The 121,896-nt window shown below is 52.0% G+C and overlaps 2 protein-coding genes and 1 long non-coding RNA gene across 5 annotated transcripts; 2 read left to right on the top strand and 1 right to left on the bottom strand.

Annotated features, from left to right (window-relative positions):
• Positions 1 to 633: 633 nt before the first annotated feature.
• Positions 634 to 10,491, bottom strand: CRYBB1 (crystallin beta B1). The gene is made up of 5 exons (XM_030582938.1): positions 10,306 to 10,491; positions 8,471 to 8,589; positions 3,817 to 3,949; positions 2,374 to 2,516; positions 634 to 1,492 (listed from the first exon to the last, which is right to left on the bottom strand). The coding sequence occupies exons 1-5, from the start codon at positions 10,489 to 10,491 to the stop codon at positions 1,312 to 1,314; spliced, it is 762 nt and encodes a 253-aa protein (XP_030438798.1). The 3' UTR covers positions 634 to 1,311.
• A 7,374-nt stretch (positions 10,492 to 17,865) lies between these two features.
• CRYBA4 (crystallin beta A4) lies at positions 17,866 to 21,723 on the top strand. The gene is made up of 5 exons (XM_030583171.1): positions 17,866 to 17,904; positions 19,394 to 19,512; positions 20,105 to 20,246; positions 21,114 to 21,256; positions 21,576 to 21,723. The coding sequence occupies exons 1-5, from the start codon at positions 17,866 to 17,868 to the stop codon at positions 21,721 to 21,723; spliced, it is 591 nt and encodes a 196-aa protein (XP_030439031.1).
• Positions 21,724 to 27,439: 5,716 nt separating this feature from the next.
• On the top strand, positions 27,440 to 44,094 carry LOC115661028. Of its 3 annotated transcripts, XR_004003005.1 has the most exons (6): positions 27,447 to 27,629; positions 27,823 to 27,904; positions 28,504 to 28,545; positions 32,200 to 32,308; positions 32,996 to 39,285; positions 39,386 to 44,094. It is a non-coding gene; the product is annotated as an uncharacterized LOC115661028 (long non-coding RNA). The 3 variants fall into 3 exon arrangements; XR_004003004.1 differs by having other exon boundaries at positions 27,440 to 27,580; positions 32,996 to 44,094; XR_004003003.1 differs by having other exon boundaries at positions 27,440 to 27,629; positions 32,996 to 44,094.
• Positions 44,095 to 121,896: the final 77,802 nt, after the last annotated feature.

Raw genomic sequence — 121,896 nt, 5'->3', positions numbered from 1 at the left:
GAAAGCTGCACCAAAGCACTCCTGCTGCCACACTCAGAGGGTTCTGTAGCGATGTATATGGAGCACCTGAAGAAACAGTTTGACATTGGATCAAGAATAAATGTTTTACTATATTATTAATTATTCTTATTATTCTTACTATTTTTAATACTTTGACCAATAATTACCAGACAAGAAGGGAGAGCTGTCTTTGTCACCTGATGGTGCAGATGTGTGAGAGCCTGGCTCTCCTGTCACTTACCTGTTTCATACTGGTGTAACACCAGGCTTTGGGAGGCGTTATGCCTGATCCACTCCAGTGTAGCAGAGCAGAGGCCTGCATTCTTCAAAAGAACTGAAGGATGGTGATCAATATATATATTTTTGGGAGCTTATGAGGCCCCACAACAGCAGACTTGTTGCCAACATGCTGTGTGAGATTTCATCACACAGCAATGGGATATTGATCTGCATCTGAATGGTCAGTTTTACAATGATTCCACTGACCTGATAACCCACTGAATTCCATCCCTCCACGTCATCCCTTTAACCCCTTCCTTGCCAGGACTCCTGCACCACTATGGCTTTTCTCAGTGAAACATCACCTGTGTGGCCCGAGGCACTTTAGGAACCCGTCCTGTTTCCTAGCTCTGGTGAAATAGTTGGACTGAGGAGCAAGTGCAGCTAGAAGTCTGTCTGCATGTGTACATAGACTTACAGAGCAGGGCCTCCAATGGCTTGGGTGTTCTCTGCATGAAGATAACAGGGACCAGTCACACCAGAGGATGAATATGGCCCATAAAGTCAAATATTTGGTCCTTTTCTAAGCTTTGGGCCCCACAGCACAGAGCAAACTCCACCCTCAAACCCCAACCATCTGCAGAACCACCGCCCCCCGTCCCTCAAACCCCAACGGTCTGCAGAACCACCACCCCCACTCTCTCAAACCCCAACGGTCTGCAGAACCACCGCCCCCCCTCCCTCAAACCCCAACAGTCTTCAGAACCACCGCCCCCCATCCCCAAATGTCCAACACTGAAGTTCAGAGCATTGAGCAGTTTAAACAGGGTAAGAAAGTTAGAGAGGCTAGGAATTTCCCCGAGAACAATCCAGCGCAGAACAGACTCCGAGGCTGCTGTAGTTGTCTGATTTTTTGTACTGATTGTTGATTTTGCATCACAATGTACAGGACATCCAATAAATGTGCAATATACAAGGAAAGTGCTGAGAAAGGGGATGCAAGAGAGAGGCGAGATGGGAGCTGTTCACAGAAAGTAGCAGGGGTGTCGAGGTGCTACGTGGCCCAGGACTGCTATCAAGCAGGTAGCAAGTTCACTTCAAGGGAGCATGAGGAGCGGTGAAGCAGCCTTTCCGATCCCACTGCATGTCCCTGATGCGGCGGATAGACTGGACCTGGGGCTGGAAGGCTGACCATTCATTCCAGTGTCTGAAGTCTCCTCTCTCAAAGAGATACTGGTAGCCTCGGTAGCCAGGATACTGGTATCCAACCCAGCTTTAGGGAAAGCCAAAATAAAGCAACTCAGAGATGTAGGATATTACAGGCCACACGGTGCTGGGGCTCAGCTGGATCAGTGGGCCAGTATTTAAATAAGAAGACATCAGGTGTACGTCTATTGCCACAAAATATCGGAGCCGTAGCCCCCTGGCCTTTGCATAGTGGGTGCCATGGAGCGCCAGGCTGTGGAGCCAGTGTGAGCAAAGGCCACACGTGGTACATGTTTCACGTGAAGCATTCGAACATAGGAATTTTCACCCACCCAGTGGGCTTTGCTCGCACTTGTGTGAGTCTAGTGACCTGCGCTGCCCATGTGAGGGCATTGCCCTCTGCTACAGGATCCCCTCACGTGCCTCACTCCTGTCGCTAGGCAGGAGAACCATGGCTGTTATGCTCTCGGTAATGCAGGGCAGGGGTGCCCTGTGCACCCTGCCCTGAGCAGGCTCCTCTGCTTTCCGGGCTCAGCTGTGACGGGACAGAAAGCCCCTCATCCAGCATGGCCTGGTATGGAGGGTCCCCCACATGCTGTACAGGACTGTTAATGCTTATTGACTCTGGAACCAGTCACCCACCTGGCCTTCCCCGTGGTTGTGGCAGGGTATAGGCTGCTCTTGGCACCACATCCAGACTGTACAGAGACTTTCCAGACTACAGAGGTTTCCCCAGAGCTAAGAGGAGAGGCAGACCTGCCGGGGGCCCAGTGGGAGTCACTGGCTCTTCTTGGCAGCAGGGAAACCTGTCAAAGGGTTTCTCTGTTGGTTCTAACATGCGATGAGCAAACAGAGGCTGGGAGATTGGATGTGAATCTGCCATGCCGTGCTCCTGGGGCCTGCGGGGGGCAATAGGGTGTGGGGCAGAGGGGGAGTGTGTCTGCTTACGTTCCACTGGACACTTTCACACTTCCCACCCGGTCACAAAAGCCATGAGCCCAGAGGCTGGGAACGTCATCTTCCTGGATTTCCATCTTGTTGCCCTTGAAGTCAGCAGATTCAAAGAGGGAGATTTTATAGCCATCAGCCGCCTGGGGAAGACAGCAGGGTAGAACCAGCTCAGCAGGCTGATCCACGCTTACTTGCCAAAACACCAGTGGCCTCATGCCACGTAACCACGGGGGCTCAGAACCCAGCACGGGGAAGCTGAACTGGCAACCAGGCGGCAGCAGTAGAAATAACTTACCTGGTCCAAAGCCCAACACGCAGGGGTTAGTCGCGGGAAGGGGAGCCTCCCTGCTCCAGAGCCGAGGGGGACGGGTGGGCACTGCTCTGCACCCTGGGCAGGGGAATTGTGGGGGGTGCTGATACCCAAGCTGAGGAGAGGGGGGAGCTCCCTTCACTTGTAGCATCGAAGATGGACCTGTGCTCCCCACACTCCTTTGCTTTAGCCCCTGCCTGCACTCCTGAAAGCAGCCCTGTCATAAACAGATAGCTAAGGGTTAACGTCTCTTTCACCTGGAAAGAAGTAATCTGAACCACCTGACCAGAGGACCAATCAGGAAACCGAATTTTTTCAACTCTGGGTGGAGGAAAGTTTGTGTCTGAGTTCTTTGTCTGTCTGCCTGAATCTCTCTCAGCTAGAGAAGGATTTTTCTATGTCCTGCTTTCTAATCTTCTGTTTCTAAGTTGTAAGTACAAAGTTGGTTTTTTGTTTTGTATTTACATGTCTATAGTTGCTGGAGTGCTAAATTGTATTCTTTTTGCATAAAGCTGTTTATTAATATTTCTTTTAAGCAATTGACCCTGTATTTGTCACCTTAATACAGAGAGACCATTTGTATGTATTTTTCTTTCTTTTTTATATAAAGCTTTCTTTTAAGACCTGTTGGAGTTTTTCTTTAGTGAGGAACTCCAGGGAATTGGGTCTGCAGCTCACCAGGGAATTGGTGGAAGGAAGAAATCAGAGGGAGATCTGTGTGTGTTAGATGTACTAGCCTGACTTTGCATTCCCTCTGGGTGAAGAGGGAAGTAATTCTGTTTTCCAGGACTGGGAACGGGGAGGGTGGTGTCCCTCTGCTTAAATTCACGGAGGTTGCTTCTGTGTAGCTCTCCAGGAGCACCTGGAGGGGGGAAGGGAAATAGGATTATTTCCCTTTATTGTGAGACTCCAGGGATTTGGGTCTTGGGGTCCCCAGGGAAGGTTTTTGGGGGGACTAGAGTGCCCCAAAACACTTTAATTTTTTGGGTGGTGGCAGCAGTACCCAGTCCAAGCTGGTAACTAAGCTTGGAGGTTTTCATGCTAACCCCCATATTTTGGACGCTAAGGTCCAAATCTGGGACTAGGTTGTGACAAGCCCAGTCGGACTCCAGTTCCAGAGTCTCTCTTACCATCTTGATGGGACGCATGGACCTGAAGCAGTCGCTCCTGTAGCTGCTGGACCAGGTATCCCAGCGAGGATACTCGCCCTGCTCCAAGATGAACATCTCTCCGCGCAGGTTGGACTGCTCGAAGGCCACCCAGCTGAGGAGAAGGGTGGGGGTAGAACATGAGGAAGGCAGCAGAGGGCAGGCCACAGAGCTACACTCATGAGACAAGTTAGAAATAACTACGGCACTGTCTCATCTCCTGGACTGGGGCCTGGGCTCAGACTCGATGGCCAGCCAGCAGCTGAGCTCACCTGGGAATTCCCAATCATTCCTGCTTCCCTGCCTCCATCTCGTCTCTCGCCCTGCGTGCCTAAAGGAAATGCTCACACAGGTATCAAAGCAATCGAGAACTAGCCATGCACCCAGTTGCATGCTCTGATAGAATGGGGAGGGACTCCCACAGGGCCCGATGCCAGGGGTTGTGCCCACAGTTGCACTTGTCTAGCCTTTATTACAGACACAGACTTTACAGCCTCTCTTCCATGATGTCAGCTGCCCATTGCTTCTGCTGGCCCAGGAGGTGGATCTCAGCCCATGTCAGTCAGCAGGAAGTATCAGCATATTGCAGGCTGGTAAGTGACCCAAGTGTCTCTGCCCACCCTCCCTCCTGCACTGTCCCACCCGAGAGGCCAAGTATCTTTGAGTGTGTAATCCTGGCTGCCTCGCCCCAGTGGCCATCAGATCAGGCATGTGTCTGGATGCCAGGACACAGCAGCTCTTGGCCTGTTCCGCTGAAATTGCACATTTTGAATAACTTGAAAAAGTGCCCAGGGCTGTTGCTGCCACTGGCTGTCTACATCTCATGATCCCAGGGCTCAAGGCTCACAATGCTCGTACGCGGGCACCTGTCTATGGATTTGGGGCTGAACTGCAAACAGCGAGGTATAAACCTTTGGTCCTGAATAGTGCTGCATTTACACCTTTCTGACAGCTCCTCCGCACTTCCCATCTTACCCTTCCCTGCTCTGCTGTTTTTAGAGCTCTTCCTCCCAGGCTGATTCCCCTCTCCCAGGCTGGGAATGACCATTTAAGCTGTCACTGTGCAGTCTGCTTCCTGCGGCCCGCACCCTTGGACAGCTCCATCCCCCTGGTAGATGGTACACGGTCAGGCCGGCCGCTTGGCTTTCACCATTGCGTTTCACTTTCCAAGGAACGCATGTTGCAATTGAAAGTGCTCTTGGTACCTCCTCAGCTGACTCTCCTGGATCTAATTGGAGGCTGCAAAGCACTTTGTCTCTGTCATTGGTCAGTGATACGCAGGGCCCAGTTGTGTGTTTTCCAGCTGAGGACTCTGTGCAAACCAATTCCCCTTTTTATAGAGTTTTCCCACATGATGCTTGTGTCATAAAGTCTCTTCATTTTACTGGAGGAGCTATCCACAGCTTCCCTAACACAGCACATAGCTTCCCCCACCCCCGTTCCTCCTGCTCCCCCCAAGCATCCTACAGAAGCTCTGCTGAGCTGCTCAGCTCCTGCCCAGACATAACAGCTGCTGCCACACTTCAGTCTGCTCATTAACTCTCCTCAGAACAGCATCAAAAGACATGGGAGATGCTGGCCACAGTCCATAGGATGATGTAGCCATCTACATCCCGAGGCCATGTCAGCTTGGCATTTCTCATCAAGTTTATCCCAGCTGCACTAGCAGCAATGGTGTGCACACTAGTGTAGGGCAGGGCCTGGGGTCTAGTGAAATCATTGGGTTGTGGTTGTGCTGGGGCACTGAGAGTTTTGTAGCTCCAGGGAGCTAATAAAGAGCAGGTTTAATACAGTGTCAGGCGCCATTACAGACTGTTGCTTTCATACTGTTTGAATCTCGAGTCATTCATGACAACCAAACAGATACTGGGCAGGCTTCCCTGGTACACTTATCTGCTTTGCATTGCTCTATATGGCTGCAGGCTCTAGTCTCCGTAGGTCAGGTCTGTAGTTCCTAAGACCACGTCTGAAGCAAATGCCAAGCACATCAGCAGTGACGCATTCCTTTGCTATTCTCACAAAATACTGGTGTTCTGGGGTTCTCCTGGCTTTACAAAACAAGCACCACATACTCTGCACCTGCTTTTCCACCTCTGGGCTGCATCCTACCTAGTCATAATCCTCCTTTAGCTTAGAGTTTTGTAACCCCCAAAATGTCCATGGTTTTCAGGTTACAGCCTAATCTCAGTGCTTCTTCCTCTGTTTGTCCAGTACAACAATAATGACACCGAGCATTGACACAGCACTTTACACCTCCAAAGGAGGGATAAATTCATCAGGTGTGTTACCTCTGTCACTCAAAGATCATGCCAATGTCAGTCAAAAACCAGCTCCTAATGCCTATTGGGGGCTTTTTTTCTTTTGTACAATATTGTACATTCCAGACTACCTCCCTTAGACCAAAACACCCTTCCAGTGGCATTGCTTGGGCTCATCACAGTCTGTGCCGGCTGAAGTCCCTATGATCTTTTAATAGCAAGATCAACCGTCTGTCCAGTTAGGGACAGGCATTCACCTGGAGGTTACTGCAATTCCCATGGCTTCCACCTATTCATACTTCCTTCACTGCTGCTTTTACCAAAACGTGGGGCTGCCCTGAGGCCTTCCCCTCTCACACCCACACAAGCTTGGTCAGGCTGGGTGAGCGGCTATTCCAAGAACTTGGGTAGTTTTGCCTTGGCTTGCCCTAAATTTACAGGATTCTTTCATTTTACGGCCAGTCTTCCCACGGTACCAGTGCCTGATGGCAATGTGCCCTTGCTTTCCTTTTGTTGCCAGTGCTCTTTGTTTTACAAATGGAACCTAACAGATTCTCACATGTCCAGTTGGACTCCCTTTTCTTAGACATTAGGAATCATAGACAAAGGCCACTCCACATTCAAAACTCTCTTTAAGACGCATGTGCTCCTGGCCAGCTCTAGTCTGCCAATGTGACAGCTAAATTCGCCATCCCTGCACAGCCTGGCCCCTCCACTCTCTACTGGCTCAGTGCTCCTCGCCCAGAAATGTTGTCCCACACTTCTGGCACCCTCTGAGCTTGCAGGAGGATCTGGTCCCTGTGGCCAGGGGGCCAGTTCCCTATTGGGAGAGAGGATGAGAGGGCCAGTACATGCCTTGCAGAGCTCCAGGACACAGTGATGGAGCAGTTCCATGCCTGGATCTCCCCTGCATTGCACCTGGTGTCATCAGTTCCCCCTGCCCGGTGGGTGTAACCTGATACCAAATGTGAAAGGGGCTGGGTCACCGCGAGCTAGACTCCCGTCCAGGGAACTCAACCTTTGCTGTTCAGGCTGTCCGTCAAAGTCACTAGCAGGAATCGATCCAAACCACTCCCCGAGCGGGCACTGAGCAGTTTGCCTTGACCCAGCTTCCTAATACTCTTGTAGTTCACAGGGATACTAAAGGGTAATGCAGTATTAATAACAAAAATGATGACATAGTAATGTCCCATCTTAGCTCCTCACATTTCAGGTGACAAGAAGTGCTGCTCTGAAACTGGCATCAGGGGAGGCTGTGTGGTGCTGAATGCCTGAATTCCCCAGGTGAGGCACCAACTAATGCCGCTGGGCAGAGGCAGTCTGCAGTCTTCGTTAACCTCTGCCAGAGGGATGTGACTGTCCCTCTAAAATACAATGGATGGTAATGAAGCCATGGGTCTGTACTGCATGCCTGCCCCTTTCTCTGGAATAGCTTCTTTCAACCTCTGGTGAGTTGCACAGTTCTCTGTGTAGAAGGGATCATTTCCCTTTTCTGCAGGGTACATTTTGTGTCCTTTTCTGACATCCATTCACTCCAGGCAACTCCGAGTCCGTCAGGAACTCCATTCTCCAGGGATGATCCTGCACAACTTCATTTCTTTGCACAAGAGCTGTTTGGATTATAGACACACACAGACATGTGTGAAAGCCCCGAAGTCCAGGGTCTGCCTCCTATTTTATTTCCTGGTTCAAATGTGAGTTAAAAGAAAGATTCCTTGTGGGAGCACTTGTTTTCACTCTATGAAAGCACAGAGTGAACAGCCAGGATATGCAACTGCAAAATATAGCACAGCACACGCACACACACTCTCTCTCTCTTTCACACACACACAGACAGACACACACACACCAGTTCCACTGCTAGACTAGGGCAAATCTGACTTCCTAGAAAGCTGAACAGCCTTCATTTTGGGTGGCGCCTTCAGGGGGACTGATTTTTCAGGAAGTGCGGAGCATCCACCCTCTGAAAGTCAGGCCCAGTACGGTGTCTCAGGCTGAGCATCCTAAATCACCAGCCACTTCTGACGGTCTTGGCCTACATATGCTGCACGGCCTTGGCCTGTACTAACTGATCTGGCTCCTGGAATTGCATGGTGTTGTATTTAAGAGGTTAATTATAATGGCAGGTTGTGGCAATGTTAAATGAAGTTTGATGCGCTGGATACAGTCTGACTCCAAAGATCTCAGGTGCTCAGTTCCCAGCAGTGGATGATAACATTGTATAGACTCTTGACACATGTGAATGGAAGTCAGTGGCAGGGCTGTGAGCACTTAGTTGTGCCTCCTAGCACAGTGGCTGCCTTTTCTGCCCTTAACTCAGCCTGCCCGACCCCCCTGAGACCCTCTCGTGTGCCTCCTGCCCCAGCTGTGTCACTTACGGTCCAGTGCTGACAATGACGCTGCGCACCTGGTTGAACCCACGGTCGCCTAGGTTAAGGCACTCGTTTGTGAACTCCATCTTCCTGCCCTGGAAATTCTCCTGCTCAAAGATGACGATCTGCAGGGAGCCCAAGGACAAGGGTTCAGAACCGGCAAGAGAAATAGCCACCCACTGGGGGGTCAGCGGCAGACAGCGTTCAGCCTGGCTCTGCCACAGCTGCTGCGTTGCCATCAGAGTTAGCTTCCCCTGGAGTCAGCAGAATGCTAGGACACACGGGAACAGCTGCAGCACAACCCGCATGTTCTACCTGGATGGAGCTTGTGCACGGAGTGCCTGGAGCAGGTGCCTGCCACCACTACCTAACTACGCTCCCTCGGGATGGCCCTGAGAAGTTCAGCAGCACAGTAGGTGCCCTCTGCGTGGAAGTGTCTGCAACATTTGGCAGCTGTTAGAGGATTAAGGATTTTCTATTGTGTCAGTCCTGTTTTGAATTGCTCTCTTGCCGCAGGGTGGGCTACAGTTTCTGGTTTCTTCCCTGACTACTTACAACCGTTCAGCTTAGTCCTGTGATATTTCAGGGACCTGAAGAGATGTAGTTGGACTTCCAGTGAGTCTGTTAGGAAGCCCCATCCCACCCCAGCTCACTTTGACCCGCTGCCTCCAGTTGTTCTATGACTGTGCTGACTTGAATACACCCCTCTAGTGAGCCCCAAGCTCCCAGTCAGTTCTCCCCTTCCTGCTTTTTGTCCCAGGCTGACAGCCACTTTGCAAATGGCCTCAAACCAGACTCTAGCTTTGCACCTGAAAAAGGACGTGTGCCTGTGTGGGGTGCGCGGCACAGCCACAGAATGGGGCCTGGGGCTGAGCTACGCAATGACACACCCAATCCCGGGAAACGGGCAATTCTGCAGGGTCCTTCCCTTTCACAGTGTGGATTTTGCAGCTGCAGAATCAGAAGCTGCATCTAAAGCTGTGGCCTTTGCTGTCTGGAGGTGGTGTGCATGTACCAGCAAGGGTGGCTTTCCTCCCCATTGCTCCCATGGAGTCAGCAGGGCTCAGGTCCTTTCAGAGCACAACACTGCCATCAGCCCTTCGAGGAAAGGATCCTAGTGCCAGTCTAGTGCCATGTAGTTTAGACAACAGCCCAGCCTCTCCTGGAGCTGAGGGAGACCAGCTGCAGCTCACAGCCTCAGCACCAGCTTGAGAACTGCTGCTCTGCTCCTGAACTCCTGTCTTGTATTTTTCTAGCAGCAGGAGCAGGAGAGAGTGGTGTGGAGCATCACACCCCAAGCCCACGACTTGGGGCACAGCACCTGGAACCATTCCCTATGCAGGCTGCTATTCAGCCCCTAGACAGAGATGGCTGAAGCACTAGAAGACATGCTGGATGGGCTGATTCTGCCTCTGCCTCATGGCTCTTCTCCTTCTCTAACTTCTGTGATTCCCACACAGCCGCTGTTCCGGACGCCTGTTCACTGGGATTTGATGCTTCACAGGAGGCCTAGTGGGAATCCACATAATCATTTATGGGCTGCTCTGAGGAGGAGTCAGCTGTAAGTGCAAGGCAAGGGCCCATGCAGGGAGCCAGGGTCTGCCCAGGGGACCTGCACTGCCCCCTGCGAGCAGAAGTCCTGTCCTAGTGGAGCCCAGAGGCCTGGGCAGCTGGGGCCCAGGCATGATGCTCCAGAGCTAAGATCTTGCTCTTTAGCCTGACACATTCCCCAGCCATCAATGGCACCTTGGTGCTGAGATGCTTCCCTGCTGCTGGGCCAGAGGCTCCCTTGTACCCGCCCCACCACACCGAGCCGGGGCTGGTCATCGCAGGGGGCTCACCCTGAAAGCTTGCATGGAAGGCTGCTCAGCCTTAGTGTTCGAAACAGGGGTGTGGTCTGGATATGGGGCTGGGGCCAGGGCTCCCCTCTCCTTGTCATCAGCAGCCTGGCTGGCAGCAGTGGTTTTCATGGTCTCCGACATGGCTGTGGTCAGCTCAGGTGGAAGAGGGGCACCGAAAGGAAACATCGTTTGCAGGTGAGTGCATTAGTCACAAAAACACCCCTTCCCCCAACCGAGGCCCCAGCAGAGGGTTGTTCTCCCCTCCCTTGGGCTGCTCTGCCCACCGCACAGTTCGCTTGCTGCTAGCTCAGAGATCCAGCAATGGTCCGTCACGCCCAGAGGGTGCTGCCACCCCCTGTGACTGCCTCAGCCCCCCTGCCTTCGGGGAGAGAGGGGGGTGCCTCGCGCTGGCAACCCCAGGCCCACACTGCCTTTGTCCCTCTTTAGCTGTTTGCTTCTTTTGCACTTGACTGGCAAGGAATAACGGGCCGATTGGGTGCTGGGATAATGGATTCCCGTGCTCTGGCCAGGCCCCTTTGGGGTCACTCTCTGCACATAGCCCAGAGAGGGTCTGTCCCTGCTCCTAGGGCCGAACCCTCTGCCCTGCCGGCTCTTCACCAGGGTCTGTCCCTGCTCCCTGGGACTGACCCTCTGCCCTGCCAGCACTTCACCAGGGTCTGTCCCTGCTCCCTGGGCTGGATCCTCTGCCCTGCCGGCCCTTCACCAGGGTCTGTCCTTGCTCCTTGGGCCGAACCCTCTGCCCTGCCGGCACTTTGCCAGGATCTGTCCCTGCTCCCTGGGCTGAACCCTCTGCCCTGCTGGCCATTCGCCAGGGTCTGTCCCTGCTCCCTGGGACTGACCCTCTGCCCTGCCGGCCCTTCGCCAGGGTCTGTCCCTGCTCCCTGGGCTGGACCCTCTGCCCTGCTGGCCATTCGCCAGGGTCTGTCCCTGCTCCCTGGGCTGGACCCTTAGCCCTGCCGGCGCTTTGCCAGGGTCTGTCCCTGCTCCCTGGGCCGGACCCTCTGCCCTGATGGCCATTCGCCAGGGTCTGTCCCTGCTCCCTGGGACTGACCCTCTGCCCTGCCGGCCCTTCGCCAGGGTCTGTCCCTGCTCCCTGGGACTGACCCTCTGCCCTGCCGGCCCTTTGCCAGGGTCTGTCCCTGCTCCCTGGGCCGGACCCTCTGCCCTGCTGGCCATTCGCCAGGGTCTGTCCCTGCTCCCTGGGCTGGACTCTCTGCCCTGATGACCCTTCGCCAGGGTCTGTCCCTGGTCCGGACCCTCTGCCCTGCTGGCCATTCACCAGGGTCTGTTCCTACTCCCTGGGCTGGACCCTCTGCCCTGCAGGCCCTTCGCCAGGGTGTGTCCCTGCTCCCTGGGCCGGACCCTCTGCCCTGCCAGCCATTTGCCCAGGGTACTTTGTCTTCTTACCTGGGCAGCTGCTGATCTTGGTGGAATGAGCGAGAGTGTGTTTTGGGGTCCAGTGAAGCCCCCACTTTATAGCCTGGCAAGGACCCCCAAGCCGGTGCACAATGGAAGTGCTATCTCATCAGTGTCTGCCCTGATGCTCGCAGTCATCACATATTGCAATGTGGTCAATGAGCTGGAAATGTCTGTCAGGCCCCATGCACAGCCACTGAACCCAGCACTTTGCATTGTGAGCCCAGGCACAACAGAAGGCCTGACAGGGCTGCTTTCCGGCCCCGCATTGGAGCCCTGCTGCTGATAGCGCAGACACCTAGCCAGCCAGGGCATATGCAGAGCAATGACCAGCCCCAGCCCCCGCAGACTCACAGCCCCTCTAAAAGCCTGGCCTGCTGTTCTGGGCTCCTCTGAGAGGTGTGGGTCCCCAGGGCCCTGCTGCCCTCCCCCCCCCCTCGGGCCCAAGCTTCCCCAGGGCCCAAACAGCCACAACTCTGTTGCAGGGCAGATGCGCCAGTGGGCCTGGAGCAGGAGGACCCTGGTGGGGCCAATCTAGGGCTGATGGCCCCGCACGATCCTCCGGCTCCCTCGCTTAGAGGGTTAACCTCACTCACTGATGGTCAGAGATGGGGCAGTGTGGGGCCTGGGAGAGCCCTGTGCAGCAGCCACTCCCCTAAGGAACCACCCAGGGCTCTCCCAGCCCCTGCTTGGTGTGCTTGGGGCTGCACACCTCCCTGCCCCTCACCCCTCCAGTAACCAGCCCTCCCAGAAACCCCTCCCTGCCACCTTCACAATGCAATAGCCAGGCCGGACTTGGCACACGCTAGGCCACGGGCCTCAGTGTGAGAGCAAGGGGCCTCCCTTGGGAAGGAACAGTGGGGTACGGGGCACTGACAGATTGGGGAGAGGCCCTGAAACCCCATCCTGGGGGGCACATTGAACCTCTCTGCAGGCTCAGCCTGGGCATCTCTCTCTCACTGAACAGGTGAGCTGGGCCGGGGCTCCTCTCCCACCATCATGCTAGCCCCGGGAAGGCTCGAACTGGACAAATCCTGCCACCTTAGCCTTTCTTTGCTTTCCTCTCTATAGATAGCCTCACAGGCTGTGGCCAAGGCTCGGCTGGGATAGCTGGGTGTGTGCGCCCTCCTGTCACCGTAGTATGCGAGCCCCTCACAGCATCAAGCAACATTACCCACCCCACGCCCTGGGCGACAGGGCAGGGCTGTTAGCCTTGTGGTACCGATGGGAACAGAGGCCCAGGGAGATTATATGACCTGTCCAAGGTGTCGGGGTTATCTCTATCCCAGACTTCTCAGGTTCGTTGTCTGACTGCAAGAGACAGGCAACCCAGCAAGGTCCAAATACAAGTTATCTGAATCTGCTGATTTTAAAATGTCTAATGTTAGTAGCTTCTGCTTAACATTCTTCTTGCTTACTATTGGAATAGAAAGTATTTAATCATCCTATGCTATGATTATATCATCTGACTTTTTCCCAAATACAGAGAAAAAAATATGTATTGAACACTTCAGTCTTTTCTGCATTATTATTGACAATTCTACCATTTCCAACTACCAATACCACTGTTAGGATTCTTTTTGTTCCTAATATACTTAAAACTTTCTTATTGTCCTTAACCCTGCTGGCCATGGATTTTTACTTGTGTCCTTTAGCTTCCCTTAAAGATTTTCTACAATTTCTAGCTTCTAATTTACGCTCTTTCCTATCAACGGTCCCTTTTTCCATTTGTTATATGTTGTTTCTATATTTTCTACAGCTGCTTTCACTTCTCCTCTAAGCTAGGCTGCTTTTTTAATCAGTATGACCTTCTTTCTTAATTGTGGGATTGTGGCTTTTGGGACATCTAGTAAAATGTTCTTAAAAAGTTCCCAAGCATCAGTCATATTTTTCTGTTTAAATTCTTTCTCCCAACTGATTTGACCCATAATAGTTTTCAGCTTTGTGAAAGTGGCTCCTTTAAAGCTCCCAAATATATACATTACTGGTTTGGACTTTATTCTGTTTGCACATCACAAATGTAATTGTCATGATTTTTTGCACCGAAGCAACCACTAACTTTTAGTTCTGTGATCAGTTCCTCTTTATCTGTCAAGACACGGACTAGTAGAATTCCTCGGTGTTGGATGGAACCCATTTCGAGTTAAGGTTTAGCAATTCCAAGGACGTTTTTTTCCAGCACAGACCCCAATTTGCGCTTCATACCCAGGAGTTCCTGCTGGCTTCAGGCAGGAAAGCGAACATGGCACGTCTGATGCAGCTCACCTCCATTGATCCATCGCTGGCCATCTTAATACCACATGTAGAGTTGGACCTAGAAGAAAGACCTCTCCCTCTCCAGCCTCCCTTTGAAACGCTCCTGTTAGCTGCTTCTGTTCCTGTCTCTCGAGTTCTCCTAGCAAGTGACTTTGTGTCTCAAATCTCTCTGCTTAGCTCAGCTCAGCTCTACCCTCAGCAGGAGGGAGCACTGGTGCACTGAGAAGAGAGGCCCACCGTTACAGTGCAACATTCAGCACAGCTTAACCTGAGGCTTGCATTAAATATCGGCACTGGTTTGAACCTCACACAATCCAAACCTGAAGAAGGACTTGCCCCAGGCTCTGTGGTCCAGAACCACCCGCCATCCTGATGGAGCACAAAAGGGAGCAGCACGCAGGGCCCCCGCTGAGCAAGCTGGCTGCTCCCACCCAGGCTGGCAGAATGTGCATCCACCTGATTTATTTGTTCTTGTAACCATGCTTTCCCTTCCCATCCTCTCCCATGGCCCCGGCTGCACCACAGCCAGGCTGTGTGAGTGCAGCCCTTGTGGATATAAGCATCACCTCCCTGCTGGGGGGCAGCTAGCCTCACTCCAGGGGGTACCAAAGCACAGCGGGGACAGGGGGAGGGCTCACCAGTGTGAGGTTGGAGCACAGCCAGGCATCAGGCAGGTCACTTCCATTCCATGGCACCATGCTCCCTGCATGTGCCCTCGCCCCCCAGGAGCTTCGTGGGAGCAGCTGCTGTAACGCCGGGTGCCGAAAGTGCACACACAGAACAGCCTCAGGCTCTGGCCCTCAGCGGGGTGCTGCTGGGGTTGCCTCCTGCTGCCTGCTCTCCTGGGACTGGGAGGACACAGTCACGGGCCTCTTCTGTGCCAGGCTGGGCCACCACACCACACTGTGTGGTGGTTCTGGTATGGGGAGGGTCAGACCCCCCCCCTTGCCTGACTTAGGAGTTATGATCCCCCCTACCTCCTGCTGTGCCACACCAGCCTATGCACGGACACCCGGGGTGAGGACAGAGTCACGGCTCCACAGGCCGGTGCTGTGGCCCCAGATTTGGAACAGTCTATGGGAGGCCACCGTCAATGGGGCAGACCCCCTGGGGGTCTGCTTCTTCCTCCAGGGCAAGCCCCACGGCTTCACCACCTCCTTAGCCTGGACCTCTAGGCCTGCAGCCCCGCTCCACTCAGCGAGTCCCACTGAGGCAGACCTCGAGGGAGGCCTGTACAAGCTTAGGGAGCCAGGCACGTCCTCCGCCAGCGTGTACAGGCCCGCTCAGCCAGTCCTGTCACACAGAGAGCGCTGGGCAGGGTGCGAGAGAGACACGCTCAGGGTCTTGCTCACAGCTGCCTGCCCCCACTCACCCACCCCCTGACTCATCCGGGGCTGCGCTGGCTGGGAGATGGGTACAGCCCCATAGGAAAGAGCAAGCTGCTCTCCCGCACGGGATGGGGCGGCAGACCAGGCACTGAGGGATGAGCGAGGCCAGAGGAAGGCTGCTCACGGCAGAGCTGCTGTTTGCCATCTGGAAGGAGGGTGACCCCCTCAGGGATGAGCCCAGGGCAGTCTCTGCTGCATTTGGGGTCTGGCTGAGCAGGGAGCCTGGCACTGCTGGCTGGGCCGTGCTTTAGCTGCTCTACAGAACAGTCTTTGTTCTGCCCCAGATCCCTGCCTGCCATGTGCTGAGCGAGGGGTTTCTGTAATGCTCTGCCTGTCTCTGTCTCTGTCTGGAGGTTATAAAAACCCAGCCAGAGCCACTGCTGGCCAGGTCGCCTCCCTGGGAGTCCAGCTGCTCTACACCAGGTAAGTGGAGGAAGCAGCCTCCGTTGGCCAGCGCTCGCTTCAAGATGCTCTTTTGACTCTTTGGGCAATTGATCTTGGATTACCACCAGATAGGTCTGCTCAATGGTCTGCGGGGAGATGTTGGATGGGATGGGAACTGAGTTACTGCAGAGAATTCCTTCTTGGGTGCTGGCTGGTGACTCTTGCCCACATGCTCAGGGTTTAGCTGATCGCCATATTTGGGGTCGGGAAGGAATTTTCCTCCAGGGCGGATTGGCAGGGACCCTGGAGGTTTTTCGCCTTCCCCTGTAGCGTGGGGCACGGGTCGCTTGCTGGTGGTTTCTCTGCAGCTTGAGGTCTTCAAATCAATTTTGAGGATTTCAATAACTTGGTCCTGGGATAGGGGTTGTTATAAAATTGGATGGGTGGGGTTCTGTGGCCTGCCTTGTGCAGGAGGTCAGACTAGATGATCAGATTGGTCCCTTCTGACCTATGAGTCTATAAGTCTATGAGACTTGGAGCTGGAAGGGCATGTGGGCACCCAAAGGGATGGGGATTCTTCAGGGAGGCTGAGCAGGACGGTCCGACTGGGCTGGAGCAGCAGTTTGCTGACGGGGCCCAAGGACTCTGTCCTGGAGCAGAGTGTCCGGCCGTAGGAACCTGCTGGCCCTGAGGGTCAGGTCGAAGTTGGACACAGGGCGGCTGAGGAAAGCCCTGCCCTTCGGGAGCACGCTGTGCCCGCTGCTCACACAGCTCCGTCCCGGCACCCTGCAGGATACCCCAGCCGCGGGGGGTCTTGGAGCAGAGCCAGCGGTGACAGAAGAGGTGGCAGAGAAGACTCAGAGTTCTCAGCCGCGGCAGCTTGCTCCCGCCATTGTGGGGTTGGTGCTCAGCTGTGTCCTGAGCTGCATGCGGCAGCAGGTCAGAGCCCCGAGGTTTGCTAGTGTCTGAGCTCAGACTGCCCTGCGACGTGGTGAAAAGGCATGGACAGCAGTTCGCCAGCGTGGCTGGGCTCCGTGGATGATCGACTCCTAGGAGCCGCGCTGCTTTCTCTCCTACTGAGGGCAGGGGGTTGTCACTGTAAAACCTCCCTCTGGGGCTGCCACTGCAGGAAGCATCCTCGGCAAAGTCCCAAATCCTCGCAGAGTGGGGCTAAGTCTGGGCTTGACGGGCTGGTTGCAAAGCGCCAGACGCCTCAGGGCACTTATGGTCCCAGCTGCTCCCCTGCTCTGCTACAGCTGCCAGGACAGCCAGGGAGCCGGAGGGAGCCGACAGACACAACTGTTTTGTAGGCAGCAGCAAACACTAACTAGGGTCAGACCTAACAGGTGCTGGGGCCTTTGTACCCGAGTGGAGAGAGCAGAGCAAATGCAGGCCTGAGCATTAACTCCCTGGGGGCTGGGCTGCATCTGAGACGCAGGCACTGGGTCATGTGATTGGGACCGTGTCCCACCCCAGCAGGGGGATCCCAGCCCCCCATCCCACCCATATGCCAGATGAGCCCTTCCCTTGCCTATGAAAGCACCAGTGTCTGCGGACAATGGGAGCGATGAGGGTTCCCTTGGGTGCCTGGCCCCAGCTCCAGCACCGTGGCTTAGGCTGGGTAGGGCCAACGAGGAGGGGGGAAGCCAGTACAAATTACCGGGGCCTGGCACTCCGGAAAGGGGCCCAGGGCCTGGCTTCCCCGGCTTCATCGGCCCTGTTTAGATGGTCCACCCTTAGTGGGAGGCCCGAAAAATTTTTTTCACCGGAGCCTGAACTCGCTCTCAACGGCCCTGAGGCTGGGGCCTCCTGCCGCTCTCCATGTCCCCATGTGGTGGTGGGGGTGAGGGTGATCCAGGGCCATGGGGCCGTGGCGCTGGCTCAGACCCAGATGGCCGGGGCTGCAGGAGGGAAGGACTAGAGGAGGGGTTAGCAATGGCAGAGGAAGGCACCAGCTCAGTGGGGTGACCTTGCTACTCCATCCCAGTCCCCTGGGGAGGGTGTCAGCCTGCAGCCAGTTGCCAACAACACAGATTTGCGTGGAGCAGATTCTAACGAACTGGTCTTCTTGTTTTCTCTCTAAGACAGAGCCATAATGAGCCAAGTCTGCACTAACTTCTCTGGCCTCGGGAAGGTATGGTTGGGCAGGGTGGGGTGGGGTTTTGGGGGGAGCATCGCCAGGAGCTGGTTTGGCATTAGGACCCAACCCATCCACCATGCTGAGACCTGGGCCCCAGGTCGCTGGGATGTTTGCATGGCAAAGCTGAAAGTCCCCCATGGCCAGTCCCATGGCGAGCCTGTGCACAGGCTGTGTCTCAGACACAGCTGGGGGAGTTGAAGGGAGAGGCTGAGTTTGGTCTGACACTGCCCTTCGTCCCCCTGCTGCTGATACACCTGGGAGGGTGTTGGGGGTCTCTAGGCTCCAGGCTGCTGAATGCCCAGGAATCACCCCTTGCCAGGCACATCCTGTCTGCCCCTCTTGCTGCTGTCTCAGAGCCCTTTCCTGGGCCCTGGGCACCAGGCCCGTCCCAGTGCAGTACGACAGGGGATAATGGGCAGTGGGGACTGGGGGGCAAAGGGCTGGTGGGCACACGGTGACATGTTCCCCCCCCCAGCACAGCCAGGTGGCTCTGCTGGAGCAGCCCAGCTCCGTGCAGTATCGTCTCCTCCAGCAGGCTCTGGAGGAGCAGTGGGGTTCAGTCCAAGGGCGTGTTACATTTGTATTTGCTGCAGCCAAGCCATGTGCATGCAAAGCCGGTCTCCCTGCACCCGGCTCTGGCTGAGGAGGGGCAATGTCTGGGCACTGCTGCTCTCTGCTGGACGCAGCAGGCTTGGGCTCCACGGCGGAGCATCGGACTGGGCTAGTTTGCTCCTTCGCTGCTGACTGCAAAGTGGGGATAATTCCCAGCAACTCGGAGCCCCTCAGCCCGAGAGGCTGGGGCAGGGCCTGCGAGCCAGGCTCAGCAGTGTCACAGGAAGGCAGCGAGCCGAGTGCAGTGCCCTTCCCGCTGCTGACAGGGCAGAGGCCATGAATCCCGTTCCCTGGGAGCTGCAGGTGCTCAGGACCTCTGTTGGCCAGGCCCCAGTAGTGGGGCTCGCTGCAGGTGGGTGCCAGAGATGGGGCAGGAGTGGAGGCCCAGCCCTCCCCTCCCCTCTCCCTGGAGCACTGGACTCACCTCCAGCCCCAGCTCTCACAGAGTCTGGCCCAAGGTGTGAACCCCCTGCTTGGCCCAGACCCAGCCAAGCCCTTCATGCACCAGTGGAGTTAACCCCTTCCCTGCTCCCATGCAGCCCACCGCCCTCCCCTGGGCTGAGGCCAAACACAGGGGGACAGGGAGCCAGCTGGACATAGAAACCACTCCCCTGCTTGCAGGGTCCTGGCTAAAGGCAGGTCACAGCACAGTCCCCTACTGCACTTTGCCTGGCCTGGAGCTGAGCTGCAGTAGGACGACCCTGGCATGGTGCTTGAGGGGACGTCAGCCACATGCCTGTAGCACAAGCTGCTCCAATGTGTGAGCTGCCCCAGGGCTGTGGGATGCCTCTGGTGCCCTCCAGGAGCCAGGGAGTGTTGCTCCATGATGCCAGAGCAGCCCCCTGACCCTGACTGTTGCCCCCCCCCCCAGATCGTGGTGTGGGATGAGGAGTTCTTCCAGGGCCGGAGGCAGGAGTTCACCACCGAGTGCTATGACGTGAGGGCGTGCGGCTTCCAGACACTCCGCTCCTTAAAGATTGAGAGTGGCGCGTGAGTCCCGGGACGGCCCTGCCCTGCTCCCCTGCTGCACCCGGTCCAAACTGCCAGCCCATTTCTCCCTGGAGAATGCTGCGTCCCGGGGGGCTATACATGCCCCAGGGCATCCTGGGAAACTGGGGATTTCAATTACATTTTGTCCCTGGAAATGCTTGGTGTTTGGCCCCGAGAAATCGTTCTGCTTCCCGGAGTGCTGTAAACACGTCCCAAGGGGCTGGCAGCCCGAGCTATGCAGCCCACCCCAGCCCAGCCCCTCGGAGCTCTCATGGGGCAGGCACATGCATCCACCTCTGTGGATGCTAATCTGCCATGCGCCAGGCTGCCAGTGCTGAACCCCATCTCTCCCACAGGCTAGTGGGTGCCACGGGCTGGGGAGTGATCAGCGGGGCCCTGGGACCCAGAGAAGAGACAGGGAGCCCACATGCCGGCAGTGGGCATGGATGTAGAGCTGGCCCGTCAGTCATCTCAGCTGAGGTCGCTGGCAGATACGCCACAGCCTGTTGCCCTGGCCCCGGGCTAATGCGGTCACCTGAGCACTCACGGCCCCTGATCTCCCTGGATACCCGGGCTCTGGCTTTCCCCACAGGTGGGCAGGCTTTGAGCACGTGGGCTTCCAGGGGCAGCAGTTCGTTCTGGAGCGAGGCGAGTACCCTCGCTGGGAGGCCTGGAGTGGCAGCCACGCCTACCACATGGAAAGGATGAGCTCCTTCCGCCCCATCGCCTGTGCTGTGAGTAGGGCTGGCCGACTGCCCCCCTCTGGGCTCCCCCATCTGCCCGCGCTCCCCCATTCATGCCGCCCAGCCTCACTGGCCCCGCAGAGCAGTGGGCTGAGCAGACGCACCCTGCCCAGCTCCAAGGGGAGGGAGCATGGCCGGTGGTCCCCCTGGGATGCTAGTCAGTGCTCTCATGGCCTGGGCCTTGGCACACGGGTCTCTCCTGCACCCGACCCCTGAGCAAGGCTGGCACAGCCCGTCTCGGGTTGTAGGGATGTGGGCATTAGCATGGACGGGGCTGGTTTCATCTCCCATATCTGTGAGCAGCGCTGCCTGGGACTGATCCGGTGCCCCTCGACTCAGCCGGGAAGAGACACAAAGGTTGGGATCAGGCCCGGCCCTTCTTTGGGATGCCCGGTGGGAGCTGGGCAGTGTGTGCTGATGCCCATCTCACTCCAGGGACAGGCCTCGGCCTGGAGAGAGGAGGTGTTGTGAGAGTCACTCTGCACCCCTAGTGCCAGGTGAGAGTCACCTCGTGTGCGCCCTGGGCCCGAGACCCCTGCAGCGAAGCCATGGAGAGAGGCCTGGCATTCCTGGGACTTCTGCCCACCCCCGAGCTCCCCGAGGCCTCTCGCTGTCAGAAAGGTCCCCGGGCCCCAGTTAACCAGGGCACTTTGTGGGTGCCCTTTGCGTTGCGGTGAGCTCCAGCTCCCAGCAGCAGGGGCCCGCTTCTGCTGTCTCATCTGCTGGGCGAAGCAGGAGCAGCCCTCCTGGGTGGGGAGCAGCGCTGGGGCAGAGCAGCCCTGTGGAGCAGGCAGGCCCTGCGGGGGCGTTGGGAGGTGTCCCCAGCCCACCTGCAATCTCTCTGTCCCCTCATGGCAGAATCACCGGAACAGCAAGATGACAATCTTCGAGTGGGAGAACTTCCTGGGGCGGAAAGGAGAGCTGAGCGATGACTACCCTTCGCTGCCAGCCATGGGCTGGGGGAGCAGCGCGGTGAGCTCTTTCCATGCTCACTCTGGCGCGTGAGTACCTCCGGGGGGTGGAAACGACAATATGGCTGAGCCCCAAACCCACTGAAGGTGCCAATCCCTGCTCCTGCTCAGCACTGCAGCAGCACTCCCCTGGCATGCAGCTGCCAGGCCCCGAGGCCAGGGCTCAGCGCCCCTGCAGGGTCCCAGAGTGATGCTGTGGCTGAGGAGAACTGGTATGACCCTGAAGGCCCAGGAGTTCAGACCCCCCTATGTACTGTAGTATGTGGGGCCCCCGACCACTCTGTCTGCATGACCCCTGCCCTGCTGCCGGCTCTGACTGCAAGGTGATGGCTTCTCCTGTCTTCTGCAGCTGGGTCTGCTCTCAGTTCCCTGGGTACCGGGGCTTCCAGTACATCCTGGAGTGCGACTGTCACGCGGGCGAATACAAGCACTTCCGGGAGTGGGGCTCCCATGCACAGACCTCCCAGGTTCAGTCCATCCGGAGGATCCAGCAGTGAGTGCTGCCAACCACCAGGCCACAGCCACCTCCTTCTGCCCCTCAGCGTCTTACCCCTACCCGCCTTCCACTGGGGCCCCCGGCTCCGGGCCCACTCAGCTGTGCTCAAAGCCAAGGTCAGTAAAGGTGCCCTTGTCTAGCCAGCCAGGGACGGTCAGTCCAGTTTATTGCAGCCGGCTGCAGCCAGGGCATGAGCCCAGGGAGACCCTCCCAGCGTCAGGTCATGCCGTGGGGGCAGCCCGATTGGCTCTCTGTCCCTTGCTCCAGCTACTGGACATGTTGGCCAGGGAGCAGCATGTCCCCGGGAGCTCGTTAACACAGGCAGCCCAGAGCTGCAGGCACACAGGCTGGAGGGCTGGCAGCTGGTGGGCAAGGATGCAGAGCTGACCAGCTAGTCACCAGAGCCTATTGCCCTGCCCCAAGGCACCCCGAGGCAGAGCACAGTCCCCCCGAGAGCAGGGGCAGGCCTAGCTCCAGGATCTTCCCCAGTTCTAGGCAGCCCGCAGCATTGCCAGCTTACCGCTCAGGGGCACTGAAGGGCAGAGTGCCCCTCTCTGCCCATGGGGACTAAGGGATATTCCAGAAATACAGCAAACTGCAGCCCCCCATGGAGAGCCAGATGGGAGCCTGCCATCGGGATACCTGGATCCCGAAGCAATTTTCCTGGTAAACACAACAGAGACTGCAGACATAGGTAGCATCCAGCCCTATGAGAAACCACCAAGATGTCTATCTGATGTGCACAACAGACCATGGCAAGGCAGCATCAGCATCAGCCCCACCCCGCCCTGGTGGTACTGCAAGGAGAGAACCTGGAGGAAATCCTGGTCATGGGAAGCCAGCCGGGATGTTAATTGAAACCACAAGAGTGGAGCCAAGTGCCCATTGCTAGTCTGGGCCCTGGAACAGAGCCCCCTTCCAGGAGAGAGGGTACCTGGGACAGGGGAAGAGGCTGCAGCAGATGTGGAGAAGACTTTGCAATAGCTAGGGTGTGTATTTACTGCTAGTCACCCTGCGAGGATGGTGGGTCCAGGAGGGGTTCCCTGCCCGGAGCAGTGTGTCTGGCAGGTCGCTTCGGAAGGGCAGCCCCTGTGCAGTGTCTCCAGTTGGGATCCCAAAGCTGGAGGCGTCAAGCCCCCAGGCCTTTGGGAACAGGGTAGTCTAGATTTCCAACCAGTCGGAACGGCCAGCCCATGCCATGGCTTCGCTCACTCTCCTCTGCCAGGCAGCGCCTGGCGAGGGACCACGCTGGCTGCCCACCATGGGGTCAGGCTGTGAGACTCCCTTTCTGAGACTGGCAGAATGTGTCTGGGCAGCGCTTCATGGGGCGCTCCCCCATAGCAGGTGCAGGGCCTAACGTGGAATCTGTCCAGCATTGCTGGCGTGGCCTCCTGGAGGGGAAATGCAGGGGCAGTCTGGAATTGGAGATGAGCCCAAACCATGAAGCTGGAACCCACACGTTCCCCACAGAGCGTGCTCAGATTCAGCCCCACTAGAAAGAGAGACCCCAGCTGCCAAATTCAGCTCTGGATCCAAATCCTCGTGCAGATGCTCCTGGAGCTCAGGGGCCCAGCCTGTAGTTCTGATCCAGCCTGTCTCTGCTGGGAATCCTGACCAGGGCGAGTTTCTGGGGCATCCAGCTGAGAGCAGCTGGGCGTGGGACCCCCGGAAACCAGCCTCTGCACTGGACCAGTCTCATTCCTCAGAAGCTTCTCCACCAGCGGCTCCTGTGACAACGCCAGGGTGACACCACGTGGCCACTAAGGAAACTAACCCCAGCTGCAGCCGCACACCCGCTCTCTTTGTGGGCTTTGCAATGCCAGCCAGCCCCGACACCAGGGCGGCACAGCAGCAAGCGAGTCCTAAAAGCTCCATTGCATCTGGGGCCCTGGTAGAGTGAAGCCAAGGCAAGTGTGTTGCTAATGAACATGGGGGACTTGCCCTGTGCTTTGCCCCACACTGACAATAATATAATAACAAGCTACACTCTGAATCGCTAGTGTCTCTCACCAGTGGGTCCCAGCACTGTGCAAATGCATGTTGTTTGTGTAGTTTGTCAACCAAAGCCTCTCTGCACAGAACAGGCGGTCAGGGAGCTAACAGGTGGTTCCTTAAGGCACAAAGGAACCTCTGGCTGTCTCACATCTATGCAGAGCTAAAGACCTGAGCGTGGAGGCGACGCTCTGAGAGCTGGCGGGAAGTTTTGGAAGAAGGATTTGGCCAAACCAAAGCTGTTTGTGGAAAACGGCTGGGTTCCACAAATTACTTGTCCCAAAAATAGTTTGGGAAAAAAGTTTGGAGATTGTCAGAATGTCACATTTGGAAACTATCAGAATAACACAATCTGTGCATTTGCCTCAAAATGACTTTTTCTTTAGAAATGTAAATTAATTATAGTACCAAGAATTAAAAATCTAAAAGTCAATACTGAAATAAAACGTTTCCATTGACCCTGAGCTCTTTGTTCCCAGACAGTCACTTCACACAACTTTCAAGGTTTTGACTTTTCATCTCAGTTCTAAAAGGGGGAAATTTTCAAATTCTCAAAAGTTTTCCCAGGGTAGTGTGACAAACTGGGACTGTTCTTACTGTGGCCTGTGAATGCTGAGTGGGGTGTGTTGGCCTGGGAGGCTGGTCTGCATTGGGAGATGGGAGACTGGCTGGAGGGAGGATACCTGAGCCTGTAACATGAGAACCCAGGAAGGGGTTGGAGGCCAGGGGACACCTCTGCCCAGGAAGCTGAACAAAGGCTGGGGAAGGAGACGCTGGGGAGTGAAAGGGGTTTCAGGAGCTGGCTGAGGAATGGAGGGAAGCACAGACAGGGCTCTGACCCCCCAAGGGGGCAGTGGTGCTCCTGGGACCCCAAGATGGACCTAATTGGGGAGGATCCTGCTGTCTGTGCCTGCAAGACCTGTCTGGGCCTGTGTTCCTGTCGGCTAAATAAACCTTCTGCTTTACTGGCTGGCTGAGAGCCCTGGTGAATGGCAGGAAGCCGGGGGTGCAGAGCCCTGACTTCCCCACACTCCGTGACAGGTAGGAAAAGCGCTTTCTGGCCAGCCCTAGTTGCTGTTTGGGGCTGAGAATCAGCCCCCTATCCGCAGCTCTGGCTCTAACTCTCTGCATCCCCTCTGTGCCCTGAGGGAGGCGCCTTCCCAGGAGCTGTGGGGCAGTGAGTGCTTGCAGGGCCCCTGCGGATGACAGCCTGTGCCATGGTGCTGGGCGGGCCCCATAGAGACCCCACTCCAGCATGGGACCTGCTGGTAGGTTAGGGAGCGGGGCCTCCCCTCCTTAGGACACGAAGGAGCATGGGTGGCCAGGAACCAGCTGTTGGCAGATGCTAGCCTCTGGCCCCACCTCTCACCCTCCCCTTCTGCTCTCGTGGGCCGGGGATAAACCCCTGGCTTGATGCTGATGAAGATGATCCCCTCGCTTTAGACTCTGCACAGCATGAAACCATGATGTGTGTCAGCCAGAGCCTGTTGACTGGGGCCAGGGTCCCCCAAACAGGGCAGCCCGCTCACTCTGCAGGGTCTCTGACAGTGGTGCCAGGTCCCTGAATGGACTGAAATGATACAACAAGGGAATCACTGCAAACCCCTCCCAGGTGGCTCCTTCTGTGCTCTTCTGTGTCCTCCCTCCTGCTTTTCTGTCTCTCATCCAATTCCCGCCCTGGCCACAGGATGGCACTCTCTGCCCTGCACAGAACCGCAACTGCAGGTGCCCCCGACAGCTCCACTATGACCCACACGCATGCACCCCCCCCAGGTGCGCTCCCTCTCGCTCTTTCACACACACACAGGCTCTGTTCCCACTGCAGTGTCAGCCCAGGCTCAGCAGAACTCGAGTTAGCAGGTGCTGGGTCTGTTACCCCAGGCCTGGAGCATCTCTGCTCATTTGCAACCGCAGGCCAGGAATTGTTGAATCTGGTGGCTCCAGTGTCTACACTGCCCTGTGTGAGCCCGAGTCCAACCACCAATATCCCAGACTTCCTAGCACCCTCCCCAGGTGTGACCCTTTGTTCTTGGGGAACTGGGGGAAAACTTGACCATCCTCCAAACTTGACTGTCCAGATGACAATGCAAGTCAGTCCGTGGGATTGTGGGACACATTTGGCGGGCTCCCAGAGCATGAGTCCTATGGGGCTGTGTCTACACTGCAAAGCAATTGGGATTGAACCCTGGGACCTGGTTTGACTGAGACTCTCCATCTCTGTGGGGTCCTGGGACCCTGGGATGAGTGATTTGTGTGTAGACGGAAGGGGGGTTAGGTTTGAGCCTGAGTTGGAACTCTGGCCTTACCCTGCAGTGTAGACATAGCCACAGGGGAATCCGCGCTCGCCAGGGCCCATCTTGGGGAGGATGCAGTAGCTATTGAGCAGGGCACAGCAATGCATCACAGTCTGATCAGAGCTGCAGGGGTGGGGGGAGGGCAGGCAGGCATTCTATACAAGGTTGGGGGAGAGCCCTGGGCTGGAGGGACCCAGGCAACTGTTCTGTACAGGGCGGACGGGGGACCCTGTGGTGGGGAGAGCCAGGTGGCCGTTCTATACAGGGCGGATGGGAGACCCTGGGGGGTGGGGAGGGCCAGGTGGCCGTTCTGTATAGGGTGGGGCTGGGGGACCCCGAGGTGGGGAGAGCCAGGTGGCCGTTCTGTACAGGGTGGGGCTGGGGGACCCTGGGGTGGGGAGAGCCAGGTGGCCGTTCTATACAGGGCGGATGGGGGACCCTCGGGGGTGGGGAGAGCCAGGTGGCCGTTCTGTATAGGGTGGGGCTGGGGGACCCCGAGGTGGGGAGAGCCAGGTGGCTGTTCTGTACAGGGCAGATGGGGGACACCGGGGTAGGGAGATCCAGGTGGCTGTTCTGTACAGGGTGGACAGGGGACCCGGGGGTGGGGAGAGCCAGGTGGCCGTTCTGTACAGGGTGGGGCTGGGGGACCCCGGGGTGGGGAGAGCCAGGTGGCCGTTCTGTACAGGGTGGACAGGGGACCCTGGGGTGGGGAGAGCCAGGTGGGTGTGAAGGTGCTCCTGTGTGGGTGACCTTTCCACCTGTCTCTTCACCCCAGGGACAGTGGGTTGAAAAGTCCAGCCTGGAGGTGATGGGGGACCAAGTCCTTGGCTGGAAGGAAGGGCCTCAGGACCCAGGGAAGCCGGAGGTGGGAAATGGCTTCTCCAGGTAGTGCTGCCAGCCCAGAGTCCAGCCGTGGTGAGTGCACCGGAGCTGGGACACCATGCCTCACCCTCCCCGAGTTCCCCCTTGCCGGGTTGAGTTGCCTCCTTGCTCTGCCCTAGGGGCCGACAGCCTGCAGCCTTTGGGAGCAGGTGAGCAGTGGAGCTGGCAGGTAGAGCTGGGGGGGGGTTGTTGGCACCCTCCAGGGCCCCCCTCTGTGGCTGCCCAGCCCGGCAGAGCTCTTAGCCAGCACAGGCGTCAGGCTACGGGCTGAGAGTGGGGCTGGGTGCAGCAGCCTCCATCCAGCCTGGACCCCCATAAGAGGGGCCCTAATGAGCCGGGGGGCTGGTGTTGGATCTTTCTCCCTCTCCTTAGTGTGAGCTGACCCCAGGTCTGCTAGGATTGCTGTTGCCATGGCAGCCCAGATGGCGCCAGCAGAAGGCGAAGAAGTGCCCGCTTTGAATAAGCCAGCAGCTGGTTTCCGACACAGCCCATTCAGCAGCCTACAGATGGGCTGATTATTCTGAGCTTTTCAGTGGCTTCCCTTTATTCACTTAGACGTTAACGATTCAGGATTGTCAAGCTGCAGCCCAGCCCCCGTCACCCCAGAGCACCCAGCCTGTGAGCACTCAGCTCAGGGCACCTCCCCATGCTTGGCACATGCCTGCCCCGTGTCGGGGGGCTCAGAAAGAGGTGCGGACATGGGGGGAGGGACATAGCACAAGGAGCAGGAGAAGTGAAGGTGACTTGGCTGCATTTTCAGCATTAAAATTTAATTGGAGCTGCAGCAGATTCCTGGTCCATATGCAGCACCAGCAGTGCTGCTTGGGCGGCCGGGTGGGGGCGTGGGGGGGTGGGGAGCTGCTGTTGAGAAGATGGGGTGGAGTTTGCATGGTAATATCTTATCCAGGGATTCTCTCTCTTTCTCTCGAAAGCTCCAGTACAAAGAGGCTTGTACACCAGCCAACATCTCGCCCAGCCTGGGGTCCCTGTGCCGCGGTTTCTCGTGGAAATCAGGTGAGGATGCTCTTATCTTGGTTTTCTCTTTTGTCTGGGTGAAACGGTCCCCTTCCCCATGGTCACAGCCTTCTGTTGGGGTGTTTCTCCCAGGACTCAGCCTATCCCCAGAGTGCCAGCTTCTTGGCACCACCAGCATTGAGGTGTGGTGTGTGCACAGCGACACTCCGAGAAATTGGTGTTGATAAAACTCGGTGTGGAAACCAGAGGGGGATTTTCCTGCAGCTGTTCCCTAGCAAATGGAGACATACCTTGGAAAGGGGCCAGTGGGACTGGCCTTCAGCTTCTTGGTTCATCACCAAAAATGTTCTTTCGGTGCCCTGCTTTTTCCCATCTATCTCTGGGTCGTTCCTGGTGGGGAAAGTGAGGAGGCAAAGGGCACACTCTGCCTTCGCTGACTCCTTTGTTAAGTGGAATGATCAGTTGTGAGCTGTCATTGCCTTTTCCTAACCTCATTCCCGGCCCTGTCTGCACGGAGTCCCTGCCGAACAATAGCACAGCTAGGCAGGCGCTGGGCGGAGGCAGGGCTCCATTTTCAGCGCTGAGCAGCTGAGGGCTCAGATTAACTGATATGCCACTTGTTTGTATTTTCTTTCCAGAAGCATCTTTTTGATCCACATCAAGAATAGGGTTTAAGACAGGTAAATGGAACCTTGCATCATTTCCAATGCTCCCCGAAGGGAATGCAGTAAAAATGCTGGGTTACGTCTCTGCCTTTAAACCACCATTTTCTCTAAAATATGGGAATTAAGAGCAATGCTGGGGGGAAAGGGACAGGGATGCGGAAGAGGGCAGAGAAAGTCCAGCCTATGAAGGGGACTTTATTCCACCCATTCCTATCTGCAAAGAGTTAATCTGACAGATGCTACCATAGAGCATTTTGGGGTGTCATTTTCACATCCATTATTGCTCTGCCACCTTTTGCATTGGAAAATCTATCCCAGCCCTGGCACTCAAGGGAAGTCTAGAAATAATGGGATATTTCATTCCTAGCAGCTTCTCAAAACCCTAAGGAATTCCCCTGATCTGCCTTCTTAAAAATACATCAGATGCCACAATCAAACTAGTTATTGAATGCCCAGCTAGTGCAATAGGCAAAGGAAAGCTTGCTTCAGAGCCAGACGCAGACACTCCTGGAGTGCAATAGTGTCAGACAATTCCGATTTCAGACTCTGCCAGGAATCAAAATGAAGGAACACGAAGTCCAGCCGTGTCAGAGTGAGGGGCAATGCCCAGACAGGGGAAGTGTAAAACAGCACAGAATGCCCAGAACATTGCATCTTAGCAATCATGGTGTGTAAGTGACTCTAACTCCGCCTTGAAGAAAGCCATTCCCTCTACCCACTTTGCTGCTCTGCTCACTCCGCTCATCCCACAGGCTGCTCGTGTGACATGACTCGTGTAGAGTGGTCTCTTGTTCCTTTGTGCATTCTGCTCCGACCAAGTGCAAAGCTGGGCTTCAGTCCTGGCTTCCTTTCTGTTTATCTCTTGCTTAACCTGAACAATACGGCTGCATGTTCACATCTGCAGCATCCTCACATGCTACGCCAGCTAACGCTCCCTGCAACCAGGGTATACACAAGCCAACAGGCAGCCCAGACTGCAACCAGTTCAGTGGGGCACAAAAACATTTTGTTAACTGCCACTGTCATTCATTTTCTCCACTCGATTCCCAGGAACACACTCCACTTATGGCCCAACAAAGGGAGTGTGCTAAAGCTCTCAGTTCACTGGCAATGGGGCATTACCTACCTTTAGAGAACCCAGCCTCCATCTTACAGCCTCATCAGGGAAACCCTTTGCTACAGTTCTTATTGGCTTCCACTGTATCTATTCTAGCAGTGCGGGCAACCTTCCTACGGACTCCCAAGGAAAGCCCCAGGTCCTATGGACTATCCTCAGTGCATGGTGTTCAGCAAATGCATGCATGCCGGGGCTTCCTCAGGAGAGCCATTTTCATACAGACGGGAGATGGCTAATTGTTAGAGGTAATAATAATAACTAGCTGACAGCCATATGCCATCAGAGACTGTGCTACAGTCATCCCTGCTCATTTCCAGAGGGGTTTAGCCAGGGCTATGGTTGTTATGTTCATATTGTTTTGGAACACAAATCATTAGCAAAGTCTGACTCTAGTGGCTGCTGTCAGCTGATTGTACTTCAGCTAAATACAAGAGTGGGGCTAGACCCCAGTCACAGATATCCTGGGGGAAATCCAGAGTGACTCCATTGAAGATGAAGCCTCTCATGTAATGGAGATCAGAATCCAACCCAATCTCTCTGTAGCTTTAGCTGCTGCCGAGAGTGTGAAGATTTGGAGTAGTGCACGAGGCCAAATGGGCTAGGCTATTACCATCTGAAATGGGTAATTGTTTGGTGTGGACTTTCTATGCCTCCTTCACTGTCATTCATACACACACCTGGGGATAGGTGTGCATGGGCTCCAGGAAACTCAGAGAGGGCTCCTTTCTAGCGCTGCTGGTGGGAAGACGCTGCAAGGGGGCAGGAGTAATTTTCTGGGAGCTAGATTCTGCCCCCAAGTGACTAGCACAAGGTCTGTCGTCGTCTGCAAGTGAGCTCTATGCTGGGAACCGATGGAGCGTGTCTGTGGCTTTGTCTCCTAGTGACACAAAGAGGAAACAGGTCCTTTTCCAGCATTGCTTTGGACACAGTGTAACAAAATATTCTTCAATGGTTCTTGGCATTCTGTCCCACCTGTCCCCATGTTCACACCACACAGAGACACACACACTGTGCAAATGTCCATATAAGTTAGAGGTGGTCGAAACACCTAATTGCATCAAAAAAGTTTTTTTTTTCAAAAATCAAATTTCGATGAAAAATGTAATTGAAAATTTGAAAATCAGAAAATTTAGACCAACTTTAAAAATTTAGTCAGCCCTGAAAACAACATAGGTGTGTGCGCGCACACACACACACACACGGTAGGGAAGCAGCTAGTTCAGGAGAAATCTAGGCAGCAGACAGCCGCAGCAAATGGAGATACACAGCTATCTCGAAATGGTTCCAGACCCACCCTCCACTTTTGCTGCAGAGAATCAGATTTTGTACAGATTCCACACCCCAGACTAAGGGCTGGCTCCCTCTCCCAGGACAGGGGCATGGTTCCTTTTGTTGCTGTCTGTGATAGTGTGAATCATGTGCAGGTGTTAGTGGGAGTAGCCCCGTAGGAAGGCATGACTAAGAGTGTGGGTTCTGGATCATGGCACAAGTAGCCAGGGACCCAGCCCAATGAGTGGCTGGCTTGCTGGCTGTAAGGAGCTGCTGGTGTCTGGAAATCTCCTTTTGCGTAAGCATTGTCAGCAAAGTGACTCCTGCTACATGCCGGGGGTCAGGCTTTTGCTTTTTCTGAACTGAAGACACACTGCCCTGCCCCTCACCCCCATCAGGCCTGTTCCTTCCCCCGGGCTTGCTGTGCAGCCAGATAGCAGGGAGCTCACAGCATTGCGCCAGGCCCAGCGCTCCGTGGCTCAGAGCTGCGGCCCCCAATTAGCTCGTGTTCCGCCTTCATCTTCTCTCTCCTTGGGAATGTAAAGCTGGCTCCTTCCTAAGGCATGAATGGAAGTGAGTCCAGCCATCGCCTGAGTGACCCGGCGAGCCCCACTCTAACACCACACACGCTGCTGGCAGAAGCCATTTTTAATGAAGAGAATTTGATCAAATGAGACAGCAAGCGACTCTGGAGAAAGCCGGGGGCTTGGCTTCTGCATGCCCTAGCCCTGGAGATGCCCAAGCCAAAGGGGCTCCTTTGGAGGGGACTTGCATGCAGACATGGACGGCGCCACTGGCCACTCCTTTCCTCGTCCAGTCTGTGCAGTCATGTTTTCTCCTAGCTTAGGGTCGGTGTGGCCCCAGAGGATCACAGTCCAGCTGTCTCTGTATCCCCAGGGACAAAGCCAGTGAGGAGGACCTTTCTGTAGCAGGAGAGGCTCCGCACCTTCCCCTGAAAGCACCTTGTCCAGAAGAGGGGTGGATAGCCCTCATGCCAGAGATGCATGGCAGCCCAGCCCCGCCCAGCCCAATCCAGCCCAGCCAACCCAGCCCTGCCCAGCCCTACCCAGCCCTGGGATGGGGAGCCTCTGGCACAGTCTCCTCTGAGCCCCCATATCCCACAGGCCAGCAGAGCATTGCAGACAAGACTCTCCTGCTGGGTTACTTATTAGTATGGGGATTCCCTTCAGTGCCACCTGGGCCCCGGGGACTGGGGAGCTGGGTGGCCGTGGAAGGTGCTGCATGCTGTTCTCTTTTGCTGTGTTGGTTGCTTTCTTTTGCAGCTGCTAATGACTGACCTGAGGTCTGTTCACACACAGTCCCCTGCATGGCTGGAGCAGCAAGACAAGATGGGGGGTTATTTTACAGTGTTCTCATAGCCAGTGGCGCCAGGTAGGACACAGGGCGAGCCCTGCACAGTGGCACTAGCATGCAGCTGGCATGCTGGTGGCCAGATTCCCAGGGGGCAGCACCAGGCCTAGGCACCGCTTGTGTCCCACTCCAGCCTGACAAAGGCCTGAGTGGGGAGAAACATTCCCATGGTGGTGAGAAGTGGCCTCTGAGTGACCTGGGATGGTGGGCAACCCTTCCCAGAGAGCCAGTGCTCAGGCGATTCGTCCAGAAGCCCAGGATGAGAGTCTTCTCCGTCCTTACTTGTAGGATGGGGCTGCGCTTCCCAAACTCTTGCTGGCCTGGCCTTGCTCCGCTGCAGCCTTGACAAGCAGCCCCCTATGCCCTTGTCCAGCCCTTTTCCTAAGCCTTGCAACCTGCTCTGAGCAGGACTCAAAGCCTGGACAGGTCTGAGCACAGGGCTGGGGCCCGGCAGCCTCTGAGCTCCCTTGGCCATCTTCTCTGAGATCTGATTCTGCAGCTCCCAGAGACTCTGCTTTGATTGGGGTGGAGACAAGGAGTTACTAGTTAACCCTGGAAAGTTCCCTGAGAGTGGAAAGCGCCAGGTCTCCTGAGTAGGCCAGCAAATGCCGGAGCTCGGCTGCAGAGAGTGCCCTATTGCTACACACACCGGGACGAGGGAGTGGGGCAGCCGGTGGGATCTAAGAGTTTCGTTCGCCTTCTTTGCAGAGACACCTCTGCTTGAGGGATGCTCCATCTCGCTCCCTGGAGGGATTCCTGAGCCCTGGCGACCTGATGGCAGTGCCGTGGAGGTGCCCTGGCAAGGAAGGGGCGGCAGTGAGTCACAGCACCTCAGACTGGCACCATGGGGAACTGGTTTCTGTTCTTTGCCATAAATCCCCAGGAGCCAGCGTGGCAGCAGAGAGGATCACGCTGACTGGGCTGGCGTGTGAGCGTAGCCATGAGGCAGTCTGCACGGAGCTGCAGGAGCAGCACGCACAGGTGTTGCTTAGTGACCACACCTGGAAGATGTGAGCCTGTAGCAAACACCGAATGTCAGGCTGTGGGTGTAGACTGCCCGACAGAGTCTGGCCCGGCGCATCTCCCCGTTTCACAGAGGTAGCCGGCTGCAGTGGGAGAGGAGCGAGGCTAAGGATAGCTCTGGGTCAGCAGGGCTTTCTTGCCAGGGTCACTTCTCTGAGCTAGTGCAAATCCCGATGCCTTGGCCCTTTCACAGAGTTCGTTCCCTGGGGAGGGGAACAAGAGCTAGTGGCTGGGAAACGTTCTAGATGCTTATGAATGGGGGTGACGCCAAAGCAGTTCATGCTTGTCTGAAACCTCCCCCTGGAAAGAGAACAGATTCCTTAGGGCTCCCCCACCCCGCCCTTGGGGCAGAGGGCCAGGAGGGCGGGGCTGGGTTTGCAGTGTCTGTCTGCAGATTATCCTCAGACTGCTGGCTACTTCATTCGCCCGACCTGTATGAATGACGGTGCTTAGCCTGTCTGGCTTGCCGGGGCGCTCTCCACCCCCCAGAGTGAGATACCGGGGTGCTAGGAGCTGAGGGGTCACCTCCAGTGGTGGTAGCTCTGGAAATACTGAATGGGAAAAGGTAGTGCGGGGAGGAGCCTAAGGAACAAGTTCACCCTACTGGCTTTTTGTCACCGGCTCATGTCGTGACTTCTCTGCTGCGGAGAATGTTCCTTTTGTGAATGGTGCTGAGCCCGGTAGCCGTGGAGCTGGGGTGGGGGCCAGCAGGTCTGCTCTGAATTTCCCCGGACCCATGGAGCTTGTATGGTGTGATGTCCTCGTGTCAGCACGATAGCTCGGGGCTCAGAGGGACCCAGGCGGTCCCCAGGCCACCTGGCTCCTCCACCACTGTTCGTGCACTGTCTCTATCACCTGTTGGCGACATTCTGGGGCCTTTCTCTACCATGCCTGTCCTGTGCAGCTGGTGTCAAGCTGTAATAAGAGGAGAGTGCAACAGGGAGATTAGCGTGCCCTGATGCCTGTCTGCTGGGCGATGTGTTTAAAGACCCGTCAGCCTCCAAGAGCAACGTGGAGCACCCAGGATTAAATGTCACCTCTCAGAACTCCCCTGAGCCACATTCCTCCATCACCGTCCTAAGCCAGTGCCGCGTTCCCACGGTAAATGTAACAACTCCAGCACTTCCCTGCTGCTGGGAGGTGGGTGGGAACGCGCCCCAGGGAGGTGAGAGCAGCTTCCACAGGCGGGGTGCTGTGGTGGGACTTGCAGGTGAATTCTTTTAGCAAAATTAGCTGCAGGTGTGTTCCCGTTCAGTGAGGAACTCTCCGAGAAGCCAGCATGGAGGGCTTTGCACCAAGGAGCTTGCATTGGGCGAGTCCAGCTATTTCCCATGTGTGCCAGCACAGAGTGTGAACACTATAGCATCCGTAGAGCAGGAGGGGATGGACTCTCCCGGCTGTATCTGTCTACTCCTGACGAGAGGAACCGAGGGAGCCAGGTGGGGCACAGAGAGCCCTGTTTGGTTCCAGGGGGTTATTTCCTGGTTTCCTTACCCCCTTGCTTCCCGTCCCTGAGATATTCCCTAGCCATTAGTCACCAACGTTTTTCGTCTGGCAGGTGCCAGACTATGAGCCACAGAGGGCCATGGTGGCGGACGAGCATCCACCGAAATGCCGCCGAAAATGGGTGCTGCTGCTTCTGGATGACACTGCTTGTCGGTGGCATTTCGGCAGATGCTCGTCCGCCGGCCAGTACTCGTGCATACTTAGATGCCCCAGCGGGCGCCATGGCACCTGCAGGCACCTCGTTGGGGGCCCTTGCCCTAGCACATGTGACAGATGGAGCCTGCCTTAGCTGGGAACCTTCTGCTTCTCCCACTTTACAGCTGTAGTTAGCCTCTCCTGGTCGTTCACTTTGCTTCTGTGCTGCTCCCTGGGCGTGCTGGGGAGAACCCCAAGCCAAGCATCCTCCACATGGCAGAGCCTGCTGGGTTCATGGTCAGGCCGTGGGGGAGAGCCAGAAGGCAGATCTTCACTTTTCTTTGGAATTCCATTCGTTTCCACACTGGGTCCCTGCTCGCGAGACAGCAGCTACTCAGACTGGGACAGAAATAGTTTTGTCTCTCCAACAGCCCAGCTAATCGCCTTTGCCCCAGCCACCAGCTTATTGCAATTTCACCGCGTTCTCCTAACCCTAGTGTTACCCATTTCCTTCTTCTGCTTCTTCCAGCACAGTCCTGCCAGTAGATCTGGCACCTTGAGCTCTGATGGGCTGGCCAGCTCGTCGGCTTGGTCACTACGAGCCCTTCTACATCGCCTGTGGCAGCGACCCTCCCAGACTGAGTCAACGGGCTCAGGCTGGTGGGACTGGGGCTGCCGTGTGCAGATGTTGCAGCTCAGCCTGGGGCTCGGGCTCTGAAGGCCAGGAAGTGCGGAGGGCTTCGGAACCCGAGCTCCAGCCTGAGACATCACACCAAAGCCCTGGCTAGACAGCAAGCGCCAGCCGGAGCCCTGCAAACCTGGGTTGGAGGCTTGCTGCTGTGGGCAGTGCAGACAGACCTTAACAGCCTGACTCTCGCCTGCCCTGGAGCTTTGGGCATGACACCCTCCTAGCTGGTGGGCATGAGGGGAGCGCGCTGGCTTGGTAGCTGTGTAGCTGCGTTCAGCACAGGGGTGCATGGCAGCAGGAGGGGCTGCGTTTGCAAAGTGCTTTATGCTCCAGTTCGGTTATTTAAGGCCACGCAGGCCAGTTCTAGCCTCAGAATAATGAACCAACAACATTCCAAATCCCGGCCCAATAGACACTGCAGAGCCCAAAGGCGTCTCCTCCCTACAGATAGCAGGAGCTGCCCCTGGCCTATGACAGCAGCATGGGCTAAATTCCAAGGAGGCGCATCCCCTGCCAGCAAGTGGGACTAACTGGTGTGTTGTGCATGTGTATTGCGGTGCTAAGTTATTAACATACTAACCGAGGAGGATCTCCCTGCTCTCACAGACTCTGCTCCCCAGCCAGGCCTGCTATTGACGCTGGAATGTTGAGTAAGTCACTTGTGAATGAACTAACCCACTAACTGGCTATAACGCATGCTCTACTAACCCGTCTTGTTTCACCTCCTACTAACCGGGCACAACACACATTGCCTTAAAGGGAATGGAAAAGCTTGGGTAAGTACGTCTGCAAAGAAGTCATTCAAGTTGCCATCCCAGGAACAGAATCTATGTGCAGTGTCAAACATTACAAACACAGTGAGGGAATCTGGGGAGCTGCTCCTCCATGTACCTGGCAGGGCCTGAGGGCAGGATTCTGTCTTTCCCCAGCAACATGGGGAACACCAGAAAGTGGAGGTTTGCTGCACTCTCTGCTCTGCTGTCAGTGCTAGGATTCTCCCACCACCCGCAAAGGAAAGACAGACTCTGCTTTGCCAGTCTTGGTAGGTAAAAGAGGAAGGGCTGATTTTCCAGTGGTGTTTCCGTCTGTAATGCTGAAGTCTGCATGTGGATTCTGCTGCTGACTAGGGATCCTAGACTGTGTTTATTGACAAAAGCTTTTCAGTTTCTTTTTAAGTCACTAGATCTCTCTCTCCTGTTACTAACACATTTCCAAACTGAATTAAACAAACTAACCTTGGCTGCTTTTCTCTCCATTTCTCTTTCCTAGTCTGTATGTTCTGTTCCTGAACTAAGATGCGCTCTCTGGTTATGACATGTGGCTCTTTATTAACTGCTTGTACTAATCTCTTCTCAGTTGGTTCTAGATGCTACTAACATACATCTTTGGCTCCTGAACTTTCTGATGCTATTCACCATGACAAATGAATGAACAGGTTTTTCCCCGCCCCTGTAACAGACCCCTGTTAATGCAACCTCCTGTATTATTCTGCTGGCCTTTTTTTCAGTGCAGCTGAACATCTTTAACTCCTGTTAAGTGCAATGAAAAAGGAAGATGCTCAAGAGTTTTGAAAATTAGGCCACTGGTCTTCAGTTTTTTAATCAACTTGATGAGGCTAAGAGAAAACAATGCTATTAACAGGCTTTATAAAGCTACTTGAAGTGGCATGTTCTACATACTGGTCAGTCAGTTTGTAATTTGTATTTGCCAGAAGGTCTGGTGAATCTAGTTTGCAGAGAGACCTTGTTAAAAAGCAATTAAGAAACTGCAGTTCCCACCTCACCCCAGACCCTTGAATTGCTTGGAATGCTGGTTCATCTGTCATTGGGAATGGCCTTCACATCAGCCTTAGTGCCTCTGTTACTCCTGAGCTTTGGGACGGACATGGGGTGTTTTCAGCTTGTGCCGGCCCAGGACTCAGTTTCCGTGTATCTCCACAGTTCCCCTTTGGCACTGATGCATGTGAAAAGCAGTTGCCAACCTTGAGCACCCAACTACCAGGAGCTGTGGGGCTGAACCAACCTGGTTGATTGGCACTTGTTGTATTTATTCCTGGTCACTAACCCGAGAAGATGGGAGGCGAGGGGCAGGGAGAGGAATAGGACATGTTGTCTAAAAGGAGATCTGCTGTCGAGATCCTCTCCTTGAACTGCCCCCACTCGGGGGCAGCCTGGCTGCGACCCTCAGGTGAGCAGAACTCCTGGGAGGGGAGAGTCTGCCCAGACAGACAGACAGACAGACAGACAGGTGCACTCTGCAGCCAGGGCAATCACTGGCTTTCCGGGAGTGAGCAGCTCTGCCCAAGTGCTTTATGGGTCTGGCCTGTAACTGGTCGGAACCTCTCTCGCTCGTGAGATGCTCTGGTGCCAATTCCCCTTTCTCTGGCTCGCTTGCTGCCTAACTACTAACCGCTGCTCTGCTTTGCCCTGAGATGTGTAGCTGGAGAAGGACCCACAGCGTGACTCGGTCTTTATGCCAGTTTATTGCCTGTTTCTGTAGCAGATCCCCCTCCCCTTTAATCCCTGTGTGTTTCTGTACTAACCACGTGACCTGTTCCTTTCAGGCTGATATTAATAGTTTGCTGGGGATCTCACCACTAACCTGGCTGCCTCCTCTCGATTATCCCTCCGGGTCCGTGTATGGCAGTGACGTGGCTGGTGTATTTTCACCTAACACACTAACTAGTCAGGAGGCTGCCTGGCCCTGGCTGCTCCCTGCTTTATTAACATACTAAAACCTCTCTCAGGGCTGGGATCAGGATGGGTTTGGGGGTCAGTTGTTCCATGTGTTTCCTTGGAGAGTGGGGCTGTGATGCATCCCCAAATCGAGGAGCAAGCACACTTGCTCTTTCGGGGGATACTGCAAGGGGTAGAGTATCTGGCTGCCGTGGATCAGAGTGCCCAGCAATGCAAGTTTGCCCAGCAGATCAGGGAAGGGGGTGGTGGAAAGCAGCAGCTGGGCTGGGGTCCTCCAGGGGCAGGAGGGCCTGGGCACAGCGAGGTGGGCTGAGCTCATGGGGAAGCCAAGCTAGGGTAAGTTGGGGTGATTTGGCACAAGGCCTGGCAGAAAAAGTGAAACCTTCCTGTTTTGGAAATGAGTGAGAATCTGCCCAGGATAATGTAGCAACCAGGGAACCAGCATTTCAGCCTTGGTGTTGTTCAAAGCGTGCCCGTGCCCCAGCCCAGGAGCTGCAGCTCTTCTGGGCCAGCCCTTACTGTTTCATGGTGTCTTTCACAGCCTTCAGTGACCTGAGCCTCCCGCGCTGCTCCTGAACTAACCAGTCCGCCAGGCAGCAGGTGCTGCAAGGCTGCATTTCCTCATCCCAGGAGATGTGGCACATGGGAGCCCAAAAGGCCAAACCTGTGTCTGTGCCAGCCTCTGCGGGACTTGGCATTTGGAAATGTCCTTGACTTTCTCTGGCCCCCTGCTCTTCTGGGCTGTTGGTTTGCACAGGCTGGAACCCTGGGGCCTGAGGGTAGGAGCCGCTGGGAAGGCTGCAGTCTCTGCAGGAGAAGGGCACCTGCTAGTCTCTGAAGTATGCTCCCATCTGTACGGCTGGCTCCTCGGCTGCCAAGGGCAGCAATGCAGGGCGGGGACAGGGAGCACATGGGGGGCTCTGACAGAACAGGCGGCTTTGCTTGGCCGGGTCTGTCGCTCTGCTCCTTGTCACTGTGCATGTTCCCTGCTCGGCGCCCGGGTGCCCTTTGGGGTTAGGTGGTTTCTCGTCTCTGGCTGGGCAGGGGCAGCGACTCCAGGGGCCCAGCGTGGCAAGGGAACGTAGGGGTCACCAGCAGCCACCCGCTCCAGACCCAGCTCCTGTTCTGCATTGCGCTGCTTCCTGGCCCCCTGGCAGGCAGCGATCCCCCTGAGCAGGTACAAGGCTGGGTCTCCATTTCCCTGCAGGGGCTGTGGGGTTCTAGGCCTGCTGGGCTCAACATGGATTTCCAGGGAGACTGGAGAGCTGGGGGATGTGGGGACGAAGTGTGACTGGCCTCTGGCACGATGCTGGGCAGCGCCTGGAGGGAGCTGAGGGGAGAGCTGGGGCTGGCATATGAGGAGAGGTTAAAACCTGCAGCTAGGAGGAGTGGGGGGATGGCAGGAGCCCCCAGAAATTGGCCCTGCGAGCACGGAGGGAGGGGATGATCTAGGGGGCCCAGGGGAACATGTAGGGACCCAGAGATAAGGGGCAGGAGAGCTGGGGCAGGCAGCAGCACCGCCCAGGGCAGACTTTCCTCAAGACGGGCTAGCTGGCCTAACAGCACTTCCAGCTCGAATGTTGGGGAGCGGGGATCTCCCAGTGTGCCGAGGCTGGCCAGGTTTTCGATCCAAGGCGGGGTCCCTCTGGCGAGCGGTGGCAGACCTCCAGGAGTCCCCTCCTCCTGTTCTCTGGGCCTCACCCTGGTGGATTAGGCACATTGCTCTCCCTGCATCAGCGCGCCACGTCCTGCGGCCAGCAGCGGGCTCGGCAGGACGCACCTCACAGCCGTCGGGGGCACTTGGGCCAGGTAACGCTGGCTGCTGAGGGAGGCAGGGACAAGCCTAGAAGGGCTATTTGTCTGCTTGTGTGTGGCAAGTCCTGTGTTCCTAGGTACAGGAGAGTCAGAGCAGGTGACAGCCCCCAGGACTGCTCCTCTCCCCTGCCCTGCGCTTGCTGTGAGCAGGCCTAGAGGAGCAGTCCTAGGGCCTGGGGAGGGCGGATGGTGCGCGTGGAGCGGTGACGGGACACTGTCTGGAAGGGCTGGCCTGTCGCTGTGAGCACTGGCAGATCCTGAGCTTGGCTGCGGGGGATTTTCCAGGGGTGAGCAGCGTCTGATGTTCCCTGCAGGAAGGGAGCCCGGGAGGTGACAGAGGGAGCTTGCAGATGAGTTTCAGGCTGCTCGTGCCCCAGCTTGTCACTTTCGGGTTTCACAAACTCTGCTGCCAACACCCCCAGAGGCTGCCCCACAGTCTGCGGGGTGGGGGTGGGATCCCTGCCATCCCACAGCCTTGCTGCTTTCGGGTTTCAGCTCCTGGGTAGAATGGGCTCCTCTAGTGCGGGATGCCCCTTGTTCCTCTAGAGCTCTGGCCAGGGCCAGCTGAACAGGTGTGCGAGGGGAGACAGACAGACAGATGGACAGACCAGTGAGAGACGGCAGTCTAAATCATGGGGATGATGCTGCAGGTCCAGCACTGCCTCGACGGGGCAGCCTGGAGACGGCACGCTTCCTTGCAGCTGCACTAGCAAAGGGCCCGAAGCTGCTCACCACTGCTCGCAGGAAGGGGAGATGGAACGCTGGGTTCTCAGTGACCAAGGCAGTGGCACACCCAGCACTTGCCTTGGGAGACTGTTCTGTAGCCTCTCACACCAGCCATTGGGTCATTTCTCCAAGCTGGTGTGTGTTTCTGATGGCCTTGTGTGTGTGTGTGCGCGTGCGTGCGTGCGTGCGCGCGCGCGGGCACATGTATCTCTGATGGCCTGGTGTGTTTGTGCATGTGTGTGTGTTGTGTATGTCTTTCATAGTTGTGTGCGTGCATGTGTGTGTGCAATGGCTCTGTGTATCTATCTATGGCTCTGTGCATGTGTGTGTCTGTGTGTGCAATGGCTCTGCGTGTATATCTCTGGCTCTGTGCGTGCGTGTGTGTGTGCAATGGCTCAGCGTGTGTATCTCTGGCTCTGTGCGTGCGTGCGTGTGTGTGTGCAATGGTTCTGCGTGTGTATCTCTGGCTCTGTGCGTGCGTGTGTGTGTGCAAAGGCTCTGTGCATGGCTGTTGCTCCCAAGTGGATAGTGACTTTTACTCGTGTCTGGTTAGCAGGGTTCCATTGCAGTCAGTGGGGGGCTGCCCGAGAGACATGTTCCAATGCAGGTTGCCCCTTGGGAGAGGCGGTTGGTGAGGCTCAGGAAGGGGTCGGAGCTGGTGGAGCTGGATAGGGGCTGCGTTCCTGCCTTACCTGCCCTAGGTCTGCTGTAGCTCGAGGTCGGGCTGGCGTCAGACTGGGAGGTGGCGGTTGCTGGATGGGGGCTTGCTGGAGAATACGGTTTCCAGAGCACGTGGACTAATGGCCTGACCAGCACCTTGCAGAGGAACCAGTAGCACCAGCTCCATGTGCAGCCTCCAGAGTTGCAAGCTCCTCTCCCTGCTCAGCACGGGCAGCTGCCCTGCTTTTGCCTGTCCCCGGTGCTTTCCCCGCCGTAGTGAACAGGGTGTTGTAGTGGGCGAGAGGCTCTGCACTAGGGCTGGGGCCAGGAACTCCCTGCTCTCACCCCAGCTTTGCCGGGTGGCCTTGAGTGAGCTGCCCCGTGGGATGGGGATAATGATGCCTACCTGCTCCTGGGGGAGGCTGGCCGCCTGAGCTCCCCTCTGGGAAGGTCAGTGGGATGGAGGCCAGAGGAGGGGGCAGAGGCTGGCATTCTGAGGGCTGGTTGGTTATTGTTCACTCCCCCCATCCCTCGCAGCTGGGCTGCTAGGACCACACTAGATCGGAAACTCGTGCAACCCAGAAGTGCCCCCACCCCAGGAAGTGACAGGCCTTCCAGCAGGACGTCCGCAAAGACCTGAAAACTCATCTGCCCCATCTGCTAGCTACACATCCAGGTAGCTGCACTCCTGGCTCACAGCTCTGGCTGGCTCCCACCATCAGGGTGCTCAGGCCCCAACCAGGCCTAATCCTGCAGCTGCGGCGTGTGCAATGTCTCCCTTAGAGGCTGGTGCTCGAGAAGGATAAAAGCCGCTCACTGCTAAGCTTGCTCCTTCTGCTCAGGTGGCAGCGGCCTGGGATTTTTGTGCAGAAGATCTCGGTCCAGTCACTGCTGCCAGCCCATATTGAAACAGTTGTTACACAGCCAAAGGTCCATGTGAGTCCTGGTAAGGAGCAGCACCAGGGGCTCGTGGGCGTTTGGTTTGTTTCAACCCATTGTATTGTCCAGTGGCACCTTTAGAGGCCACCGGGCCACTCGGGACAGGCCTTTTCTTTGTGTTCTCATGATCTAATCACAAGCCGCCGACCTTCCATCCTCTGCCCTAGGTCCTTGTGTCTCTGTGCAGGCCCACCGGTAGGTGGATGCGAGCTGGTTCTGGCCCTGGCGCTCACTGGGCATTGGAGGGCTCCCTTCTCTTGCACAGCAGAAGCAAAACTCCCACTGCAGAATCATCTCATAAGCAAGGTGTGCATTTGACCCAGGGCCTGACCCTCTCCCCTTTACTCCCTGAGTCAGGCTCACTCGTGGGGTCGGGTCAGCCAGGATGCAGAGCCAGGCCCATAGCATTCCAAACGGAAGGGCTCTAGGGGAAAAATGAAGGTAATAAAAAACCACAAAGCAAAGAGAAACCTGCTGCTAGCAGAACCAGATTGTTCTCCTCCTTTGGATGTATACTCCCCCGAAGGGTCTGCAGTGGGCCGCTGCTCGTGTCGGGAAAGGAGACTGCCTCCGTGGAAACGGCTGCATTTGCTGATGGCATGCTCGCCTGAACGGTTCAGAAGCGATTGTTCTTATTCACTGGTCAGGAACCTGTTCCAAAGGAGTTGTACCACACAGAGGTCGATGAGCAGCAGGGGTGCAAAGGGAGTTGTGGGGAAATGAGATGCAAAGCTGTCTTATTTAAATGCTAGACAATCCCTGGCATGCGTGCCTGCAGAGCAACGAGGCCAGAGGCTCCTAGAAGCAAAGCTGGGGAAAAGAGTGTGGGGCTGCAGTTCCTGGAGGAAAAAAATCAAGTGGGTCCCACTGACCCTAATTTTTCCAGCTAACAGGAAAAAGCGTTTGATAGGCCTCGTGAACTGGAGCCACTAGAATAATGCCCAGCCCAAACCTGCCTGAACCCAAGGTGAACTTTAATTGGAACTGGGCATAAGAATTTGGTTCCCTGTATTTTCCCTTCTGCGTCTCTGCACTCCTGGCAGGGCTGGATCTGAAACGGCTAGAAGTCTGGATTGGCAGGCTGGCTCCATGACATCGCCAGCTCAGGCTGCATGGGATGTGGACAGCTCAGGTTAGGTCCCCAGAAGCACCCAAGCCCTGGAGTATTTCTACAGCCTCAGATCTTGGAGATTTGCCCCTCGCTTTGCATCTCACTTTCATGGAGTGTTAGCTCTGTATCATACTAATGCCGGGGGCCACGAGCCCTGGCACCCTGCAGCCCAGTCAATTAGAGCATCCCCCAGCACCAAGGAGAATTAATAGCTTGGCCAGTTAGCACGGCCCTCAGGGCCCTGCCCGCAGCCCTATCAGACAGATGCCTGGTGGGGCAGAGAGGGGTTGAGGCGAGAACATCACGCAGCTGGGACCGGCCTTTGTGTGGCTCTGGAGAAGCAGGCTCCTGGCCCCATGGGGTTGCTCGCGGTGTAAAACCACTACCAGCAGGCGTGCCATGGATCTGTGAACAGCCCTGGCTGTGTGTGCACCTGGGGATCCCGGTGGACTGTGACCACTGGCCCAAGCCTGTAACGTCTGCTCTAAACATGTCAGCTCTGCAAATGCCTGTGCAGCCCCGTGTCTTTGTGTGGCGCCGGGGTGGGTGCTCTCTGTGTGGCTGGTGTCCCGTCCCCTCCCAGCTGGAAGGGGCAGAACGAAGGAAGCCACTGCTGCAGCCAGGCCAGGCTTTGTTGCGTGTCAGCCCGAGCTCTGCGCAGGTGCTGGCTCAGGAACCTGGACTGTCCGGCTACTGGAAAGCATCAGGAGGTGAGTGCAGCTGTAGAGATGCTGCATGTGGCTCTCTTACGGAAGCTGCAGCGGTAATCAAGGGCAGAGAAGCTGAGGCCCTGCTGGGCGGTTTGAATCTGCAGTCCTGAGGGGCACAGCAGCCCCGCCAGCCCTGCTACACCTACGCCTAGTTGTTAACGTCAGGACCAAGAAAACAGGCTGGAGTTGGACACATCCCAGCCCCAGAGCTATCACGTTCTGACAGCCTGCACCCCAGTGAGGTCAGGGCAGGATTGGGCCGAGGGGGCAACAGGCCAGATAGGGCCTGACTAGCCCCCCAGGGCCCGAGACCTGCCCAGGACCTGTAACAGTGAGCAGAGGGTGCAGCAGGATCGGGCCGGCCAGCGTCTCAGATGTGGCTGAGTTATGGCCGGTGCAGTGAGAGAGACCTTGGCAGGGTGAGCGTGTGACCACCAAGGGCACTCAGCACATGCTGGGGGCTGACTCCAGCTCCTGGGATGCCCAGCGCGCAGCCCCCAGAGCGACATGCTGCAAAATGCGCCCAGAGGCCAAAGCAGCAGAGGCAGTCAGGGCAATCTATATCCGCTAAGGGACCATCTCAGCCTTCAGCAGCCGGCCAGGCAGTGTGTGAGCCACTGTGAATGTGGAGCACCCCCCAGGGCAGGCCAGCCTGGTGTGCCCCTCCTGCACACTGACAGGCAGGACATAGCCCCAGCATGGATGGCACCTGCTCTGCCAGTCACTGTCACACCTTGGGGAAGGGGGTCTCTCTGCAACAGCCAGGCCTGGGCTGGGCTGGGCTGGGAGTGGGAATGGGCAGGAGGTGGGGAGTGTTAGGAAGTGGAGAGAAGAGGGGCCAGAGCTAGAGAAGGTCACACCGGCCTGCCCTACAGGGAAGAAACCTGCAGCAAAGCAAGGGGTGCACATGCCAGAGGAGAGTGGCATCGTGGGCGGGGGCACCAGCACAGTGACCGGGGGCCAGCGAGGCTGGAGGGGCTTGGCACAGTGGGGGGCGCTGTCTGGTTGAAGCCAGCGCCAGGGACAATGAAAATCAATCTGCTCCTGCTGGCCTGACCCTGCAAACGCTGCTGATCTGCGACCCCATAGCACTGAGCCCAGGGCCCCTGGCAGTGGAGGGTGCAGACTTGGGGGAGACAGTCCCGGCTACAGAGCTTGCACTCCAGGAGGCCAGGCAGAGAGCGGAAGGTTTTGTCCCCGTGGAGCCGCGGTGAGCTGAGAGATGCAGTGATGCCGCCCCAGGTAGCGTGACCAGGTTTCCGGTTTTTGTCTGGAACACCCGGTTGAAAAGGGACCCTGGCGGCTCTGGTCAGCACCACTGACCGAGCAGTGCTGCAGGGCTAAGGCAGGCTAGTCCCTACCTGTCCAGCTCCTAGGCAGGGGGGCCACAGGGCTCTGCGTGCTGCCCCCTCCCTGAGCACCGGCTCCACACTCCTATTGGCCAAAAGCAGCCAATAGGAGCTGGGGGAAGGCAGTGCCTGCAGGTGAGAGCAGCACATGGAGCCTCCTGCCCACCCCCCCAGGAGCCAGACCTGCTGCTGGCTGTTTCTGGGGAGCAGCGCAGAGCCAGGACAGGCAGGGAGCCTGCCTTAGCCCCACGGCGCTGCTGCTGAGGAGCTGCCCGAGGAAAGCCCATGCCCCAAGCCCCAGCCCCCCACCCAGGCCCGGAGTCCCCTCCTGCGCCCTGAACCCCTCCTTTCTGGTCCCACTCCAGAGCCTGCACCCCCAAATAGAGCCCTGTCCCCCAGCCCAGTGAAAGCGAGTGAGGGTGGGGGAGAGCGAGCCACCGAGGGAGGGGGAATGCAGTGAGTGGGGGGCAGGGCCGCGGGAAAGGGACAGGTCAGGGGCGGGGCTCACAGAAGGGGTGGGGCTAGGGTGTTCGGTTTTGTGTGACTAGAAAGTTGGCTACCCTAGCCCCAGGGTCACCCAGCCAGGCAGCGGCAGAGCTGGGAACAGCCCCCACGTGCCTGAGCCTTGGCCACAAGGTCCCGTTCTTGGGCCCAGGCCTTGGTGACACAGACGCTGTGGTCAGCACGCTGATCTCATCATAAAAACAGAGCAGACTCCCCCTCTCCAGATCCCCAGGGTCTGTTCTGCCCCAGCTCTGGCTCTCAGATGGGAGCTCCACTCGGCAGGGGACGTGTGTATTGTACAGAGCCTGGCACCAGCAGCTTCAAGTAATAGCACCAGCAGCATGGGGCTCTGGCCACCTACCTCCTCTGCCAGGGCACTGGGAAACTCGTAAGAGGCTAGAACTGGAGCTGCAACCAGCATGGAGTCTGCCCTCATACCCTGGAGTCTGCCCTCATGCCCCTGGTGCCTGTCCCCACGTCCCCAGTGCCTGCCCCCATGTCCCTGGAGCCTGCCCCATGCCCTGGTGCCACGTGAAGCCAGCAGTGTCCATGACTCCAGGATCAGCAAGGTACTGGCTCTAATACCTCCAGACAGCCACTCAGAGAAGCTCATATTTACAGCTGCTGGTTTGGGCTCTTCTGGGCTCCCCTGGGACAGCGACTGCCTGTGGCTGTGATCAGGAAACAGGCACAGAGAGTCTGGCAGGTGAGTCCAGCCTGCCCCAGCCTCCGGGGCCAGTCACAGGCATGCTGCATCCCAGAACATCCCTCCGGCGCCAGGCCAGGGGTCCACACAGGCACGGCTGCACTGCCTCCTCCATGGCTGCACGTGAGGACAGGAAACAGACTGGCTTGAAGCAGGCTGGTGCCGGGATAGGAGGCAGACTGAGGGGAGGTATGAGATGCAGCCGATGGGGTGGAAAGCTGGCTCTAGGCTAGGTAGGAGGATCCTGGGGGTTCCTACTTCCTCCAAGGCCCGTTCCTGCCCCTCTGAGTCCCGCTATAATCCCCAACCCCACCACGCTGGGTGTGCACAAGTGTATGTGGTTGGGGTAGAGCCCCACAACATTTCCAATGTAGGGACATTAGCCCCCTGTCCCCCACTGCTGCTGCCCTGATTTGAAGATTGCCCCGTCCATAGAAGCAGGGCAATATACCCAGCTTCTTTCTCCCGGAGCGTCTGTGCGGCTGGCTCCCCGGGCTGCACACACAGTGCTTCATGCTAAGAGCCACTGCAGGGGGACTCCATGGGCAGGGCCCGCCAGCCACACCTGGCTGCAGCTTGAGGATAAGGCAGGAGTCGCAGCAGCAAACCCCGTGGCCAGCAGGGAGGGTTGGCGGGCCTGGGCATTTCTTTGTATCAGTTAGAAACACAGACATTTGCCTCCGAGATCAGCAAGCCTTCAAACAGCAGGGGCTGTGCTGCAGTCACAGCCCAGTGCTACAGTCATGTCACCGTATTACAGTTGTGTTGCTGGGGGGTCACTGGGTGACATTCACCCCAGGGCCCAGCATCACACACATCCCACTGCAGCCCTCAGAATAGAGCTCAAGTGGGGCGTCAGTGGTGCCTAGGCCTTGGCCAGGCCCCCGCCTGGTGTGAACAGGAACCTGCCTGCAGCCTGGCCGTACTGTGTGTGCTGGGTTTTCCCGCTGTGACACTGGGCGAGGCCTGTGACTCACGTGGGACAATCACTACCAGCACCTGCGGCACTGCCTCCACCCGTCCCCTGCCTGCTGCGTCCGCGGGGTCTCTGGCAAGGGGGCAGCAGGTGGTGCTGTTGCACTAGGAAAGCCCTGTCCCAGGTGTGCCCGTGTCTGCAGCCGTCTAATCTCCCGTCAGCACTGAGGCTGGGTAGTGCCGGCTGCCTCTGCCTGGCTCTGGGCAGGCCGGACTGACACTAGCCTGCTTCAGCCCCGTGTGCCCCACAGGGCACGTGCTTCTGTGGGAGAGTCTCTGGCAGGGGCCAGGGGAAGCCACTGCTGGGAGCCGGAAGGCCAGCAAGGGGGAGAGGTCCAGGGAAGCATCCACACCTTGGCAGCGTGTGCTTCCTACAGACACGTTGCCTGCCCCCAGGAGTGGGGGGCCGTAGCGACGTGTGGCAGGTGCTGGCCAGGGAATCGCTCAGAACTGATGATACAGCAGCACCTTTGGGAAAGTTCAGAGCTGGTGCTGACCCTTCCTGCTGGGCGCTGCCCTGCCCGGACCAGCCGGCTGGCACTCAGGGCATCCTGCTGCCCCAGACATGTCCCTGTGCTGACAGGCTGGCTGAGCGCACCTCAGGATCTGCAGGGGCAGCAACAGGGGCCGGTCTGCAGTGGGAGTGATCAGAGCGGGGTGCGCTCTGTCTCCAGTGGGCCCGGGAGATATGGGCAAGGAAAACAATTCCGAAGTGGCTGGTGCTGAGATTAGTGCATTAATTCAGTCTCTCTCCAGAGCCAGGTGCTGGCTCTTTTGGGATGCACCCCACTGCAGGCACAGAGCAGAGAGCAGCTCCAAGAGGGGCAGGACTAAGATGGACTTTGCTCACATGGCTGAGCAAATCCCAGCCACTAACCCCAGGCATGCAGCCCCCAGAGATTTAACAGCATCATGCCTCTTGGCATGGCATGACACAATGTTCCAATGCAAGGCGGCTGTTGGGAACTGGGAACATTGATTTATTCCTGTGACAAAATGTGTGACTCAGTTTCCCCTCTCACCTTGTATTGTTACCCTCTGCTTGCAAAGCGGGGAGGAGGGAGATGTACCCAGGAGCTGGCAGCCCAAGAGCAGAGCTATAGAATTGTGAGCTATTCAGAGATATATTGTATGAACTCTGTAAATGTGATATGTTTCTGTATAGGCTAGGTGTAGTTTTCTAGCTCCCTGGGGGGTTACAGGACTTTCCTGAAGGAACTAAAGTCACTGTGTGTGGGGGAGTGGAAAGGGTAATCAATGCAAATCTCTAGGCTGGTAACCATTCTGGAGAAGCCTCACCCTCCACCAAGGGAAAGGCATCTCCTGGTTTAACCCAGTTCAAGAGACTGATCAAGAAAGGCAACCTGTGCAAAGTGACTAGACGAAGGAGGTCACGCTCACTGATAAAGCAACTGGCACGATGTTGTGACAAAGAGGGTCAGGCTGTGTGGACACTGAAACCTGCTAAGGTCTCCCTGGGGAAGGGAGCTGACTGCCTGGTAACAAAAGACACACAGGTGAGCTGCTTATCATTTTTAACATATGTTTTCTCTGTAATGATTTTGTTCTTGTTAGGGACTTTAACCCAGACGGCAAAGTTTGTTGTTTGACCGCGAGAGAGACAGGCAACACCAGCAAGGTTTGATTAAAAGCTTTTTATTGATTCAGGCCTAACATTCTGAATAAACAGTACTCTGCTCTATGAGGGCGGGCTGGTCACCGGGGGTCAGAGGTGGAGCTACCTCAAGAACTGTGACTCGTGCACTGCAGCGTTCGGCGTGTGATAGACACGGTTCCTGCCCTGGGACTCCCAGTTCAACAGACATGCGTGCATGTGAGAGAGAGGGACAGGACTGCAACAGACATGCAGTGACTGAGCCAGGCTAGGAACCATGAGTTTGCAGAGGGTTAGTGTGTGTGGCTGATCTGCACTCCAGGCCTGCTGGAAGCAATGCCCCTAAGGAGGTGAGGGTGTTGGGGGCAGGCAGGACGGAAGGGGTATCATGGGGAGGGTCCAAAGGGGCTGGGGCAGAGCTGAGTGTGTGGGGCATGGAGGCAAGGGGGGCTGGGTGGTCAGGCCTACCGTGGTTCCCTCTCCACGTAGATCAGGAGCTCCTGCTGCTCTGTTAGTGGTAGAGGGTGCCAGGCCTGCCCACGACACGTCCTATGCTCAACACACCACAGCCTGGTTTGCTGCAAAGTGATCTGGACCCTCCCAGCCTGCAGCGGGTGAGCAGTGCTAGTCCCACTGAGCGAGGGAGCAAGGTCAGAGCCAGGAGTGACTGGTGCGCCAGAGATCCTGGGCCCAGGACCCTGCTCAGAGCTGCCCTCTCCTGACAGCGGAGTTTACCAGGCCCTTAAGGAGCTGACAGTGAAGGAAAGTTAAAAAAAGACAAGTCAGGTCAGCTGCTTTGCAGCTGCTTTCCTGCGCTGGGCCCTGCATGGCTCAGCAGGGCCCGGAGCGGGCAGGCAAGAGGAGGTGCGAGAGATCAACAGGAGGAGAGCAAGGGAAGCCTTGTGAATGCACTGGGCTGCAGTTTCAATGCCTGAATTCTCCTGCTACGTAGAGATGAAAAGGGACTGAAGAGGGGGCAGCTGCTGGGGCCTAGCCCAGAGCTTCAGGGGGAAACTTTGGGGCATCCAGTGGCGCAGGATAGTGTCAACTCGGGTAAACTGAGTTCACCCGCTTCTCCTTTGGGAAATAGGGAGTTCAGTTTGTTAGGTTATCCACCTCTTTTCTTTACCACTGCCCCACTGGGGGTGTCCAACGCAAATATTGCAAGGAGGTGCGTGTGCATTAGTGAGAGTGAATGGGGGTGAATGTGCATGTCCGATTGGGAGAGTGGCCGCAGGAGAGCCCCCTCACACAGCACAGGCAGCTCTAGAAATGCAAAAAAATGGAATATTGTCAAGTGACACAGCAGAGTGGCAATAACCAGATGGAACCAGCAAACTCCAGCCTGCAAGCTGGGGGTGGTGGGGGCATCTGCTGCTTGGTGGGTGGAGTACGAAGAGGGCCTGAAACATAAGGCCTTGTTTTGGAGGCCTGGGATGAGGCCTGAGGCCTGAACTAAGGTCATGGTTAAAACTTACTAATATAAAGCAAAGGTAAGTTGTGACCAAGAGGCAGGCCCTGCTCACAGAATTTGGCAAGCATAGGGCTGATATTGCAAAACCACATACTCCTAAGAGCACAAAACACACACGCAAGCACATTCCAGAAGGGTGGCACCAGAACACCCCGATAAACACATTCCCCAAAGATAACAGGAACATGCTGACCCATCTTAAGGATAAGGTCAGGATGACAACATGATGAACAGAGATGTTTTGATCAAACCTCCAGGTAGGTGGCACCCTGATACATCAAGGGTGATAGGTCACTTGTTTATATTGCTGCATAAAGATGTATCTCGGAGGGAGTGTCTTTGTCCGGCCGAGGGGACAGTGGAAAGTCCTGCCACTGACTGAGCTGGTCCATTGTCACCAGCATCCCCGTGCTAGTGTAGCTGTAAGCACTGAGCCGGGGCATTAGCACCCAGCTTTGTCGGCAATAAATCTGAGCAAGTGCCTTCGCTACGAGCCAAGTCTGTACATTTATTGGGTTATTCACTCAAGGTCTGCGCAGAGCTGGGACAGCGCACGGGAGAACACGCACGCAGCCAAACATCTAACAACTGTGGTGACTGACAGTCACCGTGGGCCACACTTGGGATTTTAACTAACTGTCAAATTCCCATTTTACATTGATGATGATGGGCCATCGGGACTCGGGGCTTTGGCTGAACTGTGACTCTCCTCTCAGTACCCGGCTTCACATCGGAGAGTCCCTCCATGAGGTTTGGGTTGGAATTCCCCCGGGACCCAAGCAGAGTTCCCCAGGGAATTTTCAGTGTGTCCTGCCCAGCGGGGAGCCCCAGTGGGTGCACAGAGCCAGGGCCGTGCAGCATTCCCTGCAGACGCAGCGAAGTGGGAGCTCTGTGCCCGTGGGGAGCCGAGCAGCACCCCCAGATGATAGGCTGTCCTCATGAGTGGGGATTTAGGTCTGACTGGTGCAGACAGGAAGCTCCTTCCTCTGCCCACCAACATCCCCCCAGTCTGCTCGGGAGTTAACTTCAGCTGATTCCTCTTTGGCCACACACTGGTCTCAGCCGGGCAGCGGGGTAGGTGCAGTCTGGAGTGACACATAGACCTGGGGCCATCTGCACCATGCTGGCAGTTGAGCCCCTTTCAGCAGGAGGCTGCACATAAATACTGACTAAGGCAGGGAAGGAACAGAGCTGGGGCACACAGGGAGCAATCTCTGGTGGGAAGGCAGGTTCCAGGGAGAGCCCCTCTGGAAGGACTCGCCATTTGAGAGAGGGTCCCCAAGCACCAGCTGCCTCTCGTAGCTCCTGAGACTGGCCTGACTGACCTGCCCAGACAAGGGCACAAGCATCAACTGGTGCCCTTTACGCATGGAAATCACAAAACTGCCCAGCAGAGCCACCGGAGTGGTGTCTGCTCCAAATCCTGTCTAGGGAGGGTCTAGGATATTGACTGCAAGCAGGTGGCTGGAAATAGCTGTTCATAGCTTCTCACTAGGGGACATTTGACACTGGGCAGCAGCTGACAAAGTCCATTGCTCCCAGGGAAGGTCTCCTCAGGATGTCTGGCTTTGTCATCTCAGTGCCTAGGAGCTTTGGTCACTCATGACTTTCTGTGCCCAACCAGGAAAGGCAAGGGTTAGATTCCTGGGTAGTGGCTGCGTCCCCCTCAGCACCTGCTCTAGGACCAGGATGCTGGGTGAGGAGAAGGTGGATGCTGTGGTCCTAGTTCTGTGGTTCCTGCATCCCAAGAAGCCATCTCTTGGAGGCAGTTGGCCTTTTTGGGGAAGAAGGCTGGAAGTTCCTCGCGGTGAGCCGCAATGTGCACTGCCAGGTACACTCAGCCTGGGAAGTGGCTCAGCATCTACCCAGCTGAAATGGGGCCTAGGTGCAGCTCACCCCCTACCAGGCGGTTTGTGGACAGGATGCATCTGAATCGCAGTGTTTATTTTTACCCAAGTCAGCAGCGTTTTCACGTCACAGCAAGTTCCTCAAAAACATGTTGACAGAAAACGTGTGTAAGCAAGAGAAATGCTGCTTATTTGCATCAAATTACAAAGTAATTCTGTGAAAGTGATACAGGGCGTTTATGGTAACATCTGTAAACAGCACGGCTCCCTGCACCAGACTGAGAGTAGGCGTCGAGGGACTCACAAATGGAGAGCTCCACCACCAAGGCTGGGGACAACTGTAGCTCTGAATCTCCTGGAGGATCATTTACTCTTGCAGGGAGTCCCAATGGCTGCAATGGGGACACAGCTTTGCCACACTCTGGCCTGGAATCCTGGCTCTAGCATCAGAGGCGTCAGAGGAAGGAGCAAAAACCACTAGTGGGCACTTACAAAAGGACCTGTCCCTAGGGGAAGTCTCTTTCCAACCCCTCAGCTAGTGCCTGGGCCAGGGTCTGCAGCAGGATGCCATGGATGTCACTAGCGCTGCTAGCAACATGAGAAACGAGTCTCGTGCAAGACTTTAAAATTCTGATTTTGCTTTTGGTTTGGTTTATTTAATTTTGTTTTCTGCATTTTCTTTTGGGGAGGGAGGATTTTTAGCAAAAACTTTGACCTGGTTCCTGACTTTTGATTTTGATAAAACTTCTGGACTTTTGTGTGAAGTGACAGGTTGTGACACTGTCGACAAGTTTTCATGAAAAATTTATTACTCGTGGAAAAACTTTTCTTTAAAAAATTGTCAAGTCATTGTACTCATATAATATACAGCTGCCTCCTAGTCAATGTGACTGGTGAGGTTCTCACTGTGCATAGAAATTCTCAGGCACAAGCTATGTCACAATGGAGTTGAGGTAAACATGTTTATCAGTAATTTTATGGTAAAATACATCCCAGGAACGTTAGAATTGTTCCGAACCAAGTGTTAGAAACCCAAGAAATTCACAATGTAGGTTACACATACAAGAAATTCAGACAAACTAAGTTATGGCAATGGGCAGGTAGGGTGTCCTGATTTACCTGTGCCCTGTGGGGCTGTCATTCCATGCCAAAAGGGGTTTCAGTTGTTCCTGGTCACCGAATAGATACAAACTGAGCTTTAAAGACACATTAGAGATTTTCCCCCCCTCCCCGAACTCTCACCTCTTCACTGAGTCATCTTGGCCCGTGTCAGTGTGCGATCCCCACGGTGGGCGCGACGGGAGCATGGTGTGATTCTCCAAAGCTCCTAGCAGAAGTCGTGGTTCTCAGGCTAGTCGATGAGCTCCCTCTGCCCTCACTGACATCTATGGGAGCTGAATGCACCCAGCACCTTGGAGGGCTGGCATGGGGATATTCAGTCTGAGCACGACTCGCCCCTCTCGCTGAACTCACCACAGGGCTGAAATAACTCTCCCCAAGACACGTGTCTTTGCGAACTCAGTGACTTAGGGTCTCTGCTCACTCCCACAGCACATGCTCCAGTGACTGAATAGTCTGGAAATGGTAAGAAAGACGAAAAGTATAAAATGAATGCTCCTTCCAGAACGTTCTCCAGGCCTGGGCCCTTTAGGCAGCATTTCCATCGAGGGCTGTTACTGTGACAGAACACGACTGGGTGGCTTGATGGATTCTCTTGTGCTGTGGGCCACAGTATGTGTGACTGGAAGCTCAGCCTGGATTGGACCCTCCATTTGTAGCAGGAACAGACTCTGCTGGGAAGCTTTACCCTGGTGGGACAATGGGGCTGCTACTGCGGAGTCGCTTGGGCCCTGTCTACACTCCAGCTGCTCCAGCAGCACAGCAAGAGGCTTCCTACGCAGGGTTGCCAGGTGTCCAGTTTTCAACTGGAAAGTCCAGTCAAAAAGGGGACTGGGCAGTGTCCGTCAGATGTCCTGACTGGACACCAAAAGTCCAGTTACTGTGGGCCCAGAAGGTGCAGGTCATCAACCTGCACCAGACCCTGCTCAGCCAGGGCTGCCTCCGACCGGCATCGCATGGGCAGGCAGCAGGTTCCACATCAGGCTGCAGCTCCTGTCCCAGCCCCAGAGCAGAGGGAGCCTAGCGGGGAGAGGGAGAGAGGGAGGTGCAGAGGATTGCGCAACGAGGAAGGGGGAGGAGGGAGCAGAGTGATGGGGTAAGAGGTGGGACCGGGACAGGACCTCAAAGGAGGAGGCAGCATAGGGCCTTGGGGGAACAGGTGGGATGGGAGGTGGGAGGGGTCTAGTTTTCAAAAATTCGAAAGTTGGCAATCCTATGAATCCTGCTCCGGCAGGAGGGCTTTATCCACCACTATAGTTAACCCCCCTCTCCAAGAGGCAGAAGAATTCTTCTGTGGACCTAGCTCTGTTGACACAGGGCCCTGAGCAATGGAGCTAGGTCGATCTAATATTTAAGTGCAGACCAGGCCTGAACCTTACTTTGCTTCATAGCTCCATGTGTAAAACAGAGACAACATTCCTCACCTCGCAGGGGCGATTCATTAATTCATTATTTAAGAGGTGCTTTGAGATCCCTGGATTCAATAAGGCATGAAAGATGAAGAAGCTGTTGGATTAAATACAGCCGTCTCCCCCAGGCCTGCAGCAATGCAACATGCCAACATCTGCAAACAAAGAAAGTCAGGCAATGCCGAAGTTAAGGTTCTCGTAGTAACATTAACTCAAGCACATTTCACCCACTACATGTCTGTTACATTTATCAGGCTAGCAGCCAGCAGAAATATTAATATGCAGCGGGCCATGTGGGCCTTTCATTTCCATGGTGCAGCATGGAGCTCACCCCTTTGGGGCAGCAATTGTTTGGCTGCAGGCATTTTTATGCATGGCTGGGTAAGCTGGGCAGCAGCACGCCTGAGCAAGCAACAGATTAGGGCAGCAGCTGCAAAAGAGTCGAGACATAGTGGTCGACCCCCGTGGTGCTGAGTGCTCTGGCCCCGATCCAGCAGTGCACTTAGGCACATGTTTGATTTTAAGTGTGTGGGTCCTTCCAGTCAATGGAAATAGCTCTTGCAACTGTAGGACCATAAGTATCCGCCAAGAGCACAATATCCACAGCCATTGCTGTGGTCTTGGGATGACTTCCCTTCCCTATGTCCACTTCACTGCTGACAAGTGTGCTCACTTGCGCTGTCTCGCTCTCTCATGTATGTATTAACTAGTTTCTTTACTTGACTATTAGCTGCATCAGGCGCTCTGGACGGTGTAACAACATTTACATCAAATACCCATTTCTAAAACAATCACGAACCAGGGGCCAAAGCAGGACGGTGCCCATGGACCTAAAACAAGAAAACAGAACCACCTCAGCCCCTTCCTGCTCCATCATCCCATTTCCCCAACCCTGGACTCTCACCCCCCATCACTGCTGAGACACATCCGTCCCCCTACCCCCCCACGTGCCTGGTGAAACAGGAGAAGGAGGCAGCTGCTATTAGCTACTGGTTGCCCCAACCACAGCCTCAATCAAAGCATGTGGGTGGAATTTTCAGTCCCACAGGTAACCCACCCAGTCACTGCCTGCTCCCCAGCAGAGACAGGCGCTCCCACAATCTGAATTGTTTGGGACTCAGTGGGGACACTGTCACTGAAGCAGTGATGGATTTTAAATACACTTACAGGGCGTCCCAGAGGGAAGGTTTTATGCCATGGCATTTAGCATCCTGACTAATATCTTGGTAACCCTGGCCTCCTAGGTGGCTGCTTATCTCCATGCTGGGTAATAGCTTTGTTCAAAGAGAGAGTAGTACAGGCCTAGTGAAATGTCACTTGTTTTCCAGGTGGTTGTGACTATTTAATATCTTGCAGCAAACAGCGCTGAAAACCGTATATGAAATAATGAATAAAGCAGAAGCTTATGCTGTGAGGTCCCTGGCACGTCTTGAAGCGATTAAAATATCAGTTCCAAAGTTCCATGCGTGTAAAGACACCGTCCTTTCTTCTTTTACCTTTGTGGAAGAAGACAGTGGCTGTGATTTGGTTGGGAACCAGAACAAATATTTATCTCGAGCCCGAACAAAGAATGCAGCAGCGCAGCTGACAGCAGCCTGAGCAGAATAAGTTGTGATTTACTTATATCTGTGGGTGATTTTTTCCTTTTCTACAGCACCTTGCAGAAACCACCATTCTTTTAGCCTCAGTTACTTTATAAAAGAAAAGCCACTGGATCATTCAGCCTAATAAGCAATGCTCCCTGATTGTCTGGCTTGTAGAGCAGGCTGGTTATTAACTAGGTAAAAGCCCATTTAAATGAAAACCCATCTCCTATCATCCCAGCAAATCTTGTTGGCTGCTTGAGCATATAGGTTTCCTGTGATGGGAGAATCAGGTATAGGATGGAGTGAGGTTGTCTAGGATAATGTGGGACCCCTAGTATATTAAGAAGAAAACTCCTGTTGGTTATTTCAGTGCTAACAATGTGTTTGTCTAAACTGTTGTTAATTAAATGGCAGCTGTTGAGATGGCCCCTCCAGCCCCTCCTGTGGCTGTTCCCTGCATTGCAGGCATGCCCCGAGGCTGCAGCTGAGCTCCAAGCCCCATTGTGCTGGGAGCTGTACACCCAGAGAGCAACCATCTCCGTACCAAAGGGAGGTGTTTTTGCACTCATGTTACAGCTGGGACGTGAGGCACTGAGACACTTGCCTAAGGGCTCCCAGTGATGGAGCTGAGTCCTGAGCTCCAGCTTCCCAGCCCAGTGCCCTAAGCGCCAGCCCATCCTCCCCACCTCTACAGACATTGATCTGGAGGCATCACTGAAATGGCCGGGGCCTGTGCAATGGGCAGTTTTCACTTTCTGTTCAGAGTTCTGCACCCCAGCTGGGCACTGCTCCACTTTGTTCCAGCTGGAGGCTTCCCAGGGCTGGATGGAGTCTGCCGTTCTCTCTCTGAATGCTGTGTGTGCCAGGGCCTGGGAACTAGCATCTGGGGCGGGGGGACTTCAGAGCATCCCCACACCTTAGTGGACTCAAAAACCCCCTCGTCGGGTAATTGAAAATCCAAACTTTCCTCTACATTGCTGCCCCCTTCTGGGCTCATCTCCATTGGAAGGACACTTACACTGGGCCTACATCCAGCTGGCACTTGTGATGGTTCATCTGCCTGCAATGCCAGGGATGAAGGGCGAGCTTGGAGCTGCATTTTTCTGCCCTGATCCCTCGCCTTGCTGGCTGCCCCGGTACAGAGGGGTGCAGCCCACCTGTCAGTGCCCGGCATCTGGACCCAACCGTCTGCCATTCTAACCTGCGCCGAGCTGCAACGTCGTGCTGCTGGCAAAGCAGCCTGCAGGTTGGGTTTGTGCTTTGCGGTGATGAACTGCTGAGTGCGCAGGGGCCCGTCTCTCTCCCATGCGAGGTGTGGTAGGGACTCCATTCCTGCTGGCAGGGTTGGGCACCGGAGGGAAGCTGCCAGTCTGACTGCTTGGCGCTCAGCCCCTGAACGGCCTGGTGAAGCCAAGGAAGCTGCAGGTGAGCAGCAGTGCTGGACACTGGGTCACTCACTTTTCTTAGGTGCCTAAATCTGCACAGGAGCCTCATTTTAGTCACCCAAATGGGATGCTTCTGGCTGACATATTCCGAGCAGCTGGCAGGGCTAGTTCCTGGCTGACTGCAATGTCCGCTGGGGCAGTATGGAGCAGAATAACTGGCGAGGCTTTATCTGCATGTCTCCATTCACTGGGCACCAGCTCCGGGGCCAGGCGTCTCCCGCGCAGCCTGAGAGAGTTCTTTGCGCAGCCCTGCCATCAGGGTGAGTGTGAAGGGGAAACAGGGAGCAAGGCAAGCCCTGCCCAGCCACGGCTGCAGGGAAAGCGCCCAAAGCATGTCTGAATGCTTCCCAAGCATGACCTCCTCCCAGCCAGGGGATCACACCGCCGATGCATGGGGCAAGCAAGTCCCCAGATGAGAATGGCTTGCTGAGCCTGGCCCAGTGGCACACTCTCATTAATACACAGCATTGTAAGGCAATCCATAATTAGATGCTAACGGAGTTTTCTGTAAGATTGGGTGAAAGAAGGTCACCAAGGTAGAACAGGAGTCAGCTTATTGTTATTATCAATCAATAACCTATTTATTTTCCAACATTCCTATTAACCTCTTGTAGCCAGTCGCCGTTTCAATTTGAAAAGGCTGCATCACTTGGGTTGCTGACTGGACAACTCTGATTGAAAATGTTAATGGTGACCCGACCCCCCAGGCAGAATCCAATTAAAATCATTTTCATTTGTAGATTAATATTTTTTAACATGTTCTACAGTTCTGGCTTCAGCATTTCACACCTAACTGCTGCCTCATTACAGGAGCAGCGTGTGTCGGTAATGTCATGAGAAAATAACAACAATTAATTAGACACTCAGACAATAGGATTGTCCCCTTTACGGGGAATGGGGCATTCCCATTATGTCTCTCTTGATGTTCCATGCAGAGGGCTGGGCAGGCGAGGGTGAGCAGCAGGAATCATCAGCCAAAACTCAGACCCCCCGTGGAGTGCTGAGGAAATGTTCCTCGGACCCTCTCGTATGGCAGCTGGGCTCGGCTCTGGGAGACTAGCTCTAGTCCTAGCAGCAGCTGGGACGGAAATGCCGAGAAGATGGCCTCCCTGCCACTGACACTCCTATCCCTGGGCTCTGGTGCGGAGCTAGCAGGTGGGGAGGGGAGGGACAAACACAGTGGAAATGCTCATTTGACTCGCTTTCCAGGCCCTGGGAAGGCAGGAGTGGCCCTACACACAGGGTGGCCTCACCGTCGCCCCAGAACCTGATGAGGTGCTGCCACGAACGAGCCTGATGCGAGTGAGCCTGCAAAGAGCAAACCCCTGGTGAGGCTTGCCCAGTGGGCGAGAATATCTGCTGTTTGTCTGACGCCGTGTGAGCTGGCCTACCGGTATGAGGGTCGGCTGGTGCCATAGGGGCACACACCTGTGCCTGAAAATGTGGCTCGAGCAGGACAGTGGAGCATTGTTCGTTATTGCTCTGCTCAGTCTAGCGAGAAGGCACCAAAGCAGTGTAGTCAGCACACTGGGGGTGTTCCCACCCACAGCCTGCTGGCATTCACTCACAGTGCCACGTTTCTGGTTTTTAACTGACCCCGGACTGTCCTTCCCCTGGCTTTGTCCCATTGCCCCAGCTCTGCATGCTTCTACCGCCTTTAACACCTCCTCGCCTCCTTGGTGTTTATACCCCGCACAGCCTGGTTGAGGGTCACAATATTCGCTCTGGGCAGGGAGGGCTCTCAGCCTCGGAAAGGCTGCTGTTGCCTGCAGATGAGAATATCGACACTGTATGAGTCAAAAAACCCTGCCCAGGAATCTGAATTTCCAACTCCCGCTATACTGAGACCAGTAGCATCTCCCCATGGAATGAGTTTCTGACAGCCTGGGGAGTGGGAGAGGGAAGAGGGTGCATTCCTGCACCCCCATCTTGGCAAGCACAAGGGCTCTGGGAAGGGCTATGGCCTTGCATACGCTCTTAGGGTTATTTCAATGGTGTTAAATTCAGCCTGCACAAACCATTGACATTGGAAGCTTCACATTTCAGCAGCACTGGCCTGCAGCTGCCTGTCCATCCATGACTCTGCAGGGTGGAGTACAGGGTGGACTTTGCAAACCATGGCTGTCCACGAGCTATCCGCCACGGGGACTGGAGCAGCCTGGTTAGTGCTAGAGACCAGCTGGAGCCCACACCCTGCCTTCCAACCCCCAGCTGGACAGGCAGGGCTTGGAGTCCGAACCCAGGGCCGGTTCTGAATTTCACTGCCGGTCTCTCCCTTGGCAGGCGGCTGGAGTTGCTCATCCCAGTTGGGAGCACAATCCTGGCTGCAGGCTGGAGTTTTGCAGTTTGGGTCTCGCTTGTGCACATTTGTGTTCACCTGGCATCAGTGGACAGTGGGGGCTTGGATAACTGCAGGGCCCTGTGCAGATGGCACCTACTCTGAGTCCTGGGTGCTTTGCACATGTGTCTCTTGCTCATGCAGAATACTAGAGATGCAGCAAAGAATCCTGTGGCACCTTATAGACTAACAGACGTTTTGGAGCATGAGCTTTCGTGGGTGAATACCCACTTCGTCATTCACCCACGAACGCTCATGCTCCAAAACGTCTGTTAGTCTATAAGGTGCCACAGGATTCTTTGCTGCTTTTACAGATCCAGACTAACATGGCAACCCCTCTGATACTTGACTACTAGAGATGTGGGTGGCCACAAAGTCTAGCCAGCAAATACATTTCTCCTCAGAGCCAGTAATTTCCCCAGAACCAGCTAGAAAGTCCCCACATCCCCAGCCCTGGAATAGATCCATAGTTGACATTCCCGGGGCCCTTTATCTCTAGGACAGCACCGGTCTTGTCAACCCCCCAGCATCCTCCTGCAGGCGAGCCTCTCTGGACTGAGCTGTGTCTAAGAGGCACCTCTCCTTTCCCACCCCATTGCGGGACCCCAGCAAAGAGTGACCCCCCCGAAGCGGGAGCCAGGCTAGCAACCACTGCAGCTGATGGCAGAGGAGGGCCAGGGGGGAGAGAAATGGGAGACCCTGGGACTGGGCTTGCTGGCATTGTGACTGCAGGGAGCTCTACAATGAGCCCTGTGCCCGTCCCCTACCGGTTTCTCCTCCAGTCTCAGCCCCAGTTTTCCCTTTCTCACATGGCGCTTGATTTCTGCAGACACTCTGGTGGTGGGAGCACTAGACGTGCACAGACAGACAGTCATGGACACCTCCCTGGGTTCCTCTGGTGCAGGATGGGGATATGAACCATGTGACTGAGAACATGCCTATTGTACTGGCCACCTAAAGTTTTAACTTGAAACACATAGGTATGAGGGAAGGGCTTCTGCAGCTCCTGTCATGGGATGTCACTTGGGTCTGGGGTTGCATCTCACAACTGAGCCAGCCACAGGGCTGGGCGGGGCCACAGAAGGAGCTGCAGAAGCCCTCAAGCTCTAGCAGAGGATCAGCTGGCTTGCCATGACACTTAAACCTACCCACTCTGCAAGTGCGCTATAGGAGGGGGAAGCCCTGGGATGCCTAGCTTAGCTGGGTACTGTGCAGTCCTGTAGCTTCACTTCCTGTCCTAAACACTGGAGTAGTGTTGCTATGCGCTGTTAAACAGTTGCTGCATTCCTCCCCAGAAGTGGCTGCATCTTAGCAGATGGCTGCCATGTGAATCCTGTGTGTAGCTGGCATGTCAGTTCTCAAAATGGAAATGCTTCCTGGATATTAATTCCTTTCCCTTCACTCACTTTGTAATTGCTCAGAAAGTAAAAATAGAGTCATGTTAATACTATTTTGGAGAAAAATGTATTTAGCTTTTTCTAAGCAGCATCTCCCTCTGCCAGCCGGGGAACTGCCAGCCTCACCCAGATACCATAGTGGGTGGCAATTCATAACTACACAGACAGCGAGACCCCATTCCAGACCAGTGCACTGGTGTTTGGAGGTGAGGTTTGCAGGGGGACTGCCGGGTAGCGCTGTAATTGGCTGAAGAAGCATGGTCTTAGTGTAATGTCTATTATTAATAACATGACTTTGATAATAAAAAGATTAAAATTAAGTTTATGGTTTGCTGACTGCCCTTTCCACACTGTAATCAGCTCTCATTCATATTCATGAGCAGCTCATTAGTAACCACTGCTTACAAGCAGGCTAAACAGACAAACCATTCTGCAGCAGCTATCGCCTTAACTGCTTAACTTGCTCACTGATTACCAACATCAAATTAACTCCAGATCTAATAAGCTTCCCAAGTGGCTTCAAAGCTCCTTGAAAATTGCTCTGATGTCTCCATGGGGCCCTATTAAAAAAAATCCCTCCCTTGTGAATACTGCATTCTTTGCATGGGAAGTGTACTGTGCTGGCAGCTTTGAGGTCTCTGTTAGCACTCGTGTGTGTGTGTGTGTGTGCACACAGGGGTATGCATGTGTGTGTGTGCATGCACGTGGGTGTGTGCGTGGGTGTGTGTGTGTGCACACAGGGGTATGCATGTGTGTGTGCATGCATGTGTGTGCGCGTGTGTGTGTGTGCACACAGGGCTATGCATGTGTGTGTGCATGCATGTGGGTGTGTGTGTGGGTGTGTGTGGGTGCACACATGCATGAAGGGTAAAACATGAGGGACATCTTGGAAAGCACTTGTTATTGTATTTGATGTAATGTATGTAGGTAATTTTGTAACCAAGCCACTGTTTTTTGTTTTCTCCTGTAACTAGATCTGGACTGCAGCTGCTCTGACTCTGGATTTACTGCACTCGCTAGGAGATCCAGAAGTAGGCAAATAGCCTCTTGGGGATGATTTAGCCTGAATGTCAGCAATCACGGAAGGGTGGAGAGCCCTTGTGAGCAAGGCATGTTCTCCTCCCACTTTTGGTGCAGCTCCTGAGCCAAAACAAAGGACAATCCAGGAAATTTTTCCCAGTGGTGCAATATTCCACCAAGGAAAGGGGGAGGCATCCCAGCACTTGGGACACTGAACCTAACCATGGCACATCCTTCCTCTCTCAAAGAGCTAACAGGATTTTTCCAGTCGTACTTTCTGTAGGTCTTTGTTCTAAGTCCCTTCTTCTTCTTCCTCCCCACACCCTGCCCTCACTCAGACTGAATCCATGGCACAGAAGCTCTGGCTTCCTAACTGAGGCTGTTTTTGCTGTGGCTGGATTGGAACGATGCTTGTCGGCGTGTCTGCAGAGATCCGCCCTGGGAAATAAATCAACATGTGCCACTGGGCGAAGTCAGATGCTTTCCAACAGCCATGTGTTACTCATTCGAAGGGCCTTGGTTCCACTCAAATTCTCTGAGTTCCGTGTGACTCCTCTGACCACCCGGCCCCGCTCCCCGTTCTTGAGGAAGCTTGCCACACAGACACAAGATGGGACATGATGACTGAAGGAGGCCAGAGCTCCCCAAAGTGGACTCCTGCTGCTGCTGTGCGGTGGGATTTGACAAGAACAGAAAGCACCTAACCTGTGAGCTTACAATGAATTTATTTCTGGCCATTGTCCAGTCAAAGGGTAGGGAATAGGTTTGTCATTGGCTCCTGCCCTGTCTGCAGAGAGCTCAGTATCGTCCAGCTGCGTGTCTTGGTCTCTAGGCATATGGCTTTGCTTTTTACACATTAGACCCTGTATATTAACTTAGGTTCCTTTTTACTATTTTGTTTGCAGTGTTGTTGTAGCTGTGTCGGTCCCAGGATATCAGAGAGACAAGACAGGGGAGCAGGAGGTGATATCGTTATTGGATCAATTTCACTTGGAGAGAGAGACAAGCTTTCGAGCCACAAAGAGCTGTTCTTCAGGTCTGGGAAATGTACTCAGGGTGCCACAGCTAAATGCAAGTGGAACAGATTGTTCACCTATGCCATTAACACGGATTCTACGAGACCATTCCAGGTGAAGTGGCCCGTTAACTGCTGTCATGGTACCAAAAAGATGGGGTGACAGATTGTTGTGATAAGCCATGAATCCAGTGTCTTTACTAAGACTGTGATTTCGAGTGTCTAGCAAAGTGACGAATTTAAGCTCCCAGGCTCAACCCGTCATTGGAAGGTGAACACCAGTGTCCCGCACAATGATGGCCTCGCTGCCTGCCTCAAAGGTCTACAAGACAATGGACCACACTCATACCTCCACACCAAACACATCACCAAATTCATCCATTTCATCCTCAGCCACAACAGCAAACCCTGTATCCAAACCCTGGAAATAGCCATGGACACACATCTTTGAAGATCCACAGATCCTGCACACGCCTATCCCAACCTGTGCTGTACCTCGTCCAGTGCACTAGATGCTCCAATAACAACTGCGTGGGTGAAACCAGACAATCACTGCGCTCTCGAATGAACTCACACGGGAAAATGATAAAAGACAAAAACACCCTATCACCTGTGGGCCAAAGTGACCACTCTACATCTGACCTCTCAGTCTTCATCCTCGAAGGAAACCTGCACTACATCTTCTAAACATGAGCCTGGGTGCTTAAATTCAGAACTGTGCTAGACACTAAAAATCATGGACTGAACAGAGACACTGGATTTATTACAACAACCTGTAACCAGCTAATCTCCTCTTTTTGTCCTGTGACTGCAGAAGTGTTAACAGGCCACGCTACCTGGAAAGGTCCCTTAGGATAGGTGCTAACTACTTATGCTAAACAAAAGGTTCCATCTTGCATTTAGCTGTAACCCCGGGAAGTAGCTTTCCCAGACCTGAGAAGAGCTCTGTGGGGCTCGAAAGCTTGTCTCTCTCACTAACTGAAGCTCATCCAATAAAAGATATTATCCCGCCCACCTTGTCTCTCTAGTTTCCTTTTTACTGTAAATTGTTGCTAAACATTCATTGTGGCCTCCTGAACTTTTACGATGCTTAGAAAGAATCCTGGCCAGCTCCTCAAACTCCAGTTCCACCCCCACCCGAACATTTACATTCACTATTAAACTCAGCCTTAAAAAGGGCCCTTACATTCTCTACCCAGCATGCTGATCCTTTGCTAAATGCTTCCTTAGCTGACTGTTGTTAGCTTGAGGCTTGAATAACAAACAAACAAAACAAAACAAAAAAGAAGAAGAAAGACCTTTTGGTTCTAATTAATTTATTTAGAGGCGGAAAATGTACTGACTGATATTTCCAAAGGCGTCATAGGAGGGAATTTTGACCGATGTTTAGGTGGGTGTGAACAAACTGAATAGTCAGAGGCCTCTGTTGTTTTAATCACTGGGTGTGGAATAGTATTGAATACAGTCAGTAAATGTAGCTAGTATTACAGCAAAATGAAGATTAATCATTTGGACTGCACTCTGCTGTCTTTCTCCCCAGTGGATCTTTCCATTGCAGCTAGCTAGTGGAAAGCACAGAACCTGGTGGAAGCCATTTCTGTGTTTACAGAGCTGGTCTGGTAACAACAAAACATTTGGAAAGTACTTGGCCTGTTTCTGAAGGAAAATTTCATCTCAGTGGTTTGTCTGAGGATTCCTGAAACCACAAAGAGCTATTCTAAGGCATTAGATGATCATATATTTCCCTGAGAGCCAGAAGCTTTGGACAGATATTTTAGAAGCTTAGGGGTAGTTTGTGCCTTTCGGAGTGAGGCCAGCTGCTTATGATACTTGTTAGACCTAAGCATCATCTGGCAAACACTGTGGATGTCTCCAGTGATGGAAATTTGGTCTGGACACAATACATACAAACTCATCCTCCCCTCACACTTCTGCCCAGGCTGTCTCCAACCCAACACCTCTCTTTTAAGTTTATGTTTTATTTTTTAAAAGCATAATAAGAAGGCAGAGAGAGAGAGCGAAAGAGAGAAATTTAATTGATTCTATTGCTACTATGATATAATGAATATAAGTATCATCTCTTTTTTACATAGAGATATATCCTAGGAGTACAGAGTTGCAACCAGATCAGAAACAACAGAGGGAGTATGAGATAAGTAATAATAGACGCTATGTGCCATCCCATCACAGTGCTAATCTCCTGGTGATATTCAGGGTGCACACCTGTATGTGGAAGTGCCAACAAAATCATAATGAGTTTGGGTTCTCTAAGAAGAAATGTGGAATGTTTTGGATTTTATCATGTGTGTAGGGCTAGAATGACTAGGCAACGCCAAGAGATTGTCCCAAATGGGATTCCATTTAGCTACATTTCCTCCCACAAAATCATGAACTTCTTGGGCCTCCAGACAATCTAATGCTTGTTGATCATTACTAATGCAAGAAACCCTTTACCCCATGACTGCGTTCAGATAGCAAGGACTTCCCTCCCTTCTCATTTCCTCTCTTGGTATCTACTGCAGATCTGTTTTCCAAACACCAACAGTTCTCCGTGCATGGTGGCTGGACCTGGTGTGTGAACACAGTGACATATTTGTGCTATTTCTATATTAGAGTTGGGCAAATGCTGCAAAATATTCTTTGTGACTTGGTTTGAATTGTTAAATAAATTCTCTTGAGCTGTGTTTTCTCCTATTTTGTGTTCACTTTCCGCAGACGAATGAGTTTGCAGACTGGAATGTTTGTGGAAAGAGCAATTTTTAGGCAACTATTGGAGAGAGTTAATGGAGAAGGAATGTTGACTTCTCAGCGCTGCTATTGTCCCATGTTGGGTGAGGGATCTCTTGTAAAGTTAAGATAAAGTTTCCTCTGCAAGTGAGACACGGTGTTACAGACAGACAGAGAGAGTGGGCGCAAAAGGCAGTAGCGAATCCCACGACCGCTCAAGATTAAAGCTAATTTGTATGATGGCGTTGGGCAGTGCTCAGCTGAAGAAGAAGGTCTCCTTCCTAAGGAGTCACTGATCTCCTGGGAATTTGGGTGTTTACTTGGGTGTTACAAGGACAGTGACATTTCTGTCTGAAAGGCCGATGCCCTCAGGCATGCACTCAAACTTTCATGGAATGCCATGGATGTGAAGTTCCTGTATGCCATGTTCTCAGCTGGTTGCACAGCACTGGCTCACTGCGGGACACCCAGACATCTTCCAGCCAACCCGAGTATCCTCCTGACGAAACCACTTTACTGCAATGCCTCCATCCAAAGAGACATGGCTGCTAATGCATTTGCCACATCAGCTCAGTCCCAGCTTCCCGGGCCCTCTTCCTGTTGCAAACTCCCATGCAGGAGGAGCCCTGGTTGCAAGGGGGAGGTTTGGGGGATGAAGATAGCTCAAGACACTAATGACCTCAGTGGTCTGCAGGTGGCTGTCCAGTGACAAGTGTGACTTGAGCTGGGCACCTAGGGAATACACACTCCATCCTGGGAGCCTGTGGCGCTTTCCCTTCTGGAGCGTCACCTCAGACCGGTGGAGAAGGTGCGCAACAGAGGCTGGGCTCCCCTCTCAACTCAGGGTGGAGGCCCATTGGCAAGGGAGAGTGTGTAGGGGAAGGTTGCTCAGCAGGTGCCCAACCTCAGCTGATCTGCGGATACCCCACTCTGACTCCCTTCTCAGTTCTGCCTGCCCAGAGCTGCTGACTAGACCTGGTTGCACTTCCCTTCCGCATGGAGCTCTGACGGGTGCTGCTTGCTGAGTCGATCCCCTGCAGGTTGCCCATGTCGGGAGAGGATCAGAACCCTTCCTCTTTATGTCCTGGGCCTCCTTCAGGGACCAGCAGCTTGGGGCTTCCTCACAATTTGCGCCGATTCATATCCCGGTGGCTGCTAGCCAGCGTGATCACACCGAACGTGAAGGAGTGTTCCCCAGCGTTTAGCATCATGTGCATACAAAGTGCTAACCTTTAATCTCTCTCGTTGTCATGGCAACAGCAGCACAGAGCAGATATTTGTCAGAAGGAGCAGCAATAACGTGCGAGCAAGAGGTGTGCCGGCCGCAGCTCCTATATATAGATCCTTTGAAGGGGTGGTTGGGAACGGTACCTCTCAAAGCCTCGCCCACCTCTTCTCTGGAATTTTGGGAGGGGGTTTATCTGCTAGGCTTGTTATCATCGCTGGCACAACCGCTGTCAGGCTGCCCGGCAGGGATTTCACTCCGCCTCCTTACTGCACAGCGCTGGATAAGCTGCCCCAATGCACGGCAGATGCACTCCGAGCCCTTTATGGCAAATGCGTCAGAAAGCCAGGCCGTAATGCCCCCTCAGCCCCAGTCTCTGCAGGAGCTGGCATGAGCACGCGTCTGGGATCTCAGCTTGCCAGGTGACCTCAAGCCAGGCACTTCAGCTGCCTGTGCCTGGGTCTCCCCATCTGAGTAGTTCTTATTGACCCGCTGGAGTTAACGTGTGGAATGGAGAGTGCGAGGTACTGTCATTATTCCTACAGCGGCAGGGCATTTCATGGAGTATGTGAGGGACATTCATAACCATAGCTAGACTCAGCCATCCAGGAGCAACCCACGCCTAGTGCCTCCTGCCTGGGACCCAGCGTTTGCACACAAGAAACTTCCCCACCCAGGGGCTCCCTTCCACTTCTGAGACTTTGATGAACTGTCGGTCTGCTCCGGCGGATCTGAGATTTCTCTAGCACTGGCAGGGTGAACAAAGCAGCTACAAATTCCCGCAGCCAGCCCAGATTGCCAGCATTCTGGAGTATGCGTCCTGCAGCGAGTCCAAGACAGATGGGATTTGGTAGTCGGGAAGGAGAGAATCTGTGTATCATTTCCCTAGTTTATGCTATAGGGGTATGAAATGTGCCAGGGGGAAGCAACTGTCATATCGAGGGCTGGGTTACTCCATCCAACCTGCAAGTCCCAGCTCCTGAAATTCTGGCATGAAGTTCTAGCTTTAGGCAGAGTGAATTTGGCAGTCACTGTTCATCCATTGACTTCTGCTCCCTGACTCTGGCTGGTCTGGGTGATGTCCTTCTGTTACCACCCCCCCCCGGGTTAATGACATCTCCAGGGTGACTAAGCAAATCACGTTCAGGTTCAGAACATGATGTTCTCTTCTGTCAGTGAGATGCCTGCGACTGCCCATCTGCCTTGCTGGACGCCTGGTCTGCTGGAGGAGTGATGCTCTTTGCATTGCGTGTGCAGGAGGCACGCAGCACTGCTGAACTGACCACTGCTCCAAGCCAAATATGGGACCTCCTGGGAGGGCTCCGTCAGCGGCATGGTGCTTTCTTGCTAGGCTGGCGTATCATTGTAAATGGCTGCTCCATGCACAGGCAGCCACACGTTCCATGGGACACCCCCTCCTGCCTGCGCTGCTGCAAACATTCTCCCAGGGGCTGACCACGAATCCACAACGCTCACAGAGCGACACCCAGTCTAGTGCTCCACTTGCATCTAGCACCAGCCTTTCCTCCCGTTCCTCTCTGTGGCTGGAGTCCTGAAGGCCACAGCAGCAATCCCCAAGTGGAGAAATGCCTTCTCCCAGCCTGCATCCCAGAGCATCTTCACCTCCACCTTGCTCTGTGCCTCCTCCACCCCGGGGAAAGAAGAGCAGAACTTGATGATGAACTTAAAGCCCTTGGGTGGTTGAAGGCCTGCTCCTGCCTGCCAGAGACAATGCTGGAGGTGGGCTGATCTCTGTAAGCTTATTAGCACACGTGTAGGTTCTTTTATGGTTTTTAATGTGCTTTCTCTGTAGTGCATTGACCTTAAGAATAGAACAGGCTGGCACAGGAAGAGCTGTGTGGTAACTAACAGCTGCGGGCAGTGACACTGTTGACGTCAGCTTGCCTCTGGCTGGGGAATAACATAGAGAAGGCAGGAACTGTTCAGCCTGGGAGTCCCCTGGTCAGGAGGGAGATGTGTGACTCAACCCAAGAGAGGCAATGGCCAGGGGCAGCAGAAGGTCTGGCTGTACAGTAGAGGGGGAGCACAGGTGCAGATGTCCTGAACTGTGACAGGCCAGGAAGGGCTCAGCTGTCCCCTTGTTGTGCACCGTGGCCATTCAGAACTACAGCACTTGGCTAGAACTCAGACCCAGACCTCAAAATTCAGGGCCTCAGCTCAAGCGGAAGGAGAATTCCTGTTGGTCATTAGCAGCGTACAGCTTAGGAGCAGCTCTGACCCTGTTCAACAGAGGGCAAAGTTACACCTACACATAAGCAATACAGTACCGTGTATTTGCTACATTACTAGACAGGGTAGGGTGTATTCTGCCATGTTCTCTGATGGCAAGTGTCAGTGTTAAGAATATGTTATCGTTAATTCTTCCTATCAGTCATGGATAATAGGTACCACATGCATCGCTCCTCCATGGGGCTGGCATAGGGCAGAAGATTGAAATGGGATTCTGTCACCAACAGCTTTTATTCTCCAAACCAAAACCTCCCCAGTTCACCCATTATCCAGCTGGGACCAAGCTGAACCCTTCTCTTGGGACCATCACCACCTCTCCTGCACCCTGGGGGTTTGGAGAAAATGGAACCTGAAATGCAAAACACATCTGACAAGGCTTTGCAAACCCCCCACCCAGTCTCCAGCCTGGGCCCACCTTCAGCTCTGATGTTACAGCCCTGCAGCCTGAGCCCTGAAGCAGATTCATCTGGAGACTTGGGGAATCAAAAGGGATTCACAGACTCACAGAGTCAAGGTCAGAAGGGACCATTATGGTCATCCAGTCTGACCTCCCACACAACGCAGGCCACAGAATCTCACCAGCCCACTCCTGTAACAAACCCCTAACCTATGTCTGAGTTACTGAGGTCCTGAAATCGTGGTTTAAAGACCTCAAGGTGCACAGAATCCTCCAGCAAGTGACCCATGCCCCATGCTGCAGAGGAAGGTGAAAAACCTCCAGGGCCTCTGCCAATCTGCCCTGAAGGAAAATTCCTTGTTATCCTCTCATACGGGCAGGCTTCATGGAGCTATGCCAATTTACCAAACAGGAGGATTTGTCACATGGGTTTGGCCAGGACACAATCCATGATCCCAAATCCTGCAGACTCAGCAAGCAAAATAATGGCAAAGTAGAAAAGGGAATTTCTAACTCTGTGTATTTTAATCAGGAGCCTCTTACATTCCCTGTTCCCTCACCAAGACACGCATGCCTCACTCCATATTCTTTTATAGAATTTGTCTAGAATTCAGATTTATAAGGGTTTCGTTCAGGTTTGCACCCCACCTTGTCCAGAAAAGATATTTATGCTGGGCTCTGTTTTCCATTTCTTCTCCTGCTCTTTTCAATTACCATCATGTCTGATCACCTCCACACTGGGTTCCTTTTTAACCATAAACACAAATCCCATTATCTTTTCTCTTTCTGTGTATTTGCCCTTTGATTTAAGCAGCATTTTCTCTTCTTTTCATCAGTTCTGGAGCTCTCCTGCCATATATCTCCCTGTTTATCTACTTTCCAGTGGCCTCCCCTTATATCTCAGGACCTGATCAATAAGGCTGCGCAGATGGCTGGCAGCTCTCCTCCAATAGTGCATGTAGTTTTTCTTGGGGGACTTGTCCAGTATTTCTTGTAAAGCTTCTGTCTCAGCTTGTTCCATTTCTCATTAGGTTTTAGCACTGGCATTGTAGTATTTCTTCTGGTTCCACACTGCCCAGTGGATCTCTAGTCATTCTTAACAGCCCGGCTTAAAGTCTCACTCTTAGTAGACTCCTGAGCCCACTCTGCTAGGATTTAAAGTGGCAAACAGTGCGACACTTTTATTTTCAGGTGGAGAAAAAAAGTCCCCAGTTCTACTCCAGGCTGTGATTTTTCTAACCAAAGGGGCAATGGGGATTATTTTTATTTCACTGCAGTTATTCCAGTGAATCTATTTACTGGGCAAATGCGACAGAGTCAATGGGGCCAGCTCCACGGTGGATTGGCGTGAAATGCTCTGAGGAGCCCCTACTGCCTAGGAGAGCAATATTCTGCTGGACTATCCTGCCTGGTGGGGGGCGAGTGCGGATTTCAGCCCAGATGCCACGGAGGCCTGTCCCTTTGACATGCATTGCAGCACCATGGTTAGCCGGTGGGAGGAGATCGGTGGGAAGGAGTTGCTGTGGAGTTGTAATAAATTGACTTACACTTTTATAGATGCCACTGCTCCCAGGTCTATGGAGTGTATGAGGCCTGAGCAACTCTTCCCTGACTGAGCTGGCAGAACAGCTCAACAGACAGAGGCCGCAGTCTTCTGAGCCAAAGGTGACTGGTTCTCAGCCCAGTGACACAGCGTTCCCCAGAGCTGAGGCTTTCTGCGAGAAGCATCCCTGAGAACTGTGCCTGAGAGAGTACAAAAGGAGCAAAGTGTACGGCTACCTGGCAGGTGGACATAACCTTAAGTGAAGTGACCTGCTGGGCTACAGTGGACATCAGAGCCAGGGTCTGAACTGCCTCGAGGCCACCAGATGAGACCGATTCACGGAGCCCTGCTGCTCACGTAATGATGGGAAGTTGAGCCGTTCTGGGATAGATCCATCCAGGGCGGTCTGTAAAGGGGGAGCTGCAGCACTAGAACAGAGTTCTTTCCCCAGCATCTGAGAGGACCTGTTTGGGTATCTCACCTAAGGGCTTTAGAAACTGCAGGAGGAAAGTGCACAAATCAGAACTGACAGCACCAGAACCATCTGCCCCTCAAAGGGGAGGGGGCAGCAGCAAAGGGAGCCGCCTGCTGCCCCCTCCAGCAAAATGCCGCCCACCAATAATCCTGGCGCCCTAGGCGATTGCCTAGGCCGCCTAAATGGAAGCGCCAGCCCTGCCAGGAGGGCACTGGTGTAAACGCAGCTGAGCAGCCTTGGAACCCCTCTGGCTGAGTGGGCCTGCACAGCATCCCCCAGAGACTCCTGCTTTACAGGGAACTGGCTGCTGCAAAAGCACAGGGCTCTTTGTCACCAGCGCAGCACTGAAAGGCATTTATAAAGCAGAAAGCACGCAGCTGTGTCGAGGTCAGAGCTGTCAGCAACACTCTGTCCCCAGGGGAGTCACCGCTGCTGATCCTGCTGTTGGCACATTGGGCATGCTACCAACTTGCTGTAAGAAAAATGCTTTCACCCTATCCCTAATTATCCAGCAGCTGGAGGGAGACCAATGTTGCCCATTGCAAATCTGGGTGTCTAAGCTGGTGCTGACGCTGCTGCTGCAGCCTGCAGGCTGCCCTATGCCTGAGTTACACTAGGGAGAGAGGCATTTTAGCATAGACGCTGACACCTCTGACAGCACTGCTGCATGGTGGCACCCTGCTGCCTTTGCCTATCTGCAGAACCCCAGCTAAGCACTGTAACACTAGCAGTGAATCGTGCCAGAAAGCAGAGTGCAGTGTCACACACCTGCGTCAGAACCATTCCCTCAAGCCAAGTGACTCCAGTGGGGGACAAACATGAGGTCCTTTGGAACACTGAACATGTAAGGTGCTCAGATGCAACGGTGAGGGGTACAGATATCTACCTACAGTCCAGAGTTAAAATGTAAAGCAGGAGAATGGCCATCCACTGCTGCAGGCCAGGACTGTGGGGCACTGGCAGGGTTATGTGGCAAACCCTAGGACTGGAATAGTAGGGGGTACTGGAGATCAGGAATGAGGTAATCATCAGAGCTATGTGGGAAGTGTGATGTATTGCCTCCCCGTTTCTGGGGTGCCACCTGATGTACTGGGGTTCCACTGAGCCCACTCGTTCTACCAGCCTGGGCCCTCACCCTGTCCTGCTGTGCCAGGCCCTCAAACTTGTCCATCACACACACAGGTAGGGACCCATCCAGCTGCAAATGGACAGAGATGCTGAGACCAGCTCTGACCAGGAAGACTCAGCTCGGGGATTGCCCAGCACTCAGGTGCACACCCCCTCTGGGGTGCAAACCCAAAATTGTATCATCTTGCGCTGCACAGAGACCTACACAGCGTAAGCTCATGAAATTCACCCCCTCCCTCGAAGTGGAGGAAGATATGCACAGCTCTTCCTCCCCCGCCCAGTTATGAATTGCACAAACTGGGTTTTAGAAAACAAAACAAGTTTATTCACTACAAAAGGTAGATTTTAAGTGGTAGTAAGGGATAACAAACAGAACAAAACAGATTACTGAGCAAATAAACAAAACACACAAACTAGGGCACATTAAAGAAATTGGCTACAAATAGTAATTTCTCACCCTAAATGTTGTTTCAAGCAAGTTGCAGAGTTTCTTGAAGGTAAACTGCACTGCTTGCAGCTTGAATTTCCAGGGATTCCTTTTACAAGCTGATCTGTCTTGCCTGGACTCAGACCCCTGCCCCCCCGGCCCCCCAGCGTAGCTCCTTTGTTTCCTCAGATGTGTTCAGCAGTCTTCCTTCTTGGGTGGGAAAGGCAGTGGAGAAGAGCCCAGAGTAACTCACTCTCCAGGATTTACATATGGTGGAAATCTTTTGTTTCCTTGTCCAGCCCCTTTCCAGTGGAAAAAGTACCAGCTCAAGATGGGCCCCTGTACCAGGTGGCATGATCACATGACCTTCTAGTGTCAAAGCAGCATCCCAGGATGCTTCTCAGGAAGGTGGGAGATTAGTATGTTCAAAGCCCTATTGTCCTTCTTAACGGCACACTCAGGCTGATTGCATTTTGTCTGATGAGCGTTCCCCCAAACACACACAGTTGTAATTGCTACATAGTCAATATTCCTAACTTCAGATACAGAAAAGATACATGCATGCAAATTGGATAATCACATTCAGTAAATTGTAACCTTTCCAATGATACCTCACATGACCCATCTTGCATAAAACACATCTTAGTTATGCCATATTCACATTATGACGACTTTTTTATGAAGAATATGGGGCGCCACATCACAGGAAGCTTGTACAGGAACTCCTGGCTGTTTTTCCACCTTAAGCCCTGCCACTAGCGCTTCATTTTATTTGCATTGCGTCCCCAACACATTGTAAAAAATGACTCCTAACTTCCCCAGTGCAGCCAGAAAGCATCTGCTGTTCTGAGCCTTTTCTGATATGTTCTTCCCAAATTTTCCTTCTAAGAGAGAAAATGGTTTTAAAATACACCCCAGCTTCCTAGCTGTCAAGAGTTAGCAAATGTATTGCTCTCTGTGGCTGCATTTCTGAGTATTAAACCCAAAATGCAGTCAGACTGTATGCAATATTTCCTCACATAGCAGTGCAGTGCAGCAGCCAGACAGTGTCCTTTAAAATAGAACCAGTTTTTCCTGTCTCCTCCACAGAACAGGCTGATTCATGTGCACTCAAACAGCTGGTACTTCAGGTTAACTAAAGGCTGTAAAAACATTTTTCAAATGCACTTAAGTTCACTTAGTTTGTTACTGAAATTGTTCATCTTCATTTTGGAATTTCTTTTTATATCACACTAACATAAAGTGGGCAAGGGTGGTGTCTCTTTATAGCGTCTCATTGTAGAGAGCTTGCTGCTTTGAGATACCAGGTGATTCCAGGATGGGCCAAATCTGGGCTTTTAAAGGAGAACTGAAGCCCTCTGGCTCAACCCTGCAGTCAGGAAGTTCGGCATCACCTCTTAATACTGTTCTCCACTGCCTGGGATGTCCTCAACACCTTTCTCTGCCTGACCTCTTCTATTCCCTCCCATGCACTGCTCCTCGTCTGCGCCCTGTGAGACTCAGCTAAGGGTCATGCCAGTTACAATTTGAATTCCCTGCCTGTTTGCATTTGTTCTTAATTTTGTTTAATAAATTCCCTTGTGCATGCACTCGCACACACACACACATTTCGCTTGTGACTGTCTTCAGGCCCCTTGGCAGTCAATGATATTTTTTTGAAAGCCCTGTAAAACTATCTCCTGATTATGTAAATGTCCTCTATTGCCTGCGATTCCCATCTAGATTGGCACAAATGGGATTTGGAGCAATTAAAACTACTTTTAGCTCAGTTTCAATGAATAGCATGTTAACATTCCTACCAGAGACTCAGTTACTGTTTAATTGATCTCATTTGATTATCTTATCTAGAGGAAAAAATGGTCCAACGTAAATTCACCCCTTTGCATTTGTCTGACCTACTGGTAGCAGAGCAGATGGCCTCTGCAGGAGAGTCCCACAATCAAGGCATGCTTCATTTTTATTATAGCCTGCTTGAAAGACTATTTATTTGGATGTATAGAGGCTAAAAAGCATGCCTCTCCACAGGGGCTAGACACCCTCAGTGTAACTTAAACATCCCTCTGCAATGCCCACATAAATGTGTTAATCTCTAAGGTGCCACAACGACTCCTTGTTGTTTTTCCTCTGAAGTAAGTTTCACTATATTTCTCAGGCATTTAAAAATCCTTTCTAAACCCTTCTTTTAAGGTTTGAACTAGAGATCGAGGGACCGGCTTGGCTAGAGTAAAAGTCAGCTCAAAGCTTAATTGAAAACACAACCAGACCAAGCCCAGCATTTCCAACACATACAGATTTCTCCATGTTTCTGCTGCTAATGGAGCAGAGATCCCAAAATCCCACAGCACAGGCTGCCTTCTTCTGACCCAGAGGAGGGCACATTCAACCAGAAAGCATGTTCTTGTTAGAGTTCCAAGCCAAAGTTGTTGCTAGAAGCTTCCCATCTGATCTCATAAATGTGTGTTCAGAAAAACTGCTGTAGGAGTAACACCCCCTTAGCTAGCCACTACTATGGATCATCAAAATCCCTCACCTAAGTTACCTCTTGACTAAAAAGTAACTGAGGTTATTGAAGGCAAAGAGACGGCTTAGTGACTTGACCAGTCTCCTTTCTGCCCTCAGAGCAAAGATTTTCAAAGTGCTGTTGCAGAAGCCAGTTCATGGTCTCTTTCCTGCTGTGTAATTGAGACAGGTGTGTCCTGACTGGAGGCAGACAACTGTAGCCTTTCCTTTCCTTTGAGAGAGTTTTAACCCTTTCCCTGCCCGTTCTTCAGGTTTGGGCTGGCAGTGTATTTGGACACTGGGTTCCTTGGCAGGACTCTCTGAAAGACATTTAGTAGCCAAGCTGCTCCTGGTCCCTTGTGCCTTGTTTGGGAACCCATCAAGGAGCTACGTTTGGCCCATTATTATTATTTGCATGGTAGATGAATAATCTGTGTCCTCTCCTGTCATCCTGAGAACACCATTTCTATGCAGATGATTCACTAATCTATGAGAGGAAAACCAACTGCTGATGAAATTCAATCTCACCTCCAGTCTGATTGTGATAATTTGCAATGAGCTAAGGCAAAGTGAATTATTATTAAATGCAAATAAAAGTTAAATAATGCTGTTTGGGAGCCACTCGAAATGACAAAAAGCCCATAAGTCAGGAGGAGAGATTTTAACCCAGGTAATGTATCACTGCAAGTAGTTACCATGTCTAAATACCTCGCTGAGCACAGAGCGCTGTGCAGACCCTCAATTATCTTTCCATCAATAGAGAGAGTGTGATTATACTGATTGGAAAATGACAGTGAAGCTTAGTTTGCTGCATCCAAACAAGTGGCATGTTGATTTGATTTGAACCTAATCCACACTCACTTTGTGTGGTTCCTAGATTGCTTTCCCTGCTCTGGAGCTCACTGCCGGTGGGAGGAGGACACGGGCACTGCAGACGTGCCCTGTTCTGTACAATGATTTAAGTGGCTGAAGCTGATAGTTTGAAAGAATAAATTTTCCTGCCGAAGATGCCTGGATGGGCCCAGCCCAGACACAAACCCACCACTCTTGGGCTGGGAGGGTTATTTTCTCTCTGGATTTGGGACAATGGACAGTGAGGATTTTGGTGAAAGAATTTCTGAGTGTGGTCCATAGACATCTTGGTGTATGAGTAATTGCAGCTGCATAAAGAGATCTGCTATGGGAAGCAGGCTGGCTCGCCATCCTCCTCCCACACATGCCCTTGGCTCTCCATTTGTGACTCTGAGCAGAGACCTTAGCCTGCAGTTTTCAGTACACCCCAGAGGCAGAGATAAGCATCACAGGCAAAGAGCAGGACCAGGCCATGCTGGAAATCATCTTAATTAACACTCAGGTTCAACCTCAGCTTTGACACACAATAAAGACAGGGCACTACCACCTCCTTACTGGGCAATACACAGTAGCCTATGCAGTCAGGTTGCTGTCAGCCTCTGGCCTGGCTACACTACGGCTGCTGCAAAGGCGGCAAAGATGCACATGGGAAGGATCAGAGAAACAGCCCCCTTACCTTCCTGCTGCACGTCTGCTCAGAACAGGCGAGACAGGAGCCTGGGCACTTTGCCCTACCTTTGCTATCAACACTTGGCCTGTGCATTCTCATTATTACTTATACTAATGGAGAACCTAGAGGCCCATCGCCACCCTCAGAGCCCACTGTGCTAGGAGCTGCACATACACATAACAAGGAGCAGTCATTGCCCAGAGAGTTTGCTAATTAGCCAAGAGAGAGAAAGGATGGAAGGGGAAACCAAGTAGTGAAATGACACATAGAAGGTTAGTGAAAGAACCGGGAGCAGAACTCGCGTCTCCCATCCGTCTGCCAATAGCCAGCGCCTTCTCTGTTACACACAGATCTGGGGACTTTAGTCTGGAAGCTGATGCTGATCAGATAAAATATTGATTTTATATTACCATCTATCTCATCAACAGAGTGGGAGGAGAGTGGCTGATCTGCACCATTAGCGCATGCCAGCTGGATTTCTTGATGTGCATAAGTCACATGGAAAGTGGCTGGACCCGAGAGTCAATTCTGTAAGAACAGTGCCCTTGTTAAGGAGTTTTTGATTCCAATCAAGTAAACAAAATGAACTCCCAGGTTAGGGTGACCAGATGTTAAGGGGAAAATATCGGGACCGCTGCAGGGGGGCTTTTTATTATTATTTTTTTTACATTCACCTGTCTGGGAGTTTGGCGGCAATTCAATGGAGAGTCCTTCAGTTGTGGACGGTCTTTGGTGGTATTTCAGTGGCGAGTTATAAACCTTGCCGCCAAAGACACAAGCACTCGCTGCCAAAATACCGCTGAAGACCATCAGCGACTGAAGGACTCTCTGCCGAATTGCCGCCGGAGACCAGGAAACAAAATATCGGGACAAATGGCGTCCCAACCGTACTCTGGTTGGGATGCAGGACAAACTCCTCAAAATCAGGACAGTCCCGATTTTATCGGGACATCTGGTCACCTTATTCCAGGTGCACTGGTGGCACATGGCACGTTCTGTGTGGCCTGGGCTCAGCATGCAATCACGAAGGGCTCCAGACACAAATAGCCTGGCAAGAGATGACCAAGATGGAGACGTGAGAAATACCTGCAAGTATTTAAGGAGTGTTAACATCAGCCTGGGCTAGAGAATGTCAGTGTGACAATGAACTGGGGTGAAATCAGGAAAGGGGACAATTAGGCTAAATAGAAGTAAAAGTCTGCTGGCTTTGGGCTCTGTTGGTCCGTGGAATAGGAAAAGATACTAGAAAATACAGTGTAGGAAGAAATCCTGCGCTGGTATCTATCTATTTATCATGCTATCAAGGGGCCTTTCACTGTGGCCTCTGCTGAATCGTCTGTCAGTTGCACAGGAGGGACCCTGAAATGAAAAACACACCTAAAGCCACAATCTTGTTTACATGAAATTTTCATCTGCCTAGAGCCTGATGCACAACAGTTGATGCAGGGAGACCCCCAAAATGAGACAGGAATTTGCTAATGTCCTTTACAGAACTCAGATACATTTCTAACACACTGCCAGCCCCAGGCATGCAAGCCAATTATCCAAATATGCTTAAAATGCTGATGAGCTGTTGGCTTTCCAGAAACCTGTGGGCCTTGGGCGCAGAGGTGGGATGGTACCCTTCTCAGGCGCTAAGTGCACTGGGACTGGCTGACTATGGACTCATCCTCAGTAACCTCAGACATGAGGCCTATCTCCTGGGATTTGCTAATGGGGTAACGTCTTCTCACTCTGGTTCGTGAGGAGCCTTTGCCTGCACAGAGCAGAAGTTCTCTCTTTTCCCCTCCCTGACATTTCTGCTTTTCCTTGATGGTGCTAGATCCCCTCCACTTTATTGAAGTGCCCGGTCAGGTAGTCTATTGGTGAAGCTGGCTAGGACTTGGGGAATGAAGAGATCACCCTGTACCCTAACCCACCACCTCTTGTGATTTGACAATGCAGTAGTGCGATGTGCAGTTCCTGTGAGATCAAACAAAGGACCCATGAGGAAAGGCTGTTCTATGGCTAGTTAGGGCCCAGGTGAAGCTCGTACGCATGGGAACTCCCATCAGAAAGCTTGTTCCAGAGACATTTCTAGCTGGTTTCCTCGCACAGTCCTGTCAGGATTATACCCACTGCACAGATGGGGAAATTGAAACCAAATCTGGAGATTAAGTAACTGGTGTGAGGCTGTATGGAGTCTGGGGGACGCTTGAGGATATTATGAATATCAATATTATAAAATTGCAATGAGTTGGGTCAGATAGACCATGTATCTGCAAAAATGTTATAATTTGTCAGCTATGATAATCATTTATATGTTTGTATCACCTTTGTATTTCGAGTTATAGATATGTCTGTCTGTCTGTCTTTCAAATTTGTGTTGTGCGTCTGAGTAACACCCTGAGACAGTTTGGTATCAGCTCTGCCTAGCCTGCCTGATGGCCCATTACACACCATCAGCTACACAACTGACCCCTTGAGAGAAGGCAGAGGATACACCTTGTGACTCAGCAAGGCAGGGACCTGCCCATGGACAGACAAGGCTTCCAAGCCATGTGCTGGGCAGCTTGTGTTGGAAACAAAGGAAGCACAGGCAGCATGGCAAAAGACTATAAAAGGCAGCAGCATCTTCTCCATTTTGTCTTCATTCCCGCTTCTTACCTCTGGAGGAGCCTTTCTACAAATGAAGCTCTGAACAAAGGACTCAATGACCCTTCCAAGCTGTGGATGTTCCAGAGGGAGTTTCAAGTCAGCAAGCTCACCAATACTGTTAGGAACCTGATCTATGGACTTTGAAGTCTTTGTATGTATGTGACTGTTTTACCATTTAACATCTCTCTTCTTGTTCTTTCTTTTTTCTTTATCGCAAACCGTTAGTTTTAGATACTAAAGGATTGGCTGGCAGCGTGGTGTTTTGGGTAAGGTCCAAAACTATACTGCCCTGGTAACGTGGCTGACCTTTTGGGGTCAGAAGAACACTTTGTATATGTGAACAGAGTTTTTAAATAACTTCTCACTGTACTGGGCCTAGCTGCTGATTGGGAGCTAGAGAACTAGAATGCAATAAAGGGGGCTGTGTGATAACCAGTGTGGGGGATCAGAAGCACAGTGTGTGACTGGTTGGGAGGCTTAACTTCAGTGTTAGCCCTAGTTTTGGGAGTATCTGCTCTCCGTTTTGCAGCCTTCCCTGACCTAGGCATTTCCAATGAGGCCTGCCCGAGGCACCACGCATCACAAGTGGGTCAAGGTCAAAGAGTGAGGGTTTGGCAGTAAGAAGAGTAGGAATCAAGGGCTATATTCTGATCCCTGCTCAGCACTGGCCTTGGGTCATGATGAGGTGAAAGGGGACATGGCTGGAGCCCTGCTAGTCTGTGCCCTCCAGGGATTCCACCCTGGTAACCAGCTAAATTAACTTTCTGTCTGCCTTGTGCAACTGTGCATGTCTCTATAGGTAAACTGCACCTGCATCCATTCTGCCACCAGCCAGGCTAGGCAAGCTCCTGGATGGAGCAGGAGACGAGATGATGTAAATGAATTTCCCTGCATACTGTTCAAGACCCCACAGGCAACTCCAAGAATGACAGAGATTAATTAGTCACTGTTACTCACATATTCCACAAGGTTCATTCTGAGGCTCATAGTTAAAAGAGACACAGACAACTCCAGAGAGAGAGAGATCCTATCTGCATAGAGCAGCAATGAAGCACCCTGATGCTTTTATGTCACTGTAAATTGTCTACCAATCAAAAGGCTGACAGAGATGTATTTTTAGACACTGCAGCACAATTAAGTCTTCTACTTAGTCTCAGGAGGAGAAAGAGGTTGTTGGTTTACTTGCAAATGCTTGAGGTAATTCTCTAATGGCTCCTCCACCATTACACAGATACTGTTTTCAATCTCTTATCATATGTAATCCCTAATGATTTCTCTGTTATGTCCTGTTTTATTAAAGCACCATTGAACTATAGCCTATTGATTTAGATTTCACAGACAATTGAAATTTAAATTGACTCCAAATTGAATGTCTCCATGCAATCTGTGTTCTGCACTAAAGATAGATAAAATACTTCTATTTTTGATAACAAGTTATTCCAGAGGCACATTTTAATTTTGAAAAGTGTGTAAGAGATTCTTGACTTTCCAGGAGAGGAAGTCTGATATTTGAAACCTGTGCGTTTTTCACCAATGTTTTTTCTGAACTTGTTTGCCTTTGCTCTGAGTGGCAAGCTGAAGTGAGTCTTCCTCCACAAGAGGGGTGGGGGCTAAATGTGTGAATGTATTTTATTTTGATGAAGCAGTGAGGTTTGTGGAAACTGAGAGAAGAAACATGAGTTAGTCGAAGGGCCCAGATTTAAGTAGGAGAGGAACTGAGGAGAGGAGACGGACTGGTCAAACTGGCAACAGCATTGACGTGACACTGGGAATCTATTTATTCACATCCCAACTCAGCAGCAGTGGGCTAGTGCCTGAGAACCAGAAAGCAGAATAGACTCGCTTAGCTTCACTGTCCTAACTGCATGAAGAGCAAACAAGTAAAAACACCATGTAAACAGTGAAACCTCCATTTGTCCTTAAATGCCTTTCAGCTTTGACTCTCTTCTATATGTTATTAGTAACTAGAGCTGACCAACAAATGGAATTTTCTGTCCTGTGGAAAATTCTGATATTTCAACTTCTGTATTTGTCTTAAATTGGGGCAAAAAGTTGAAATGTCAAATGGATATGAATGGAATGAAAACTTCAAAAAATTTCAATTTGGAAATGTCAAAATGTTTATGTGATGCAGTAGGGACTGTCTGTGTGGGGAGTGGGAGAGCAGGGGAGGACTTTAGGGGATGGACGATGCCAGGGCCTGTAACCTGAGCTAGGTAAGGGAGGGGAAAGGTCAACACCTTTGCCCGGGAAGGGGACAAAGGAAGGGAGTGGCAGGAGGGAAGCAGTTTGAGTTTGGGCTTGGGGCTGTGTGGGCGGAATTCAGGGTATCCTAGCTAGGATCCAAGCACCCTGAAAGCCCAGAAGGACTCGGTGGAGGGGTCCTGACTGTGCCTGCAAGCCCTGCTGTAACCTGTGTTCCTGTTGTCCAATAAACCTTCTGTTTTACTGGCTGGCTAAGAGTCACTGTGGGTCCCAGGAAAGGGGTGCAGGGCCAGACTCCCCCACACTCCGTGACAGTTTAGTTTTGGCATGGTTTGAAATTAATCTGCATCCACCTGATCCAGTGCAGTGCCTGTAATTTGTGTACCTCATGCTCCCAGTCACCCCCAAAGAACAGGCCAGACTACATCTCCCATGATGCATTGCAGTCTCTCCCTGTGACTGGCCCACCACGGTGCATCTTGGGAGTACTGTGACTACAGTGCCTTATGGGAAATGTAGTCCAACAGGGAAGCTGACCAACAGCAGAGAATGGGGCATACAGCACCTAATTTACAACTCCCATGAGGCTCCACAGTGGCTCAGGTGAAGCTGAAGTTAACGTTGAACCAACCTGAAGTTAACCATTTCCTGTTGAAAATTTCAATTTTGTGGAAACCACATTTCCAACAGAAGATTCCTGATCAGCTAATGAGTGGTACTGTAAATGTAATCTCTGCTTTCAGTGCAAATGTCTGGGCAGTCTTAAGTATGGAGCCACTGTGATGCCTCCATATTAATTCTTACCTTTACAATGGCCAGCTGAAGTTCTCCTAACACTTACTCAACTGTTGCTTATTCTCTTGTTACAGGTTTTATTTTGCAGTTATGCTTCAGTGGCTGTCCACATTTCAGGGTCACCAGTGTTCCACTGTTCTTTCCCTTTAATGCGTATGTCCAATGCCAGACAGTGCTGTAGACTTTCATTGGCATTGCCTCGAATGTGACATTCGTTCGTGTCTGCTGATGGGGTGACTGAGTTATGATAATTGTTAGTTATTCCTTGTATTTCAGCAGGGGCAAGTTGCCCATAGTGCTTAGCACTAGCCCGGTCTCTAATATTCATGCAGACATGTGGGCCAGCTGTTCAAATCACTCAGCACCCCGCAGCTCCTACTGCACTCATTGACAGACGCTGCTCACCTTGAATATCTGCCCTCTCCACGAGTGCCTACTGTGAGGCTGTGTAACTGAATATGACCATTTGTATAACTCATATGGCCACTTGTCAAGGTTTTTTCCCCCACTTTGAACTTTAGGGTACAAATATGGGGACCTGTATGGACACTACTAAGCTTAATTACTAGCTTGGATCTGGTAACACTGCCACCACCCAGAATTTCAGTGTCTGGGGTACTCTCTCTCTCCCCAAAACTTTCCCCTCCCTGAGTTGCCTTGAGAGACTTCACCACTTCCCTGGTGAGCACAGATCCAAACCCCTTGGATCTTAAAACAAGGAGAAATTTACCATCCCCCTCCTTTCCCCCCACCAATCCCTGACGAGTCCAGATCCAATCCCCTTGGATCTTAAAACAAGGAAAAATCAATCAGGTTCTTAAAAAGAAAGCTTTTAATTAAAGAAAGAAAAAGTAAAAGGTATTTCTGTAAAATCAGGTTGGAAAATGCTTTATAGGGTAATCAGATTCCTATAGACCAAAGGGCCCCCCCCAGCCTTAGATTCAAAGTTACAGCAAACAGAGGTAAAATCCTTCCAGCAAAAAGAAACATTTACAAGTTGAGGAAACAAACATAAGACTAACACGCCTTGCCTGGCTAATTACTTACAAATTTGAAACATGAGAGACTGATTCAGAAAGATTTGGAGAGCCTGGATTGATGTCCCGTCCCTCTCAGTCCCGAGAGTGAACGATGAAGAAAACAAAAAGCATAAAGACTTCCCTCCACCAAAATTTGAAAGTATCTTGTCCCCCATTGGTCCTCTGGTCAGGTGTCAGCCAGGTTTACTGAGCTTCTTAATCCTTTACAGGTAAAAGAGACATTAACCCTTAACCATCTGTTTATGACACCACTATTCCACAATTGCAACTCTTGTACAACATATGTCATGTGTGGTGTCAAGAAAAAAGTTATCACTTGCTAGGTCTGATTATCCTGTTTGTATGCATGTCCATCTTTGTATCTGAAGTTATGAATATTGGCCACATGTGTTGTATTCGTTGGTAACACCTCCCAGTCCCAGAATTTACATTAGGGCTAGACAGCTACGTGTGGATGGCCCATTAAGGACACTGAGCTCACAATGGGCCACTGAAGAAATTCATCCTGCCGAGTAAGCCTTTCCCACGGACGTCTATGGGGAATGGCTCTCTTGTGAGTCATCAACGCATGTAAGGGCATGTGATATTCTCATGTGACCCCGGACTCCATCTTGAGCCTGTCCTTTTCCATGCACCTGGGCTGTGGGCTTTATTTCAGACAGTAAAATTCCATGCACATGGCAGAGGACATAAAAAAGCTCCTGAGACATCTCCATTTTGTCTTCATTTCCTGCTTCATTTCTCTGGATTGGATTTCTAATAAGGAAACTCTAAACAAAGACTGATGATGCCCAATCTGCTTGGATAATTCCAAAGAGACATTTGCAAGCTAGCAGTTTATTCCATCATGGCTTCAACCCTGATAGAAGGACTTTGCAACTCACTTGTATGTATATGATCTATTAACTATTTATACCTCTCTTCTTCTTCTCTTTTATTATTAAACATTTTGTTTTTAGTTACTAAAGGATTGGCATCCGCGTGATTACTGGGTAAGATCGGCATTATATATTGACCTGGCTATGTGGCTGATCCCTGGGGATTAGAAGGACCCTATATTTGACGAGTGCTTAATGAAAATAAAACTTTATCGTACAGTGTAGTGTCTAGGCGGTGAGCCAGGGGCTGGGATGCCGAAGGACACTGCAGTTAACCAGTGTGGTGAGACAGGACTTCACTTTTGTTACTGGCTTGGTATAATCCAATGAGAGAGTAGCCACCAGTGTGGGATGAGTCTGCCCTATTTCTCAGCAGTCTGTTTTGAATTTGGCATCCTCAGCTGTGACCTCCTGAGGCACAGTGACACCTTCGAGCAGTTGGGCACTGCACTCTTCTGAAAGTTGGGCCTGAGCCATTCCTTCTCCTTCTGTAGTGTCCTCTCCAGCATGGCACAGTACCACCCCTAACTTTGTTCGGAGGAAGGCAGCAGCAGCACTTGCAGGAGCTGGCAAAACCTTCTCCCGTTTCCCTTGACTCTGCAGCCTGGTGAAAGAATGCAGGGATTTAAAGGGAACTGTCACCTAGGCTAATGGAGCCCAGCGATACTGCAAGGGACGGGACTGTGCACATAAAGCTGGGGGAGCACTACTGCAAGTGCTGGTGCCTGTGTGCCCGAGAGCGAGGCTGAAGAGTGGCAAGAGAACGAGATGTCACCTGTAAGATGACAGACATGTGCACCTCCTGCTGACACTCAGGTGTTTTCGGGCTTGCAGAGCACCCTCCTCTCTGGCAAGGAGCGAGTGATAAGAATTTTTACCAAACTGCGTTTTCACCATGGCCACTGGCAAACTTATCGCCTGTAGCAATCGGCCTGTCCCCGGGGCCTGTAACTCAAATGCTCTTTGCCAGGTTTGCTGCTCCAAGGTTTGAAAACCTGTGTGAGCGAGCTCCTGGCTAGCAAGGGAGACAAACAGTCCAGCAAGGGAGGCTAGGAATCTCCCCCTGTCCAGCGCTTTTCAGACAGTGGCCTTCACAGCTGCATCCAAGAGCTGAACTGAGTGACACTTGTCTATCAGCTGCACCAGCCTTTAGCCCCGTTCCCAGTAATGAATGTTCAGAGCTGAGCTCTGGATCCAGTCCCTCAGCAGCCGGATTTTCTGGTGCCCGTCTCTGTCTGAGATTGGAGCATTGCTGGTAATTCCATGCTGCAGAGAGCCAGTCCTGTGTGGGTTGTTAGTGTCAGTGTGTCCGTCCATTGGAGCATTAATGCCTCAGTAGAAATAATGAGGAGTTACAGGACACCAATTGCCACCACTTGTACTTCTCTGCCTCCCACCAGTAATAATGCCAGCAGAGATCATTCCTTCAGTAGCAATGAACTGTTTATTGGCTGATAGGTGGAAGCCTGTCCCACAGGGTGAGCCTGCAGCTACTGCCCAGTATCCACTGTGAGAGAACGCTGCCTCGCCTGCTTCCTAAGTAGTGACTTTGCACAGCCCTGGTTGCAGGTAATAACGGATAATCTGAAGGCATGCACTGCCTGGGAAGTGCCACAGGTGAGAAGTAAGTGCACATCTCTCTCCATCAGCTTCTGCTTAGCAGGCAGCTGTTCCGTGATCTTTATTAAACCCAGGGACACCGAGCATGGCTCCTTTTCCAGTCAGTGTGAGTGGCAGAGACAGAGGCTTATGGAAGAAACACCCAGCAAGTTGTGACACTCAGGGACCCGAGTGTTTGGCCATGTCATTCTTGTGATGGACATTCTTTCTCTAGGCTGGTTTAGAGGTGGTGTCCTATGGGACAGTGCTCTCTGTCCATCAGCAATCCTGAGGTCTGCCATCCCTCCCAATCCACATAACATGTCTGGCTTGGAGAGCAGATCTAATGAATTCTGAGGCTTTTAGGTTTCTACATTCACAGGCTTCCACACTCACATCAGGTCTGCTTGGCCACCATGGGATGCTCACGTACTGTTTGTAGAATTACTGTCTATTGGTTTTAACAGACCCTCACCTTGCTAATAGCTGCGGATTACGATATAATCCAGAGCAATGTACCTTCAAACTTTTCCTGAGAGTGGCTAGCAGGCTGGATGGGAATATTCCACGGCAGTAGCTGTAGTTACAGACTGCCTCCACTCTAGCCTGGGAAGGATGGACTCTGTCATCATATTTGCAATGCCATTTTGGAAAAGGGAAAACAAACGCCCTGTGCTGTATTGCCTGGTGCCCAGCAGTGGTTACAAGGTGAGGAACTGTCAAACCCCACCTGCCATTAGCTCCACAGCCAGCCCGCGAGCCTGGCAGAGCGCGGCAGTCTCGAGGAAACCTGCAGAGAGGTGCTGTGCAGTTCTGAGGGGAAGAGGTGGCTCAGATTGTGCTAGTTCCCAGTTAACACGATGTGGCTGGGGCTTGCTTTGCTCCTGCCTCTTTCCAGACAAACTGTGCAGACTGCCTTTGGGTAAAATACCCAGTGGTTTATTTACAGAACTCGTTCCCACCCCTTCACAGATGGTGCAGCAGTTTTAACGGCATCCTGGGGTGCTGAGCTCCTGACCTCAGCAGGGCAGAGGCCTCCTGTTGCCTTGGCTTTTCCAGCTCTTTCTCTCTCCCTGCTTCCCACTTCCTTCCTGTGCCTTTGGACCCGTGAGATAAGGAGTAGCTAGCTTTGAGCTCTCCCCAGCCTAGCCCTTCTCTGCCAGCTTGGCACAGTTCCTGTATCCAGGTGTGTGGGGGGCCACTGAGTGATGCTGCCATGCTCAGAGTGCTGGCTCAGCAGCTGTCGCTCGGCTCTGTCAGACGAGGCTTCTCCTGAATCTCGACCAGCGGTAGGTGGCTGGAATACAGGGGTGGGCAGACACTGGCAGTGGCCCTATACAGGACCCAGTTCAAAAGTTGGGCACCTCCCCAGGGCTTTGGAGCCCACACGGGGGTGTAAAACTGGCATATAGATGCACACAACAGTTACCCTACCAGATTGGTCTTCCCCTTAGGCATTCGCCTTCAAAACTGGGCCCAAAGTGCCCCGGCCTACATCTGCTGTACCTCAGTTCTGCAAGGTCAGCCCCTGTTCGGGTCAGCTGAGGGCAGTTCTGTGACTGCAGGGCCCCAACTGAAGGCCATGGGGAAAGGGGTGCCTGGCCCGCAGGTGGGTGGATTTTAACCCAACATTAAAATGCCTCATGACTGCACAAGCCGTTCCCTCCCACTCTGCCGTTTGCGAAGTGGCAGGAGCACGCGGCTCTGAGATTCCAGGGCATCCCCTGGGAGCTGAGAGGAGATAGGGGCTGAGCGGTCTTGCAGCAGAGAGGTGTCTTTGGCAGATAGGGAGAGCCAAGGGGGTGGGTGGCCTCAGAGGGTTACACTGAAATCCAGCGTAAGCAGGTGCAGCTCCTCTGACTTGGTAGAGTTGCGGTCATGCAATAGATGGAGCAAGAGCTGGCAGCCGGGAGGAAAGAGGCTTCTTATCTGAGAAAAATTCCCACCCAGCTCTCCAGTTTATAGGGCAGGAGCCGACACACCTGCTCCCTGCACCCAGCTGGTGGGTTCTCTCCCGAGCCCAGGCAGGAACCAGCCCCGTGCCCTGCCTGTGCCTCTGGGCACAATTTATTGGTTAAGCCCGAAACTCACAAGTAACACAAACAAAGCAATTTCCTGCCCAGCATGGGCTGCAGGACCCAGAAACTTTCTTTTTCCTTTAATCCTCTGCTGGGTCATGTGACAGGCAGGAGGCCTTAACCCTTCCCTGGATGCTTTCCCCTGTCACAAGTTCCTTATCCTCTGGGCAAGTGAAAGGGAAATCAGTGATGCTTTTCCACAGAGCTCTCAGAAGAATATTTGAATTTGCACTTACATCTCTCACACGTTTGCATGTGCTTGTGTGTGCGTGTGCTTTGGTGCATGTGTATTTGCATGTATGCGTGTGTATGTGTCATGTGAGGAATCTGATAAAATGTGAGATGTTCCAGGCTTTTAGAGACATTTACGTCTAATCTACAATTTAACATTCCTAGCGGGAATACTTCACAGCTGAAGAATACTTTCCCCAAGCCTTTAGTCTCACATCTGACATTTCACCTGTCATATTATGTGCTTTTCAGAGGAAGGAAATGGCAGCTTGTCTCCTTAAAAGCAACGGACACACTGTTTATCAATGAGACGAGCTCTTGGTGCTGTCCCACACTCATTTAGAAACAAAATTGGACTAAAATTATATAAGCAGACTTGCCAGTGTTTTCAGGGCGAAACGTCCTGGAGATTTCCCATCCATTTGATAGCTGTTAGGCTCGGAGTGTTAGGCAACCCTTCTCCACAGAGACATCAAACAGGAAAGCAGCGAGCACTTAATGGAAGAGCGATGGAGGAGCTGGCTGAACTACTGATGGGTGGATACACACCCTCACCCTGTGGCAGTCACACAGTATGTGACAGAGACTCAAAATGAGGGACACAAGAAAGTAATTCATGCAGGAAATAAAATGCTTTGCTGCACATGGGACTTTCTATAACCTCGGTTCCATGGTCCTGCATCTCTGTTGTAAATAATTTTGAACAGTAAAAGTGAAAGGACAGCAAAATGGTGCAGAACGTAGGGAATGAGGAGACAGCCCTCAAAACGAGGGACCGATCTTCTTCTCAGTGCTCAGAATTTACATCAATAATTGGACTGGGCTGGATGCAGAGCAGGTGTTGTAAAGGTTCTATTGGGTGTCATTGGACATGCTTCTATGGAGCCATTGTTCCCTGGGTCTCTGGACATACTGAACTTGGTTCCTCAGCTGTCTTTAAAAACTGCCTTTCTAAACCCAGAGAGAGCCATGTCCATATTCTCCATCAGAGAGCCGCCAGACATGAATGGAGGGTAAGTGGTCACACTAAGAGAGTGGTTCGCACTGAAGCTTTGTAGCAGCTCACCCTTACACACAGGACGACAGCTGTGCTCATTGTGGTACTGAATAATCTCACAGTTCTGATCCCTTAGTGAGCCACAGGGATGCATAGGTCCTGGACTCAGTTTCACCAACGGTATGGAAAAAAGTCTGAGAGTCTGATCTCACCCGCTGGGCTGTGCAAAAGAATCCTCGTTGGTGCCAATCCCTGCTGAAACCAACTCCCAGTTCTTTTGTTTTCAAGCAGCCCAGCACCTTTGTGGGCCCACAGTGCTCACCTCTCTGATTTCTGCAAACAGACCAGGCAGAAGGACCACCATGCTATGAAAACTACCAAACAGAGCTGTGAACATGAAGGCCAGTTTGGGAGAACTTGAGTCATCGTGGGCAGTTGCGTCTGCTCACCCACAGAAACGGCAATGCTGGAATGCTTGCAAAAGTCACAGTCTTGTGTATCAGCGTTCGCTGACGCCCGGATCCAAATCCAGCTGAGACCAAAGAGTCGTCGCTGGAAAGGCTCCCCCGACTCCAGTGGGCATTGGCTCAGGCCAGTGGATGGAGTTTCTTGCAGCAGGCTTAAGAGAGCAGCAGCAATGCAGTCAAAGCCACCTTAGCTTTGGTGAGTGTCAATTTGCAGAAGGATGCAAGCAAATTCCAATAGCAGACACAGCTTCCGCTAGAGATCGTAACACCCTCTCCAAGAAGATACTTTTGGTTAAAAAAAGAGCCATCTCTAAATCCCACCTAAACTCTTCCAAGAGAAGCTGTCACCTAATTTATCAGGTGCCTGCCGTTTGCTAAGAATGATAGACAGTAATTAAAACTAAGCTAATAACCTCCTCACTCTTGACATTTCTACAGGGGTTTTGTTCACCATTATCTACATATAGATTAAAAATTGTAATTGGACCAGAGATAGGGTTAGAAAAATCAACCACCTTCCAACTGATAGTTTGCTAGTGAGTGGCACTTTGAAATTTTATTTAATCTGAGGAAATTGAGTTGAACTCAAGTAAAGTTGAGTTATCCTAAAGTACCGATAAGGCTAGAAAATAACACTCTCTGTCTTAACAAAGGCATTGCAGGAAAATGCAGCTAGCAGGAGAGAGTGATAAAGTATGAAACTGTAACATATGATGGGCGCGCCAGGAACTGTCCATTCCAGTGAATGGATGGGGAACGTTTTGCTCTGTGAAAGTTTCTGTACCAAAGAGAAATGTTAAAATGGAGCAACTGATGAGCCAGCAATTCTTGGTGTATTAAAACCTCCTTAGAGATGTCAAAGGAAACTTGCCAAGCTGTCAGCTAATCCACAAAAGTTCTTGAGGAGATCTACTGTATCCATTGACGTCTGTCTGTCCATCCAGTGATGGAGTTTAAAGGGTATCCAAGTGCCTGACACAGGAGCCAAGATACGCACTTTGTATCTGCACTGCCATCCGAGGGGAGACTGCAGCTCGGGGAGACACACTCATGCTAGTGTCACCCCTGCAAGCACTGCTAAAAATAACCATGGAGAGGTGGTGGCACAGGCTTCAGGGTGCGCTGTATTGGTGCACCAGGGACCCTGGGTATCTTTTGACATTGCTAGCCCACGCTGAAGGCCATGTGGCTGTGTCTTCAGTGCTATATTTAGCCGTGTTGGTGCAGGAATGCCTACCCCAGCTGCCATCACACCTTGATTGCAACAGATATACTACTCGGATCGAAAAGAGACTTGCTCACAGGACAGCAAGGATAGGGCTTGGCCGCCTCTCCTCCAGCAGCTTGTTCTGCACTGCAGGACCCTCTGCACAGAACTCTGTCTCCTGTTGAGGAGCCTCACCCTGGATGCTGCTTCTGCAGCATCGTCCCAGAGAACTGCAGCCAGAAACCCTGGGACTCAGCCTCAGCCCATGGGGCCAGGGCCTTGAAGGGGCTTTGGAAGTGAGCAGGGACACAGAGGAGGGGGAGGAGCATGACTGTGGGCTGCTCCTTTTTGTCCAGCCTGTCCCTGCACTCAGCATCAGCCACAGTGAGCTAGACTAACCCAGGCTGGAGCTGACAGGTGCATGCGACAGGGGGCCCAAATCCTCCCCTGTGAGCAGGAGGCCCAGTTTCTAGCAAGCCAGGGGTAGGAGATGCCAGGTCTTTCTGCCATGCTGCTGCCCTGCCTGGGGAGGCAGCGCTGGCACTCTGCTTGCAAGGACATTTGAGGATGAGGGGATTCTGAGATGCTCCTCATCAAAACTCTGGGTCCTGGAGCCGTCAGAGCACTGCTCTGTCTTTGCAGCTGAGGACACGGCCAACCACAAGGTCCTCACGAGTCGCTTATCAAGCCTGGCTGCTTACCAAGTGTAAGTGCTTGATTTGAATCCCAACAGAAAAGAGTCTAGGGCATCAGCAGATGCCATCTATTTATGGAGTTTGGTTGTCACTTTCTTCCCAGGGATGCCCAGGCTGGAAACAGGGTGGTGCAGACAGAGATGGAGCCAGCATTGAGTGAGGGTTTCCTGAGGACGCGGTGATCCATTACATTTTCCAGGGAGGCTGTACTGTTTTATTAACTGTTCCAAGAATCCTGAGGGGACTTTTCTTTTCTTCTGGTATTTGCTTTGCATTTGGCAAAAACTCTCAGAATCACATGCTCACCTGGCCTGCAGCGTCTCATCTGGGCAATGAGAACTGCCCTCTGATAATCAAAAAGAGGATGACGATACTGTGGAATCTTCTGCCACTGCCACTGTGTGTCCCATAATCACTGCCTGAGAACCCCTCCTTCACGTCAGTAGAAGCTATTTCCAGGGAGGGCGGCTGCTTTTTCTAAAATAGGAATGCCCCAGTGCAGGGAGCTGTGCAGACTCTGAGCCAATAGGCGCTGTGTTTGCTACCCAGCAGGTTTGGGCTAGGAGTGTATCATCATTCCAGGACCACTCTCTGAGCTGGCAAGCACCACGCTAAATGCAGTTTGGAACTATAACTCAAGCCAATGGCTGCAGGACATACTATGTCTTGTACAAAATGTTCTGTGCTCTTTCTGTTAACATTGATGGCTGCATGAGGATTAACAGCTGTTAACTGGGATTCCTGTTAATGCTCCTGCCATGTATTAGTGGTAAAATGGTGCCTGAGGACTGCTGTGAATGGGTTTGGAAATCTGGGGAGTGTTTAGTTATGTGCTTTCCCGCTCCTGTAGTGCTAAGTGCAGTGACCTCCTCCTCTCTCTCCTCGGAAGGTGTCATGAGCCCAGGCTGGCCATACAACTCAGTAGCTGTCTGTCTGAAGGGTCCAGGGGCTGATTCTCTGGGTGACTCAGAACAGCGGCTCAATATGGCAGGAGAGGAAATCATAGTGTCCCGCCCTAGGAACAGGAAATTGCAGTTAGAAGCTGCTCTGGCCTCTTCCTCCTTTTGTTGGCCATGGACAAGCTCTGGCTCTCCAGAGGGCTAGAGATCTTTCCAAACTGCTTGTTTCCATCTCTGAGCAGGGGGAAGGCTGCTTCCCCTTCTGAACTGTGGGCCACATGTAACATGTCCCTGAGCAGAATTCAAGGGGGTTAATTTTCCATTGGGGGCCGGTGTGGGAGACGGGGAGCAGGCAGTCCTCATTAAGCACATAGTTCCCTGCACTGGAAATCCAACTGCTTTGCTTGGCTGCAGCCGGGTGCCCCACTTTGTCCAGTCACTTTTCCTCGCTGGCCAATGCCATGAAGGACAAAGGCACATCCACACCTCACCGGGCAATCAGCAAATGTGTATTTAAAGAGCAATCTTGGGCAGCCCTTCAAACCCACCCATCTCCCCTGAGCTCTTACACATGGCATCCTTGTCGTACAGGGATGTTCAGTCTCATTAGAGAATGAAGCCTGGAGCTAGGATTGTGCTGAGCTGAACCTGGACTGTTGGAGCAGCCAGACAACATGGCTGACATGCTGGGGTCGTCAGGGGTCACCGAGCAGAGACGCTGCTCATGAATTTCATCACTTCAGCGCAGACAAAATGGACAGTATTTGATATGGTTACCTTGACAACTCCTTGCAAAGGAAGGGGGCTAGTGTGGCAGAGACAAGAGAGCAGGCGTGTCTAGCAAAGGGAGGGAAGGAGGAGGTGAGGTTTGCTTTAAAGAGGTGATAAGCTTCTACTGGAGAATCAGCCAAAGCCCGTGTCCTAGCCAAGGGCAGGTGGCGGGAGAGGAGGACACACCGCCTTGTCTCGGAGGGTGTATGGGCCACCTATGCTGGCCAGGGGTGTGGGAGGCCTGCGGCTAGTGCTTCTGGGCGGCAGTCTTTGTGAGAGGCCCAATCGTTTGTGGGGCTGGGGGAGAAGGGCCACCTAGGAGCATGAACAAAAAGGCAGCCTGAGGTGGCCACTATAATGAAGGCCCCATCTCAGCTGTGCAGCTGTCCAGGGTGAGGCCGAGGTCTGGCTAGGCGGGACCTGGTCGGCCTGCTGCTCCTCCAACTCCTACAGGCCACCTTCAGCGCAGTGCTGAGCCCCACCGCTGGGGTTAGACCCTGCCGATTGCATTCGTACTGCAGCATGCCAGTGTGAGGGGCAGGCTGAGCTTGTGATGGGTTCCCATTGCCCATGGTTCCTGGGTGGCCTGTCCCACGCTGCGGGGCAGGGAGCTGGAAGGGGGCTCTGCTGAGGCTGCCCACCCAGGAAAAAGTCTGCTGGGCTCATTTGCCTAGATCATGCCTGGGAAGCTTTGACTGGGTCAGAGGGATGGGGGAAGGTGCGGAGACGGTGCTGCTGGGGAGGGTGGATTGGTGGGTTTTAATACACGTTACTAGAATAAAAAGGGGAATCTCCAAATTACCAGTGACCTCTCTCACTTGTACCACGGCTTCCTTCTGGTGCTCTGCTCTGCACCAGATGGGGACCTGGGAACCATCATCAAAGTGATGTATCCGCTAATCTTAAAACACAGACTCCAAGATCTTGGCCAGTCTCAGCTGTCCCTGGTATTTCCTGTTCAGAGGCTGTACAGAGAGCTTGGTTCTGAAGGACTTCTTGCCCTGCTCTCTATCTCACGCTCACACAACCGAACACACAGATTCTGTTCTGCTTCACCCACTGACACGCAACTGAAAACAATCCCAGCTTACCTCTCAGACACCCTCCCACAACCCATATTTGCCACCTAACATTGGAGTCATCTGGTGACAGTTCCTTTATCGTGTTCTTTTCTGTGAGTTCTGTTCCAGCCTATAGCAATACATGATCACTATAGATATTTAATTATTACTGCTATAATTATTATACCACAGTATTAGTAATGGAGTAATGACAGCATTTATTTTAAACCATGACATATTAACTAAGCAGGGCAGTATTAATTGCTGAATGGTGAATTATCCTCATAGACACTATTTCAATGACTGTTTTGTCACTGTAACGTTTATGACAGTAATAATTACATATATAATATACTCATTATTGTTAGATTATAGAATAAGTCTGAATAAATGCATCAATTAAGGGATAATGTTCTTGGGGGGGAGTAGAGGCCCAATAAACGATTCCTGTGGCTGGTTTTAACGCTGGAGCGAAGAGGAGAGACTCTTAACTGCAAAAGACCTTTATGGCATCAGCCGCTGAGCTGCCCTCAGCCACCTTACCCCTGGTACGCACTGAGATTTTTAAAAAACACATGAAAACAGTGCACGAGCAATTAAAACAAATGGGAGCAACGTGGAGGAAGCTAGCTTGCCGTCGAAGGTTGGTAAAGGTTGGAACCACACACGGCAGCCTCTTCTCCTACATGTCTTGCAGGAGGAAACATGCCTCATATTACAGCTCCTGATTGCTCCAAACAACCCTGTTTCTCTGACAGGAGGCAGAACTGCTTGAGCCAGATGAGACTCTGGAGGAAGTGAGATACAAGGACATCTATTTGGCCTCTGTGGTATCAAGTCCTATGAGGATACACAGCCTTTTCCTGCTCTGTTGTGCCACAAAGATGCAGTAACCCAACTGCTCATGGCCTAAGCACCTGCTCCTTTCCATTGTCATCTCAGCTCCGTCCTGAGGAGGGAAGGCCTGCCTGTCTTGCATGCCTCCCACAGTACCATACCTGTGATGCTTACTGTGCTCTACTAGAATCAACCCTCACTCCAGGGCTACCCAGCACTGCAAGGCTGTGTGCACCCTCCTCTGAAAAGTGTGTCCAAGCATGGACCAAATATAAGGATGTAAGCACCCCAGGCTGTATCAGGAGCACAGAGCCCCAGTCCCTTGTCTAATTTATTCTCCGCATCTGCCATGCTACTTACTGTCTACTACCATTCCCCTGAGAACTGTAGACTATCAGGGTGTGCCTGCAACAATACACTCAGCAGTATGGCAGGTCCAGTCTACCTAGAGAAACCCAGAATGGGCAGCAAGTGTGTTCTCCATGGAGAGGCAGTTGTCAGTCTTGTCATAGTCATAGATCATCTAATCAGACCTCCTGTACATCACAGACCACCAGCCCCCCCCCACACCAAACACAACCACCCTAATTGGACCAGGTATTACAGTCCACAGGAGACTGAACTATTATGTGCCACAGGGAAAGAATAGGCGGGATCAAGGTGTACCAGTGCCCAAAGCCCCCACAGTGGCAGGGAATTGCTTAAGTGAGATATACCCAGAGAATCCAGGCAGGTGACCCCCTCCTATTGTGACAGAATGTACCCCTGTATTCACATCCTACATACTCTTGTAATAATCTTTGTACAAAATATGCCTTGTAAGGTATCATTTGAAAATCTACAATTTGCTGATCAGCATCGTCCTGATAAAATATGTGTGGCAAGATTGTATGTGAAGTTATAAGATTCCACTGTATGGTGTTATTAACACCAGTTCTAGACTGAGGCTGGTGCACAGGTCTGTGTCAAACAAAGGCATGTGTGCTCCGCTTCATTTGCATTTAAGCAGTAAACAGAGTCATCAAGCAGGAAGGGAAAGAAAGGAAACTCAAAGAGGTCAGAAAAAGCAGCAGGGAACATCCTTCTATATAGATTCTTTGTCTCCTGAATCTCAGCTACAAATGCACTATAAACTATAAAAAGGAAGGACAAACACCCCAAGGCACCCTCCCTCCCACTCATCACATTTTCTGCACCTGAATCAACAAAGGAAGCATTAGTTGGAATCTGGGAGAAGGGGTTCTGACCTAAGAAGTTTGGGCAGTAAGATGTCTGAAAGCATGTGGTGAGAAAACTTTGCTTGGAATTTAACATAGTTTGTTAAGTTAGGTACCAGTTGCATTTTATCTTTATTTTCCTTGTAACCATTTCTGATTTTTATGCCTCATTGCTTGTACCCACTCCTGTGATTCAGCAGGAAGGAACATTTTTCCTCTCTCTCCACCCCAAATCTAGGGAAATCAAGTGCACAATCTAGCATCAGTGCAGCAGAAAGGCTGAGAAATGAAGTGCCCAAATGGAAAGAAATGGGAAGTTCCAGACATTCTCTTGCTGTTATCTCGACATATCACACTCTGTAAGCGTCTCATGTGAAGTGTCAATAGTAGTGTTCTGTTCTGTCGGTCACTTTAATCCAGGTTGTAAAGCAGACAGGGTGGGAGATGTCTATGGCCCAGCAGACACTGGTTGGGAAACTCTAACAGGATTTCCTGACTTCCCCGTTCTTGGATTTTCCACCCGGAAAGCTGCATTAATGCTTCCTTTGGCTTTTAAAATTAAACAACTTAGAAAGGTTCCACTCAAGTCACTCTGCTGTGCCAGTGTGGAAAAGCTGATTAATACCCCAAAGGGAGTGACTGCAGAGTTATACCAGGCGGCAGGAACAGGCTGGCAGGAGTGACATCCTAAGGCTAGTGTACCCCAGATTATTGCAACGCAAGCTAGGCGGGGGCGTGGGATTGCATTCGGGATGGATCAAGATGCTGGTTCAGAAGGGAGGTTGAGTTAGCCAGTAAGGATGTTGCCTTTTAAGATGCAGCTACAATTCGGTGTTTTCCCCTCTGGTGAAACTCTTAACAGACAGGCATTCCTTCTAACCAAACGGATTTTTGTGACAATTTTGTTGCGTTTTGGTGGCCTCTGATGTGGCCTCACAAGGCTTGTAGGCATGGGGCGTTTCTGGAGGCAGAGTTCAATGCCAGGCAGCAAAGGCACCATTTCAGTGCCCTACGACACCCTTTTCTGCCAACCCGGGGCTGTCCCCGGAATGAGGGAGAGGTGGGTGGCTCAGTACAGGAAGATGCATGGTGGCTTTCAGTTATGCAAATCGGGGAATGACTGACACTGACTGGAAGAAAGTGCCATAATATTTGGAACTCCTTCATTTTTTGTGTTTGAAATCCACATTGTGAATGGGACGCTGCGTGCGGCAGCGGGGTGGGCTCATTCAGTTCCGAGGTGGGCTAGAATCCATCAGTTCTCCGCAGCGCTGCACCTCCCCACATGGTGTCCCTCTTCACCTACATTACGCTCCGGTTCATCCCCTCGCCAGCAGTGAAGCTGCCAATCCTGGCTCCTGCCATTCATCATGTGCAGACCGGCCAGTCCTTTCACAGACAATGAGGGAAAACCGGCCTTTTCAGGAGAGCCACTTTGTTGTTTATACAAAGGAGTTTGGCTGTTAACACATGTAAGGTAATGGGATCCCCCACCGGCTCCATCCAGGGCCCTCCTGCACATGGCTGCACTGATGGATTACCCCCACCATTCATCTAAATTATGTCACAGGCAATAAGCAACTTGCTTAATCTGCCTAAATGAAGGGCCAGGTTACTGTTGACACTTGTTTAGCACTCTCTTCCTCCCAATTATCGGCAGTTCAACTGGCGACAGCCCCTGTCCAGGCCGCACAGTGCTGTGAAGTGGCCAGAAAACCACCCTGCAATTTATGGGCTTTCTGTCAAGTTGTCTCCAAGATAATGCTCCACAAGCCTCCTTAACTAAATGGCCTCTAAATAAGATTTATCACAGGCCACAATACAGGGATCTCACATCTGCATCACCTCCCTCCCGTCACTGCTGTCCCTTCCATTCCCCATCAGCAGTGCATCACCCACCCATCCGACACGCTTGGGAAGCGTCTTGCCCCACTGCTGACATTGTCTTCAATACATTGCCTGAGGTGAGAACAGGGGTCTTGCCCCAGGTATGTGGCCAGGTGATTGTAGCCTGGCTGGCGGCGAGCACACAGATTGCCACAGGAACATGCAATGCTTTGCACATCAGGCAGGGTGTGCATGCTCAGCCTGGGGAAAAGAGTGGTAATGGTAGAATTGGAAGCTCGTTGAGACAGGGACCATAGGTATTAGCTCTCTGTGACACCAGCCGTGCCTGGGGCATGCAGACAAGTCACAGCTGGCATTTATGAGGTTACTCAGATAATGAAAACCAGTAACTGCTGCTGGAATGTAGCTGTGAACTGAGATCCGTCTGGCCTATCATCCTGAGACACGTGGGTGCCTTCTTGAACTGCTGTTCTAAGTCTCAGCCCCAGGTTGGCTCTCAAGCTGACAATGGCTATTTTGCAACACACAGCCACAATAGCAACTTCATGGAAAATCCAATAGTGACAAAATATAGCACAGGGGCAAACAGCTCAGGTGTGGCAGCTGCACCCTGGAGCTGGGGGGTTCTGTGCCACTTCTCCCCACAATGTAATAATTCAATATTTATCCTCAACCCTGAGCTTGACTGAAATGACAAACATAAAGATGCTGTTGCATACTGAAGTCTCAGGAACCAGGCAGTGACAAGGATTTCCCTAACAAACGGGAACAGATCAGATCCCACAAGCAGATTCATAAAATTATGGACTCACGGACATGCAACAATGCTTGGCAGGTTCAAACACAACATTAATATCTCTGCATGCACCTGCAGCAGTGTAACCCTGTACGCGCATAGGTATTACCTGCAAAATGCCCTGCCTGGGGCGAAGAATCTGACACCAACACAGAGTCTAGCCCATGCATATGTGCTGGTGCCAGACTTGTGGCAGAGCACAGGCAGGGCTGGAATGTCAATGTGCACTTTGCACAGACATTTCTGCCAGCCCAATGGTAGGTGCACATGTCCATCTTTCTGCTGTTCGGCTTCTCAGCAGCGTTCATCAAGGCTCTGAACTCAGAGCCCAGGTGCAGGCTGCAGGTGCAGTGAATGACTTTCATCTTTGATTGACCAGCCCCTTCTAGACAATAGGGATAGAGCAAACACCTGCACTCCACTTTGCATATGCGCTCAGAACCAGCTGACCTGACGTTTTTGGTTGGTAAATGTTACTTCATGGAAAGCACATAGCAACCGTCTCCTCTGCCCAACAAGTGGGTTTGACAGTGAGGGAACAGGGTTAGCTAGCCCTAGCGTCGATGAGGTGCTGCTAGTTTTTACCACAGTGTAGCTAGGCAAGGTCCGCTCTATATCCCTTGCCTTGATCTCACCTCCCTACATCATGGTAAAAACTACAGAGTTCTTGTCTACACTAGGATTTTACAGCAAGAGAGCTTACCCATGTTCATTATGTCACTTTAAAAGCCCATCTTTCATGGCAGGGCAGACATAGCCAGTGAAAAGGCCAAGCCCTCAGCCCTGAAGAGTATCAGCATTTAGCTACAGATTGGGCCAGACCCTCAGATGGTGTCAATCAGTATCAATGGGTATCAATCAGGATCAATCAATTGGGCCAGATTCCCAGTGCGCATAACCCAAAGTTAATCAAGCTGTGCTGATTTTCATCAGCTGGGGATCTGTTCCATCGAATTCATTAATGGCTGGTGTATTAGCATTTGTATTATATATTATGTATGTATTATATAATTATATATAATTGAATCTAACAATATATATGTATATTATATATTATTTTATATATAATTATGATTTGTATTATATATTATATATGTATATATTACATTATTATTTGTATTATCATAATGTCTAGGAGCCCTGAACACAGACCTCGACCGGAAACTGAACAAAACCACAGTCCCTGTCCTGAAAAGCTTACAGGCTAACTAACTTCAGTGAGTTACACTGAGCCACACCAGACAGGGATTGGGCCCAGTGATTAATTATTATTATTTTACTCTTGGAAGCCACAAGTTTTTTGAAACCTTTTTTCTGCTCCATGGTGTACAGACAGGAGCCATCTCCCCTTGCACACAAGAAGTGGTTTGCTTCCTTCCCGAATTCTGCGCAGCTGCTGCTGAAGATGGCGGGGCTGCGTTTCGGAGTTGAGGGGGTGAAAGCCTCGTGTGCAGAGCTGGTCAGAGCTGTTTTGGACTCTTTCAGGCTGGGCTGTGTGGATGAGAGGAATGAGTCACGATGATCATTACAATAATTAGTGTCCATCCTAAACGCTTTGTGAATAAGAGGGAAAAACAGCATACAAGCATTTGGATGTGCTGAGATACATATGAATCCCACCCTGGGGCCTCAGTAAGTGCTGTGCTATACAAACTGCTCTCTTTAGCGCAGAATATATGTATGCTGGCATGCGAAGCTGTGGGGAGGTTGTTACATTGTGATGTTAAGGAAGGAGGAGGTGGCATGCAAGCTCTCAGGGTGGGCCAATAGTCCCACAAACCAGCAAATATCAGCAATGACATCACAGGTCTTTCACTGGGGCCCCTGGCTGAATGATTTGGGGTTGCTGAGATTATTCCGTTTCCTTCAGACGGCTGCAGCAATGACCCTCTAGTTAATACTGAAGTGATGCTTCTAGTCCCTTATCCCTTCCCAGCCTCCAAGATAATCTCTTTGGGGGAGACTTTCCTGACTTTGGGGTTCTTTCCTAGGCTGATTATTTTTATAAGAAGTAAAACCACCTTCCTTTTTATTATGGAGTGTCAAAAATTAAGAGCATTTAATATAAAAGCCACAGAGGGCCCGGCTGCCTGAATGTTACCAAATGGATTCAGGAAACCGGTCTGAGCTTTCTTGGGTTGTCACAACTGGGGCTGGAACTTTAGATCCCAAGTGAGACAGGTGACTACATCCTGCCTGTAAAGAACTCAAAGTGTCTCAGCCTTTGAATATGGTATTTTCCTGATGGACTCCCAATGGCAGCAGCTCAGATCCTGTTAGCCTGACTTATATTTTCCTCCTCCCTCTGCTCCTGTGCAGTATTCACACAGGAACTGATCTAAAGCTCGCTGAAGAGATGGGCAGATTCCCATTGACTTCAGTGGGCTTTGGATCAGGTCCTTGAACCACCTCAGCCTACAGCAGTTCAGGTGGCTGCATTTGACCCCCAGTGATCACAAACTCCTGAGTTCAGTGCACACACACAGCGCTGGAGGATGTAGTGTTGGCATTGCTGTTATATTCAGGTTATCGTGGAAACACAATTATACGTGTCTCCGGAACATATAGCACTCCCAGGATGCATAGATATATGCGCTAACTGGGTTATAGCCTTGGGCATGAAAACAATTACAACATTATTGAATTAAAAAACCTTGGTCATAACTTTAAATAACTGATTAGTTACAAATACAAGAAAAATAGTCATGAAACAATTAATATTTTATGTAAAATCTGCATAGTTGTATTTTGCTTTATGCTGTACTTTCAATTAAATATAATAGTGACTGCAGGCATGTTTGCATTAATATTTACTTAGTCATTAGAAAATCTTCATGCTGAATTTATTATGTTTTGAAAATAATACAAAAATAAACCAGTTAGTAACATTCTTAGTAGATTTTGAAATAAAACCAATCCCTTTCCAATGCAGAAATCTGGTTCTATTCAATTGTACTGCTGTTCCCAGGATATTATTTGTGAGCCAGTTGCAAGCTGAGTCTAGGATGGCTGGGGCATATGGATATGACAGAATTTCTATAACTAGCAATATCTCTAGACCATGTGCTGCATGTATTGTCAGAGCTGTTGAGAATCCACACTTCTAAATGGAGGCTAATGAAAACAGGCTGTGGGGTCTCAAACTGATCTCCCAAGAATGGAGGTACCCAGAATTAGAGGCCTCTTTTGAAAATTTGGTCCTAGGTGACCTACTCAAAGCCACACCTGAATCGGTGGCAAAAGCTGAAGGAAACCTAGAATTCCTGACCTTGTTCTAACGCCTAGACCACCCTGGCTCCCAGGAGGGATGGAATCCAGATCTCCTGGCTCCTGTCTGCCTGTTCGAATCAGTAGATTACACTAGTCATTAGATGGCCATTGGGAGCATTGGCTTGATAGCAGCATTCAGTGACAGCAAACCATGCATGGGAACATGCCCCCAAGCTTTGCTTTTTGGGGGACTTTTTGTTTGATCAGCTCATACGAGGAGGCTCAGTTAATCCACCTGCTTTTCTTATTCATTATAATGAGAACAAATACAGAGAAGAATTTCTCTAGTTTTCAACAAAGAAAAACCTCAGCGAACAGGACCATGAGCTGAGACAGTTGTGGAATCCACGCTGTCTGTAGGAAGATGGTGAGCTGGAAAATAGAGCGGGGCACTAAGGGAAGATGGCGACATTTTCAAGGATCCAAATCCATCGGCCAATCAGAACTGGGTTGGGGGAAGTTGTGAAGGAAAAATGTAGCTTTGATTTGTCAGGAGGGTCTGCACAGCTCAGCACAGGCGGCGAGAGTGGAAGGCCTGGCATGAGTTTAGCAAAAGCTTTGGAGACACGAAGAAGGAAGGGGCCTGCTAATTAAACATGAAGCAACTTTATCAGAGACAGAGATACAAAAATCCTGCCCAGTGTTAAGTGGAGTGGAAGCAAGAGCTCCTTCTCTGAACACTTCCGGCACCCCAGCCTGTGCCAGAATGACTGGCACATGCTGGTTGCCAAGTGCTCCAGGAAGGAAGGATAATGATGGGTGTAGCCATGCCTGGCTGCCATAACACACACAGCCTCCTTGTAGCTGCACAGCCCGCACAACTGATTGGAGGGACGAGCTTCATTTTGTTCTCTCAAGCACCTCTATGGCCCAAGGCTGGATGCCCAGAGTGTGAACCCCAGTGATGTACAATGCACTGGTGGGGGTCATATAGATCTTCAATATGGAAATGGGACCTACAGAAACTACCTGTCCCAGCATGCAACACTCCATCTTGAGCCAAGCAACAGAGCATTGAAGCTGGGACCAGTAGAGTCAGGTGTTGCATTCCATGCTAAGAAAGATGAGGGTAGCGTCTAGCTGCCACTTTTTATACTAAGTTGGTGTGTCTCTTGCACTCCTGGTAAATCATAGTTCTGTCCTTGGCTGGGTAAAGCTGGGCATTCCTGTCCCAACCAGAGGAAAGAAGCAAAATTAACCTGAAGTATTTGCAACGTTCAGTGCACTTTAGAACCACTGAATGTTTGCATTTACACTGGCGCTGGAAACTGGGCACCAAATTTGCTAGTGTGGACACAGCTGGAGAGAGAGTGAGGTTGTTGGGCTTTAGCTAACTTAACCGCCTGTCAAGTGCAGTGATATAAAATTAGAAAGAAGAAGAAAGAAAGAAAGAAAGAAAGAAAGAAAGAAAGAAAGAAAGAAAGAAAGAAAGAAAGAAAGAACGAACACAGACAGAGCTTTATTTTTATAGCATCATTAACCCAGAACTGTTAGAAAACAGCCATGGCCATCAACTGGCACTTAGAGCAGAATTAGTCATTGCTAGTTACTGGGTTACTCCCAAGCACTAATGGACTGTAAGGGACACAATTTCATTGCAGTGGCTAGGCTTTATTTAGTTCCTCTTGCTGCTTTGGTACATCACCATGCAGATAATGAGATGCTTTCTGCTTTAGCATTATTATAAGATTTTGAGAAACTGACAAGTAGCTAGTGTGACTGGCTGTGAAGAATTTCGCAAGGAAAAATATAAACCTTTAGAGCAGCAGAAAAAATTTAGATTGACAGCATTTCAGGAGCGGTGGATAGCTATGCCGTCTGTGTAATGGTAGTGGTGAATCTAGTAGCCTTACCTTTTCAGAGCTATGGGTTCAAACACTGCTCACTTATCGGTGAATAATGGAGCAAATTCCCCATGAATAGTCACTCAAATGTCCAAGGGAATTTGGTTCACCTGGACTCATGTTTCCTGCAGACATTGAGGGATCTAATTTTATAGGCACGAACATGCCTAGAAGGCCATTTTCAAAGTCTCCTGCATAACTAGCTGCACAAACTGAATTTTAAATGCACAAGCCCAGTTATGGGTATTTGTGACACAAGGCATGTATGTTCCTTCAGTGTGAGAAACAAAAACATTTCACTTGTCTGGCCAATTGCAACAAGCTAACACAGTTCAAAAGCAAATATTGAAAATCAAATACAGTGTGGTTCCAGTAGATTGAAACAGGACAGAAAGCTGTGGGAGAGCCAGAGAGAGGAAGGGGTGCCGAGGACCCCATGCTACCCTTCACTTTAATGTTTGCAAATACTCACAGAGAACCAGGCTGGGGCAGACGTCACGGGCTGCGGCATGTTGCACCCAACGAACAAGCACAGCCAGGACTTGATTGCAGGCTGACCTAAGGTGCATTGATTGACAAGTGGTGGGGTCTGAGCATGGATGCCACTAGAGCTGAGGGCGAGGGAGGGAGGAGGTCTCCACTGCCCTATTAAGGGCTTTACAAGTCTCCAGTGTGGATGACCAGATCCATGTCTCTGTCTGTGTCTGCGGAGGGTTGGGCAGTCATCTTGCCCAGGGAAGAGTCTCTGGGAATCTGAATGGTTCCTTCCAGGGCATTCCCTACCTCATAGCAGAGCTCTGGGGGATCAGGGTAACTGTTATCTGAGTTATTAGGACAGCAGCAGACCAGACAGGATACTACTGGTTACCATCTTGTTGAGAAACAGGGAGATGGCCTCAGCGACCCTGAAAGGGCCTTATAACCAATAAGTCAATGAGCAAACCCACCGCAACAGCCTTGATCACAAAGGAAATAAAAAAGAAACATCTGCCTCTAGCTGCAACATAACAGCAATGGCAGAGGCACCTTCAGCCCTCACAAGCCTGGCTGTATCCGTGGCCAGCCCATCTCTCAGGCTCCACGGGAGGCCAGACATGCCCAGAGCGGTGCACAGACTTGGCCTGAAAAGTAGCACTGCCCAGTAAAATTCCAACAGGAGTTGGCATGAGTGGCGTGGTCTCCCAGTTGCTGATAGAACTGCTGCAGAACTTCTTGGCTGCTATTAGAACTGCCTGTTTTACATCCGCCAAGGAAAAGTGACTCATGTCAGCAGATACGGGCCTGTCCAATGGATGGGCCAAACCTCATCCTCATCATATGCTTTAGAGAAAAGAAGAAATACAACTGTTGCTAGGTATAAAGAAGGGGAGAGTAAATGAAGAAGACCCAGCTAGTGCCACTGTCTGGTACAATGCTAAGGATGTGAAATAGGTGTAATTTGACAAGCCAGCTGGACTCACGACAATAGCGTTTGACTTTTTGGCTAATGACAAGGGATGAACTCTCTGTTACTGCAATTTACAGTTACTAGCCCTGGGCCATCACCCAATCCAATGTGCAAAATGTTGCAAAGTAAATTGTCTAATAAAGCAATAAAATAAGGGGCTTGCTAAATGATTTGTCTTTTAACTATTGTAATGGAATTTTTTAACATTGTTTTATGTTGGAATGCAAAAATTATTACAAGTAATTAGAGTCATTTTGATTCAAATCAAATTTAGGCTTGACATATTTTGCATACTTCCACTGCATATAACGTCAGCTCATAAAAATGCAGTCAGCTTGTGAGCGCTGCAGCTCAGGCGAGATTGGAGGTTGTCTAAACTAGCGTAAAACTGCCTTTTAGAGCACAAGAGATGGGGGAGGGGGTGTGGAATCCAACATCACATAAATTTATTTTGTCTCATTAAGGAGAAAGAAGGAAACAAGGTTCTGCATTCCAATATAGTCACAGCATCCTCTCCCTGCAGCCAGCGAGCGCCAAGTGCCAACATCCGTGGAGATTTCACTTGGGAACCTCTCTCCATTTACCTGTGAGGCTGCTACCTGGAGTGCTTTGCAGCTGCAGAAGCCAAACTCAGAAGGAAACCTTAATATTTCATCTTAATTCTGCAGCGATTCAGAACGTGCTCAGACAGAGGCAGCGTCTTTAAGCACATATTTCTCCACACAGGCTCCGAAGTCAAACTGTTTAACTGGAATGTCTTTTGGAGACTCCACTCACCAGTGAGCCACGCTCTTTGGGAAGTGGTGCCGGTCTCATGCCGGAAATAACAATACTGCTCACATTATCCTCCCCAAAGAGACTTTCTGCCAGCTAAACTGGTGGCAACAATTCCTTTGACTATTAAAAAACTGCAACAAAGAGTCCTGTAACACCTTATAGACTAGCAGCCGTACTGGAGCATGCGTCTGACGAAGTGGGTATTCACCCACGGAAGCTCATGCTCCAATACGTCTGTTAGTCTATAAAGTGCCACAGGACTCTTTGTTGCTGTTTACAGATACAGACTAACACGGCTACCCCTCTGATATTAAAAAAACTGTCACTCTTGAGCCAGGTTTAAAGTCGTTGTTGCGTGGACATTATTGTTTGATTTGTACAGCGCCTTGCACAATGGGTCCTGCTGCTGCTTGGAGCTTCTGGTGCTATTTCAATACCAACAACCAATCGTAACCCAGGATGCAGATTGAGAGGATGCCGAGGAGTCGTGATGTGTGGCTGCTATCTCTCAATGGGTTTTCATATATTTCTTCTGCATGTTTATGGTCCTCATCAGCATTTTAATAAGCCTTTAATTAATTGAATTAATGATTATGCATCATCAGGCCCCCAGGCTGCTTGGGAGGTATCATGCTGCGGCAGTTTCACAGATTGCCGCGGAATTTACATTTTGATATAAGTACTGGTGAGTCTGAGTTCTAGGTTTACATTTGGTGGGCCTTGCTCCTTGACCTAAATCCCACCCCGGCGAGTCGTGGGGGACAGAAGGGAGTGGGTTCAGGGCACTGGGCAACAGACCGGAACAACTCACATGTATTAGAATAATTGTATCCTAGAAGGAAAGTGACCCTGATAAAGGAACCTTCTGTCCATTTTGTGAACAGACCCTGCCATTTTCCTGCAAAGCAGTCCAGTTAGCAGCTCTATAGCCAACAATATTACCAAGGCACATGGCTTCCGCTTTGACCACCCAGTGTAGCTGCTTGTCCAGCTGTATGCATTCGGGTTGCTTTTCCCCAGGTGTTAGAACAATGACACTGGAAATAGCCTATACACCAGTGCAGCGATTTGGGTGGCAGCTGACTTCTCCCCCCACCGTCCTATTGGATCTGGACTGTTTTGAAAGGTAAGTTCAGAAACTCATAGAACGAGATTGAGCTGAAATCACACCAGGATTAAATAAAAACCACCAAATGGTGTGTTCAGCCACCAGTCGAGTGGGACTTGGGTTGGCTGCTTACTTAGCCCCAAGCTGTCAATGAGGCTTTAATCAAAACTCCAACCTTCAGTTGGCTGTTTGTTGTGTCCAGGCTTTTGTAAGTGCAGCCGCTTAAGTGTGTGTGCAATCAGTGTACGTGGTAGCGGCCAGCCCTCTGCCACCAGGATAGGGAGTGCTCAACCTGACTCCATCCCCTGCCCCACCTCTTCCCAACCCGCTCTGCCCCCTCCCCCGCCTTTTTTTTTTCTGTGGCTGCTCCAGCCCTGGAGCAACCTTGGAGCCGGCACCGAAGGGCAAATGTATTTAGCCCACAAACCTGAGACACCGCACTTGCACCATGCTGGTTGGAAAGAACCCTGGGTACCTTTTGGAAGCTGTATCTGTGATGCTGGCATGTGACCATTGCGATGTGACTTGAATTAATGCGCAAATTAGATACAATTAACTTAGGTTTGAACAGAGACTGGGAATAGTTGGGCCATTACACTAATTGAATCTATTTCCCCATGTTAAGTATCCTCAAACCTTCTATGGGTCATCTCAATTTTCACTTCCAAAGTTTTTTTCTCCTGCTGATGATAGCTCATCTCAATTGATTGGCCTCTTACAGTTGGTATGGCTACTTCCACCTTTTCATGCTCTCTGTATGTATAAATATCTCCTGTCTGTATGTCCCAGTCTATGCATCCGATGAAGTGAGCTGTAGCCCATGAAAGCTCATGCTCAAATAAATTTGCTAGTCTCTGAGGTGCCACAAATACTCCTATTCTTTTTAGAAAATATCCTGTGCATCAGTCATTATTGCTTCAGTACTGACCCCAGAAAAGTAGCGTGTGAGAGAGCAAACCCTCTCTCCAGTCTGTTCCAACGAGCATTTGCATTTAACATGCAAGCCAAGTAGAAAGAGGCAAGATCTGTGGTTTGATAGAAGCTAGTGGGACACAATTGCTCCTGGGAGAACAGAACCTTTCAGCTTGAGGTCACTGTTGAAATTCAGCTCAGGATGGGAGGCATTCCACAGTTTTCACAACTGACTGCAGCTCCTGGCCTGGCTGCTGACTGCACACAAGAGTTACCATGGTCCCATGAATACCACCCAAGGAAACCTGAAAAGAAAGTGCAGCTTGGGATTCTGATTGCCTGGTCGTCTCCTGCCTGCAGCTGAGTGGAGCTGTCAGACTATGGCCAGGCTGGCAACTTTCAAGGAGATAAGACACAAAATGCCTGTGGGTTGTATCTAGTGTCAGGATGCGAACTATCACACACACTCTGCTGGCGCCTGACACCAACACCTAAGGAGGGTGCTAGGAAACAGGATGTCTCATTTGTACTGGCCAAGGTGTTTCAACCAACACTGCTTAGCACCTCTCCCATCCACAGTGCCTGCGGAGAGGGGGAAGGGCTTCGTTATCCTCACATCAAAGACAGGGACGCTGAGGTGAAGGTTGCTGCTCAGGCCCACCCAGCATGTTAGTGGAGACAGTAAAGCCAAAGAGAATTCATTTGGATCCCTAGAAGGTATCTGCCTCTCAAGGAATGTTAATTTCTGTCTGCCTGGCTCGGGAGGGACTGTTGGTGTCTGATAGTCTTGCAGATCTACTTCTGACAATCCAGTGGGATCTTTTACTCGAGCTTTATGTAGCATGCACAGTACACAGCATCTCTGTACCAGATCTTACTCCTTCAGTTTGTCCTGTTCGAAACCCCCTGTGTAAGAGACCGTTTTTTTAATGGTAGGATTGATTGCCTGTAGCTGTGAGACAGAGGCGATAGGGAGACGGAGGATGATGGATAATGTACAGATGATTAGAAGACAGGCCGCACAAATTCAGATCGAGAAAAAATGTTACCAATAATGTTGCATCTCTTCTCTTTTGGTAAATTCAGCCACAAAAACGTGGGTTTCAGGTATGTCTCCTATTCCCTGGAGCTGGGAAGGCCAGTGCATTTGGTACACTTAGGACCACAAAGCCCCATCAAAGGTCAAGTTCTAAAGGGTTCTTCCATAGACCTGGTCTTTGCTACATAGGATTGCCCTGGGGACTGACAATGGGGAATAGCTGCTTCAGTGCCTTGCTCCTGCTGCAATACCAGCAACACTGCAACACCCCTAAGTGCTCAGCATTTGGACAGAAGGGCCCTGTGACGAAGTGGGGTTTTTTTCTTGGGGTTTTCTGTCTTTTCCAGGGTTTGCATGCACAGGGGGTGGGACTCAATGTCCCTGGGTGTTACTGGTTTAACGAGGTGAGGGGAGAGGGAGTTTGTTGTTACAGAGGACCGGAGAGGGACTCAGGACCCCAGCCCAGGAGACACAGCCGGTTCTGGCCAGTGGGGGACAATGGGCTGCAGAGAGAGGACCCTGGCGACCTGACCAGCTGGTTCCAGCCAGAGGAGAGCTGCGAGGAGAGGGGACTCAGGCCTTCCTGTTTACGACTCTGTTTACCTGGAGAGAAGACAATGGACAGAGACAGGGCTTGAGGCCAGAGATATCAGAGGCCCAGCTGGGAAGTAGGGGGGCTCGGGGCTGGTGAGGGGAAGCAGGCAGAGCCCACCTGGATGCCGGGAGACTGGGATGTGCTGTTATTGTGAGAGGCCAGGCCTGAGGCCCTGAGAGTTTCCTGTGCTGTGTTCAACTCTCAATAAACCCTCCTGTTTTATGCTGGATGAGAGTCACTCTGGTCTAGAGAACAGGGTTGCATCAGCCCCTTTGGGGGTGAAGAGGCCCAGGGGGGCCAGAGTGCGTGGACTCCCGGCGGGGGCCCACGGCAGAGACAGACGTGCTAAGGCTCAGAGAGGTGCGGCTCTAGGAGGTGGAGGGGCCTGACCCCGAGAGAGAGTGGACCCCCGAGAAGGGCTGTCTCAGTAAAAGGGGCACCTCCAACGGACCGCACAGGGCCAAGAGTGGGCACGATCTGTGAGTCCGTGACAGGCCCTTTGTCACTTACCAAGCCCTAACTGTGCTACGCTTTCAGAACTTTGCAGCATGGTCCCTGCCCCGAGGAGCTAACATCCTAGGGCAGGGGGATGAGTGCCTGAGGCAGGAGCTGGGCTCTTAGGGCGCTCATTTGGAAGCTTGCAGCCAGAGAAAGTGCTACGGGACAGGTTACTCTTGGGGCAGCTCAGAGGCCATGGGGCTGGGCTCAGGGGACGATGCAAACTCAGGCAGGGCTTCCTGAGTGAGACAGAGAGTGTCCGTGCTGCAGGAGCCCAGTAGGCTGGAGCTCTCAGGGTTCACTCAGGATGGAGCACAGCGTGGGCCAATGTGAAGTAGCAGTGGCCCATCACCCAGACCTGCCTGTTGCTTTGCCCCGAGTGGAGGAGACAGTCTCGGGAGCCTGCTCCTGTGTGTGCTGGTTCCAGCCACAGCCTGGCAGGTCTCAGGCTGCCGCATAGCGAGGGGCTGTTATTGGGAACCGCTTTCTCCTCTAGTCCAGAGGCAGCAGGCTTCTGTGACAAGCCATTGTTAGACTGCGGCGGGGCCAGACACTGAAAGCCAGGCTTCGTGCAGGGTGCGGGGGCACTGGCTGGATCTGCTGCCGCTTTTTGGCACCTGTCATCAAACAGGATGATATAAAACTTGGCTGTCTGGACTGGAGCAGCCCCAATGCCCTGCACTACCTAGAAAGCAGGGGAAATCCACAGCTCCATGCTACCATCAGGTGGGAAATCTGGAGGCGCGGTCTGTGCGAGCCAGGGCTGGGTGCGAGCTAGTTATCGACAAGTTGATGGCTGGTACAGAAGACTGCCTGAGGTTATCAAGGCAGCAGCCACTTCAGATCCTGGCTGCTGCGAAGAGTTAGCTGCCAGCAGAGATGCACTGGCTTTGCGTTTCCTCCAATATCTCATTAATTCTGATTTACAGAAAAAGGCATCAGGCTGGGGCCCTCTTAACAGGCTGTCCAGGCTGCTGATTTGCCTCCACTGAAGACAATGGTGCCCCCGAGACTAGGTCACAGTGAATTATTCAAATCAGAGGTGGGAAGGGAAGAGAGCGGCTGCAGGTTTGTCTGCTACCTCCCTGCCCCCCCCCCACCCTTTTCCATGAGCCCAGATATACAGCCCTGCTGATTTTATTGGTGCTGCTGCTCCTGCTTGTGTGTGAGCCTCGTTAGCATGCAGAGGGCCCTTTCCCAGGCTCCTCCTGGCTGCCAGCCGGTGGAGGGGTCAGACATCACCAATGAATGTGGAAACTGTTGATCATTTGTAAGCAACTCAGTGCTTTAGTAATGGATCCAAAATGACATTCCTGCCTTCCTGTCCCCGGGGGGGAGATTTGGACAGAGTGCTGTATAAGCATGTGCTGCGGTAATGACAGCAGCCTGTAGTAGATGTGTGTATGTGTGTCGGGGCGCTCAGGATTCCCTAATCAGAGCACATCGTTAACTCTAACGTTTCCACTTTCCGGAGGCCACGGCCGCAGACTAACCAGCCAGGTCCCACCTTTCCACAGCCAGCGATAAAGGCAAGACAGCAATGTCACAGGAAAGCCATTCTGAGACAGGCAGGGAGGAACACTGCCTGAGGATGCCCTAGCAACCCGTTCTGGGCATCAGAGATATGGGCAGAGCCACTGCTGGGTAGGACACATCCAGCACTGGGAGTCGGCAGGAGGCCTGGATGTAATATGCCCTCTCATATGGGAGGAAAACCCATTTATTATTTGTGTCACCATAGCACTTGCAGTACCTGTCATAGGTCAGAGCCGCACTGCGTCAGGTGCTGGACACACGTGGATGTTCCCTGCTCCAGAGACCTGACAATATACACATCAGACAAGAGAGAACAGATGGATACAGACAGACCAACTGGGGCAAGGAACCAACCAGGCACTACAGGCCAGCACACAGCCTAACTGTTGTTAAGTTGCCCAGTGCCACTTTGCTGTTCAGAGCTGGATGCTCCCTCCCACAGCAGCTCCTGGGGAACAACTCTCTGGGCAAAGCCTTTCTCAGCCTTTCCTGACCTCCATTAGGTGCCACCCAAGACAAGCTTTTGGCAGGGAAAATGTGGAATCCTGAATGTAGGACTTGGCAGATAAATAAAGGAAAAATCTTAGGCTGCCAAAAATCTGAATGTTCTTTCAAACATTTAAGCCTGCTTTCAGGAACAGCTCCTCCTCCAGACCCCTACGCAGTGCGTCCTGTTAGGTTATTAACAAGTTTTGTTCACATCAAAGGCCAATGTTAAAATGAAGGCAGTAACAAGAAGTGCTTTCCCTGTTCCCGGCTCGGACAGGGGACACGCACGCAATGTGCAGCGGGGTTTACAGCACCGAATGGGAAGGGTGTTCAAGTGATGCTAAGAAGCAGGCAGCGTTTCATTATTCTGGAGATGGTGCTGGGTTCTGACCATCCCGTGGGAAGATCCTAAACCCAATGACACATGAAAGCACTGATGCTGCCGACAGTGCACGTGCACAGGGGCTCATCCGCTCTGACCTGATTGCAGAGTCCCCTGGGTAACGTTATACGTGTGAGCCCATGTGCACTATTGAGGGAAGGGCCCAGGCTGTAAAGCCCTTCTGTGGATCCAGCTGTCAACGGCCCATAAGTTCTGATCATTCAGTTCTCAGGCTTGGGTAGGGCTGTAGCTGTGATGTGTCTCTCTGAGCCTTGGGAGGGGAAATGAGTTTCCACCAGGAGGAATTTCCAATCCAAATCTGCCATGTGTGAAACATGATAATATCTGTGGTGAGGGCCAGGAGGCCGAAGGATGTCACTGTGAATGACCTCCTCCGCGTGCTGCAGCAGGGGGTGGGCACTGGCATTGCCAACCGTCAGCATTCACCAATCCCAAGTCAGGCCCCGAAAGTGGAGTTCTGCTTCTTTGCTTTCCATTTCCCGAGCCTTTGGGAGTCACTCACACCCAGGGCCGGCTCCAGACACTAGCTGAGCAAGCAGGTGCTTGGGGTGGCCAAGGGGAAGAGGCAGCACGTCAGACTCTTCCTTGGCAATTCAGTGGTGGGTCCCTCGGTCCCCCTTGGAGTGACCCCAAAATTCGTTGGCTCAGCTGGGTACTTCATGGTGACAATTGACTGCCTGGGTGTTCTATAAAGACAGGCGTTTCCCATCCACTTGTAAACAGAATGCAGATGCTGGCTTATTACTTCTCTGCTTAGCTATTTTTCAATGTAAAGTGCTAATAATGCCTTAATAAAACAGTTTAATTACATGAAATGTCCTTTATTAAACATAATTACCATATGGTTGCAAAGTACTTATGGACACATTTATTACATGAGAAAGTAAAGCTGCTCGGGTGACACCAACTTGTCTTCGTTGTGGTTATATTTCAATTGCTATTTCTATGCACATACACTTAAATGATTGGAAATTAACGAAGAGCGTTTTTCATTGCAAGCTTTTACCTGGGCTGTCATGAAATGCTGCATCAATGTCACTTCCCAAGCAAAGATGTCAATTCAAGAGGCAATAAATAGCAGTTGCACAGTGGCCCTGCCTCAGTGTAGCTGGCCACCGTTTGGTCTGCTGCCTTCTCTCCACTTGTGGGGCCTTTCTGGAAGGAGTCAGCGGAGGTGCAATTTGTTTAGTTAATCAAACAGAGACTATTTGTATTGCAGAATGGTGATGCTGCTTAGCAGCTTTTAGCAGCAACCAGGCCTCTTTGCATATCTGCTTGGTAGAGTCAGCACAGGGGTCCACAGCTAATGCACCTTGCCTGAAATCCTATTGGAAACTGGTCAGTAGTAGCCAATTAATCTGTTACCTAGAGATACATTTTCCATTAGCTGCTGAAGCACTGACTTCAAAGCAATTAGCAAAAGTAATGAACTTTAGTGCTGCAGGAGGAAATGTTAACCCCTTCTCTCCCAGATGAGGCAAGGGGCGATTTCAGGCTAATTAAGAACCTGGGATCCAGGAGTCCTGATTCTCCCAAGTCCAGTATCCTTTACACAGATGCAAAGTGGCTGTGAAATGTTCTCGGATCAGAATGGCTGCATGAAACCCACTGCACCAGTGCGAGTGACTCACCACAAGGTTCAGGGCAGTGGGAGAGCAGGCCCAGCCAGGAGCTGGCAAGGGGTACACCTGGAGCCTGAGGGAGGACAGGATATTCTCCCTTTGCCAGGGGCCAAGTTCTGAGATTTAATGGGGCAGAACCATCAGAACCAATGGGGCCCGCTTGAGAATGCCATGGAGCTCACAGAAATAATGCTGCAATGCAACACACTTGGGAAATGGTTGCTACTTATACTACTTATCCCTGTGCACTTCCCATGCTGCTCCCCAGGCCCATTTCCCCAAGACGCTGCTCTCCCTGGGCCAGTCCCTCAGAATAGCCCATGGCTCCTCTCCTTTATGCAAGACATGACCTGACACATGAGATAAACCCACCCCAGGGTTCCTCCCTCCTGTGTCTGTCTGTCCTAGGTACTCACATGGCCCCCACTGCCATAGCATCTCTCAGTCTTTACAACGCCCCGGAAGCATTTTGCAGGGGAGTAGTGAGGCGCAGAGGGACTAACACCCAGGATACTTAGTGTCCCGTCTTCCACTGAGTTCAAGGTCATTGGCCGAAGGTCACAAAGGTTGTTGGGGGCAGAACAGGGAACTGAACGCTAATCTCTCAACTACCAGGCTAGCACTCCCACCCCTGCAACATCCTTCCCCTTCGCCCAGTATCTCTCTGGATGTATTTATGGAAAGCAAACGTATCTCCCCTCAGCCTGCATTTGGTCAAGCCAAATAAGCCAAGTTCTTTGAGTTTCCTCTCAAGGGTAAGTTTTCCATTCCCTGGGTCATCCTAGGAGCCCTTCTCTGCACCTGTTCCAGTTTGAATTAATCTTTCCTAAATATGGAGACTAGAATCTCCCAGTTTGGAGGAGGCTGAGGTGGCTCCCCTGGGTGTGGGGGGCTGTTCGTACTACAGGGCGTGTCAAGGCTCCTTCCCGTCTAGTGTTGTTCTCAGGCATGCACACAGGTCACTCCTTGCCCGATGGCTGGCCCAGGGGCTGCACCTCTCCCATCAGCACAGGCGCTATCTTCATCACCCAGACCTTTGGCACCATTTGCCTGGGCTACTGCAACCCCATAGAAGCTCCAGCTAGTCCAGACAGGGTTGCGCGGGCAGCCCTCGAATTGAGCGCGTTTGGCTGATGAGCGTGGCACATCTGAGCTCTGCTCCATGCATTGGCTGCAATTTAAACGCCCGGTGAAGCTGAAAGTGCTAGTCACTATATACAAAGTCTTAAATGGAGCAGGTCCAGGTGAGCCTATAACCCGGTTCTCTCTCTCCAACCTAGCACAGGCCCTGGGTTGGTGGAAGGGCATTACCTGTGCTGGCCCTATGCCTCTGGAATTCACTACTTCACAAGCTTAGCTAGAGTTGTGAGATGATTCTCTTCATGAGCCTTCCCGGATGATTTAACAGTGAAATCTTTGACTCTGCCTTTACCTAAATGCTGTAAGCAGCAGGGAAACGTGGTGACTTGCTTCAGTTATTCTGCTGGGGAGACTCAGTGCCTGGGTTCACTTTGCAAAGCTTATGTTGTGTGTCTCTCTAGCTGAGTTTCTTCTTGGTGCTTCTAGGACACTTACCCCTGCAGGATTTAAGCACAAATTACAGTAATGAGTGCCTTGCAGAGGCTGGTATTGATATCGCATCAATACCATGAGCCATGTCAAGACAGCCTGTCCGTCCTGTGGGCTCTGGACACAAGGTACAGATCCTCGCCGCCATGGGCACTAGAGAACAGAGGATGGGCCAGGTGAGATGACAGCTCTGTAGCCAAATATCTTCATGCCAGGCTAGGTGCAGAGCAATGCAAGAAAGAGTCGTGCTCATTTTTCAGCTATAATTAATTTCAGTGTAATTAAGTTTATTAATCACGTATATAAGTGACAAAATGGAGACACATGATGGCTGTAGCCTACCCCAGCAGACATTCATCTCACAGGTGTCTCTTATGATTCCCAGAGCCCAGTCACTGTGAGAAATCGTTGTTATCCAGCAGCCATCTGGTGAGAGGACAAGCAAACCCAGGTGCTTGCCCAGATAATCTCCTCATCCCAAAGTGCCCCACTGCACCTCGCTGTCATGAACAAGGGAAAAGGTGGGACGTGTCTCCCTAACAATAGCTTGTTCAGTCACTTCTCAGAACATGGCCCAGGAAAGGCAAACAGCCTGAAGTAAAGTCTGAAGAGGCTTTTGTGTCTGGTTTCAATGAACTGATATTGCCCCCTGAAGGATCCATTGGCACCGAGGTTGCCAGGTGTGACAAACATGGGAGATATCTGTATTAATATACTGACTGTTATCTATATCTCTGTGGAGTGGATGGTTATTGTGCCGCTTGCTAAAGGATAACTAAGGGCTAGATCAGTCTTAGCTTTGGTCAGCAGGATCCAAAATCAACAGCTGCAGACAGCCCCGAAGAGACGGACAATAGAGGTCTTTATTTCTTTGAAATTTAACTCCACCAGTGTGGAATAAACCTGGCTGATACCATGGGGGTCCCAATTTGTATCCTCTGAGGGATTCAGGTGGGAAATCCAAAACAAAGAGCTTGAATGCAGTTAAAAGCCTGACAGGGGAGTGATGAGTAACCAAGGCCCTGCCAGGCCTGCCTATCTTGTGAGGGAAATGCCAAGCTTAGGTAAGATAATATGTGTACAGTCTTTTGTTGTTTTAATCCTTTTGTCTCTGGTTTCTATGTTCCTGTGGACAACTAAATAAACCTATCTGGCGTCACTGTACACCTGCCGGTCACAGCTCCCAGAGGGAAGTCTATAGCAGGAGCCAAACCCAGCTGGACCTGCTGAGGAAACTTCGTGGGTGAACAGGGATGTTGTCACCTGGTGATCCAGTCTATCGGGGGTGGAGCCCAGCACTGCACCCCGGGAGAAGTGCAGGTATAGGCCAGGCCTGTCACCATGGAGGTGCCAAGAGAGAGGTCAAAGATACAGTTCCCCCTGAAACCGTCACCCCAGGGGGCCAGGGGCCCTCACATGGGGCCAGTAACTTCAATGGCTTTGTGAATGTTGCACTTGGCCCCAGACGCTATCACTTCAGGAATCCTGGGAACTTCCACAACCACCTCTCTCAGGGTCTGATTCAAGGCATTGAGCTCAATGGAGGTAACTCCACTGGCTTGGACTGGCCCCTTCGAAGCATGCCCTGGGGCAGCAGCATTGTCTAATGACAGATCTTTCTGATTCAGACTCCTGGCCCCTCTCGGGTGCCCCACGGGAACTCGGGGGAGGCTGGCTGTAGTTATGCAGAGCCTGCTCAGCCTGGCAGCTCATGTGCCCAGAACGTCTGGAGTGCTTCTGATCACAAGTGAACTAAGGCTCTTCAATACCATTAGCATTTCTGAGCTTTGCTTTGCTGACAGCATGAGCTTGTGACCCCGGTAATGGCACAGAGCATGGGAAGCCCCCGTCTCACTCCAACAGGAACTGTTTGGGAAAGAACCTTAATGCTGCCAAATAAAGTTTCTCTACCGCCTGTTAAACCAGTATTAAAGCAGCTTGGAAACTGGTTTATTATTCAAATTGGACTTTAAAGTGCAATAACAGCTGTCAAGGCTTTCAGAGAATTAACTAAAATGTTAAATAAAACCCCAGTGAGATGAAAGTGACAAATAGGATTTAAAACCGTGTTATATATTTACAAATATAAAATACTCCAGTAGACAGAGTCTGGCGTTATTTACATTTTAGAAATGGTCCAGCACTTTCATTGTTTCCTGAGAGTCCCTTTATGTTCTGAGTACTTTAGGCCTGTCTCTCCTCTGCTAACGGTGCCTGACCCCGATGGCTTTATTTATTCCTCTAGTACAGTGTTCTAATGACTAGCATTTCTCTCTTCCTCATCTGCATTCCTGTTCTCCTCCCTTATGCCGCTCACATGAATCTGCCCTTAGCTCAAGAGGCTCAAACTCTACTGGATTTAGTGTGAGGCCATGTCTACATATAAAATTTTGCAGCGCTGGTTGTTACAGCTGTATTAGTACAGCTGTATAGGGCCAGCGCTGCAGAGTGGCCACACTTACAGCAACCAGCGCTGCAAGTGGTGTTAGATGTGGCCACACTGCAGCGCTGTTGGGCGGCTTCAAGGGGGGGTTCGGGGAACGCGAGAGCAAACTGGGAAAGGAGACCAGCTTCGCCGCGGTTTGCTCTCGCGTTCCCGAACCCCCTGCAAACCGCAGGGAAGGAGACCTGCTTGCTCGGGGTTCCGGGAACGCGAGAGCAAGCTGGGGAAGGAGACCAGCTTGATTACCAGAGGTTTCCTCCTTCCACGGAGGTCAAGAAAAGCGCTGGTAAGTGTTTACATTGGATTACCAGCGCTGGATCACCAGCGCTGGATCCTCTACACCCGAGACAAAACGGGAGTACGGCCAGCGCTGCAAACAGGGAGTTGCAGCGCTGGTGATGCCCTGCAGATGTGTACACCTTCAAAGTTGCAGCGCTGTAACTTCCTCACCAGCGCTGCAACTTTCTGATGTAGACAAGCCCTGAGTTACAGCCCTGGATCTGGGGGTAGGACTGGACTCTATGGCAGTGCTTCTGACAAGAGGCTACTTCTTGGGTTGCTGGAGAAGTCCTCAGACTTAGGTCACTGATGGGAGAAAGGTAAATGGGATGTGGCCCGATTTCCCTGAGGGAGCAGAGCAGGACGTAGTCCTTAGCTTGCCCCTGGAAGGGCGTACAATATTTGCCGCAGAACATGAAGCTACCTAAAATCCAAGTTTTGTCACCTTTCATCAGGAATTTGAATATTGTCCCAAGTGTCTGAACAATTTGCTTCATGTTACAAATTACTCATTTGAAAATGGGCTCATTTCCCAGAGAAAGTGCGCCTGATTTGGAGCAAGAACAGGCCTGGTTCATGGCGAAGGGGTCTTTGCAATTTTGCATGTTTTCAGTGGCATAAATAACCAGGTGGTTGAATGCCATTCTTTCCACACTGCTGCTCTGCAGACTCGTTCCCATAAACACTGGAGCATCAAGGCTGCTCCCGAACCAGTCAGCTGAACCCAGAGAGTTAACTGGTCCCCTTTGGTGTTTTGTCCAGACCAGGTAGGGTGACCAGACAGCAAGTGTGAAAAATCAGGACAGCAGGTGGGGGGTAATAGAAGCCTATATAAGAAAAAGACCCAAAAATCAGGACTGTCCCTATAAAATCGAGACATCTAGTCACCCTAAGACCAGGACAGAACCATAGCCAGGATCTGCCTGTTTGAAAAGAGAGGCAAGAAAACAGGAAATATCAAGGGATCCAGATGTATTAGTCAGCATGATACAAAGGACGGCGGGGGGGGACACCCAGGGAGGCACCTGCCCTGAGGCTCTGCTGTGTGAGAGGAGAGGGCCTTTCTCAGCACCTGGGACTCAGAATGAGGCAGAAGCTTCCGATAAGGAGCAGATCACTGTTAGTTATGCTAGGTGGAAAAGGGGCAAAGAGTCGGGTGGTGCTTAATGCAGCTTGGGCACTCATTGAAAAGATACAGCAATGTGCCTTCCCGTCCCACCAGTGAGAGCCCAGGGGCAGGATGGGTGCGGCTCTGGGCTGACAGGGCCCCTGCGGTATTGTGGCTGGCAGAATTTATGTGGGAGAAAACAAGCATCTTTCAAACACACAAACAGACCCATAGGGTGCTAGGGTCAATGCAGGGCCTGAGGCAGGAGGGCAGGCGCATGGTAACTGGTAATTTTAGAGGGGGTATAGATGGTACTGGGGGGACATGGCTAAACCCCCGTGAAAGGGCTGTCTGTGCTGGTCAAACAGCCAGTCGCTGTTTTGTGGGATGAAATGTCTGTGGTAGCTGCAG

The sequence above is a fragment of the Gopherus evgoodei genome, chromosome 13 (assembly GCF_007399415.2).
Source record: "Gopherus evgoodei ecotype Sinaloan lineage chromosome 13, rGopEvg1_v1.p, whole genome shotgun sequence".
In the NCBI taxonomy this organism is placed as follows: domain Eukaryota; kingdom Metazoa; phylum Chordata; order Testudines; family Testudinidae; genus Gopherus; species Gopherus evgoodei.
Note: the sequence above shows the minus strand (reverse complement) of the source record. Positions and strands in the feature narration are given on the sequence as shown.

What these genes read in the sequence shown, in the direction of transcription:
- CRYBB1 (XM_030582938.1), bottom strand. Translation starts at nt 10,491, where the DNA reads ATGTTTCCTTTCGGTGCCCCTCTTCCACCTGAGCTGACCACAGCCATG. An exon ending in GTCATTGTCAGCACTGGACC is followed by an intron (nt 3,950 to 8,470) that starts GTAAGTGACACA and finishes CCTTCTCCTCAG; the next exon opens with CTGGGTGGCCTTCGAGCAGT. An exon ending in GTGAAAGTGTCCAGTGGAAC is followed by an intron (nt 1,493 to 2,373) that starts GTAAGCAGACAC and finishes CTTTCCCTAAAG; the next exon opens with CTGGGTTGGATACCAGTATC.
- CRYBA4 (XM_030583171.1), top strand. Translation starts at nt 17,866, where the DNA reads ATGAGCCAAGTCTGCACTAACTTCTCTGGCCTCGGGAAG. An exon ending in TTAAAGATTGAGAGTGGCGC is followed by an intron (nt 19,513 to 20,104) that starts GTGAGTCCCGGG and finishes CTTTCCCCACAG; the next exon opens with GTGGGCAGGCTTTGAGCACG. An exon ending in TTCCATGCTCACTCTGGCGC is followed by an intron (nt 21,257 to 21,575) that starts GTGAGTACCTCC and finishes TGTCTTCTGCAG; the next exon opens with CTGGGTCTGCTCTCAGTTCC.